The sequence below is a fragment of the Eptesicus fuscus genome, chromosome 14 (genome assembly GCF_027574615.1).
Source record: "Eptesicus fuscus isolate TK198812 chromosome 14, DD_ASM_mEF_20220401, whole genome shotgun sequence".
NCBI classification, from domain to species: Eukaryota; Metazoa; Chordata; class Mammalia; order Chiroptera; family Vespertilionidae; genus Eptesicus; species Eptesicus fuscus.
The window spans coordinates 35300681-35444859 of NC_072486.1; the positions used below are offsets into that span (position 1 = coordinate 35300681).

The 144179-nt window shown below is 36.1% G+C and overlaps 1 protein-coding gene across 1 annotated transcript; it reads left to right on the plus strand.

Moving 5' to 3' along the window:
* The first annotated feature begins 442 nt into the window (after positions 1 to 442).
* On the plus strand, positions 443 to 63240 carry HGF (hepatocyte growth factor). The gene is made up of 19 exons (XM_008149569.3): positions 443 to 502; positions 803 to 914; positions 7496 to 7661; positions 10945 to 11057; positions 12821 to 12935; positions 17837 to 17979; positions 23889 to 24009; positions 25414 to 25532; positions 38024 to 38198; positions 41929 to 42056; positions 45631 to 45733; positions 48958 to 49091; positions 53277 to 53315; positions 54736 to 54832; positions 57937 to 58011; positions 58872 to 59018; positions 59366 to 59472; positions 59600 to 59745; positions 62827 to 63240. Exons 2-19 carry the CDS (start codon positions 827 to 829, stop codon positions 63001 to 63003), a joined length of 2193 nt encoding a protein of 730 aa, XP_008147791.2. The 5' UTR covers positions 443 to 502; positions 803 to 826; the 3' UTR covers positions 63004 to 63240.
* The last annotated feature ends 80939 nt before the right edge of the window (positions 63241 to 144179 follow it).

Sequence of the window (144179 nt, forward strand, 5' to 3'; positions counted from 1 at the left end):
GCTTCTGAAAAAAAAACCTGCCTGCTCTGAGTCCTTTGGACAGGGGCAATTTTCCCACCCGTGGTTATTTATTTTGACCATATATTACTACACCCTTTTCTCACCCAACTTCTTTCAACCTGGGCTGGACCTGCCTGCGCTCTGCCTCCTGCCTGCCTCCCCCTCCCAGCCTGCCTCTCACCCCCTGGGCACCTGTGCCAGCGTTTTGAATACCTAGATCGCTCTAGCAGTGGAACTAGACAGCTCAGAGCGAAGGCACATTTGACTAAAAAGCAGCCCTTTGCTCTCTTCGTCTGCTTGCTTCCCCTTCCTCTTTTCCCAAATAGATATGTAAACACATGTATTTTCTGTTTAAATTGAGCGAACTGGTTCTCTGTCTGTGCCTTGATTTAGCTATTGGGCTGAGCCTTGCTCCTCCCTTCCCTGCTCGGATAGGAGCACTCGGATCTGGAGCTCGAGCTTCCAAATTGAAGCTGGCCCCAGGCCAGGTGACCTTTTCTTTGTAAGTTTCTTTCCTAAGCAGAGTTGGAGAGTGGAGGGGGAAGGGGGGCGCGGGGAACTGGGATCTGTTTGGTGTTGTTGGGGAGGGGGGGGGGCGTTCAGTGAGGAAAGGAGGGGGTGGAAGAGAGTCAAGGGGCTGTTGTTAAACAGTTTCTTACCGTAAGAGGGAGTTCAGACCTAGATCTTTCCAGTTAATCACACAACAAATTTAGCTCATTGCAATAAAAAGCCGCTCGGAGCCGACTGGCTCTTTCAGGCACTGAGTCGCAGCAGGATTCTTCCACCCGGGCATCTCCTCCAGTGGGACCCGCCAGCGCCCAGCGCCATGTGGGTGACCAAACTCCTGCCAGTCCTGCTGCTGCAGCATGTCCTCCTCCATCTCCTGCTGCTTCCCATCGCCATCCCCTATGCAGGTTAGTTTTCTCTTCTTCTGCGTTGTTATTATCGTTTTCCCTGTCCCTTGCTAACCTATTCTTTTCCTGGCACTCTCTCTTTCCCCTAGCCCCAGCATCCTTTCTTAGCTCAGTATGTGGTATGGGTTTTTTTAAACTTCTCAATGTCCTTCCTTTTGATCTATTTGCAAAGCATTTCAGATGATAATTAACATCCCCTCAGTGTGTCTCCCCCACCCCACCCTCACCCCCTAGTGACCCAGCCCCTCTTCTCACTTAGCTTAATAGTTGTGGACTTGGGGGTAGGAATGAAGTGCTAACCCTGGCTGGAACTTGGATGGTTTGGACAAGTTTAAAGTTGAACAGAAGGTCTGGTCTGAAGAGGGGAGAGTGATGGTCAGTGGAGCAGGGATTCGTTTTTTTTCCAGAGGATACTTTTCCGTGACCATCCAGGACCCCACATCACTCTGTAAACACTCAGAGCCAAATTATGGCTTCATGCAGGTTTATATTTGGAGAAAGGCAGATTAAACTCTGAGTAGATGCATGTTATGAAAAATGAAAGAGAAAGCCTCCCTTCTAAGATCTCATTTTTTTCTGGGTATGGATGCCTGTCTTTCTGAAACTGCAGAGCAAGGAAGGCAGGAAAAACAAAATTGTCTAACTTTGATTAAAGCTGCAGAGCTTCTTTCTGCGTCTCCTTTTCTGCCCTGAATTTACAGGTTGGGAAGGAGTTGCTTGGGAGTACCTACTGCCTGGAAGTTGAGAAATGTCATTTGCTGCTTTGGGAAGTTTTCTGTTGTTATCAGGGCAAGAGGAAACATCTGCATTTGGTTGTATTATCATTGTAGTGGCTGGGATGCCAGCCGGAGAAAGTAGTGAGCATCATGGGTGGGCACAGGGGAATAAAAGAATGGAACAAATGCCTAGATGGTAGACATGGCCTTTTTATAATCTAAAACAGAGAACTGGCTGTATTTTGTAAGATAAGTTAAATATGAAGTCCGTCCGACCTCTGCTCTAGCTCTTGATGTAATAGAAGAGTTGAAAACATCAAGGATGTGCTAGGTGTTAAGAAATCGTTCAATCCACCTGGCTTTCTTATCTTTTGTGAATTGATCCTTTTGGAAAACAACACTGCGTTAGAAAGGTCCGTTTGAAAACAGGTAGGTTAGACTTCTGAAGAGGTGAAAAAGAAGTTAGTGCCATCACCAGGTTATCATGCTTGAGCTGTGTCATGTTAAAATAGATTCCTATAAGACATGGCTGGATTAGGGGAATTTAAGTATAAATTGAAACCATGGCTGATATTTTGAGGGCTTTCATTTTTAAAGATTGAAGTGCTGATAAAGTCTGAAATAGACTGTGGTTACCTGAAGTCATCTGTTCGAATGCAAGGGGAACACAGTGTGGAAAACCCAAACAGTAGATCAACCGTAGACAATGTCTACTTGCTTTTGGCATGCATCATGAAGTTTTGGCAGGAGATATACATTCGTAATTATATTTCACTTTGGCTAATGTTGAAATGACTGCGTTTCCTGAGTGTAGAGAAAACGCAGCCCAAGAGTGTGCTGGCAGGCTAGGAGAGGCCAATTGGGAATTACAGATATGCTGTGAATAATTCCTGAAGTGTATAATGCTCAAATTGTCATCAGAAGAGGGTTTGCCTTTGTTTGGGTGGCAAATTTATTTTGATAGTTGTTCTTTTTTTTTAAATAACATTCTTCAAAATGGAAAACATGGATAGCCCTCTTAGGACATAGAAAGAGAGTTTGTTCTTTTCAGTATCATCTAATGTTGAACATTAAAAATTTTTGTTGTTGTTACTTGCTTCAGTGATACTTTAAGATTTATCTTATTGTACATATTGTAAAGTCATGCAATGTTAGGAAAGAATTGGATACTATAGTAAAGTGACAACCAGTTCTGAGCAGAATGCATTATGGAGATATTTTACTGAAAAGTTTTTAAAGAAATATTCAATGCAGTGAATCGAAGCCATGTTTATAGAAGTTGTTGCACGGAGAATTACCCTCTATCTATTCCTAACTACACTGGAAACAAACATCCAGTCCCTTGTAACAGCTGAAGCATTAAATGAGCATCTAATGTGGGGGATATAAAGATGAACAAATGAGAAAGAAACCTACATTATTGAGCAACTGTTATGGACCAAGCTCTAAAAGTGAAGCTTATTTAATTCTAATAAGATTGGCATTGTTGGACTCATCTAACATGAGAAAACTGAGGTTAAGGACCTTAATTATCTTAGTGAAGGGATAGACCTGAGTATCTTACCCAAATCTATGTGAATGAAATATATGGGATTAAAAATATTTATACTGAAGCCAATAATTGTGAAATCAATTGAAACTGCCTTTAGAGAATCCATAAAGAAATATAAGAAAAACTATGGGCAGTGCTGCAAGTTTTCCAGTTGACAAGGTACCTGACAGAAACTGCATTTCAGTGTAGTTGTTTTGGTTGCTGGGTGATGGAGAGTGGTAGGCAGAAAGAGCAGAAGAAGAGACCAGGAGGAGCTTCTATGGAATGAAATGAAATGGAATGAAAGAGAAGGGAAATATCTAGGGAGGCCCCTAATCTCATACTGAACATTGCTTCATTTTGCAAATCTCTTTGGAAGAGATCCCTATGCTGCTTCTCAAATGGCAACATTTGATTTAAGTCTGACAAAATGCCTTTCTTCTTAACATCTTTATTTGTGATGCTGTTACCTACTCTGCAAAAGGGGAGATGATTGTGATTTCCAAGTCCTAGATAATAGCAATGAAATGCTGGACCAGTATTTATGATTCTTGTCTTTGAGGAGTTTAAAACCTCCTGTCACAATCATTCTCTCCCATTAATTATTTGTATACTTTCATCTTAACATCTTGCCACTTCAAGCTGTTAACCACTAATCATGTGGGTAGGTTTCTCAGAATATGTAGAGCCAGATTCCTGCATCTTTCCACACCCTGCAAATCCTTTCCTTGCACGATTTTCCTTTGAAGTCAATGGTTAGTCCACACAGAGAAGAAAATATATGAGGTACTGAGAGAAATGAGTGTGAGGCCCAGGGACCAGGGGGAGAAATGTGTCTTTCTTCAAGCACCTTGATACATTTGACCCTACTCTCTGTTTGTAGGTTTTCACTACAATCCTAATGATTTCAGTTCTAAAATAGGGACTTTAGGTTCTTCAGGAAACACAGCTTCTAGAGTATTTCCCAGACTAGGAGAAGAGGAAAGAGTAGTTACAATTTAAAGTACAGAAAACATGACAAAGTTGGAGTGATCTCTCACCCTTTGATTTCATTTCACTATTTTGTTTATAAACTTCAACTAACAGCCATGCACAAAATTAGTAGGGCAAAATCTGATCCAAAGATATTTTTGAGTTTCTTCCCAAATTAAACTTGTCTTTTAACTGTTTTCAGTAAAATAAGCATCAGTTGTTACTACATATGGAAGATAATTTTTTTGGATGCTGCTTTTTAATGACTTCTGTTTTGAATTTTTCTTTTATTGAAGAAGAAATTAACTTTTATAGGTGTATGGATTACATGATGTACAATTAGCTTGAACTTCACATTTTTGAGTACTTAGTTACTGACCCAGGAGAAATGACTGAATTATAAGGGAAAGCTTCTAAGTCATGACAAATGAATAGTGGAAAGGGAATCCTGGTATCTGGTTCTGATTGCTTCTCATTAGCTTTGTAGCCCAGACAAGCCTTTCACTCCTATTTGTTATCTAGTAAAGGGAAATCATGGATTTATTTGCCTTTTAGAATGCTTTTTGATCTTTACATGAGATGTAGTGATGGAAAAATTTATCAGCAAGCAAGAGTAGACTATTTTTATGAGGTAAGCCACACATTAACACATTTCAATAGGACAACTGAGGAGCTGTAGAATTAAACACAACCAGCAAACCCACAGAGACTTTCTTTCTCACAGTAGTCTTCAATGCTTGCTTTCATATTACATGGTATCAAGAAAAGAAGCAGAGCATTGACCAGGGATTCTATTTTTTTAGTAATTAGTAAAATACATATCTGAATTTAATATTTATCTTGGACTTTTTAAATTTCTCTCTCACTTAGATGTGTATAATAAATACCTAATACATGAGGTCATTTGTAATTCAATATTTTTAGTTAAAAGAATTCATTTGATATATATATAATTCTTCCATTTTGGTGGACAATTTTTAAAATAGATGATCTGCATCTATTAACTACGTTTGCCTCTAAGAAATATTTCTATTTGTGTAGGAAATCAGATGACTATTATGCTGTGATACACTTCATAGCACCTGAGAAATAGTCCACTAAGGTCAAATGAAGAAGAACCTCTTAATGAAGAAACTTATCTTCCATTAACATGGCCCTGTATTATAAACCAAATTTGAAAAGAATTGTACTATTTTTTTCCCCTTGGGAGAATAAGTTTCACTCTTATGCCAGAAATTAAAGAATAAAATTCCAAAAACAAAACTAAAACTTTGCATATTAGTAACATTATTTATCCAAATTGGTTTCCAAATATTTACTTAATGATAATAGTTTAAATAGCTCCTTTTAGTTCAACTATAATACAACTTGTATTTTTCTTAGATTGAGTAATTGGGATATTAGCATTTCAGGTAATTAAACAAAGTCATCTGGCGAGCCCATGAGAATGCCAGAATTATCATCTGTCTGCCAACGTTATGCAAGGCATTTGGTCCGCACTCAATAAAAAACATGTTGATAGATTATTTGGTTGATTGAATTTTTATGTTAAAATGTCGTTTAAATTACATCTGTTGTGCCATAGCCATTTAATTTTGTAGGGCAAAGAAAAGTTAAAAAATGAAAGCATTACTACAGAAATTAATACCACTCTTTTGGGCCCTGTGTTCTGGAGTTTTATAGAGAACTAGACATTTAGAAGACTTCATGTTTTCTCTTATTTATTGTGAACTTCAGGTTAGGAAAGACATTAATGAGTAGCATCTGTCCTCTTAATAAACCAACTGGAGCCAGTGGTTGCTGGCAAACTTAAGAGTACAATGCCATTCTTGGTACCTCACTCTACTAGCCATAGTTCCAAAGTTTTTAGACAAAATTTCACTCTCTTTTCTTGACACATTTCACCACATATAAAAGCCAGGAATGCATTGTCTGTTCTACTGTCCAAGTTACTTCTCTACTGATAGCTCTAATCTAAATCTTCATGAAATATTTACAAGCCATATTCTCACATTCTTTCTTAGCAATGCTAAGAGAAAAGAAGGCATCTTAAGTGTTTAAGAGTGGGGGTTCTGAAGCTAGGCAGCTGGGTTTCGAGTCAAATCTTCTAAATGGTCATTTTTTCCCTGTGTCTTGGTATCTACATCTTTAAAATGAATATATTATTACTGCCTTTCTTATAGGGTGTTCAAAAGGATGGACAGGCAGAGGAGGGCACAATCATGTCTATCCTTATTATGCAATAGCTGCAGTCTCTTAGACATTTTCATCCTCATGGTGAAGATGGTGATCATCATTACAAACCAGACAACTTTAGGCAAGTTGAGAATAAAGAAGCAAGTTCATGATACTCAAATGTTATTCAATAGATTACATCTTTTAGATGTTTTAGTTCTGTTCTCAGGTTTTTTTGTTTTTTAAATATATTTTATTGATTTTTTACAGAGAGGAAGGGAGAGGGATAGAGAGTTAGAAACAGCAATGAGAGAGAAACATCGATCAGCTGCCTCTTGTACACTCCCCACTAGGGATGTGCCCACAACCAAAGTACATGCCCTTGACTGGAATCGAACCTGGGACCTTTCAGTCCACAGGCTGACGCTCTATCCCCTGAGCCAAACCGGTTTCGGCTGTCCTCAAGTTTTTAATAGGAGGATTCATGCTATCTAGGCGCCTTGTCGAGTACTTCCATGAAGAAAAATGATGTTGTTACATTAAAGGATGAAGCTTTACATACATTTGATTTGCAGCATTTGGATTGATTTCAAGACAAACAGTTCAGTGATACTAAGAACTCATGCCCCCAAGCACAGAAGACACTTATGTAGGAAATGAGAAAAGCTAAAATATGAATAGTATGAAATGCTTTAAAGAGCAAGTCAGAAAAATGTGTCCACTGCCCCAATTTTAGTGAGAAGTTTCTTATCTGTTATTGAATTGGCTTGTCTAATTAATACTATAACTTACATACAGATCACTTATGGAAGGAAATGACAAATTTAATTATAGAGCATGATATGATATGCCCTGGCCCTTGCTTTCATACTGTTTGGAGAATATCATGTTATTTATTTCTTTAGAGTGAACTCTGCCCTAATTTTTAAAAACATCCTTAATTTGAAAGAATGTAGATGAGTGAAGTGACTCTACATGACAAGTTATTTATTCTTCACTGATTATAATATTCCGTTTTTCTCTTAACTATCTGAGAGTATCATTGCCTACCTTACTCTATCCCCAACTCCTGGAGGTCTAGTATGTTGTCAGATAAAATCATTATCTTGATCCTTAAGCACTTTTTTTTTTTTACATTAGCCTCAAAAGCATATTCCTTATGTGTGTTTTATAATTATTATTAATAGAAGGACAGAAGAAAAGAAGAAACACACTTCATGAATTCAAGAAGTCAGCAAAGACTACTCTATTTAAAGAAGACCCATTATTGAAGATAAAAACAAAAAAAATGAATACGGCAGACCAGTGTGCTAATAGATGTATTAGGAATAAAGGACTTCCATTTACTTGCAAGTAAGTCACTTCATTTTGTTCTTAGGATAATTTTCCAAATACAATATGTAATTATTATCATCATGTTTTTTGTTTTGTTTTTTGTATTTAATGTAATTTGCCCTTAAAATTATAAGCTTGGCTTTAGTGTTAAACACATTACAACAGAAGACTGAGCTCTCAGTTGATGGAAATATGAGTAAGGAAGCACATATAAAGTGAATCCACAGTGGCTTTGGTTATGGAATTTACATTTTCTCATCTTATAAACAATTGAACTTTAGGAACTGAAAGGTAATTAGATTTACTTTTATCTCACTTTTAAATGTTTTAAAAAACATTTAAAATATTCTATTCAGAGTAAACATTTTTTTTTTCTTTCAAGAGGAGTGAAGAAATTTTTAGAATATATGTTGGGCAATAGCCAAAATTTACTGTAACTTATGTCATTGTCTTTAGGGATTTAAATAAAAGGTGTTGAGAGAATAGGATTAAAAACTAGAGGGATTGGTGTCAGCAGCAGAGACTGTTTAGGCCAGGGTAGTGATGATGACATTTTAGATGAAAAGTGAGGGGGTAATTCAGAGAGGCATGTGGGGACTCAGAGTGAGTTTTCTTACTTGTGAAGTCCCTGTGTGACCTCACAGAGAATTCCTTACTACCTTGCCAGTAATCCCAGAGGATACAATTTGGAATTTTGGGCCATGAAGGTGACAATTTCATCCTAACTGCCCAAGGAAAATGTGTTTCCTAGTTCTTCTCCATAAACATTTCTCCCCTCACTTACTTTCCTCCCTTTCATTCCCTATGTCATCCCACATGTTAAAGGATTTAGCATGACACCCTGTAAATTTTAAATTCTGCTCTATAACATTTGGGTCATGACACATAATGGGAACACAGATTTAGTAATGTCATGGCAAGTGGTCTGAATTTCATCTTGCCTTTCTCAGAGAAATGAATGTTATGGGCCTGAGGGGAAAGGACATGGTCAGAGAATAACTTCAATAGATTTAGAGGGAGGAGAGACTATCTCCTTCCTATCCAATTACAACTCCTCTGGAAGTATTTTATAGCCAAACTGCCACTTCAGGGAGATATTTCTTGGCAAGAATAGTGGGGGATTGACTTTGCAAGTATTTTCCTATGATGATTCTGCTTCTTTTCCCTGGTTTTCTGATAAAAGCCTTGAGTTAGTTAAAAGTAAATTAGAGAAAACCACTCTCAATCAACATCTCAACTGTGTAGATTTATGGAGATGTTCTTCTGGCAACTGAGGAGGTTGGATTTACTGTATTTTCCCCTCTTGGGGTTGGAAAGGCAGGGCATAGAGAATTAGAGAACCACAATCATTGTTGGTTTTTAACTCTGACTCTGACAATACACTCTCCTGGATGAAAAGTGATGGGATAATTCAGAGAGGCAGTATTGCTACCTTTCAATTTTCACATTAATCAGCCTTATGCCTATTAAAACCAAACCAAAAACCTTTTCCTTTGTTTTATTTAGTAGAAACGAAAATGAATTTGCTTCATTGGAGGACACATGTGACCTGATTAATATACCTTTACATATCCCATGTATATGAGGTTTCATATTTTCCTACCATATTCTGGTTGAGTTAAATTTAGTCTCCAAATTTATGGCAACCTGTACAGAAAATCACATGTAATAAAACCCATGGACAGACAAAGTTTTCCTGCCTAGAAATTGTATCATCCTTCTCACTTATCTATCCTAATATGTGTGTATTATACATACGTGTTTGGAACCACTAAATACATTAGTTATTCAGAATTAAATACATATATACTGTGATACTCTGAAATTAGGTTCTTAATGAATTAAATGGTATTTTTGCCGACTTGTTATGTGGACTAGAATCATTGGCAAACAAGAGCAAATATAGGAAAATGTTTGGAAAATGCCAACAAAGCTGTGTGAAAGCATCTGGGATTGAGTTGGCATGGGGTGGAACGTTTGTCAAACACTCTTTTCTCTCGAGAAGGGATCAACAAAACTGATTGTATAGAGATTGAAGTTTTCCTTTGCTGGGTAGGAAAGATCACCAGAGTGCCTGATTCTAAGCTCTTCAGAAAATTGCTATTCATCAGTTGGCTCAAGAGAAGAAAACAGGAGGCTTTCCTCTTCAAGCCATGACTGAGCTACTCTTACTGGAATTGCCCTCCTGCCATGACCAACTAGGAAACTAGACAAAATAAATTCTTGAAATGAAGATAATTAAAATAAGGCTAAGATAAAGACTCTTAAAGTCAAACTTAAATTTGACGGCCAGGATCCAGTCCATATAAAGTGTAAAATGATTGAAGGACACAGTTTTCTGAGAGAATATGGCATAGTAATGGAAGGAGAGGAAAAAAGTGAAGGAAATCAGTGAGCTGGAAACCCTGTCCCTCACTTTCCAGATGTAACCACATTTGTAGTCACAGAGGATAATCTTGCATGTTCCCGATGAGGCTCCTGCAAGGTTATCTCATGTCAAAGCCTTATAGAAAAGTAGTTTATATATGTGTGGTACATTTTTATTTTAATGTAAAGTTAAGTGGGAAACTATTGGTTTATTTTTAGATGTTTGTTTATTTTTATATATGTTATTTATCTAATTACTATGGTCTCAAGATCATTTAACACTCTCCCCCCTAACACTACCGTAAGGAAATAGGGAATTTAACATGTATGGCATAAGCTTATAGTCTACCAGATCAAAATTCAAATCTATTATTAGCCAATTTTATCTTATCAAGTTATTCTGTCACAGCTACAAAAATAATACTTTTATGATTTGCTTTTAATTACTATGTCAGCTGTAAAATGTTTTTATAGGTAGATATTTAAAAATACAAAGCACAAAGTTTGTGAATATGTTTTGAAGTTATGGATATAGAATGAAATGTAGTAAATAAAATAATAAGTAAAATATTTTCTAAAATTTTATGTCTTTTTTATATTTGTTTTACAAAAGTTATTTCCCCTTATTGATATTATTTAAAAGTTGTCAAAATACTAAGAAATGAAGGCTTGTACATGGTGGCATCATAAGTAGCATAGTAAGGAATTTTAATACCATTTCTTAATGGGAAGAAAACACTTCAGAATTCCAACATCGGTTCTTATGTAGAAAATGTTATCAAATACTTTACTATTTATGGTTAAGAGATTTTTGCATTTATAATTTTAGTTTAGAAAGACTTTATATTGCCCTCCTTGGTTAAACCATGTGCCCAATCTTTAAAAACTGTATAAATAGTAGTATTCCTTCTTTTCATTCAGATATTTTTTTCAGGGCCTTTGTTTTTGATAAAACAAGAAAACGATGCCTCTGGTTCCCTTTCAATAGCATGTCAACTGGAGTGAAAAAACAGTTTGGCCATGAATTCGACCTCTATGAAAACAAAGGTAACTGGCCACTTTCTAAATATTCATAATGAAATCAAGTATAAAAATATGTAAATTCCTGCCACAGTTCTCTTTTCCATGGATTTTTCTGTTATATACTGGATCTATTATACAGTTAATTCATCTACTAAGACGTATGACACTAGAGACTTGATAATAGAATGACACTTTTGATTACAGAGATCATTTTCCAACTTCCCATAATTAGATGACCTCTTCTCAGTTTATTTCTAGGAGCCTCTCCTAGAACTGGTATTCTCCATGTCATTTTGCAAAGTGCCATCTTAAGCTACTAGTTTAAGACATCTTACATTACAGCAAATTTGGGGATTACTATAGTATTTTAAATTTTAACAACTTTAAATATCTAAGCTATAGTGATGATTGCTAATAATAAAAAAAGTGGAGATATTGAAAAAATAGTTGGATCTATTTCTAATTATTATGTTCTTTAAAACATTTAAAAATATACATATATATATATATTTTTATATACATATATGTATATATTATATTGATTTCAGAAAGGAAGGGAGAGAAAGATAGAAACATCAATAATGAGAGAGAATCATTGATTGGCTGCCTCCTGTACACCCCGCACTGGGGATGGAACCCACAACCTAGGCATGTGCCCCGACTGAGAATTGAAGCTTCATCTCCTGGTTCATAGGTTGACACTTAACCACTGAGCACACTGGCCAGGCTAAAAAAATTTTTTAAAGAAGAATTGAGACCAAACTTTTTGTTAATTTGCCTATTTTAGTATTCTAACATTATATTCACAAGGTATTTACTTTGTAAAAAGCAGAATTATATCAAATAATTGAAGAATGTTAAATAAATATGAATTTGAAAAGATAAATCTCTCATCACAAGAAATAGTTATGGATTGTATTTATGATAATAGCATTGATTTTAATTTTAATGCTTTCTTCAATCATATTGTCTTATTAATTTAGGTATTTGATAATATACACAGATATTTTCTTATAATATGGTACATGTCTAAATTAAATTAAGATTGGTTCATGGTAGAAAATAAGATGATCTCTATACACCCCAATAATTCTACAAATCCTAAATATAATTCATACTCTAGTATAAGACCATCTTCAACTAACAACTGTATTGTAGTTGATATTGTTTGACAGAAATATTCAGCATGTTTCAATTTGATTGCCCTGCAATTTAGCAGTGGAAATATTAGTAAAAATATGGAAAAATCAAAATAATATAATTATCTCTCTCTCTCTCTCACACACACACACACACACTCACACACACACACACGTACAAAACCCACACCATTTTACTGAAAGACAAATTAGTTATTTTTATTATTTTAAAGTAACTTTCTGAATTCAATATAGGTTTTATAAATCCATTAATTTTCATTTTTAATATTTTCTTAACATGGTCTGCATAATTTAGCAAATCATTCTGCCAAATTAAGTTTGTCTGGGCAATTGAGTATAGAAACTATGTTAAATACATAGACTAATATCTTCAGTTATCCAACTATATGCTCACAAAATTAAAACTTCTCAATAGACTTTTTGTTGTTGTTGTTTTGTATTATTCTGAAATGTATTATTTTGAAAATATTAGTAGAAGCTTTAGGCAAGACATTTCAATATGATTTGAAAAACAGTAGTTTACAAGTGTTAATTACTTAAAGGTTTGAATGGAAGTTTCTTTTACTTTTAGATATATACCGCATGTTACTCACAGTTACAGCATTTTTCTCTGCTTTCTTCTGATAGACTATATTAGAAACTGCATTATTGGTAAAGGAGGTAGCTACAAAGGAACGGTATCTATCACTAAGAGTGGCATCAAATGCCAGCCCTGGAATTCCATGATACCCCACGAGCACAGGTAAGAACAGCATGAAGAAGAGAGGATAAACTTCTTTTTTTTTATTATGTGTGTTAGTCCTTCAGAATAATTCTACAGTTCTATAATAACTTAGACAACCTTGCTAAATTATATTAGGCCAAGGATTATGTGAATCCATGACTGGTATTTAGACAAAGATGAACAAATTAATCATTCAGATGTGGCCTAACGTCATCCTATCTCAAAACTTCAATTTATAGATCCTAGTGTTTGTGAAAAAATAATGGAAACATAATTTTAAAAGATTCCTCCCTCCCTTTGCCTTCAAGAAGGTTCTGCATTGTGCAGCTGGAGGTGGAGAGGTTGACTATAAATTAGAGATGGATCACATTCTGACCTTACCCAGTGGCCAGGCCAAATGTTCTTTAACCATGGGGGTTCTCAGCCTTGGCTGCACATTAACATCACCTGCTAGAAGCCCATAACAAATCCTGCCACCCAGGTATCAGCATAGACCAATTAAATCAACATTTCTTGGGTGCAATAACCCATGCACCATCATTTAAAAAAAATGCTCACCAGATGATTCCAAAGTACAGTCAAAATTGAGAATGTCTGCTAAAAACTCATGCCTCTGACCAGCTTTCCTGTTTTACCTACTGTGCAATGACTGAAAACAAACAAAACACAACCTTCTCATTCCTTGGGAATTAAATGTCTACACTTAAAATTGTGTTCATTATGAAATGAATGCTTTTTAAAGACTAGTAAACATAGTAGCCATAGGCTCATTAGTCTGAAAGTTGGAATCATAATGGAGGAGAAACATAGATATCTACTACCTACTAGAGAACTAAATTTAGCCAGTTTTCAAGGTTTATTTTACAAATAATTTTAACTGGAACTAAAGTAGTTGAAAAACAGCTCTCCCTGGTTATTAAATGCATTAGAAGATTCAGATTACCATGTGCCAGTTACCTTGCTGAGCAGTATACCGGGTCTATCACCTTTAATCTTTCCAAGAAACACATAGTGGATCGTTTTATTAATTCTGTTTTATATAGGGGGAAGCTGAAGCACAAAGAGCCTTAGTAACTTTTCAAGGTCATTCACACCTAGTAAGTGGGATGGCCAGAATCTGAGTCCTGCTTTCAACAAGCCCAGGGCATCATACACTTAGCAGGTCAGTAGGACACCTGCTGTCACTTGTTTTTGCAATAGTGAGGATAACTTTGCCTCAATGAATCCACTTTTTATCCCATTCCATTAATTTTTTTGGAGGGTATAATTATGAAAGATGATTTTACTTCAGTAAACAAAGATGAGTAAATTGGCCCACATACAAAGAAAAAGAGTTTGTTGCTCCACATTGGGATCAAACTTGTGATCTCAGCCTAATTAATACCAGATAATAAGTGTCCAAACTGATCAGCTTTCCAGTGTCTCAGTAACAGAAAATAACTAATTTTTTCAAATTATTGATTTTTTAATTTTTTTATTTTCTAACTTTATTGTTATTGTTGACACTATGACAGATGTCCCCATTATCCCCTCTTTGTCCACCTCCACCCAGCCCCCACTCCCCCTTCCCTCTGGCCATCACCACACTGTTGTCTGTGTCCATGGGTTATGCATATATGTTCTTTGGCTAATCCCTTCACCTTCTTTCATCCAGCCTCTCCCTCCTCCCTCCCCTCTGACAGCTGTCAGTCTGTCCCTTGTAACCATGCCTCTGTTTCTACTTTGTTGGTCAGCTTATTTTGTTCATTAGCTTCCACACATAAGGGGGATCATATTTACTTTTAATTATACACAGATATCTATGAAATGGAGAATTGTCCTTATACTTAAAAAACAAACAAATAATTCGTTTTGTCCTCTCATAAGTATGTGGATGGTGCCATTCCCAGGATAGTACGGAAAACATCTTATTTAAATACATAGATCTATGCTTTTCATGAACAAATGAATAGCATTTGAAATCAATCCAGCCTTAGTTAAGGAGAGTGCACTGGACTGACCCAGTAGAGGTCTTATTTCAATCCAATTTCTCTATGATTGTGATTCTCTGCTAGAGGAGTAAATGTGAAATAGATCTCCCTGGGAACAGGCTTTCCAGTCCAATCAGCTATTTTTCCAACAAACATTTCCTTGAGTTTAGGGCTGAGAAGATCTTGTACATTAATCAAAATTTTAAGAAATTCAGTGGGAGCAACACTTAATTATCATCAATTATCAGCTTATTAAAATATCAACATGATTGCTTAATACTTTGAAGTGTTAACTAATGATTAACTTCATGGGAAATGGAAAAAGAAATATATACATGTCTCTGTCTAGAGGAATGATTTGTTGTTGACTCCCTAAATTGAAATATTTTACAAGTAGCTTAATGGGAAGATGATGATAGATGATGAAATTAGTATAGAAACTTAACCAGAAAATCAGGTGACCTGATATCTACACCTCTATCTTTCATTGGCCACCCAGCATTCATTAATGAAGCAGATGATGGAATAGTTCAAGTTTCCTATGAACACCATTTATATTAAAAGAAAAGAAAAGGTGACTAGCACCAGAAGATCTAATTTATATTTCAAAGAACCTTTAAATATAACTCAATTTTAAATATTTCTTTACTTATCTCTCGTAAAGCCTTGCCAACAAGGACAAAGAACCAACAATACTATATATGTAAATAAAAGTTTATTACAAATCCTGTTGACTGGCATAGGGCTTTGGTATAACAGGTTTTCATAAACATTTGTTGAATGAACACAAATAAGTGAAAAGAGCCCTAACCGGTTTGACTCAGTGGATAGAGCGTCAGCCTGCAGATTCAAGGGTCCCAGGTTCGATTCTGGTCAAGGGCATGTACCTTGGTTGCGGGCACATACCCAGTAGGGAGTGTGCAGAAGGCAGCTGATTGATGTTTCTCTCTCATTGATGTTTCTAACTTTCTATCCCTCTCCCTTCCTCTCTGTAAAAAAATCAATAAAATATATATATATATATAAAAATAAGTGAACAGAGCGGGACTAGGCTTCAACCCTCGGTCAGGTACAGGCTGCCAAAAAAAAATCATGCTAACACCACAAAGCACAAAGGAAAACCAGTTAATTTGGGTAAAAAGCCATATATGCCAAAGAATGAAGAGAAGAGATGACCTGGTATTCTTGTTACCCTGCATGCCTTAAAGAGGAATTCAATATGAATTGATAAAGAATTGTGAAAAGAAGCACATCTTTTCTCTTCATTTCTCATTTTGTTAACTCTAGTGGGACAAGTTTATTCATTTTTCAGCCACTTTTAGGTTTGATTTACATTTTATCTCCTTTCTATTTGTATTTTTCCTACTAAGTTGTTTATTGATTCATTCACTACTTCTTCACAGCTTCTTTTTTGCTTTAAAAATCCACTGGAAAGGTATATGTGTGTATATGTGTATATATTTATTTGTGTGTGTGTGTGTGTGTGTGTATGTAGAACAAAAATATTCTCTAAAGCTATACAGTTAATGTGTTCATTTAATATGTGCTAAATCCATTATTTAATAGTTTCTTAAGTAAACTGAGTATGTAAAATGATACAAAATGAAGGACTTCATAATAATCTAATTCACTCCATTCATCTTATACATCTGGAAGTTGAAAACCCCAAAAGTAAATAAGTAATCTAAGAACTGGTGTCATATATGGCAGCGATATAAATTTTGTGATTAACAATAACTTATTCTTACTACTCTACTATACTAAGCTTTTCCATAAAATAGAGTTATAAGAGAATTTTCTAAGGTAAATTTGATTAATACATTACTTTATGAAAAAGAGTAAAATCAGTTTTGAATCTATCAGAACAATAGTATTTCATTATAAAGTTACTATCAAAAATTGGAGAACTGACAAAAATGAAAGAAAATAAATTTCAAGCAATGGCACATACAAAAGGTATCCTAAATTATTCTGGAATAATAGGATTAAAACTAAGACAAAAGATGACTACTTTTTTCCTTTGAAAATTAAAACTCTTAGGAAACTGTGAAATCATACGAGCTTTACTTGTTCATTCAATTGTTTAATTTTTACTTCCACAGAGTAAAGACTACTAAGTGGAATGTGCTTAATAATAGGTAGCATTTATTGTTAATTATTCTGTCATCTCTTACAAATTCTCAAAACAACCATATACTGTGTAAGATATGGTAACACAGTATACTGTGTTATAAGTTATGGTTATATTCATTGTACAGGTAAGCTAATAGGCTGAGAAGCCAAGTGAGAGAGTTGAAATTTGAGTCCAGGTTTCATTTGATTCTAGACCCTTTGTTCCTGTTACTTCATCAAGCTGTTTCTCAGTTGTTCAGAAAATAGGAGGAACATTCTTCATAATAAAAGCAACAAATAAACAAGTAATTATGTGGGATAAGCAGTGTAACTGTGAGATTTCAAGGTCAATTGCAGTGTTTCTTCAGTTCTCTCCTTAGTGGCCTTGCTCAATCACTTGCTGCCTTTGAATGAAAGCTTTGAAATTGTGGTACAAACGATGTTCACTAGGTTCTTAAATGTTTGGCTCTTGGAAAATCCAGACATGAATGTTGAACATGTGAATTGTTAGCTAAGTGTTTATAAAATTTAAGGATTTTAAGAATGGATGGGAATAACAATTAAAGTTAATATACAGGATGGGGCAGAAGTAGGTTTACAGTTGTCCATATGGAAAACAATACCTAATTAATAAATGATAATACAGGAATAAACTCTGCGTTTTGCATACTCACAAACTGTGAACCTACTTTTGCCCCACCCTGTAGATGGAGGTCTGAGTTAGAATAAATGTGTTTTTTACTTTCAGGGAAAATATACCCACTAATTAGTAAATTTAATAGGCCCAAAGTCAAGTTGCATGCGCTTATACTGTAATGATTATCATTTTAAAACTAGCTTTTTGCCTTCGAGCTATCGGGGTAAAGACCTACAGGAAAACTACTGTCGAAATCCTCGAGGGGAAGAAGGGGGACCGTGGTGTTTCACAAGCAATCCAGAGGTACGCTACGAAGTCTGTGACATTCCTCAGTGTTCAGAAGGTAAATGAACCTGAATGCCGTGTGGGGCCCTCTGCTCCTCCTTTGCGTAGATCTGCAGCTCGCATGAAAGGTTAAACAAAGACAAACCGAATCGCAGTGAATATGTTGTTTATTCAAACACAACCATAGAGAATTAATTGAGCACTTTATACACAGTTTTAAAACCTGATCACCACCAGATGAATGCAGAATAAGGAAGCCAGTTATCAGTTTGTGAGTTTAGATAGAGCCTGAGGCATCATTCTGGGGAGAGTATAAGTTCGGACTTTTTCATTAACGGTGTGGAGCTCACCTGCCTCAAAGTCTGTTTCCATACATCCTCTGAAAGGAACCAGATGAAACTTAGCTCGTTATGAGTAGAGCTAATTCTCTATTCATCAAACTCCTGCTTACACAGCAGCGGTGCAGCATTGGTCTATGAACCCAGAAGGGCATATGGGAGGGGGGGTCACTGGAATTGGACACACCTGTGTGCGTTTTGCTACAAATGTGACTAGAACCAAATCTAATACATAGACTGGACCACTGTTCAGAATAGTATCTGAAGAGATCAAGGCTGTCTTGAAGGCAGGCACCCTAAATCCATGTCTATGTTTTTACCTCCTCTCACAGCATAAGAGGGCACTGTCCTTACTTTTGCAATGGAAAACTGAATGACTGACGAGAAGGAAGAGTAACCATTTCAGCATTGTATGCCGTTTAGTTTTCTTAGTTATCTGGCTACCGAATAGAATAGCTGTTCTGTCAGAACCTAAAATTCTGAAAATCCAAATGAAACATGGATTTCATTCTGATAGAAATTTAGTAGGATTTCAAAGTTCTTAGGGGTGGGTGGGGGTGGGGTCTGCTGAAATACTGTCCAATTTTTATAGTAAGTTATCTTACCTATTTGTTAATGAACCAGTTTTTTAAAAGACATTTCTTCCATAAATATCAATCTAATATTAGGTTGATAGTATCACATAAAAAATATCATTGTTAGTTAATTGTCACAGAGAAGGTGGATTTGTTTTCTGTTGTTAGTTAATTTAAAATTGACATCATGTGCCAGAGCCAGTTCTATCTCTGTTTGTAAATCCTTACTTTTCATTCATTCCATATCGTATTCTGTTCACTATAACTTCTTCATCATTGTTTTCTTTTCTTTTAAAAAATAATAAACTGATCTGTGATAACATGATGAACAAGTCTGTTTTGTATGAATAAGTCTGTCATTAATGTTTGCCTTAAATTTACACCTGGAAGAAAATAACGTGCTTTTGGGAAACTCTCCATTATCACCATTTTTTGAGGTTGAAAATCATTGCAAGGAGTTTTGTAATTGATTTTGTTTGACCTTGGAAAGTGTTTTCAAGGAAAATAACGTGGTCAAACTGTATGTTACCTGTCTGGTCTGTATGATAACGTAACTTTTCAACCACTGGTTTATAAGAGAGACATTTATCAAAATACACTGGCATAGATCTGAACTGATAGTTAATGTAGAACAAACATGCTAGAAAAATAAGTAATTGTAAAAGTCCTCTTTCCAGTTACTCTTATGTCATTAGATTATATATCTCTAACATCCTTTAATCATTTTAGGTCATTACAGCTCCCTTGGAAAAGGGCATTGCTCATTAATATAATGGTGCGTGAGGCTGATGGTTACAATGGCACTGAAGGTTGCAGATATGCTTTTTCTGGAAACAATTAGAAATCTGACAATAGTAGAAAAATGCTCCCGTGAGAGAAGTAAACCAACATCTATCTGCCCTATAGGCTAAACATATCTCAGAGAGTATGAACTGAGTTGAGTTGTGATGTTTAAATTTATTCTATAATGAACAATATTTTAGCAGGATTTTAATAAAGAGGATCTAAAATAAGAAGCACTATCAATACATGAATAAAGAAAAACAGCTCTTTATAAAATAAGTAATAAAATACTCAAAATAATGTACAAATGATGTTCATTTATATTAAGATACATATATAAGGGGGAAACCTCAAAATCTAGAATACTTAATATCATCAGTGAGTCATTTTCATCTGTGTATATTCATTTATTAAATGGCAATTTCCAAAGGTTATATCATTATGGATGAGGTAGAAATAATCAAATAATTTTGGATATTTAAAATTAAGCAAGAAAAATGCCTCAAGTCAAACTTCAAACTGTTCTTTTAGAAAATACATGTAGAACAGTATATATTTTTTTGAAATATTTGTAACAAATTTTTGACTAAATACTCATCTGAAATTTTTTAGAAAGTTTGGTTCATAGACAATATATATCTGATATGTAATGGTTAATATTATTTTCTTATAATTTAAAACTTTGAAATATATTAAGCATTTCAGTAGAAATGCCAATCTTTGATTCAAAGATTGTGGAAAACTGAGCTTTGTAAAATCTAATTTCTTGTTTTAACATTTGCTTGGGATTTAAAATAAAGCCAACACTAGTCAGTGGAACAGATGTCTTTTTAATGATTGTCAGATATCCGAGTAAATACATTTTAAGCCATAATAATTATTTTTTAATGTCTCACACATAATATCCCAAATAATACTGTGTGTTAAATCCATACTCTGCATGGAGAAAGACTTTATAAAAACAAAGATTTAAATAAAACTATTATCTATAAATGTGGATTTGTGAGACTATCCATATTTTAAATATTCAGTTTTTCTGAAATAATCACCACCATGGAATTTGCTGAGAAATACTTTTGAAATATCTCTTTTAGTCTGTAAACTCAGATCACTGTGGTTTTAGGATTGAGAAAAATGGAACACAATATTTTTTGAGTTAGTTAATATGGTGAGAAAGATGTTAAGTCAATCCTACTTATGTTACAATTATGTGTCATTTTATAGTTTCCTACTACTACTTAGGTCAAAACTATATTCCAAAAAAAATTCTACTTATGAATAGAAATATTTATTTAGTTTGCATTTATGTGATCTGGATTAGTATTTTACTTTTTTGTACGTTTTGTTTCTTTTTTTAAAAAGAAAAGAACTTGCTAGAAGGGTTAAATAATACACTTACCACAGTAAAGAGAGAGGGAAAAAATAGAGCAGGAGGGCAATCCTCACCCTCTTGAACTGTTAAATAGATTATGCTTTCACCTGGTTCCTTGAGTAGGTGGACTTAGTTTCTACCTGTCCTACCTGTACCGCTTAACTTTGAGCTACAAAAACTTAGAAGAGTCTTAGAATTCTGGAAGTTTGAAAAGTGACTGTGAGTTTAAAGTCTGGCTTTCTTGAGGTAATTTTTTAAGACTAAACTGATGGTTTGACGCAGAGGTAACACAACAAACCTTGGAAAAGATGGCCAATCTACTTGCTTTCCCACGGCCTCCTTTTCCACATGCCCCAGTAGGTGGAAATCCAACAGGAGGACAACCTACTGTTATAAACAGGAGAGCAAAAGGTAATTGGGACAATGTTGAAAAACTCAGGGAGGTTGACTTTCTAAAATTATTGTTATCAGTCTACCTTAAAGTATGACTAGTTAGAATGTATAGAGGGCACATTAAAATATGTAGGACACAAAAGCAATGAGGGAGAATGGAAAGAACACTGGACTATGGGTCAGAAGACCTGTGTTCCAAGCACAAGTTTGACATTTTCTCTTTTAGGTAAGTCCTTTAAGATTTTGTGAGTTCTTTCCTCCCTACATAGATCAGATGATTTTTTATACATTAAAAGTACTGAATAATCAAAGAATATGTAACGATAATATATTTAGCATCTCACTTCTATCACCATAATACATTCATTGACTACAAAAATCTAACATCATTCTTGTTAACTTTTATTATTAAAAAAAAAACTCACTAGGTCTGAAACTGCATCCATAATTATCTCTTCGCTTTACTATAAACATAGCATGCTAATTCACATTTCTATACCATTTCATGGTATTTTGCCCCTTTTTAGCTTAGCCAACTCTCATCAAGGACCAGGTAAAATCCACTCTCTTCTAAAAAGCTATTACTGACAAACACTTAGAACTTTTAGAATAGAACAGATTATCTACAAACTTGCTACTCACCATGAGATCCAAGTACCAGAAGCATCAGCATCCGCTGGGAGGATCCCCACCCCCAAAATCCTTTATAAGAACTTGCCCTTTAACAAGATCTCAAAGTGACTTTTTATGCATATTCAAGTTTGGAGAAGCACTGGTCTACCACACTCATTCTAGAAAGTGGTTATAAGAAAATAAAAAATCCTAAAGTCCCCAGGAAAAATGTTTTATAATAATCCCCATAGTACAGCTTCCTAGAGAATAACTTTATGCACTCGCGTGTAAGGGGATATACTCTTATAAGCTGCATTTGCTGAAGGAGACAAAATAGATATATTTTAATTCCTTGAGTACTATATAAGGTTAGAAATTGCGTATGTGGGCCCTTATCTCTTATGTCTGACCATAGTATTTATTCTGTTTTCTCATTGAATTGCATTCAGTTTTTCATTCAATTTTATTCATTACAAAGGAGCAAACAACAATGATAAACATCACATCATTTTCTGTGAAGATATCAAACCTTGCATTCTTTTAAGAAAGGGAACTAAGTCAATCTGTACCACATTCAAATGGAAAGCTCTTATGTGATCAGGCATAACCTATGTTGAGCATTTCAATGTTGAAGTGACCTTGCCCAAACAGAGAACCTTCATCAATATCTCTTGGACCCCTGTAATGTATAGTGCACATGCTTACAGACTGTAGTCTGGGAATCTCAGGACCAAATGAGAGGAAGCTGAATTGGTCCCTTGCCTTAGTTCACAGATTAAACTACATGAAAAGTAGATGTATCAAGCCAAACTGTCTCATGTTTCGGAGAGTTAATAGTTAATGTCCTATTAGATTATACAAATCAAAGGTTCAAAGTGATTTTTCTGATATTATACCCCAAATTATTACAAATGCTAATTAGGCTAGATCGTGGTAAGTAAAATGAAACATTGACATCTTTGCTCCCTTTCAGCTAAAGTTAGATGTTCAGTAATCACAAGATACAAATGATGTGTTTGGGGAAGTTGGCCTGATCCGTAGGAAAGCCAAGCAAAGATTTATTCCACAGGTTGCCTGCTGGACCACAAATCAACCTGTCCATTTGAGAAGTATCTTTTTCAGATAGTTGATGTGATTCAGGGTTTTCAGTGTGACATAAGAGGCCAGCCAGAAGAGAACTATTAATTAACCACATAGAATCATCAGTAAGATTCTGCCTAACTAGGTCAACTTATACATTTTAAAAACAGTGAGTACAAGGAGTTCAATAGTAGGTCAACTTCTATCCTAAGCTAGATAAGAATAAAGCCTGCCCAGTTATTCAACATGGATATTTGCTAACAGAAAGGAGCTATGCTTTCTTCTTTTAAAATATTCTTTGAATAGTAGCAGATTTCTATTCCAAGCTGGTCTCTACAACCTGTCTCATCCCAATTTGGGCATTGATCGTAGGAGTAAGATGTATACTCATTTCCTGTGCATGTAATTGGAAGTTCGGCTGAGAGAGTGGCTTTATTGTACTGACAGTATAACTACTGAGATCCCTTGCAGTTTAGACAAACCAAGAGGAAAACCCCAAGGCTCTATCTGATATTTCCAGTTTCTAAGTACCTCTGGACAGTTATTGAAAAATTAGAAAGGTAATTTCCTGGCCCTGTGGTAAATCTGTATGACACTGAGTACAAAAATCTCATTTAAGCTATATGAAAAGTTCTTTAAGGAGTATTTTATGTCATTCTTTATGGACATTAAGCCATAATTTAAAGTTAAAATATGTAAGTTTTTCTAGAAATCTCTTTGTGAAACAGATGATTTACTGTTCTTTAAATGGAACAGTGGTGTTTTTGATTTTTCTGTCAGAAGCAATTAACATGCCATGCTTTAATTTTATTAGTAGAATGCATGACCTGCAATGGGGAAAGTTATCGAGGTCCCATGGATCATACGGAATCAGGCAAGATCTGTCAGCGCTGGGATCATCAGACGCCACATCGGCACAAATTCGTGCCAGAAAGGTAAAATACCACCAACCATGCTACCAGTGATTCTTTTCTCAAGCGGTTATTTGCTCCCTGACAAACTGAAATGGAAATTCTCTTTATACAATGTTTTCTGGAAAGTCTTGGGCAAAGGGATTTATGATGAGGTGTGTGAGTGCTGTTACACTTCTAGTTGGTCTTGGCTGACTAGGTTCCGATTCCCAGAAATCAGGACGGTCCTGAGGAGCACCCGTGGAGTGTGAAAGGGAAGCACTAACAGGAGCTTCCTCTTTCTCTCCCACAGCAGGAAAAAGACAGAGGCCCACTCAATAGTGATCTCCATGACCAACCTGAGCTGTGGGAGGAGGCATTATTGCTAAATACAAGCCAGTCTCCTAGGGCCACATCTTCAGTGAGTTAGGTAACATGGGCTCCCATGTGTGACCACATGACAGAGGTCCTGCCCAGGGAAAGGGAATGGAAGGTAGAGCAAATGATCCTTTGGCTGCTTTATCCTGCTGCATGTTGAAATTGTCAATCTGGGGAAGTCAGGTAACCAAGTCTACTTTCTCCTCAGAAGTAGGTTTCGAACTTAAATGGTTAAAAGAAATATCTACATTGGCCCATTCATTTCACATGAAACACTTTAGTTGAAAAAAAAAAAAAGTCTTGTTTTTATTATAAAGACTAAAAATACAGATAATAATTCCAGAGGAAGCTTTATCCCTATCTTTGTTTAGAAATGTGTTTTTAGAAAGGTGTTTTTTCTTCTTTATATTTTTTATGTATTGTTTTTCTAAATGAGGTGAAAACTCTGCTTTATTTTTTCAGTGCATCTCTAGTCCTTCAAGTGAGAGCAGAAGGGACATGGTAGCAATTAAAATCAAGTCACCAAGGCGGGCCCCAGTTAATTGAAAGGGAGGCGGGTATAGAGAAAGGGGTGTGATGGAGTTTGTCTCTTGCTCCAGGGGAGGGGAGGACATGACCCAGAAAGGCTCTGGTTCCAGAATTGACCTATCATTAGTAACAGCTCTTGAAACCTACCTTTCGGTTTAAACTCAAAGCCTGCCATGGAAGAAGACCTATTTTTCTAATGAGCCTTTTACACGAGGTCATGTTTATGTAATCTGTTGTTAACTGGGCTTTATGAAAAGAGGTTTAGGTTTGGGACCTCAAATGGCAGTCAGGTACCCAATGGACTTAACTTATTAGTAAAGGTGATGGTACTCTATACTGGGTGGAATATGTAAGTTAATAGATTCAACAGTCCATGATTAGCAGTCCTTGTAAGGCAAAACACAGAGAACTTTTTTTTTTTTTTTTTTTTTTTTACCCTCAGCTAGCAGTATCTGAGCTGAATCAGAAGTTCTTTTGTGAGCTGGGGGCTGGGAGGTGTTTCCAGGCAGATTTACGTGACACTTTTGTTGGTGTGGTTTGCAGATATCCCGACAAGGGCTTTGATGATAATTATTGCCGCAATCCTGATGGCAAGCCGAGGCCATGGTGCTATACTCTTGACCCTGACACCCCTTGGGAGTACTGTGCAATTAAAATGTGTGGTAAGTTGGGGTCAAATTTATTGCTTCCTTTTCCTCCCACAGATTGAATCGAAGCAGGTGATTATTAGTGAGACAGGTTAACAACTATTTTACTTGATGCTTTAATGTGTGTAGGTTTTAATATTTTAAAAATGTGTTACATAATCCTACCCAATCCGTTATTTTGAAAGAGAGAAATACGCAACTGCACACATACACACAAAACATTTGTACTTATCAAAAGGCCTCAGCATTCTCATGTCATCAAGGAAAAAAAAATCCACAGAAGGAGAAAAAGATCAGAGATTATATGCAGTGTCATAATGTCATTAGGCTGTAAAAGCTAGGACCTTAGACTCTTACCTTCCCATCCTGTATCCTTTCCTCCCCAGACGTTACATTGGCTGTCAGCTCACTGTGAACCTCCTCTGGTGAATGACAGAAGCTGCAGTAATGAATAATAAATCTTTAATCTCTAGGAGCTGGTCCCCAAGGTTGTCCTTGTACACAACCTGCATTCTCTTTCAACCTCTGTTAGTACTTCTACAATTCTTTTCTATATACTGTCCTTTACCCGCTCCCACTCTCTGAATTTATGGTAAACAGCTTCTTTTCTCACTTGCTTTGTGGTATCTGTATGTTTTGTCCTCTCCTTCATGATTCACTCACATCTTTTTTACTCTTTTCTGAAATAATACTAATGGATAATAATTAGATATAGATATGCTTTTATTTCTATGAGTACAGATGGGTCTTATTTTTTCAGCTGAATCCTAAAAGGCTTTAAGACCAGTAGAATTGCATAAATTTAGTAAGGTGTAATAATGACATAATTGACTTGATATTATAAAGCGGATGGGGATAGTCCTTTGAACAAACCTAATTCGGTGTTATCCACAGTATGATACTGCCAAGGTAAATCTCTCTTCACTTAGACCTGCTAATAAAAGGAAGTGTTTCGGACAAATCAAAGCCCATAGAAAGGGGCCATGTCTGGCATATGTGAAGTAACTACAGAATCTGGAAGGCTCTCAATGTGAACACAATGTTCCAAGGAAATTTAATCATCTGCTCGGTCCTTTAAAATAAAAGACAACTCCTGTGACAGTGTTTCTCTGTATAGATTGAATTAGTTCCACTTGTTGACTTTTAAAATCTTGTTACTCTTTCCATCATTCTAGACCATTTTAGGTACAACAAAACAATTATTTTCCTTCCATTTTTGTGTGTGTTTTAGGTACTCTTATAAATTGTCTCTTCCATTTTTTGTGTGTCTTAGGCATACACACAAGCATACTCATCTGCACATTCACCCTTCAACTGATACCACCCCCCCCCCCCATAAAATATCCACGTGTTGCTCTCCTCTTCATTTTCCCAACCAATCGTTGGTTATTTTTAAAGGACATTAGGAGAGGAGAGGAATGGAATGAATGTAACACTTCCTAACTATTAGATAGATGTTCTTTCTTTTCTGTCTGAGGAAAAGTCGACTAATTATGCAAGTAGCATGCAATAATTCTGATGGGTTTGTTAAATAGAGGGTGGTATTTATAGGATGTTAGTTCTAAGAAAATGGTAGAAGTGAGTCAAACCTAATGTTAAGATTAAAATACTCTTCTGAGCTTTGGAAATATTTTAGAAATAATTTATTACAGGGAAGCTTTTAGTTTATAAAATGAATAAAAGTTGACATTTGGAGTTCTGCAAAGTATGAGATAATGTTTTATGAATATCCTTTCATAATATTTTGGCTTCAATATATAATAAAGCTTATAATGCAAGAATCAAGAAATTTTGTATTAGTTTGGTAAAGCCTATAATGCAAAATCAAATTTCAATTGTGTATTAGTTTTCTACTGCTGCATAACAAATTACAAAAATAATTTGATGGCTTAAAACAATACATATTTATTATCTCATAGATTCTGTTGGTCATTAGTGCAGGCATGACTTAGGCGGGTTCTTGGTATTGGATCTCACAAAGCCGTGATCCAGATGCCTGCCAGAACTACGGTCTCATCAAAGACTCAGGGTTCCCTTCCAAGTTCACTGGTTATTGGCAGAATTCAGTTCCTTGTGGTTATAGTGCTGAAGTCTTCAGCTCCTAGAGAATGCCTGTTGTTTCTTACTATATGATCCTCTCCACAATAAGTCAGTTTACCTCTTAAAAGCCAACAGGATAGCTTTCTGTTCCTTTAAGCTTCTTACCCCGATACCCTCTTTTAAAGAGCTTGCTTGATTAGGAAAGGCTCATCTAAGGCTCATAAATAAAGTTAATTTCTTTAATTAACTTAAAGTTGATTTTGATGAGGGACTTTAACTGTATCTGCAAATTCACTTCATTTTTATGAAGCTAATATAAGCTAATAAGTTAATCATAGGAGTGGTTCCATAATGTTCACACCCACACTCAGTTATACAGTGTGTACACCAGTAGGTGGGAATCTTGGGGGCCATAATTGCATTCTATATACCACACAAAGGTTCACATGCACTGGTTGTAAGAGAATATTGATTATCACATTTTACTTGTATTATTTGATTCTTGGGTGAGCTTTCTGGTTATCTCTCAGTCCCAATTGCTTGAATTCATTCTGAGTTTTCAATATGTTTGAAGAAAAAAATAGAGTTGATTATGTCACTTATCCTCTCTAAAGTTTAAGGGAAACTTTTAAACTCTTGTTACATTATATAATATTAGAGGCTCCGTGCATGAAATTCATGCACTCGGGGGGGCGGGGGTCCCCTCAGTCTGGCCTACACCCTCTCGTAGTCCGGGAGCCCTCGGGGGATGTCTGACTGCTGGCTTAGGACCACTCCCCACCACCGCTGCTGCACTACCACCAGGGGGCAGCTCCTACAGTGAGCGTCTGCCCCTTGGTGGTCAGTGCACGTCATAGCGACCAGTTGGTCCACCGTTCGGTCGATTTGCATATTAACCTTTTATTATATAGGGTGTATTCTCTATCCAGAATATATACCTATATATACATTTACACATTTTGTGTGTGTGTGTGTGTGTGTGTGTGTGTTTAGTGTATGTGTGTATCTCTTAGAATCTTGTGGTCACAAGAAATTTAAAAAACTCAATTTTAATATATTAAAATCTTTTAGAAAAGTATAATGGGGCAAGGAATAAAAGACTCCAACAGAAAAGAAAATGAATTGCATTAGAATAACATTTTAGGGTAAAGTGGAATGGAAAGATGATTGAAGGAGAAAAAGAACTTGATGTACATTTTAATAAGAAACAGGAAGGTATCAAATCCCTGTGGTATTTACAGCCTATGAAATCCATTTAAAAATTATATGAAATTTTTTTGTCTAAAAAAATGTCAATAGGTGTGCTAGAAATCACATATTTTGTAACTATTTAAACCATAAAAAGTATAGAGGTCAACTTAAAAACATAAGAGGAAATATGAATAATTTTTCAAAATTCCTTTAGTAACAGGAGAAAAATAAAAAAAAAAAAGAACATTGGAAGACCACTGATCTTGAAGAATTACTATACATTCCAAGTATTTGGCATGGAGAGGGCTGAGGAAGGAGGCAGGTGGGTCTGATTTTAACAGGCCAATTAGAAATAAAGAGAATGTGAACTAAGGCAGTAAGTTGTGAGAATAACAGGGTGAGGAAGGATGTGAACAATACTAAATAGGTATAATGTCCAGGATAAAAACAAATTGGATGTAGTGGGAAATAATATAGGGATAGAGAAAAGTCTAAAATATATCCTACCTTAATGGGTAGATGATGAATATTTGAGAAAGTTAAAATTTTGAGGAGAAAGATAAGTTTAATTTTGCCTATAATGAAATACAGGTGATTGATGTGTGTGCTCATAGCACATCTAAGTTCAGTTTTCTCTGAAGCTCATACAATGTCATAAGTAATTACTAGTGGAAGTACAAGCCTTGGACATAACAGCAATTCCAGGGAGTACATGGAGAACACCAAGAGGTTGTCTGTCTCTTTTCTATAGGGTTTATTTAATAAGTATTTACTGAGTAGATCAGATATGTCAAATGCTTTTTAGATTCTCAGGATGTAGAAGTGAACAAAACAGACCAAGACCTCTGATAAAACTGCAATTTCAGAGCGTTAGCACGAACTAGTGAAGTGAAAGCTGACATTGCCTTGACATTAGGATATTCACCTTTCCGAGCCAAGGATTTGAATACTGCTCAGTTACTTTTATTTGTTAAAAAGCTGACTGAACCACACATTTGTTGTCACTTTGCTCCCAACCTTCTAATCTTACTATCAGTGTATCACTGAAAGTGAAGAATGAGCTTTGCTGGTCACCTGACCAGTGTGTGCCAGGGTGGTCCAGGACAGGCCTTCTCAGTCTTCCTTCACACCACTTTCCTCAGGACAGGTTGTCTACCCAATGACAGCAGCCCCACATATTCTAGCAATATCATGTTTAACAGATTGCCAGGGATATGAAATTTTAAAACATTGCAAACATATAAGATTAGAGGGCCTATACAGTGCCTAAATGAAGTACTGATTTTCTTATGTTTTTTTCCTATAATAACTTTATATTCTGATAAACAGTTTGTTCACTGTTTTAAAGGAAGAAATAATAATATTTGTTGGCATTAATTGTATTTTTCTGAACTGAACTTGAACAGTTCTCTGGCAATTGAAAAACTGTTGTGGTTGATGTCCCTCAGGAACTCTCATTGATTATTTAAATCAATTGTTAACAGACTTCTTGCTATCTCTAACCTCATGTACTACCATATTTCTCTCCATGCTCTCTGTTCTATCCAGAATAGTTACCTTCTTACACCTTATTATTTTCCATATGGTCATAATAGTTCCTTCACCTCTGCCATTTCCTCTGCCTTGAACAATTTTCTCTTCCTTCACGAGTTCAAAGTTCAACTCAGTTATCATTTCTTCATTCAATGTCCCTGAGTTGGTCAAATCCTTTATTATATATTTATAGCACCATCAGCCTCTCTTTCCATGTACTTCTTAGAGTCCAGTTTTCATACTTATTTTTGAAATTTTTTAGTTAACAGCACTATCAAGATTTGCAAGCTCCAACAGAACAAGGACCATATCTCTTTTTGTATCCCATAGTGCTTAGTACTTTGTCGTGCACATGGTAGTAGTTCCACAAATATTTGTTGAATTAATGAATATTACTTTCCTACAAAGTGATAGTTTTAATTTTCTTTTTGTGTTTCCTGGAATTTCTTCTATGCTTTTTGATTTTCGTATGAAAACTTAGCTTCTGTCAGACATTGTCTACCAGGAAAATTTGCTTTGTACCTTCTTCCCATCACCTCATCAACTCATCCTTAGGTTTCTTATTTCCCTGGCCTAATTTTTGTCCCTTTGTTGCTGGTTGTCTTGATGGTCTTTACCTTACGGACAAAATAGACAAGACTTTTCATGAGTTGCCTTATTTTTTTTCCTTCTATTTCTTTTCCTTGTTTTTTAAACTTCTAGATATGTAAGTGTCCAGACCATTTTATTTTTAACAACTTTATTCAGTTGTAATTGATATAAAAAGCTTCACATATTTAATGTTACAATTTAATGGGTTTAAACACATCCATATACCCACGAATCAAGGTAATAAACATATCCATCACCTTCAAAAGTTTCCTTCTGTCATCCCCTGCCATTTATTTATTTACTTATTGTGGTAAAAACACTTAACGTGAGATCTCTCTCAACATATTTTTTAGCATACAGTACAGTATTGTTAACTATAGGTACTATGTTGTACAGTAGATTTCTAGAATTTACTCACCTTGCATAACTGAAACTTTATGTCTGTTGAAAACCGTCCCACTTCAGAATTCTGAACAAGGCAGATCTTTGGTAGCTAGGATTTCTATTAAAAATATTGTTATAGATTGAATTCTGTCCCTCCCCCGCAAAAATTCATATATTGAAATCTTCACCCCTACTGTATCTGTATTTGGAGATAGGGCTTTTAGATGTAATTAAGGTTAAATAAAGTAAAATGAGGATTAGTGGCTTTATAAGTAGAAGAAGAGGGATCTCTTTCACTCTCTCACTTCACCATATGAGGGGAAGGTAGCCATATGCAACCCAGGAACCAAATTGACTGGCACCTTGGTCTTGGACTTACCAGCCACTAGAATTGTGAGAAAATACACATCTATTGGATAAGCCACCCAGTCTGTGGTATTTTGTTATGGCAGCCTGCGCAGGCTCATACAGTCATGTTGCCATTGGTCATTAATGAAAAGAACCCTTCCTCCTAGTAACTAATATACATTGGTATAATTTTAAGAGAATATCTACCTTTAACAATTCAGTATGTTTGTATGTTGAGAAAATAATTTCCTAAAGTTACATTCAAACACACTGAAATTATTTTCTTTCTTAAAGAAAGCTGGTTATTTCTCTGAATTTTATTAATCCATCTAACGCCAGACAGAGTTTCATAGGAATAAAATCTTCTTACTGTAGTCTGAGTCAGGAAAAAACAATACTATCAATACTGTTCTCAAGGGAAAGATCTTATACTTCAAGGTTTTTTTCCAAGTCATCTACTGAGGAATAAGAGTACAGAATTGAAGACCTTTCATGAAAGTCTTGTCTCTTGAGCATTTTATACCAGAAAAGGCTTGGATAAAGTCCAGGGAAAAGTTTCAGTTAGGAATTGTAGGTTCACATGGAAAGCAAACGTGCAAGCAATTTGAGGTTTGCACTTTGGAGGTCTTTATACTACTTTCCCACATCAATTTTAAAAAGAGAAACTCTTTAAATTTACATTGAGCCCGGTCCTGTCTTTTGTGGCCCCAAAGAATACAAGTCTGTTGACAGGCGAATAGCTTTACACACTGTTCTGAATCTCCAGGGACCGTCATAGAGTAGAGCCTGCATTTCAGTTGCTCTTCAATAGCTGGGAGTAAGAAGTGGGTTGATGAACTTAGTCGGAAGAATAAGCAAGTATTGGTCTGAGGCGGTGGTAGGCAAACTGCGGCTCGCGAGCCACATGCGGCTCTTTGGCTCCTTGAGTGTGGCTCTTCCACAAAATACCATGGCCTAGGCGAGTCTATTTTGAAGAAATGTCGTTAGAAGAAGTATAAGCTTTAAAAATTTGGCTCTCAGAAGAAATTTCAATCGTTGTACTGTTGATATTTGGCTCTGTTGACTAATGAGTTTGCCGACCACTGGTCTAAGGGCCTGTGAAGCAACTTGTTCTTCACTAGAGTCAAAAGAACAGCAATAGCTTATCACCACTGGGAAAACCAAGTTTTGGGGTGCGCAGGGGAAATGTAAATGTAGGGCTTTACTTATTGTCCATGTAAGTCTTACAGCGCCATGGGGTGGCTCTCTGTAATATGTCTGTGCATTAGAATTCTTCAGTGGCCATGGACCTCCATCAGGGCCATGTGGTCTCTCTGCATAGATTTGGCTAGCCTTTCACAGAGAAAACGGATCGAATTTATTAGTCATCTTGTTCTACTGTGTTTTGTATTTTTTTTTGGGGGGGGGAAGCAGATATTTGTTCCACATATTGCATCACAATTGATGTCCATTGTCCTAAACCTTAAAGTTCCCACTAGCAATCCACACCAGCAAAGTGAAATTAGCATTCCAAGAAGTACCCATTGTATTTGATTGTATTCTAACAGGACAGTAAAACATTTAATTAGCAAATGTTGTTTTCCTTAAAGCATTTCCAAACAGAAAATTTCATGTCAATCATCAAAGGAAAGCATTCTTTCTCTCATAGGCCACCAAGGATCATATAAATATATTTGCATCTGCTCCAAAGGGTGATCACTAATGACGCCTCTGGCAAATGTTTTATTTGTGAGGAACTCTCAGAAAAGTTCTGGGTAGTTTCGGTATGAGTTTGGTAGACATTACTTGCAAAAATATTTGTGTACGTGGGAATGCAGTATTTAAAGAACATGTTGCTTTGGCTAGACTTCATCAGTTTCCGCCAACATATGAGGATATTTCTGTGCTTATTTAACACTTCACTTGGCTTCCAGAGACTCTTCAAATCCATCCCTTAATTTAGGTGCCATGTTAAAGTATTAATTCTAAAGGAACACCTTTCCTAACATTTAATAGCCCTCCCCAAAGTAATTGGCATAAAACATTTGTTTTGTTTTTGAACCAGGTTTTGATATTTATACAGTAGGACAGCTGAAGAAGTATATTTTATTGCAGTTCAGGAATAAATCATCTTGTTTGAATAGTAAGTATGTATGTAGGCAGCAAAGATCAAACATTTATATCACATTAAAGGGTCTATGGACAAATCATGCATCATGGTCCTCATTGGGTAATATTTATTAGGCAGCTACATGAGTTATTGATTCATGAAAACTAATTATCTTGTACTAATTTATCTTTTTGGCCTTTGTTATTTATTCTTATACATTGCCACCAGAATTATGTAGTTTGGTCTATGCGGTTACTGCTAGCAGCTGAATGTCAAGTGGGATAAATACAGATGCACTAACTTCAGAAGGTACTTTTTAGTTAGAGTAAAATGCTATCTAAATACTACTAGTTTGTAGTTAAAATCATAGGTAATATTTCCACTGAACTAAAAACACAAGAATAAGTAAAACCATCAAGTGTTTGAGGTTATATATTTACCTTCAAATTAGGAAAATAGTTATTTTCTACTAGTTTTATCTATTGGCATTCTCTTAGTATTTTCTGATGATCATATTATTGCTTACTCCTTTCATTTTCCCAGTATTAATTTCCTAATGAACTATGATAATATTTGTTTCTGTTAATTATCTCCCTTTTACAGAGAGCAGTGTAATTCAAATTGTTTAAAGCACTATGTATTGTTTCACATTTTAACGATTCTAAGTATTTCTACAATAGTGTCAGTTTGTAAAAGGTGCTTATGAAAAATTACTTGGAAAATGCAATACTCTCTAAAAGTGACACTTTATATTTAATCTTACATTAACACAGTAGGCATAAAATTTTGCTCTCTCATCTCCACACAGGCATAGTTATATAATGAGAGGCTACATTCACATAGTAGTGGAGGAAACAGCCCTCTGAATTTGCTGCCACTTTTAGAAATTCCATCAAATAATAGCCAAATCCCTCACCATCTCTGAATATCATATTCCCTTTTTTTAATTGTTTAGGTTGATATCTGGCAAACGATACTGTTGTCCAAGGAGAAGAAGAGCATGTTAATCTCTGATTGGCTCAGACTCAATCTAGGTTCCTAGTAAGATGTGTTGGGCCCATATCTAGCTGAAGGTGATTGATGGGGACTCATTAAGACTAAGTTTTGCTGTTACATGTTCACAGTGCCAGAGTAATACTTGAGCCTGGGAAATAAGCCCTCCAAAATAGCTTTAAAACTTCTTGCCCCCCAAACTTCTTTAAAAACTGCTCTCTAAGGAATTCTATACTGTATTTCCGTTTAAAAATATGAATCTTTCAACCATGCTCCTGGTGACAGATGGGTTTCCTTTAAGTCAAGGTGTGGTTTTTTTTGGTGTGTGTGTGTGTGTGTGTGTGTGTGTGTGTGTGTGTGTGTCGGAGGTGGCGGGCAGTTCTTTTTTTTTTTCATTAAACAAAAGCTAGTGATGACTTCCATGTGAAAATATGGCGCCATAGTTTCAGCCTTGAAAAAATATGGGTCAGTAATAAACAAATAAAACAATATATACAAATAAGTAAGAAAGTAAAAGAGGTTTGTGGAAAGATTAATAGAAGTGTTTTTGCTTTGACTGCTCTAACTCTGTTTGTCCCATTGTCAGGACTCTGAGTTCTGACCAAGGTCACAAATTTGCTATCCAGGAGTTTGTGTCCAAGAAGTGAGGGAATGAAAACTTTTCTTCTTAATATGCTAAGCTAACAAATTTATGTATTCCTGGGGACATTTTTTTGGTCTTTTTTCTCATCTATACTAATAAAAGGGTAATATGCTAATTAGACCAGATGTCTTCTGGAGGACCATCCGGACGTCCTTCTGGACAAAGCCACGGTGGTGAGGGCAAGGTAGAGGTGGTTAGGGGAGATCAGGCAGGCAGGCAGACCAGAGGTTAGGAGTGACCAGGTAGGCAGAAAAGTGATTAGGGGTGATCAGGTAGGCAGGCCAGTGGTTAGGGGTGATCAGGTAGGCAGACAGCCTATCACAGGGCTGGTCCCGCCCCCAGCAAGCAGTTAGGGGGGATCAGGCAGGCAGGCAGAGTGGTTAGGGGTGATCAGGTAGGCAGACCAGTGGTTAGGGGTGATCAGGTAGGCAGGAAAGTGATTAGGGGCAATCAGATAGGCAGGCCAGTGGTAGGGGCAATCAAGTAGGCAGACGGTCCCTTGCCGGGCTGGCTCTGCCCCCCCCCCCCCCAGCAAGTGATTAGGGGTGATCAGGCAGGCAGGCAGAAGTGGTTAGATGTGATTAAGCAAGCAGGCAGAGTGGTCAGGGGTGATCAGGCAGGCAGGGGAGCAGTTAGGGGCATCAGGCAGGCAGTTAGAGGGGTTAGGGGCAATCAGGCAGGCAGGCAGGTGAGCGGTTAGGAGTCAGCGGTCCCGGATTGTGAGAGGGTGCAGGCCAGGCTGAGGGACACCCCTCCCATGCACACATTTTGTGCACTGGGCCTCTAGTCACATATAGTTTTGTAGCTATATATGAAATATGTCAATATGAGCTTGGTCTTTTATCTGTTTTAGAGTTATCATCCTTTAAAGACTGCCCCACAGTCTCCTCACATAATTTAACAGTAAACTCAAATAATCAGAAATATAGTAGCTTAGTGGCATTTTTTTAAATGAAATATATATATAGTTCCTCAGGACCTATGAAATCCATCTTATTTGCTATTTCTTGAAAGAAATTTAGGAAACATTAAAATCATAGAGGACTTGGTTAATTAGAACCAATTTTTTCTATACAAGTTATTTCTCCTGCCCAATAATTTTTGTTGTTATAATACATATGTAAACATTCTTTAGGCTATCAACCTTGAGCAGTCTATGGGGTCAATCTTCAGCCACTTTCTCATCTCAATTTGAATTTCCTTTTAACTTAGGATAATTCTGAGGCACTTTTTTTTTTTCTTAAAGTAGGTACATAAAAATTAAAACATTTAAAAATAAGTTGATGTTATTAAAAGGCAAATTTGTAGAAATCTGTATATACAACATATTCCAGTCTTTGGGATGGTCATTAATTAATCTTCCTCCTTTTTTCACAAAGCTTCATAGAATAACTTCAAACTCTATGGAATTTAATGAAATAAAGCATTTTGCCACATGAGGTAGTAATTATTTGTAAGAAAAATATAAAGTTAAATAAAAGTGAAAAGCCATTAAAAATTTTACTCTATTAAATAAGGAACACTTTTATAGACATCCTCGGCCTTTAAAGTCACGTCTAATTTTGACCTCTCCTTTGGAGAACTGATACATCTAATTCCAGATTGGATAAATCAAAGACATTTATTCAAATCTTAAACTGTCCAGGAGGGTATCAAATTGAGTTTTATCTAGTAGTATCTTGAATGCCATTGGAATTGCAAAGGTAACTGAGGAGTTTACATTGAATTTCTTTTGAACCATAAACATTTTCATGTATGTTTTGAGAAGGCATATGAATTTTGGTTGCTCCAGAATGTTTTGAGTTATATTTTGTTTGAGTAACATTAAACACAAAAAGAAAGTCCAAGTTGTGGTAAAAATTTAATTTTGTATTTTTTTTTTTTTTTACTTCTTATTGAAATTTTCATGATCTTCATAAAAAATGTAAGAATTACAGTTGGACTAAGAAAAGAGCTAGAACAACTAATTTGCATTTTTATATGCCAACAAGTTTATTAAAAAGAAAAAAATTAGCATATCAGATTCAAATATATTTATAATATTAGAGAAAAACCAAGGTTAATACCATTACCAACTTTGTATGTATTTAAGCAAATTAATTTTAGGAATAATTGTATAGTTATTTCATAAATATACATTTAGCATATATGTTATAGTGACTTATGGAAATAAATTCCTTGAAGAACTTTTCAAGAACAACCTAATTTGACGTCCTTTTCTTTAATTTTTTTTTAATGGCCAAACTTAGAGCAAAGTATTTTTTCATTTCCCTACTTGATCACTATATTGCTCATAGAAGTTTTTCAATTTTCAAAGAAAAGTTATTAAAAAACATATATGGGGTACTTAAACATTAATAAATAGAGAAACTTTATATCTAATGTTAAAACATGAGTAGACAGATCCAGGAAATTTAAGAATTACCAGTTGATGCTTTTTTAAACTGGTCTAGATGAAGCCAAGCTAAAATATTCTGTTTTATATGGAGAAAAATTTCACAGTCGGTTCCACCATGTCAACTTGCTCCTTTAGGTTGAGTGGGATAGTAATAATGATACATTTAATATTTATTCCACTCTATTATTATAAAAATGTATGTGACAAAATATCTGGGTAATACAAATGCAAATGAACACTCAGAAGGATGATAGTTTGAAAGATTTTTATTAATTTGGATTTCTTTTAATCAATAGCTCACAGTACTATGAATGACACCAGTGTCCCTATGGAAACAACTGAATGCATTCAAGGTCAAGGAGAAGGTTATCGAGGAACCGTCAATACCATTTGGAATGGGATTCCATGTCAGCGATGGGATTCCCAGTATCCTCACCAGCACGACATAACTCCTGAAAATTTCAAGTGCAAGTGAGTAAATTCGGCAAAGATTATAAATGTGCAGTAAGCTCTGGGAAAATGAGGTAGGGTGGTTACTTTTCACTAATTTCTGTGTTAGTGATCCTTAAACTTAGTGTGCTAGGGATAATCAAAAGGCAAATTAATCTACTCAGAGATTTTGATTCCTTAGGTCAAATATACATTTTAACAAGCATTCTAGGTAATTCCGAATCAGATGGTTTATGTACCATGCTTTGGGAAGCACATATACAGGTTTCTAATCACAGTTTTGTTCTTTTCTTTCTTTTTTTTTTTTTTTTGGTTAATCTTCACCCTAGGGTATTTTTTATTTTTCCATTGATTTTTAGGGAGAGTGGAAAAGAGAGGGAAAGACAGAGAACCATTGATGTGAGAAAAACATATTGGTTGCCTCCTGCACAAGCTCTAACGGGGGCCCTGGAGGAGGCTGCAACCAAGGTGCGTGCCCTTGACCATAATCAAACCTGGGACCCTTTGGTCCGAAAGCCGACGTTCTATCCACTGATAGGGCCATAGCTTTTTTTTTTTCCTGCAGCTCTATTTAACAAACCAGTAAATGGTAATAGTAACCAGTCAAATTTTAAACTAGTGCCTTTTAAAATTTTTGTATTTGCTTTAGGTGAGATTACATACTTTTTCTCCTGCAAAAAGAGGAATACCTTATTTTCAGCTAATATTGTAAACTGATGAATTTTCGGCCTTGAAACAAACTTATCTTTTAAGTGTTAAATGAATATTTTATATTGTTTCTAGATCTGCTTTTGAAAAATGGGGAAGTAAAACATTTGTTTAGGTGAATTTAGCCAAAGAAACTTCCCTTGAATGTCAATTATTTGGTTGTATGTGCCTTCTCTGTGGCTGCTTTTTTTCACCACTTGACTTGTTGGACAGACAGCCACAATGCCATGTGTTTTTAAATGGTCCACCTTGTTATGGGGAACATAAAATGATTGCTTTTGAAATTTATAACACACATGTCATTCATAGTGCCTTGCTGAAATAGCACCTATAAATAACATATATTGGCTTTATGTAATTGGATTTTAATAAGAGAGCTTAGCATTTCAAGATGGAGAATTTTGAGCACTAGTCAGCCAATCCACTGGAGAAGGGAGGTATTTCATGTTTTTCTTTTTAAGTTAATTTAATATATTTACTTAGATGATAAATATTCATCGCTTATGAGTTTTTTTCATTATTTTATAATAACAAATTTATAGTTGTTATTCTGGGTTTATTTTCCACCTTTTTTTTTTTTCACAGCAGTATACTTTTTATTCCTGACCTATGTGTTTCACACCTCAGAAATAAATATCAAAGTAAAGAAAGCAAAGAACATGAGAAAAGATTAGTTAAGAGAGATAGAGAAGACACTGTCAGTGCCTGTCACACTTTCTGTTAACGTCTAAGACTGGTAATACTCAAGTAAGAAATCATGTATGTGTGAATACCCAATTAAATTCATTTGTAAGAAAAGAATAATAATGTAATTCACACATTTCACAATTAAAAATTATCAAAAGTTTAGTTGTTATTCATCAGAATTTAAGCTATCCTTTCTTAATTTATTTATTTGGTCAAGATAACCAAACCCACATACAAAAAGAAAATAGTGAGTTTTGTTATAAAACAGATAAAATCTGACTCAACATTTTTCTCAGAATGTTGATGCATTTAATATTTGTGGTGTAGCAGAGAATAGTGTGCTAGTCAGGTGTCTGTGGTTGCATTAAACACCATTTGCCACATTTCTGAGACTCCTTATAAATGACAATTTTAAAACTATAACTCAACCATAGTGCCGGTGATGAATATACATAAATTGTATAATAATTAATTTGTTTTAAGAATTGTACACAATTCTTTCTTCAAGTGAAGGGAAAGATCATAGGAAAAATATTTGGGCACGCCTTGACTCTCATGCTTGCTTAATCTAGATTAATGAGGTGCTTCTAGATACAGATTTGTGTGTGTGTATGTTAAATAATTTTATTTTTAAATTAAATTTATTGAGGTGATATTGGTTAACAGGATAATATAGGTTTCCAGTGAACAGACACCTCTCCCAAGAAGACATACAAACGGTCAACAGATATATGAAAAGATGTTCAACCTCACTGGCAATTAGATATAGATTTTTAAAGTGGGCCTAAAGTAAGACTTTTGTTAGCCTTAGAACTCTAATGATCTTGCCCTAAATTTAACTAAGCAATTATTTATCTAAAATTACAAAACTGAATAAATTTTATGTAAATTTTAATGCACATATTTTGTACTGACATACATTTTTGAAACATAAGTATAAATTGTTTGAAAGAAATAACAGATTTTCTTTACCTTTCCAGTTAATAATTTTATCATTTTATAAGAAGGCTAAAGGCTTGAATAGTTATAACCTATGAAAACTTGTTGTACTGTGGCCTTAACTATTGGCAATCACTTTTATTATAACCTTAAATAACAAAGTTTGTGACAGGATGTATTTTTACTAGATAAATTATTGTTGATTTTATAATCAAACCCAAGCCTCTTCCTTAAGAACTTCTCAGTTTCTAATAGTTTATTTTGGTATCAATAAAATTATAGTTCTTTTAAAAAATATATGTCTTTATTGATTTTAGAAAGAGAGAGGGAGAGAGAGAAACATAAATGTGTGAGAGAAAACTTGATTGGTTGCCTCCTGCATGTGCCCCAAACGGGGAAAGAAACCCTCAACTTGGTATGTGCCCTGACTGGGAATGGAACTGGTGACCCTTCAGTGCACGGGACAATGTTCAACCAACCAAGCCACACCAGCCAGGGCAGTACTTCTAATTGGACCTAAGTGATGTCAATAATGTGGTTTCAATAGATTGAATATTAATTTTGTTAAATTATTATTCACAGATGTAAGAAAAGACAGTACAAGCTTGCTTCAGATTAGAGAGCATATTTAGGAAAGCAAGTCACAGATTCAGTATTTTATTTGAAGTGAACTTTATATTAAGGTTTGCATTAAAATACTTTTATACACAGAGAATATTTGTATAGAATTTTTCCTTATTGAGAACTCTAAATACTTATAAGATACTGGTAAAATAAAGGATGTACATATACTATATTGACGACTTCTATAGTTAGGTTTCTATGTTCTAGTTATGTCTTTATTTTACAAAAATATTTATAAAGATTTAGGTAACATCTCTAAGTCAAGAAATAAGTAATGTGTAATTAAAATAAATATATGTAGCAAGTTAAATGAATCAAGAAAAGACAGAATTCAAAGAATAAATAGGTATGATGTATGGCAAATGTTTGATTAGGCAAAACTTTCATTTTAAGTGAGAGTAATTAATGACTATTAATAATAGCCTTTATTCTGCAGAGATGCATGTTGTTTCTACATTATATATGAGCCATAAAGACAATAATAGTTTTCAATGTGTGACAGTTGAGAGTTCTAGTCTTGACAATGAGTGAGAAGAATGAAGTGAGTGGTACCAGTTCTCTCTTTTGTGAAGCAGGAGTGTCTGGAACTCCAGGCTGGTGGGAGGAAAAGAATACTGACATCTGATAGCACGTTTTTCAGTAATGGGGCAGTGTCCGTTGCATATATTGAACTCCAAATTGTTCTAACTATCCTAAAACTAAAACTTAGAACTCTAATTATTGACATGCACACATTCTGGGGGGTCTAGAGGTGTAGTAGTGCAATTTACATTAACATGCTTATTCTCAATAGGGACCTAAGAGAAAATTATTGCCGAAATCCAGATGGGGCTGAGTCACCCTGGTGTTTTACCACTGATCCAAACATCCGAGTTGGCTACTGCTCCCAAATTCCAAAATGTGACGTGTCGAGAGGACAAGGTAATAGTTGACATTTTGCAATATGGGCATGATTAAATTCAGGGAAACTGCCTAAAGGGAGCGCACAAAAGCCTACTTCTCACTGCACTGCTTTTGCTGAAAAGCAAACAAAGTCCCCGAGTCTAAAATTGGATTTCTTTTTCATATTCATTTGCTCAATGTTTATTCACTTGTCTGCCTGTATACCAGTGCCAGACACAGTTCTAGGCACTGGAGATATACTTGGAAACAAAACAAAATTCTTTGACCCCTTGAAACTAAATTCTGGTAAATAGAAAACAAGCAAAGTGAAAACAAGGTCGGGATAGTAAGTTAGTTTGTGGTGAGTGCTAGAGAGAAAGCATTCCCATTAGAAGGGAGGGGTTTTGCTACTTTATATTTTATCTTGAGTCCTGGTGCACAAATTTGTGCATGGGTGGAGTCCCTCAGCCTGGCCAGCCAGTGGGGCCCATCGGGGCTGGCCGGGGGGAGGGACCATGGGAGATTGCCTGGCTGCGGGAGATTGGCTGTGGGAGTGCACTGACCACCAGGGGGCAGCTCTTGCATTGAGCGTCTGCCTCCTGGTGGTCAGTGCACATCATAGTGACCAGTTGACCAGTCATTCAGTCGATAGGTCCTAACGGTTGCTTAGGCTTTTATATATATTTAATTGTTTGGGAAGATCTTACATATTAAGAAGACCTGAAAAAAGTCAGGGAGTACATGTGCCATGTGCATATGTTTATAAAGAGCATTTTAGATAGAAAAAAAATCAACAATTGAAAATGGCATGAGATGGAAGAGTGCTTGAAACATTTAAAGAAACAGCACATCATTGTGGCTGGTAGAAACTGAGCAAGATAGAGAGTTGCAGGAGATGAGGTTATAGAGCAATTGGCTAAAATCGCATAGGCCTTGTAGGAGTTGGAAAGATTTACACTTTTATTCTGAAAGGGAAGGAACTCTGTTGTAGGGTTCTGAGAAGAGAAATTAAATGACCTGTCTGACTTAAATTTTAACTAGACGACTCTGGCTGCCTTATGGAAAATAGCCAGAACTTCTGACAAGGGCCCAAACAGGGGAATCAGTTGAGTGATTGTTTCAGTAATTTAGGAGATGAGAGTTATGGGGACCTGGGTGTTAGCAGGGGAAATGGTATGTAATAATGGGGTTTGAGATAAATCACCATTGTACTTGAAAACATAGATGCCATTGAAGGCAATTGTTTCAGGAGCAGTAGTAGTGAAAAGTCAGATTGAAATAGATTTTAAAAAGAAATCATTTGTCAAAGATTATTAATAATGTTGTGTTATGGGCATGTATTAGTATGTAGTAAATCGAGAGCTCTAATTTTTAAATAATTATTTTTTCACATAAATTTAATTATGATGGTTATGGTCAGTCCTAAATTATCCTAAAAAGTCCAAGCCAAATTTAAAGCTTCCTTTCATAGATTTACTGTCCTATCCATACTCATCCATCCTTTAACCTCTTTCTCAGTGACATTTTCACAAACAATTCTGAACACAGTTGCAAAGAGAAGAGGGGATGAGTCCCTTTTCAGTCAGTTTAACTGTTCTTTGGCAGATGTTAAAGGTCATTTGGAAATAAAGTTAAAACCAATGATTAAGGGAGACTTGGTATTAGCTGGATGTTTTATTCCTATTTTGTTCATTTAACTATTACTGATAATTTGTGATCATAGAGGCAAAAAAGAACAATTGCTTTATAAGCTTCTGATATATATTAAGACACTTTTGTGTGCAGTACATATATATATTACTTACTAAAAGATCAGGTAATATAAAATGAGAGTTTTGTATTTTAGAAGTTAAGTAGGTGTTATTGCTTATCTAATAAGTGCACAAATTAATAGACAAAGAAATTACTTTTATAGAATTTAAATAACTTACCTAAATACTCAAATTAGCACAGCTGTGACTGAATATAACTCTCCTTAAAATGATCTTTCCATTATTCCATGCTTTATCTTTTTTATTAATACTTTAACATTTATTGCATTGTTGTTGTTTTTTTTAATAATGTATTGTACTGATACATTAAAACAAAGCACAGGCTCTGTGGGGCAATTTAAAAAAGAAGTCCTATTCAATAGACAATTCAACATACAGCTGTGAAATTTTAACACTGTTATGCTATTGTTTGATATTGCCAAGCTAATGGGGCACACACACACACACACTGACAAGAATGTTGCTGTTATCCTCTCCATATACCAGAAAATATAAATTTCACATATAGATTGATAAGTTAGAAATTTCTTCTTAAATCTTGCAACACCTCAATTAGCATATGTATAAATGCTCTTCTAATTGGATATTAAATAACTTTGTTTAAAAAATAAAATCTTAAGTTACAGACTTTCTTTATAAATGTTGATAAAACACAATTTATTAGATTATGTGAGAAACACTTAAGAGAATTCATAAGTCCACATTTATATCACTTCTTCTACTACTGACAATAGTATTGCTATCACTACCACTGCTATTACTGGCAGTAATAATACCTAAATGGAAGGAGCAGGGGAGAAGAAAATATTCATTTACAAGAAAATGACGACTAATAAATAAAGAAGTGTGGGAGATAAAAAAAAAAGTAACCATTTTAAAACCAGCATAGTACTAATTCATGCAAAATTAACCAAAGTATGCCTAAGCCATTAAGTGACTATTACTTGGCAGTAGGATGTTTACTCAGTCTCAAAGGTGTCAACATTTTTTGTTTTTGTTGTTATATAAAAAGAAGTTTTTCTTTTACACCACTTAACGAAGATATCAAACTCACCAGTAATAATGATAAAAGCTCTGAAAAGAACAAAATATCACCTATTCAACATTCCTGTCTTTAACTTGATTTTATTCATGAGAAAATAAAAGATTAAATTAAAGAGCATTTGCAAAACACTTGGCTTGGCCTGGATGGTGTGACTAAATGGTTGAGCATAGACCCCTGAACCAAGAGGTCACTGGTTCTCTTCCTGGTTTGATTTCCAATCAGGGCACATACCCAGGTTGCGGGCTGCAGGCTCAATCCCTCGTAGGGGGTGTGCAGGTGGCAGTGCCCTCTAACATATGGGGATGTTTCTCACATCTATCTCTCTGCCCCTTGTCCTTCCTCTCTCTAAAATCAATTTTTTTAAAAACCAGCATATTGAAAACAAACAAAACACAGCTGGCTTGGGTGATTCAGAATGCCAATCACATGAAAGATAAAATTAAATCACAACAAATGTGATGAGTATGTGAGTGTTCATTACGTCATTCTTTTCTGAAGAAAATGTTGGGAAATATATATGTCATTCTAAAAATTCCCACTTTAAGTGTCCTTAAAAGCCACCCATTTAATTTTTTCTTTGATTTTTTAAAAAATGTGCAATTTACTGCATAAAATCTCATTTTAATGAAAAAGAAATTTGGCTGAAAATAAAGTACTTTAGTTTGTACAGATTTTAGAGTGATTTAATTTTTATGTTGACTTTTATGAATTGATATGCTTATAAAAATGTTTTTGTTCTATCTGTATTCCCTAGTATTCACTAGTTTTTTTTTCCCCCCCATTTATTTATGTTTAGATTGTTATCGTGGAAATGGCAAAAATTATATGGGCAATTTATCCAAAACACGATCTGGACTAACATGCTCAATGTGGGATAAGAACATGGAAGATTTACACCGGTGTGTAAATTTCTTTCTTACAATATATAGTATGTAGTGATAACAGTAATAGATATATGCAGGTATCCACATTGTTATTTCTTTCCATTATTTTTATATCATCATAAGCTAACAAAAACATTAGATTGATTATTCATGCAACTCAATTTAATATTTTATCTCTAAACAGCAAACTTTTAAATAAGAAATTCAAACCAGTACATATTTATTGAGCACTTACTGTATGTTCTGCTTTGTGATAGGTGCAATGGGGAACATTAACAAAAAGTGGGTATACATTTTTACTCCATCTATATGGAGGATATGGTCATATTGAGAAAATAATTTATATTATTTGATAAGACAATGAATAATTAAGTGATAAATCTTATGTTTCATGTAGTGCATTTATTATTATGTTCTCATAATATTCATAAAAATTGAGTAAGTTACCATTTTCATGTACATACATACCTTAAAATCCAATTAACTACTAAAAACTTAGAAAGACAGGTTTCCTTATATAACCTTATTTTGACATATAAAATGTTTCTAAAATAAAAGGAATATAATTGGAAAAAATTCTATATAGTTCAGAGAGGTAGAGATTTTGACATTGGACATATTCACAGAAAAATAAGTTATCTTCCACTCAAACCTAGCAACAGTGCTAGTGTGTTTGAAATTACAAAAGTAGAGACATAGTTGTGACGTAAAATATCCCAGAATATATGCATGGTTGCTTTATATGAGTTATCACATTTGACCATTCTATATGTGTGAAAAAGAATTTTAGAACTCAGAGAAGTTGAGTCATTTTGCCTCCAGCCACACTTTAACTCTAAAGCCTTTATTCTCTTCCAAAATGTACTCACTAGTGGATGATAGTGTTTCAATTAATTTACTTCACAAATAGTGATAATTCTAAGGTAGTGCCCTCTAACATAAATATGCATTTCACATGTGTAAGCTGCACATGTACTTTCAAGTTTTCTAATAGACACATTTAAAGAAGTAAAAATAAACAGGCAGAATTGTTTTTATAAATATAGTTTTATTATTAATCAAATATATCTAAAGCTTTTTCATTTTAATTATGTATTCAATATAAATTTATTAGTGAGATCTTTTACATTTTTATACTTAAATGTAAAAGCTTCAAGATCTGGCATATATTTACAATTATAGCACCATTCAAGTTGGATTAGCCACATATCAATTTCTCAGTAGCCACATGTAGCTAATAGCCACAGTATTGGGCGCAGTAGCTCTAGGACTTCAAGCATAAGCAGAATTCTGTCCTCATAGATCTCACATTCTAGTATGTAATGCCAGAAAATGCCAATATCATATTGTAAAAATTATGAAAATAGCATATTTTATGCTGTGGGAATGCAAAGAAGTGCCACTTACACCTTTGATCATCAGGAAGACTTCTTAGAGGAAGGGACATTAGCTGTGACATGAGATAAGTAGGAATTGGTGAAAGGAAATATGGGAGAAAGAGTTCATTAGGCAGAAGGTATAGCTTGTTCAAAAGCCTAAAGATTGAATTGTTTGAAAGTCAGAAATAATTTTGGTAAGGTTGAAACAATGTAATTTGGCCACTGTCCACAGACAAGGAATTCTCCAGTGGCAAGACTATATAGAGACTTGTAAGCTGTTTAAAGAAGTTTGGATTTTATCCTGAGCATTAAAGGGATTCATTAAAGAATTTTAGGCAGGAATCAGCATGATTAAAATTAAATGCTGCTTTTAACACTGCTATTTTAAAACTCATTTTTAGAAATACAAAGGGGTGGATCTAGCTCTTATGGACAAACCTGTGAGAGACAATTGTACTAACTCTGCCTTTACTAATTTCTCATTAGAAGGTCAATGTTTGTATGATGGAAGTATTTACACCACAAAAATAATCAGGGGAAACCTATAAAGACTCCCTTCCTACACACTTCAGAGTTCCATTTGCTAAATACTTAGCAGCATATTACTGGAAAGATGTGACATTTACTTAGGTATTGCAATGGTTATAACTATTAATTTACTAAACTTAAGATTACTTTTGGAAATAGTTAAGTCATTTGGAAATAATTTGTAGGAAATTGATGAATGATTAAGTTGCATGGTGGCACTTAGGTTACATATGTAAATCACATAGAATCTGGCACATAGTATTATATGTTTTCTGTTGTTATTGCTCCAGAAAATAAACCTAAGTTTGAAAAGATGATCTAAGTTTCCATGTCCAAAGTTCTTCCCAATTTTTAAAATTACATATTAATTACAGTAAAGATGGTAGTAATTAATAATCCAAAACAAATCCAGTTAGAGGTATAGTTTTTATGACTATGTAGGATGGCCATGTAGAATTTGACTTCACTAATATTACTGAGGTAATTATAAATATCTATCTAAAATAAGAAAAGCAAATATGTAAATTGACCAAACGGTAGAACAGTGGAATGACCGTCCGAGTGACCTTCCGGACGGACTTCTGGATGGCCTTCCAGACACAGCTGGGGCTGCGAGGGCTGAGGCAGCCAGGGCTGCGAGGGCCTACTCATGCACGAATTTTGACCATCGGGCCTTTAGTGATATAAGCAAGTATGGACTTATATACAGTATTTTTGCTTTTCTTTTGTAATAAATTTAGTGAAGATGTAAAATATGAAAGGCCAAAGTGTTACTCAGTTATCTGTCAAGACGTCACATTTTGTAACTCTATGACCAATGATATTTTATAATTTAACTATTTTATTATTAATTTTTCAATGTTTCTTCTTGTATTTTGGCATAGTTATTTTGCAAGAGATGCTTCATATGTCACTGAAACAAAAAAGTACTTTGCAATGGATTATGTTTTCTAGTTATTTTATAATATTGATGTTCTTTGTCATCTGCTTTTTGTTGTTGTTTTTTTGCCAATGTTTCTCCATTTCCATGCACAGGTATATTGTTGCCTTACCACTGCAATTATTAAATAGAAATAAAGTCATAAAATCTTTCATCATTTAACTATGCTAATTATGCAGCCCTATTCCATATTCCTGAGCTAGAGAACATGCTTCCAAACTGTAGAAACAACAAAATAAATATCAAACACAATAATCAAAATTCCTATCAGTTGAAGCTTGTGCCATATCTATAATGAAAGTTATGTGCTCGGGTTTTATCTTCTTGGTGACATTTTGTTTTTCTTGGACAAAATGAGCATCTTGTGATGTTCAGAGTATTTGTTTATGCAGGCATATCTTCTGGGAACCAGATGCTAGCAAGCTAAATAAGAATTACTGTCGGAATCCTGATGATGATGCCCATGGTCCCTGGTGTTACACGGGAAATCCTCTCATTCCTTGGGATTATTGCCCTATTTCTCGTTGTAAGTATATTTAATAATCTTTTTTCAGGTGAAATATTTTAAATATACTGCATCTTCTCTAAATTGATATCTTAATCAGAGGTGAAAATAATAATATAGGCGGGATGCATTTGATCCCTTAATGAGAATGTACTACACACACACACACACACACACACACACACACACACACACACTTTCTTCATCTTTCATCTAGACAAGGAGACATTCTGCTGACCTTTAAAATATATATATATGGAAAGGAGATGGAGAGAGAGATAGAAACATCAAATGATGAGAGAGAATCATTTGTTGGCTGCCTCCTGCCTGCCCCACACTGAGGACTGGGCATGCACCCCAATCAGGAATTGAACCGTGACCTCCTGGTTCTTAGGTTGATGCTCAACCACTAAGCCATGCCAACCGGGTCATTCTGCTGACCTTTTAAAAGAGGACTTTCCTTCCTCAGAAGATTCTCAAATTTAATCCAGAAACAATCATTGGTCATGGCTCTAATATGACCGCTCTAGGAAGAACTCCCCATTCTCATCACCAGTACTATCTGTTCAGCCTTTGAATGTAGCAGAGATTTCAGTAAAGGCCCCCGACCCACTAACCATCCCAAGAAGAGACCTGAGGTAGTGGTGTCTCTCTCTTTTCAGTTATTTAGCCCAAGACTAAGAAGTCTAGAGCATTCCATCCACTCTCTGAGCCCAAGAGAATTTTGTTAAAAGAGTATTAGTGCATAAAGTAAAAGATACATGTAAAATATATGTCTGATATACTCCACATAAAAGAGCTCCTATATATCAGTAAGAAAAAGATAACTCAGGAGAAAAATAAAGAAAACAAATCCTCAAAAATAGTGTTTCTCTGGTGTTCTGTTTTTCACACATTAGGGTTTTTGTAGGTCCTGAAAATGTTCTTTTACAGAAGATGTCTTTCAAGTTTTAATGCTAAAACAAACAAGCAAACAAACCTACTTCTTTGACACACAGATTTAAAAAAAAATAGTTAAAGGAAGTAATTTTTCTAAATATTACTTTTACCTCATGGAAAATTTTTGTGAAGTTTCTGTGATTAAGAATAAGGATGTCCAGCCGGCATGGCTCAGTGGTTGAGCATTGACCTATGAACCAGGTCACAGGTTCAATTCCTGGCCAGGGCATATGCCTGGATTGTGGGCTCAATCCCTAATAGGGGGCATGGAGGAGGCAGCCAATCAATGATTCTCTCTCATTAATGTTTCTATCTCTCTCCCCCTCACCCTTCCTCTCTGAAATCAATAAAAACATATTTTAAAAAAAGACTAATAAAGGCTAGTAGACTATCCAATGATCTAGGGAGAAGGAAAAAAGTCAATGATCTGGCTTTTAAAACCGGTTCTAATGCTTTTCCGACAGAATTCCAGATATGTAAAAATCCCGGTAGCTTAGTGTTAGCACATAGAGTAAAATGCTTCCATAGAATCTCAGGGAACTGTGCTTTGGATTACAAACCTAATGGACACAGGACTCTAATAATTTAAAAGTTTTAAAAACATATTTCCAACTAACATTTTAAAACTAAAAGTTGTCATGTGCTATTGAAAGACTTCAAGGTGTTGCTAGTATTTGATTAAATGCTATTGCAGATAACTCATTTTTATTTCAATTTATTCTAAACATTAATTTTAATAAATATTTTTACACTGTCATCTTTCTAACTAATATTTATAGCCAGGATTTACTTACATTTTACCACTGTTGAAAGGCTAATAAAATTTATCTTTAGAAGATTTGAGGTCTTATTTATTTAACTGCAGAGACTATATAAATCATTTTTGTGCTATACAATTGTGGTACAAAACATGTAAAGGTTTTATTAGCTTACAAAATTATATTTAACATATATTTAAAACATCAAATATGCAAAAATAAGACTGGAGAAATGTTTAGACATTTATCTGTACACAAACACAATATAGCTTAGAAAAAAATCTTAGTTTTTAACAACTAGAGAGTAGTGATTAAGAGCTTTATCTCTGACCTCTGGGTAAGAATTCCAACTCTATCACTATAAGTACCTTGGGCAAGTTATTACAATTAAGTTTGTATTTACTTATTCATTTTTAACAATTTAAAATTGAGTTACTATTGTGTGCAAAGCCCTACATAACACACTAGGTATACAACAATAATAAACAATGTTTCTTACCTTTACATAGTTTTCAGTGTACAAAGGAGACATTTATGTAAATAATTGCAAATATAATTATTTAATAAATATATATTCATGTTAAAATAAATAATGAGAATGGGAGCATCGATATCTGCCTGGAGAAATATGTGATGTTCATAAAGTTTTGAACCTGACTCAAAAATTTAAGAATATATTAAAAGGTTTCTTTTGTTTTCAATAACAGTTCATGGTTTGAATCTGAGGCCATATAAACACACAACACATAAATACAACTTTTATCTTTGACATGTTTTCCTTCTTCAAAATATAAGTTGAATCAATACATACATATATTTTTTTTATATTTGAGTACTATGGTGGAGATAGTGGGAAAGAAGTAAAAGAGGAAAATTGAGAATAGTATTTGATGGTAAAATAGAAAAGGCCTAGAGAGCAGTTTTTCAAGATTTTGCTCAAAGTGTACAACAGAAGAAACTGGAATGCTTTTTAAAAATTCACAATCTAGCCTTCAACTCAGAATCTCCAGAAATCTGACTTTAAGTGGTATTTCAGCTAATTCTAAAGTGGGAGAAATATCTGCTTACAAGAAACTATATATATGTATATATTATCAATGATTAATTAATATTAATACCAATAATATTAATTATTATTAAAGTCCACAATTTACTATGTGTATACATTTTTAAATTTTAAATATTTTAGTAAGGTACAATAATGAACTAAATACTGTGTTGTTCTATTAGCTTGATACTTAGAAATAGAAAACTTGAGATGCAATTAAGGATAGAATAAATAGTCTTTCTCGTCAGGACAACATAAGAAATAAAAATATAGTTTTTTATTTTAGAATTTTTAAGTACTTGACTTGAGTGGAAAAACCAATGTCCTTGATGTTTTAATGACCCACAGTCAGCCTCAATCCTTATTTGTACTATAAACTAAAACCTTGACCTCAGCTGACTCTAAGACAAAACCCTCCCTCAGGATAAGCTAAAGGGAAAGTAAATAATGAAATGTACCCTTATTAATTTAAAATACCTAGACCTGGTAAATGAGCTTAAGTAAAAACTCTTGAGATTCTCTATAAATAACAATCAAATTTGCATCTATTACAAAGGAATCCATATGCCGTTATTCTTTTGTTGTCAGTTTATTTGAGCTCAGAGCATTTCCAGGGATTAACAACCATCTGGGTCTAAACAGTGCTTGACTAAACTCTATGCCATCAATTCTGAACAGTCAGACATTAAACTCCAGGAAATGAATTGTGCCTCATTTGTTACTACATAAGTACTCTCAAGTCTTAGCATCTTCTAAGCCTTTCTCTTTGTAGCAATTAAGTCTCAGTAAGGAAGTTATGAAAAAGGAGTAAGTTATGAAGTTTCAGTTAGAATTAATTTCCAGTTTCTAGTGTTCTCTTTTTTCCACATTTTTTACTATCATCTGGAAAAACCAATTTTGAAATATTCTAAGAAAAAAAGTCATATTGTTATTCTTTTTTTTTCCCATTGATGATGTTGATTTCTACCTTCTGGAATTCTTAAAGTTTTCTGAAGCATGTGAAGTTTCAATTATCCTCAACTGTATTTTTAAAAAATAATTTTCAGAAAAAAATATAAATGGGCCACATTACAATAAAAACATAATTTATCGATATGAATGGCACAAGCTAGCAATAATAAGTATTAGTGCTATTAAATGAAATGGTCCCTGTGTACAGTGTTGGGGATCTTGGTAGTGAGGCAGCTCCTTGATGCCAGTAGACACCCTCCACAGTCATAAAACAGAACTTTCTCCACCTTACCCCCGACCAGCAGGCACACACCTTCACTATTGTCCGGGAAAAAGGACACATAATTACTCAAAAGAGTACTATTCCATTTTGTCTTTGAATAAAATGTCAATAGTTCTAGTAAATTATCCAATTCGTGGATATTTCAATTTCAGTATATAGCTTTGGTTTTATATTACAGAAATATGTATGTATGAATTATGTATATGTGTACATACTTATTTTTACAGGTGAAGGTGATACCACACCTACAATAGTCAACTTAGACCGTAAGTAATATTTTGTATATTTGTGTCTCTATGTGTCAGAAATGAGTCATTGCTTTCTTCATAGGAAAATACCTTATCACTATATTAACTTCCATTATAAAAATAAGTTAGTCTATTTTTACTTAATTTTTTTTGATGTGCATATGTATGGGGTTACAAAGGTAACTGCATACTACATATCAAAATTCAATTTTGTTATCAGACATTATAAGAAGTTATATTTAACCTTGAAAAAGCATTTATATTTCTTTTAATTCTAGCCAAAATGTATGTATGGACCTTTACCCTCTTTTTAAGTTAATAAAGATGCAAAAATCAAAAGGAATGAAACCAAAAAGTTGGGAAATTATGCAGCATCTCTATCCCGCTCTATTTTTAAAGCTCTTTGAATGCTCTACTAGGCCAAAGATGACACAGCCTGAGAGGTTCGGTTAATCCTCAATTTAAGAAAATCTGTTGAGAGCCACTGGTTTTTAATTTTCGCATATTTTTTGGGCTAAAGGAAATCACTCAAGTGTTTTGATTTAAGAGGCCACCTGCTTTGTTCCAGGCTGAAGAAGCTAGCAGAGGTCATTTTTAGACTAGTTGATAGGATAAGGCAAGGAACAAAGAGGAGGGTCAGGAAAAAGTTTACTTCAGAGAATTCTATATTGTCATTTGGATATATTGATTTGAATATAGTAATTATGTCATTTGGATACAATATCAATAATTAGAATATTGATAACCTATTTTAAAATTGCTCTGCATTCTCACTTTACTATTTCAGAAATAATAAACCCAATATATTTTCTGTTTGTTTGTCTCATTCAGGCTATTGATTTGTGTTGGCATTTGGAAATTACCACCATAAATGACATAGTTAAATTTTATGTTGAGATTGGTGGGGGAAATACAGTCACTAATAGACATGGAGAATTCTACTTTCTTAGTGCTGGGGGAGGAAAGCCACTGTCGCTCTCATGGCAATGCTGTTGACTTTGAGTTGATTAGTTTTTCTGTTACTCATCTAAGATGAGGATTGCAAACATTTTGGGCCAGATTTGGCACTGTAGCCATAAAACATTTTCACCATCCAATGTTCTTCTGACAGAATTAAGGTACATTTGCCTAGGTACCTTTGCCTAGGTACCTTTGCCGAGTGGCACAGTATTAAACAATGTTTTGTTAAAATATTAAGGGGAGTGGGGTGAGGGTGACTGGATAAAGAAAGTGAAGGAAACAGCTAAAGAATATATGTGCATACCCCATGGACATGGACAACCATTTGTAAGGGCCAAGGAAGGTGTAGGCAGGGGAGAGTGGAGGTGGACAAATGGGGGAAGGAGGACTCCTGCAATAATGTCAACATTAATTTTTTAATTAAAAACATTTATGTATATAAATCATGTATAGAAGTTATGTTTGGTTCTCTTTTTAGATCCTGTAATATCTTGCGCCAAAACAAAACAATTACGAGTTGTAAATGGAATTCCAACACGAACAAATGTAGGATGGATGGTTAGTTTGAAATACAGGTAATTATTAATGACACAAATCATACATATTTGGCTTATTTGCAGAAGGTGTATTCGCAGCAGTATGGCCATATGTGGTCACGCAAATTGTGCCCTCCACATGGGCCCTCACATGAGGGGGGCTCAAGAGAGGATTGATGACATTCTGCTTGCCAAACAGCCCTATATTTTTGTTCCTCTTCAGAGAGTAACTTTTTATTTATTTATTTATTAAATTGATTGGGGTGACATTGGTCAACATGAACATATAGATTTCAGGTGTGGGTTTCTATGTTATAAGATCTGTATATTGCACCATGTGCCCACCACCCAAAGTCAAATCTTCTCCTGTCACCATATATTAGGACCCACTTCTGCCCCGACCCTCTTTCTGCCCCCACCCACCACTGTTTGTGGTCACCAGTTTCAGTTTTATATCCCACATATGAGTGAAATCATATGGTCCTTAGCTTTTTCTGACTGACTTATTTCACTTAGCATAATGTTCTCAAATGGCGCTATCTCATCCTTTCTTATAGCTGAGTAGTATTCCACCATTTATATGTACAGTACCCTTTTCAATGTTCACAAAAGTCTCATTATGTGTGGGCATTGTCCCTGATTACAAGTGGCACTTCAATTCCGATTAAGCAAAACATAGAGAACTTACTTATACCTTGATATCAGACTAGTTACAATGCATATGCTATTAATTTCCCAGTCTAGGATATTGTGACTTTATTTTCTAACATGCCTATTCATAATTATATCACAAATTTTATATTTCTTTTATTTTTTTTACTTTTCCTTGTCATACTAATAAGAATGGCAGTAATGTTAAATTCTAGAATATTTTACCATTAAGAAAAATATTAATAAACAATAGTGATGGCTAGCCGCTTTAGCTCAGTGGATAGGGTGTCGGCCTACAGACTGAAGGGTTCCAGGTTCGATTCTGGTCAAGGGCACATGCTCAGGTTGTGGGCTCAATCCCCAGTAGGGGGCATGCAGAAGGCAGCCAGTCAATGATTCTCTCTCATCATTGATGTTTCTATCTCTCTCTCCCTATCCCTTCCTCTTTGAAATCAATAAAAATAAAAAAATAAAGGCATGAGAACTAAGCATAAATATTAAAAACAAAACAAAACAATAGTGATGGTTGAGTATTCCTGCTATTGTAATATTTAGTGTAGATAAAAAAATTCTTGGCATGTCTATTTCCCAATGCTTTAAATAATGAATGGTATGTTCTATATGAAATCACTATGCAAAATATACTGTTATACAAAAATTAAGGTTAGTAATTCTGTTGTCAGAGTTTTATATTGAACATGAGAGTTAACTTAAAGTATGAACTTAAAACTTTCTGTATAATACATATATTATGGCATATGGTAATCAGAATGTTAAAATATTTTTGTCAATATCCATCTTTACTAGAGCCTCATCACTCAACAATGAACCTGAATTCTAACCATATTTTCTATTGTTTTTAAGACACCTTACATTTCCCCTCCAAGCCTTTGTGCTGTTCTTCCCACTACATGTTGTAGCTTTCTTCCTCCATATTTTGTGCTTGGAAAATCCTTCTCATTTTTCAAATACCAACTCAAATATATCTTATTTTGGGAAACCCTCTCTGTTCCTTTAACTATAGCCTCCTAGAGTAGAGAAAGTACATATTTTACTACAATTAAGTCACAGTGATATTAAAGTAGAATAGAGACAACTTGAAATCAAAGTTCTTTTATAAATAAGCCAATTCTTAGCAAACAGAATCCTTTCATATATACCAGGTAGAAGATGGTCTAAATTTCTCTTTCAGTATGTCTTTCTTTTGAGGAATAAATGACCAACTTTTATAAATATGTGTGATGATAATTGTAGGGTAGCTGTCCTAGGTGTGTAGTACTGAAATAGAGTTGTGAAACCTACCAGAATTTTAAAGCTAATTATACAAGATGAAGATTTAATGAAGGCTGCAAAATTTTGGGGGACTGTTTCATTCTATTTATTATAGAAAATGTCTCAAAAATCCACATTTCTAAAATAATTATTCTTTGCAAATCTCATAACTCCATAAAAAAGAGATATGTACATATGAATTTATTATTATCAGTATAGTATACAAGGATACTCCTTTGGAAGTTTCTGTGGAGAAGTAGATAAAACTGTTTTTCATTAGATCAGAGTACTATAAACTTTTAGGGGAAAATATTTTTCTTTTAAATCCAAGTTCTCTAGAAACAACAGCTGTTTAGTTATTCTTCCAAAACACATACTGAGAGGAACAGAAATTAAAACTCGATATATATTCTTATCCTCCTGTGTGGTACAGGCCATAAATAACCATGGTCTTAATCTGGGAATCTTTTGCTATTATTCTCATAAGCACTGAACATCTGTACACTTTGGAAATGTAAATTGTGAAAAGTTGTACTTTTTTTTTTATTTCTCTGCCAAAAACAATGGACTTACAGATTTTGGATATCACCAAAATAAATGTACTAGTATTTATTATTCTCCACAAATATCTTAAAATTTTCCAGATGATATGTCTTGCAAACTTGTTTTAATGATATGTTGCTGGTCTTAAACTGAACAAACAAATGTATTCAAACTCAGTTGTATTTTAAGTTAACATATCAGAGCTAAATAATGGTAATGAATGAAGGAAATAGTGTCCAAATTTTATATATTGCTGCCACCACATGTCTTTTAGAGTTTAAATAAAAACTTAAATTTGCACTTTTCATAATGAAACACTGAATAAATCTATGTTGCTTTTATGGTTCATATTTTTGTTCATTCTAATTATCCTATATGTGTAGCACATACTTTCTCTCATAAGGAATAGATCTTGGTATGTAGTGACAGGGTTCCAAATACAAAAATAAAGTTGATTTCATAAAATTGTAATCACATTATGAAAAAAAAATGCTAACACTGCAGTTACCAAACATCTCTTTCTGATAAAAGGATTACTCATTTTATTCTAGTTGGGTTAATTTCTACATTTTTCTCTCAAATGCATTTATTTTTAACAAATATAGCCATAGATTTTGAGTTAATTGGCAGCCAACCTTGCACAGATGTTACTTGTTTCTCTTTCCTCTTTCTTGTAGAAATAAACATATCTGCGGAGGATCATTGATAAAGGAAAGTTGGATTCTTACTGCAAGGCAGTGTTTCCCTTCTCGGTAAAGTGTTTCTGAAACCAATTATTTGTTTTGAGCAGTTAAAAATATGCATGGCTTCCACTTAGCTTTTAGACTTAGTATGTGTATTTACTTAACAGAGATTCACCAGCATGGGGTGAAGACACTATTTTTTTTTTTATTTTTTAAGATTTAGCTAACAAAACTTTCTTTGACTTAATTATATTTACTTACTGGGTACTGCTTCTATTCACCTTTTCCCACAATTGGCATTACTCTAATTTGAGGGGAAAATTGCTAGAATTATGCAAATAATTTAATCACAACCTCTTGCACTCTATATTTCTAGATAGAAATTCTTTTTCTTTTTTTGTTTTTTTTATTATTGAATTTAGTGAATTATCAAAAACTTTCTCCCAATCCTCATTTCTGCTTTCTTATGGAGAGATAGCCTCCAAATCATCCTGGGGATAATTTCCAATGAAACTTAGTCTAAGGAAAAGATAGGAGGCGGCATTTGTAAGCTAACTTCCTGATTCTCATCAAGGTCACTCCAATTTTGTTAGTATAAATCTTCAACCCCCATTAAGAAACCAAAGGTACACACAGCTGAAGTAAAAGGAAACTTTGTAGTAAAATTGCCTGAAAAAAATTTTCTCTCTAGCAAAACATAATCAAAATTTTTGAAACGGCCATTTGATGTTCATCAGTTTATAAGCTATTTCTTATATGTACTTTTAGCCACCAGAACTTTGCATAATAAATATGTTGCTCTTTATTATATTTGAATGAGATTTTAAATTTAGGTGATTTTTCTGCACTTATAAGCTAAAATAATATATATGAATAATCTTACACAATTTAAAATTATATTTTACCTTTTTTTTTTTTTTTTTACTTAGAAACAAAGACTTGAAAGACTATGAAGTCTGGCTTGGAATTCATGATGTCCATGGAAGAGGAGATGAGAAACGCAAACAGGTTCTCAATGTTTCCCAGGTGGTATACGGGCCTGAAGGATCAGACCTGGTATTACTAAAGCTTGCTAGGTTAGTTCCTACAGGAGGTTTTGCATTTTTAACCTAGACTGACATTGTTAAAGCTCTTTCCACTATGTGGCTATTCGTCCGCTCTCATGTAGATTTGTTATAAAAATGTAAGTCATGTGTTATATATGAATGTATATGTGTGTGTTTGTGTGTATAACTAATTTACCTACCATCTGCTACAGATTTCTAAATTATATATTAAACATTCCCTTTTTCTCTTTTCTTTGTTAAGAAACATGACTTTTTATTCTCTCTAAACATCGTATTAAATATTAAAGCTACATTTCAATCTGTTAATTTGTACTGAATCCAATCAAGAATGCTACCATTATATTTTGTCTTTTCAGACCTGCTGTCCTGGATAATTTTGTTAGTACAATTGATTTACCCAATTATGGATGCATAATTCCTGAAAAAACCACTTGCAGTGTTTACGGCTGGGGCTACACTGGATGTAAGTTATTTTTCATAAAATAAGGCAATACCATATTTATTTTATTTAAAAAATGTATTTGTTTCTTATTTTTCTCACCTTACCCTGTGCTCATTAACTGTACTTTTTTTTTTTTTTACTACTCTAGTGATCAACTCTGATGGTCTATTACGAGTAGCACATCTCTTTATTATGGGGAATGAGAAATGCAGCCAATATCATCAAGGGAAGGTGACTCTGAATGAATCTGAAATATGTGCTGGAGCTGAAAATATTGCAACGGGACCATGTGAGGTAAAAAGGGAGCTTTTTAAATAAGGCATAAGTGATTAGTAGCATAGTTTCTCATGTTTATTTTTTTGTCTATATTTTTCAAACGAAAATCATTGTACACCAACATGTTCCAAGAGAGAGGAATTGGGAAAGATAACCCAGTATTATCTTTGTACTTTTTATTTGAACTAAACAGTGATACAATCCATGTTTCATTAGCAGTAAACTGTGATGGCATTTGTCTCTAAAAACAACACACACAAAAAGACCCAAAACACAAACAAAAAGCCCCAATAAACTAACAGAGCCAGAACTCTAAAAGAAGCTGTTCTAATGAGAAGCATCCAATAGGAGTTTGATATAATAGCTTTAATTGTTCTAATGTTTTTCTAAATTTATCTAATCTTCCCAAATTCTCCCTAAATGGACTAAATTAATAATTTTATTAAGAAACATCTGTCTAACCCAACCAGTGTAGCTCAGTGGTTGAGAGTCCACCTATGAACCAGGAGGTTACGGTTCAATTCCCAGTCAGGGCACATGCCCGGGTTTGCAGGCTCGATCCCTAGTAGGGGGCTTGCAGGAGGCAGCTGATCAATGATTCTCTCTCATCATTGATGTTTCTGTCTCTCCCTGTCCCTCTCTGAAATCAATATATAATATATATATATTTTTTTAAAAGAAATACCTGTCTAGTTTTTAACTTTTAAATGTGTTTTCCATTAAGTCAGTGTGTGTGTGTGTGTGTGTGTGTGTGTGTGTGTGTGTGTGTGTGTGTGTGTGTTAACAAATTCTATTTTAAAAACCAAAAGGTCAAAGTCTATGACTGTAAGAGCTTGGACATTATAATTTGTTAGGCAACTGTTCTTTCAACTTGGCAGTGTTCCTATCCCTGTTTTACATAGACAAGCTGTTAAACTGTTACTTTAGATGTATTTTTGAATGTAAGAGACACACTCCTCAAGCCTGGGAGCTGTGGAATTGTAGAATATTATGTGTAGCAAAGCATAGAATGAGTTCAGTATTAGTGAAATGTCTTTTGACATGTAGGAAATGGCCTAAGTATGGAGCATTAATATGTATAGAAATGCATGTGTTAAATATATTGCTCTGAGACTTATTCCTGAAAAGAAAGCATTTACTTAGTTAAGGATATTTTAGAACTGCTTAAGATGATATGGTTAGAAACAGATTATATATTTATAACCATTTTTAAATTCCCTGTTTTCCAGTAAGTCAGTATTACTGTGTTCATTATAACAAATGAAAAGAACAAGGAGAAAGGAATCCTCCCTCCCTCCCTCTCTCCCTCCCTCCCTTCTTCCTTCCCTTCCTTCCTTCCTTCCTTCCCTTCCTTCCTTCCTTCCTTCCTAAATTCCTTCCTTCCTTCCTTCCTTCCTTCCTTCCCTCCTTTCTTCTTCCCCCCGCAAGAGCCCTGTGAACATGAAGTTTGAGCTAGACCTAAGAAGCTATGCACTTATCCCAGCCCTACTGCCATTTCTAAAAATGCCTTGGCAACTGATCTTCAGGAATAGCCTGTAATCAGGTTTATCATCTATACATTCTTAGATTCCTAACTTTAGCATTGGAGTTTTCATCACATTATCACATACTTGTTATTTTTATTATAGGGACAAGATTTGACTTCAAGTTGATTCTACCACTTCTCAAAAATAGATTTATCCTCTAGAATATTTTTTAAAACAGGGCAATAAATCACTGAAACCACTGAAATCTAAACACTTAAAAAAGAAATCTCCCAAATGTTTGTAGCATCACATTTAGTAAAAGTTACCCAATGTAAATTGCTTTGATGATAAAGCAGTTCACTGGTGATTTTATTTTAAAATCAAATGTATTAACTCACGTGGCATGATTTGTATGAAGTCTCATAGAATAAACTATTTTTTTACTGTTTTATATTCTACTTCACCCTTACTTTGATTTTTCCCATCATAGAATGTTGATAGCTCTCTTCTTTCCATCTGTATCACAGAACTAAATTTCACAGTAGTTTAGTTCTATCTCATCACATCACTGTTGTGAGAGAATTAAGATAGTTTCAAACACTCTTCTTCATGCCAGGATGCCGAAAGTCATTTATCACAATTGTAGGAGGCTACATAGTTCATGAAGGTGATGAAGCACATTTGTAATGATTATATACAACAATATGTGTAAATATAGGGTGGGGGCAAAAGTAGGTTTACAGTTATGAGCATGCGAAATATAGTTTTTATTCTTGTATTCTTATATATTCATTATTGTATTATTTTCCATACAAACAACTGTAAGCCTACTTTTGACCCATCCCACATATGTGAATATAAAAATATACACAAAAAAAATCTATTCATCTATCACATATCTATATTTGATGATATAATGGGGTTACCATACAAAAAATGCCATAAAATCACAGGCTGCCTTCCACAAGGAGGGGTATTGAATATAAACATAACTATGTATAGCTACTAATGCCAATAGTAAGTACAAAAACATTCCTTCTTTATGCCTGGAAAAGCAATATCTAAACAGTAAATAGAATTATTTTTGTCAGTTACATGTTTTTGTTTCACTTGTTAATATCATTTTAGAGACAGGATTGGAGGAAGGAAAAAAAGCTTTAGAAATAAAGTTTAACGCAATTTAATCATTAAACATGTATAATTACAGGTGGGTTTTTTGGTACTTGCATTTATCTACATTTTCCAAATATTCTGTATTGAACATATTTTAAATATCAGAATAAAGTAAAAATAAATATAAAATCTACCTTCTTAAATAGCTATCAGTGGCTATGTGTTAGTATGCATTCAAAAGAGGCAAAATCCACTTTCAGAGATGGAAAATATGTCATTCTCAAATGAATACTACACATTATAGAACACTGAACTTTTGTACTTATCTCAGTCTTACTTAGTTAACTCAATAGAAATATAATCAATGGTTTAATACATAAATTTTATTTAAATTAAAGTTATTCTCTTTTTTGTATATATGTACCTTTGAGATACAAATCTATATAGAAAGTGCTAATGAATCATTTTTATTTCTAAAATAATACTTTGCTGTTGTTATTGTTGCATGTCTTCTTCCTAGGGGGATTATGGTGGCCCGCTTGTTTGTGAACAACATAAAATGAGGATGGTTCTTGGTGTCATTGTTCCTGGTCGTGGATGTGCCATTGCAAATCGTCCTGGCATTTTTGTCCGAGTAGCATATTATGCAAAATGGATACATAAAGTCATATTAACATATAAGGTACCACAGTCATAGCTGATGTAACTGTGCCTGAAGTTTCCATCAATACAACTCTCTTTTACATGAGGATTCAGAGAACATGGAATTAAAATGTCACTTAAAACAATCCTAAGACACTTGAGTGTCATGTTTGTTAGATACTCATTAATATTTATGGGTGTTTTCTGTTGTTTTGTTTGTGAGTGTTATTTTGTAAATGTTGAAGTGAATAAAGGTACATGCAAGTGCAGTAACATATCTCCTGAAGATACTTGAATGGATTAAAAAATGCAAAGGTATAATTGCTGGATGATAAAAGACTTAATGGGAAAATCAATTAATCTCTCTACACCGCTTTCCAAGGTTAGTTTCTTAAGAATGAATGCACCATAAGTTAAACATTATTTTAACCTCACAAAAATAATTTATACCTTGTTTTTTTTTAAATTGTAACTCAATATTAAGTTATATTACCTTTCATATGCCATACATTATATTTCATTTGTTCCTCCTTTCTGTGTACCCTGTAATACTAGTACACATGCTTTTTATAAGAACTTGTACCCATATACACAACCCTGGGTGCACTGGAGTTCAAATTGTGGTGTATCTAATGTAACCCTTAAATATTCTGAAAGAGTACTTATAGTTTTTCCTTAAGAAAAAAACAAAAACAAACGTAAAGACCAGTAGAAATATTAAGGAAAGGTGCAAAATAGAAATGACAAGCTCATCCTGATATATAATCTGCAGATGACCTCTAGGGTTGGCATTGAGGGTGTGTTCATGACCCACAAAGTTAAATAACACCTAATCTAGGTGGCTACATATATTTATCATCCTAGTTATTTTATGTAGTTTCTAATTCTTAAAGGGAAGAGAGTGATATATGTATTAGTATCATTCCTTTCTTCCAAATTTAGGGCCACTTTTTTATGTAAGATATTTTTAGATTTATTTTCCTATAGTATTTTTTAAAATCTTAGATGAATATGCAATTGAAGTTAAAAAGTATTTTTAAAAATTATTTCAGGGGAAATTTTTCATGTCTCCAAAGATTTGCAAATAACCCCTTTTCAAATTATTCATTAAAGTATATATTGAAGAAAAAAATCGAAATACTTTTTTTCTACCTGGAAGTCTTTTAGCCTAATAAAACTTTACTCAAGTAAAGGAAAAATGTAAAATAAAAGGAAAAAAAGACTTGTCCAAACTCTTTGTATTCAATTTTTTTAAAAATTGTATCTGCTAAATGAGCTATTTTATCAAGATATCTTTATTTGAGCTTAACTTCATTTTACATAGATATTTCCTAACACCATGGGAAATAGTCATTCAAATTTTGTATTCTGTATGATAATAACTAAATTATCATATTACTGTATTTGTTGTGATTAGCTGAATATCATATATTGTCAAGAAATGAGAAAAAGAGTAATAGGATAGGTTCTGAATTTTTACAAAATCTTCCCTTATAGAAGATCTTTAAAAATAATGATTTGAATGATACAAATCCAGCATCCCCACTTCTCCAACTAGTTTCTCTTGAATGATCTTTATTAAGGCCAAGGATTTTTTATTAAAGGGTAAAAACAGCATCACCAATAAACCATCAGACATGGTGTACAAAGAAGTTTTCCCCTTGGAAAGTTTTCTTTGTAATAGAGGGAAATGGGAGGAATTGACAATAAAAGCAAGATGAACAAAATGTGTTATTTTAGGTGGTAGGACAGGGTATAATCATATATTTTTATCTAGTGAAGGATACTATTACCTGGGCATTCTTTTCTTAATAAACTACAAACATGAAAAATCCAATTTATCCCAAAATCCATTTCATTTTGAGTTATGGACCAAACGATCTTTCAAATGAGAAGTTTTCATTGCTATTTTTGTTTTGGCTGTTTGAATAATGGTCATATATTGTTATAATTATGGACATTTTCTGATGTCTACCAGGAATAGTAATGTAAAATTAAAATATGTGTCATAATGCCTCTGCTGTGCAGAAGGGATGATAATCCTTTTGTATGCTTCTTTAATTTTATTGTAAAATATGTAATGACTTTTACCTATGTGCTGTGGGCGGGTCCTCAGTAAAATGGTTTCTATTGAATCAGTCTCTAGTATCAACAGGCTCTTGCTTGCTATCTCAGTGTTTCAAACTGTGGGAAATATGAGACACTGGAAAGCAAGAAAAATAACAATAATGGTATGTGATAGCAAAATTGTATTTCACTTATTCCTGTGAATATTTCTTGTTGGTACCAATGGTACTGTACAAAGTGAATGTTATAGCCACAACATTCTCTTGAAGAAAAAGAACACTGTCAAGAAGTTAAAAATTGCTGTCAGGCATTTTCTTGTTGTTTCAAAACATTTTTTTTAAAGAAATACTGGTTTTGCAATGTAGGGATCATGGTGTAAATAATTTTAATAAACTCTACTACTAAAAAACATTAAAGTGATGATTTACTAAGGTTCAAAAATTGACTACTTTCAAATAATTATACCTCATATTTATAGACAAACTCATTTGAAAAACAAAAATAATTTGAATAAAATGACATAGTGTGAACAAATTACTTTTCACAATAAAGCCCCAAAATAGGTTATCTTTTAAAGTTAAACTAAGGTCTGAACTAAGAATTTACTAATACAAAAAAAGAAATTATTCTATCCATTAAAACTCTCTGGGCCTTATAAATCTTGACAGTGTAATTTTAAGTAGATAACTTCCATTTGCACAAAAAGTTTCTGTCTTTAGGAAACTGAAAATGGAATACTGTGGATGTTATGACTGTTTATGTTGTGTGTAAATAGGAAATTGATAAGCTGCCTATTCAGTGGTATAGCAGGATGCTTACCCAAAAAGGGAACACTGTGGTTATGACTTATATATGAAGTGTCTGTAGTTAATAAAGTTGTTATTTTTATAACCATGATTATATTAATATTATTCTTAATGATAATAAAATATTTTACCAAAATGCTTCCCTTCTCTTATTTTAATGATATGCTAGTATATGAACATATTTGAATCTGCTGTAGTGCTTAATGCAATAAATGACAATCATTTTAATAACATGCAAATAAAAGGGCACATCTGTAACATTATAACCTGATGAACAATAAGATAGATACAGAGGCAGTAAAGCACCGAACAGACCGTCAAATTACAGCAGGAAGGCTGGGGAGTGTTGGGAAGGGGGGGAAAGAGATAAACCAAAGGACTTGTATGCATGCATATAAGCACGGCCAATGGACACAAGACACTGGGGGGGTGGGATGAGGGCATGCGACAGGGGGTGGGGGGAGGCTGGGGAAGGTCAATGGGGAAAAAAAAGGAGATATATGTACTACTATATAAATACTTTAAAAAATAAAAATACTTTCAATAATAACAATAAATTTTTAAAAAAGAAATCTCATATAACCTGTTTATAAAACTAAGATAAAAGTTATTATTTTATTCCAACATATATCCATGGAAATAACAGTAGTCTTTAGTAAACCATTAATTTCTGTGCACTTCAATTTCTTCCACTGTGAAATAATTAGTCATCCTTCATATTTGCTAGAATGGCGCTATGATATAATTTGCTAATATATATATAATACTAGAGGCCTGGTGCACAAAATTCGTGCTCGAGGCGAAAGGGGTTGTCCCTCAGCCCAGCCTGCACCCTCTCCAATCTGGGACCCCTCGAGGGATGTCCGACTGCCCTTTTAGGCCCGATCCCAGTAGGAGCAGGCCTAAACGGGCAGTCGGAAATCCCTCTCACAATCCAGGACTGCTGGCTCCCAACTGCTCGCCTGCCTGCCTTCCTGATTGCCCCTAACTGCTTCTGCCTGCCAGCCTGATCACCCCCTAACCACTCCCCTGCCAGCCTGATTGATGCCTAACTGCTCCCCTGCCAGCCTGATTGCCCCTAACTGCCCTCCCCTGTAGGCCTGGTCACCCCTAACTGCCCTCCCCTGCAGGTTTGATTGCCCCCAACTGCCCTCCCTTGCAAGCCTGGTCCCTCCCAACTGCCCTTCCCTGCTGGCCTGGTCCCTCCCAACTGCCCTCCCCTGCTGGCCATCTTGTGGTGGCCATCTTGTGTCCACATGGGGGCAGCCATCTTTGACCACATGTGGGCAGCCATCTTGTGTGTTGGAGTGACAGTCAATTTGCATATTACTCTTTTATTAGATTATCATGAATAATCACCTACATGTCTTTACTATATCACTCTCTATTACGAAGATAATTATAGATGATTCAATTAATTAATTTGGAGTACATCTTCAAAATAGGTATTAAACTCAGAATAAATATGAACCATATGGGTTCATTTAATTTAAATTGCAAGCAAGATTGAAAGGACTAATTATCAATTGATCAAACCAAAAAGAGCTCTGTAACACCATTGGTTATTTCAACTTATGCTATTCTGCCTCTTCCCAAAAGCATTGCTCTATTTTTTCTGCTATAAATACTTATATCACGATTAATGTATCTGTTTCTAGAGCCCACGATAAAATATCTGATATTCATGATTTTAATGCAAGCAGAATATATGCACTTATTAATTTCTGGTGTTAGTTTCTTTAATAGATAGCATTGAACAGATTCTCAAGCAGTGTAAATATCTGGAATCTGATAAATAAAACTTGGACAATATTATTGTTAGCTTTTTAATATCAGTTATTAATTCACTCTTACAAATTGTAATGCTTTAATTAGTCACCATTTGTTAGTGTTCCAAACAGAATCACCTTGGTTGGCATTTTCTCAGTGTGTTAGTCCAGAACTTTTATCATTATTCTATCCATTATTTTCCTACACAGACACCATCCTTAATCAATACAGTCTAAGTTTACCAAATTACAACCCTTTCATGTAAAATTCAGAATAAAAGTCTTATTCTAGACAGTTTATTTTTCTTTTGCACCTTACATTTACAAATATCTTCATTGCATGTATTGTTTAGGAAAGCTGAAATTTAAAAGCAACTTCAGGATAAAAATAATATTTATAGTAAATTGGACAAAGTTTACAGGCAAGAACATCTTGCATAAAACACATCTAAGCAAGACAGAAAATACTGAGCAAATGAAAAACACTTACAGTTTTATATATTTAAAAAGAAGTGTGAGATGATACTTTATAAGTATATATATGCTTTAAATAGGTAAACAACAACATCAAACAAAACCTATCAAACTAACTTGATCTAACTCTGAACTAGCTTTGGACTGTCATCTCTCCCAAATACTCCTGAACACTCATGACTTTATTTCATCATTTGGACCATTACTTTGCATGTAGACTTCATGGCTACATTCAACAGTTCTGTGAACATTAGGCTTTTCTTTAACTCTTCAAAACCTTCAACTGTCATGTAATTTCCTCTGTGAATCCATCTTCAGCATCCTCATGTAGAAATCATCCCTTCCCCAGCCTACTGCTGGGTTTGCTAAAGCTTCCTGGTCACTTGTTATAATAGTCTTCCTATAACCACATGAAGTTCATTTTTTTTCTTTGTATTTAATGTGCAATCTACCTCCACCCCATTTAAATTTTTTAGAGACAACAGATTTGTCTTGCTATTAATATTTATATATTCTTTATTTTGCACAGTGCTTCACACATAATAATAACCTATATATTTTATAATTATTCAATAATCTATCATCTTTTTGAAGGTGTATCAGTATAACCCAGAGATTTATAATATTTGTAGAAATTAGACAACTCTCATTGAGGACTAAGAATTTTAGGGTTTTGTATTTAATTGTATTATTTAGATTTGAAATAATAAATGGGACTATTTTTAAGTGGTTTATTATATTTCAAATACTAGAAGATACAGCTAGAAAAGAGAAAGCATTAAATCTAAAGATATAATACATATATATTTGTAAATGTGGTTATTAAAAATGGAAAACTAGATTCTAGTTTGTTAATAGATACAGGTGTTTACTTCACACAACCTAATATAGTTTTGATTACATTGGTGAACATTTCTCATCTGAGTTTCTTGCATGAAGTGTTGATGTCAGAACACTGAGGGGAAAAGTCATATAAATTATTGCAAAAAATTCTGAGTCAACAATAGTCCACTCCCTACTTATGTGCAAATATGCCATCTGCTGTGCATTGAGAAGTTTCACAATATTGTTACTCAATTAGCAAAACGTTTTCATTTGGTGACTTTTCTAAACTGAGAGAAGTTAACTTCGGTAACATGTTGCAATAAAATGAAGTAGAGAAAAGGCAGATGGATTTTTATATTATTTTTTTTCACGTGTTTTTAAAGCTTTACAAATATCCAGTTTTCAGACCACTGAGTTTTAGGTGGCTAAAATCCAAAAACAGTGATAGTTTAGAATATATGACTATACTCTGAAACAAAGACTTTATAGCCTATAAAAATAAATAATATAAGTGGAAATTTGACATTACGGAATTATAAAAGTGACTAAGGACCTTTAATGTACCGAAGACAAGGTGCACTTATGATTTAATATTTTAATTGGTTGTTCCAAGAGCCATTATGAGAGAAAGTTCTCAAGTCCTTCTGGTTAAGAATAAGAATTTGCAGGAAAAAAAAAAGATTGATATTTGAGCCAAACAGTTTAGGTACCCGGCAGAACTTCATAATTCTGAAGGCTACAGAATATATAAATGAATAAGAAAACACATCGAGTCCCTTCCTATGGACATTTCTTAAGATAGGAAGTATTTCTTCAATGACTTGGGAAAGCTTTACCCAAAGAGTCTCTTGCAGAGAAGTATGAAGAACACTTAAAAGTTGCTGAGGCCCTAGCCGGTTTGGCTCAGTGGACCGAGCATTGGCCTGCAGACTGACCAGTCCCAGGTTCGATTCCCATCAAGAGCACATGCCCAGGTTTCAGGCTCAATCCCCAGTGTGGGGCGTGCAGGAGGAAGCCGATCAATGATTCTCTCATCATTGATGTTTCTATCTTTCTCTCTCTCTCTCCTTCCTCTCTGGAAATCAATAAAAATATATTTTTAAAAAAGTTGTGCTGAGAAGAACAAAATGTCCAGGGCTTGAATAAGTTTTAGAGATGCTGAGATGCTTTACATGGGTTGCTTTGTTGCAGAATTGTCAAGGGCCTTGGATATTCACGTATATTTTGAAACTCCATGAGGGGGCATGGTATGGCATATTCTTCAAATTTACTGTGCTACAGAATCCCCTTAAAATTGTGGAGACAATATTTTCCCCTTTAGCATTAGAGTTCTGCTAAGTGCAGTCCAGGAAAACTTGATTTACATATTTATTTTCTGAATGGGAAGCAGTAGAAACTACATAGTTTTAGATTTTTATGGTCTTTTATAACTTACAATTATTTTTCTTCTCTACAAAAAACTCCTAGCCATCTTTCCATTTGGTGAATTTTCCCAGATCAATTTTCTTTTTTACATGATTTATTCCTTTATACTCAATTTGAGTAAAATTTGGACATTTAGGAGTTGAGGCATATTTTTCTTGACATATGTGTACCATCTGCTTGACATCTCATATCATGGGGGGAAAAGACAAGTAACAATTATAAAGAAAAAAATAGAAAAAAGGAAGGAAAAAACACACGAAAAATAAGCCTGGAGGAAATTTGGGAAAGTTTTCTGGAGTTGTTTACATGTCACCAGAAGTAAAATCAACAAAAAAGATCTAAAGTATTATTTATTAGCCTCTTTCCTTCTTAGTCACAACCATTTGTATAGGGTGGGGCAAAGTAGTTTTATAGTTGTGAATACATAAAACAGAGTTTATGCTTGTATTTTTATTTATTTATTATTGTATTATTATTCATACAAACAACTACAAACCTACTTTTGTCCCACTCTGTATTAAAAATTAAAATTTCAGGATTATAGTAAAAGGAAAATGGTAGAAAATAAATATAGCATAATTTGGAGGATATTAGCAAATATTAGCAAATATTCACATTCTTACTCTAGATACTGGAAATGCTAATTTGAACCCCTTACAAATACCAAATTGTCCCTTTATGTAGCCTGGCCCTGTCATTTAAATGAAATCCTGTTATCACTTGGTATTTTATGAAATTATATCAATACTTCTTCTAAATCAGTATTAAACTAATATTATCTTGTTACTTCCCATCCTTTTTATCTAAGCCTACTATAGATGGAAGAGAGCTGTTTGCTCAGTATTCTCTTCAAAATTAGGGACAATTCTGAATACAGGAATCCCCTTTAGGCACGGGTCCACTTTCCACTGTTTCAGTTACCCATAGTCAAATGTGTCCTGAAAATATCAAAGAAAAATTTCCAGAAATAAACAACTTATCAGTTTTAAATTGCGTGCCATTCTGAGTAGCATGGTGAAATCTTGTTCAATCCTGTTCCACCCCACCGGGATGTGAATCATCCCTTTGAGCAGCATATCCACTCTGTATGTGCTTATCTACTCATTAGTCACCAAGGGGCCATCCCAATGATCAGGTCAACTGCTATGGCATTGCAGTACATGTGCTCAAGTAACACTTATTTTACTTAATAATGACCCCAAACACAAAAGCAGCGATGCTGATCATTAAGATATGTCAAAGAGAAGCTGTAAAATGCTTCCTCCAAGTGAAAAAGTGAAATTTCTTGATTTAATAAGGAAAGAAAAAAATGTATGCTGAGGTTGCTAAGATCTACAGTAAGAATGAATTTTCTATCTGTAAAACTGTGAAGAATGAAAAAGAAATTTGTGCTAGTTTTGTCATCACACCTCAAACTGCATGTATGTATAGTCAAAAACATAGTAGGGTTCTGTATTATTCAAGGTTTCAGACTCGGGGGTCTTTGAACAAATCCCTGGTTTTTGGGGCGGGGTTGGGGGGCAAGGCGCATGGTACTGTAGCTGGGAAGAAATACAAAAAGAAGGTATAAAGGTTTTCTTTATAAAAGTAAATCTCCTCTATTATAGAGTTCACTAGTATTCCCCTAAATCCATTCTCCACTTCTTCCTTTGTAACAGAATCCCCAATATTTAGCTGGACACATGGAGCCTAAGATTTCATATATCCTTGTTACTTACCCTTTCAGCTACATTAGGCTAAGTTATGGCCAAGGAACTCCTGGGAAGTGTTCTTAAAGCGAGAGTGCCTTTTCTTTCTCCCTTCCCCTTTCCTGGAACTCAGACTTGATGATAGAACCTGGAGCAGTCATTTTGGACATAAAATTGAGCTGAGCGCTGAGACTAACATAGCAATAACACCGACAGAGTCTGAGTCCCTGATGATTTCCTGAATTTACCATGCCAACTCTGGACTTCTACTTCCAGATTGCTTTTATATGAAACAGATATAAAGTTATTATTTTCAGTTTTTGTCATTTGTAGTTAAATCTAATTATAACTGATAAACCCCACACCTATGGGACTTTCTTTTATATGAATAAACAAAATACTTACTATCCGAATACTTAACCTTGCAAACTACAACAAAACCACAAAAATATAGATAGATTCCCTTAACATCTTATGATGATATTCTTAACTGGAGTAGAAATTAGAGTGATCCAAACCACTGCTGGTTAACTAAAAAATCTCAATGAAAGCCAAGAAACTTAAGTGTACAGTCTTCTGAATTCCATTTCACGGAAGGAAAAGCAAAAACCTCAGAATCTCTGGTTCAATGATAAACACCTGTTCCCCTGCAGTTCTGAGCACATTTGATGTGGAAGCCGAGGCTCCAAGGAAGAGGGATTGAGTGTATGAACCATGCCGCCGGGGTCTTACACGTGACAGTTGTTCAGGCCCAGTTAAGAGCTGCAGTGCTGAGATCCTGTTGCCGCCGGGGAAATAGGTTCTTTAAGGATATCCCTCTGAAAACAGATGGAACAGATCTAGAGCAGTGGTTTCCGCCCAGACAACGAGGCTGGCAGGACTAAACAAGAAAGGGGGAACCAGCCAGCCAGCTGCTTGGGACAAAGACAAAGAGGAGGCTACACCTAGGGTCAAACGCAAAACTTCAGTAGAATTCAACAACAAATGGAGATGGTCGGCAGAAGTATTTCAGGAAGATAGGACTCCATGTCGAAGTTATTGAGGCAAGAAACAAAGGAAACATAAAAATTAACAATAAAACAAAACAAGTCACTGGTCTTTCAAGCAGCTACCATGGTACCTCTTTGCCAGAAGCTGAGTTAATAAGGAGGGAAGAGGGATGGAGGGAGCTCTGGGGTCACTAAGAAGCTTGGGGTCTGAATCCTGGCAGATGGAGAGCCAGAGAAAAACTATAGGCACGGGCTGCCCTTTTCATATGTGCCTTTTCTATAGGTCACTCTAACAGCACAGAAGAGGATGGCTTAAGGGAGAGTCACTTTAGATTTAGCCTTTTAGAACACTGAAACCATGGATGGAAAGAATGAAGGCTTCAACCCGGAAAAGGAGATAAAAGGGAAGAGGAATGGTCATTTTCAGGCATAACTCGGCGGCAAAATTAGCAGACCCTGCGATCTGAGCTCAGGAAGTGGGAGAAGAATAGATGAGCCAGGGCTCTAGTTTTGGTGGTTTTGCAGATGTTACTGCCTCAACTGGAATAGAAAATAGAGGAAAATCAGTGTGAGGGGGAAGCAACATGTTCTGGGCTGGGAAGATACTATTTGAAGTACCTATTGGACATGTAGGTGGAGACAGGCATAGGGGTTTGTCTTTCTGAGTAATCCTCAGGAGAACATTTTGGACTCCAGATAAAATCAACTGGAAGCATAACTGTATGAAGGGTAACAAAAATTTAATTGACTAAAATGCATGCCACATTATTGTGAGGTTAATAAAGTCAACATTTTCAGGTTGTCATTACTATTCTTTAAAAAAAAAGGTCCAATTTATGCCACTGTACACCATTGACCATGTGCTGAAGTGATAAAACTTCAAATGATCAGAAGACCACATTTGCCAACCCCGCCTCTTTCCCTATCAGGACTGTTGCATGAAGGAAAGAAATTGCACCGTTTGTAGATAGGGCCATTGGACTAAGGTGGGCTTTGTTATGTTTGTGGATATATGGACGTCCTGAGAATGCTCATGATATTTAAGGTGGATAGAAGAATTTGAAGATTCAAACTACTGAATTAAGGTGGCCAAGACATAACATTGTGAAGTGTAAGTACATTTAATAAGCTTTTAATCCCAATGTATAACCATGTATTTGGGAAACTTAGAGCTAGAGTTTCAAACTCATCTCCTCACAGATTGCACAACCACAGAACACCCCTGGCCCTATCTGAGGAACTAAAAGCAATCCAAATCTGCCAACGAAGTTAATCTTTTAACGCTGCTTTAAAAATTAAGTCACCTCTCTAGGTGAGGCACTCTTGCAATTTTCTGAATTGGCTAGCCCTGGCAGGTTCATTTCCCAGAGTTGGGAAGGACAGCCCTACACTCATCATTCCATGTTATGCTTCTGCTTGGTAGTGTGTGCTCTTGCTTCTTCTGCATTTCAATTCCATTTCTGCCACACACACAAGACGGAGTCGGGTCACAAACTGGACTTGAGAAGCCGAATCACATCCACCTTGGCTCAGTCCTCGTGAAGGAGTTTGCTAGATCCTTACTTACAGCGGCCGTCCCTGCCAGGCCTTTGTCCTGGTCCCTTTACACTGTCAAGTAGACTAGACCTCACTTTAGCTTGGGTGGCATTTTAAGGTTCTGTTTTAAATTGTTTTAAAATATTGCAGTTGTTTTTAGGCTTAGACTAAATTTCAATATTATGTACTTTATGTTTATGATCTCAGTTTAAAGATAAGTAAATAATAAAACCAAGATTTTTAATTTTAAAAGGAGTAGGTTTTGTTTCTGGGACTGTCTCTGTCTCTAGCTGTGTAACCTTGGGCAAGTCATTACACTTTCCTCTTTTTTCTCTGTAAATTGATGAGGTGACTTTTGGCATGTCTTTGCAGCTATCAAAGTCTATTATTCCATGGAATATAATACCCCCCCAAAAAAAGTAAATCAAGTTGTTTTTTTACCAGGACTGCAGTGGCCTTATATAAGAGATAATAATTTCCTTTGTAGGTGTTTACCTTTTTCATAAAACACCCTCTGGTATCATACCTAATAATCATACCTAATAATAAACAAACATGTAAATTGACCATACCTCTGCTACGCCCACAGCCAGAGTATGCAAATTAACCCAACAAAGATGGCGGTTAATTTGCATATGTAGGCACCCAGTGGCCTGGGTCCCGGGAACTTTCTCTGCACCCAGGTCACTCTGAGGTAGGCCCTGCATGGGTCCTGAGCAACCTGGGAAAAGCCTGAGCCAGGGGGCTCCTGGGCAGGGCCGAACCTGCAGTCGGAGCTGAGGGGGCCCCTGCCCAGGCCTAAAGCCTAGGCCAGAGGCTTTAGGCCTGGGCATGGGAAGAGCCGGCGATCAGAGGGAGCTGGGGGAGGGGGGGGCCCTGCCCAGGCCTAAAGCCTCAGCCAGAGGCTTTTGGCCTGGTCAGGGGCAGAGCTGGCGATCGGAGGGAGCTGGGGGGCCCTGCCCAGGCCCCAAGCCTGGGCCAGAGGCTTTAGACCTTGGCAGGGGCGGAGCCGGTGATCAGTGGTGATCAGTGATCGGTGTGAACTACAGAGGAAACACCTTTTCTGACCGCTCATTGGCTAAGCTCCCTGTATGCCACTGGTAATATTCTTAGTAACTTGGATATAAGAATCCAAAAAAGTGATCTATGGTTTTTTCCACCACACTCCTGGAGAAAAAACATGAAGGTCTGCTGCTGGAGGGCTAAGAAATGTCATATCCTGCCCTAGCCAGTTTGACTCAGTGGATAATGCCTAGGCGTGCCGACCGCAGGGTCCGGGTTTGATTCTGATCAAGGGCATGTACCTAGGTTGCAGGCTCCTCCCTGGCTGGGGCCCAGGTCAGGGCTCATGCAGGAGGCAACCAATCAAAGTGTTCCTCTCACTTGGATGTTTCTCTCTGTCTTTCCCTTTCTCTTCCACAGTCTCTAAAAATCAATGGAAACATATCCTCAGGTGAGAATAAAAAAATAAAATAAAGAAATGTCATATCCTATGAAAGACACATCTTGAAAATGCCTAAAGAAAGTTGTCATTTTTTCATGGTGAAGGGACTGGAGTCCGTGTTGATGAAAACACGTTGGTGGCTGCGGTGACTGGCAGTGGCTGCAGCAGTGGGGTGATGGGGCTGGTGCCTTCCTCTGATCAGCCCGGGGTTAGGCCCATTCCCTGTGGGCTGTCAGTAGGACATCCCCTGAGGGCTCCCAGTATGTGAGAGGGGGCAGGCTGGGCTGAGGGACCCCCTCCTCCCCAGTGCACAAATTTTGTGCACTGGGCCCTAGTCTACAATAAAGAGAAAGCAACATTACTGCTTCTTTTGTTTGTTTTAGAATAAATTCTGAGCTTCTTTGTTTTTCTCATTCCGGCCCCTTTAAATGTTTACCACTACACGTTTCTCTGCAGTTCTTACTATTTCTATCTCACAAGCCTGTTGTTTTTCTTCACCAAAAGCTATATCACCGCCCCAACAAAGACAAAGAAACCTCTCCTGCTAAACTAGTCCCTTACCCCACTAACCTTCAACTCTACATTATTTAGCATTACAAACAACTCATATGAGCCACTTCTATTTGAAGGTGAGGAGGCCATGCTCCTTTCAGTGATGCTCTTTGGGCAAGGCCTGCTTGAAAAGCAATCTGACTTCTGAATAGCTTCTTGCTCATATCCTGCCCAGATGATGGCAGTGTTTTTTTGTTGTTAAATGAGTTCCTCTCTTTTTTTCTATTTTTTTTTTTTCTGGAAAGAATTAAATCAAGTATTCATTAGACAGGATAGAACTAAAGGGTCAAACACAATTAATATTGAAAATCTTCCCCTCGGTGTGTTATTACAAGTTCTTTGAATACTTCCTTTTCTCTAAAATAGGTGTAACCAGCCTATGTAACATTATAATGACAATTAAATGAGATAAAACAGAGCCTGGCAACTATAAAGCACTGAATAAGCATTATCTATCATTATTAGATCATCTTCAAATATAATTAAAAACTTATGATGATAAAAAAATTTATTAATCTTGCGCTAGCAAAAGAAACCTTTATATAATTTTATCTCTAAAAATTGCTGGTGTTCTTATCATTTGAAAAGTTACATTATTCCCTTGATAATAAATGTGTCTCTGAATCTACTAAAAGTGTCATAAGATTCTTGGGAATGTAAGGAAGAAGGGGCAGGATTTAAAAGATTAGGAACTTTAAAAAATGAACAAAAAACAGGGAAAATAAAAGAAAGTAAATCTAAACTTAGTCAAATTACTAGGAGTACAATGGTAAAAGTGTTCATAAAATAGAAAACTAATATTCAAATTGGCAGGATTTAATACTATAACATATTAGAAGATTAAGGGAAGATGAGCCAAAAAGCTGAGTAAAATCTTGCGATACCTCCAGAAGCTAATTGGACTTCTCAGTGAACACTTTGAGGTTCTTGTTTCATGCTTGCCTCCCAGATTTGTCTATATTTATAATGAGGGCAGGCGACAAGTTTTATATATTCACTATTGTGTTCCTAGGGCCTAGTGCTATCATGGTAAGTGATCAATAACTACGGGCTTATGAATGACAGAGGCCAGTAGAAACAACACTACCAACATTACCACCAAAAGAATTCAGAGATATTACTATTTTAATAGTAAACAAAATAATAGACATTGTAAAGTAATTGTATTTTGGAATTGAATGAAAAAAAAAATTCTGTAAGCAGATAATTACTGATGCATTCATTAAACAAATATTTACCATGTAGTATTTACCTAGTAATGAAGATAAATGTGTGAAGAAGTTAGACTTAGCCCAAGTTCTCAAGGAGCTAGTAGGAGAAACAATACATACATGCATACACACACATCCTATTTAATAAAGAGGGAATATGCTAATTGACCGTCATGTCCTCACAAAGATGGCGGCACCCACAGACAATAAGGAGGGGATATGCTAATTGACTGCCATGCCTACTTCATCTTTCAGTTTAAATGTCACCAAATGTCACCAAGATGGCAGAGCCCAGTCCCCTCAGCCCCGCCAGGGCAGCAGGTATGCGGCACGGCCCCCAAGCAGGTCCAGCCACTCTGCGTGCCTGCCTCCAGAGTCCCCAGTCTTTTCAGCCCCCCAGCCACCCAGGGCCTGCTCAAGGCACAGGCAAGCCTTGGATGTTGGCTGCCCAGCTGCCCACAGCCAGCCCGAGGTGCAGGCAAGCCTTGGATGTTGGCTTCCCAGCCGCCCAAAGCTGCCCAAGGCTCAGGTGACCAGGGCCAGCCAAGGCTTGTGCTGCCGGCAGTGGCAGCAGCAGAGGTGTGATGGGGGCATCGCCTTCCCCTGATCACTGGGTCGCCTCCCGTCCCTGAGGGCTCCTAGACTGTGAGAGGGGGCAGGCCGGGCTGAGGGACCCCCACTCCAGTGCATGAATTTTCATGCACCAGGCCTCTAGTGTGTATATACAGTATGTATGTGTGTGTGTGTGTGTGTGTGTGTGTGTGTGTGTGTGTGTGTGTGTAAATAATTTAACTGGTGCCTCATACTTTGAGTTGTGTAACTGGGTCAGGAGAGTGGGTGGGAGACATTTGGTGACATTTAAACTGAAAGATGAAGTAGGCATTAGTCAGGCAAAAAGTAGTGGATGGAGGAATGATTTTAGGCAGAAAAAAATAACAGATACAAAAAATTAAAAAAAGAAAAGAGCTTAGCCTATTCCCAGAATGGAAAGAGTCTGGTGTAGCCGGGATACAGTGGGCAAACAAAAAGAAGTGATGGATGAGTGGAACAGTCAAGGACAGTTAACGAAGATATAGGTAGGCAATGGAAAATAATTAAAATATTTTAAGCAGGAAAATAACAGTTATATTTTAAAGTGTGTTTCTAGAAATTGAACATAAAATGGTTTGGAGTATATGTGTATATTATGTATAGTTTTATTATAACCAATTTTGTATATTTTGTAGGAAGAAAAGGTACAATCAGATAGGTTTGCTTTTTTTAAAGACAAGAAAAATATCTAAAAATCCCTTGTTAAGTTCAGAAGACAAAACTGTTCTTAACATCTTGTCATAAGTATTTCAGGTAACACTCATGTGATTTGATGATATACTAGATAATTATGAAAGAGTTATATTTCATACAGGAAAGAATTTGGAGTAGTTTATTTTATGTATGCTCTAGTGATATTTCAATTTAAATTAAACATATTTATATTCTAATGATAAAAGTGTAGTACATCAAAAAATACCACTAATGCCTGATATTCTATAGGAATTTCTTATCTAGATTCTATGTACTTATGAGGAAGAAAGTTTTATTATACAATGACCAAATTCTTGGTTAAAGTATATATCTAATGTAACGCTTACATTTTCATTATTAAATATACATTTCATTTGGAAAATATTTATGATTAGGCAATCTACTTCCAAATAATGATGTTATATATCTAAAATTCAAAGCATACTTATTAAAGATAATATAAAATAGCTAACATTGAGTGCCTCCTCTATGACAGATACTAGACTAAGAAATGAATAAAGACTTCTGATTTAATCTTCACAATAATCTATGTATTTTCACTTTACTGCAAGTTACAGAACATTAGGAATTAGGCATCGTGATAGGTCTTAAGTGATAGCATCCAATGTGTGCTCTTTCTCATAGATTTTTCATTTTGCTTACCATAACATGCACTTTATTCTCATTCTTTTACACTATCAAGATGAAGTAATTAAAATATATGTTTTAACATATATGTTAGTGTTATTGTCATATTTGTATGTTCTGCCTTCCTGGTATTTAAGTTAATGTATTTTCTGCGTGTTGATAATTATGGAAATTCCTTACAGAAGACAACAAAGCACTCATTCAAGAGCATGAAACTCAGCCCTGTTCAGTTCCATTTGTTAATTAGTTTAACCTGCACATATTCACTGAACAGATTCTGTGTGTCAGGTACTTTGCTAAGCACTTGGAATGCATCAGTGAATGATACAGGCAGTAATCAAGTAAGCACATTTTATATTTTTAAAATTATGGTTATAGAAGACAAAAAAGAGTAGGGAGATAAATCATAAGGAATTGGATTTCTGGTCAGGAAAGACCTCTCTCTTCATGAAGATCATATTTGGGCAGAGACAGGGAATATACAGAGAAAAAAAGCCATGCTCTGTGGGGAATAAAGGACATGCAATGGCTTGAAGAATGAGTGTGTTGGGGAGAGTTTGGAGAGTAGTGGAAGATGAAGTTGAGAGGTAGACAGGAGCCAGCTCAGGTATGCAGAGTTTTCTAGGCCATGATTAGGGGTTTGCATTTATTGTGAAGGTGGGGTTTTCTGCTTACTCAGCCTGATGGAAAAGCCTCAGTCTGGACCACAGCCAGTCATGATTGCAGAAGGGACTTAAGGCCCATAGGCAATTCTGTTTTGGACCAGGGTGACTGGTGTCAGGGACCTACTTATTATACATATTACTATCTATTCTTTTTTTTCCCAAACCATGTTTTCCTTTTAATTGACTACTTATTTTGTATTTCTTTTTTGGCTGCTGCTTTGGTAATAAGCAGGTCCCATCTCTTAATAATATTGTATCCAAACATGCTGAGACAGAGTCAGTGTGAACACAGCCCCAAACCAGGGCTTTTAGAATAACAAGAACAGCAAAACCCAGCTTTTTCTTCATTTACAAAGGGATTGTGAATCGGAGGGTCCAAAGTTCTACTTTATTAAAAGAAAACCTGGAACTCAGTGTAAAATATGAAAACTGAAATACATCAGAAATGAAGCATAGGACCTCCTCATATACTCAAGGTCAAGATAGTTTTTGCGAAATAAGTATCTGATTATTTGGCCTCTTGTATTAGGAATGACCCCATTCCAGGATTTTTAAAGGAAGATAATTTTATTTCTATTACATTTCCCAAACAGGTATAAAATCTACTAAAAGGGGGATAATGAACCAGAATAAATCAGCTCACTCATAAGAGGCACTCCTAGATAATGATAGTTGGTTGCTGAGAATATGCAGCACATGATTTCAAAGTGGCAAAATTCAGGTCACCTGAGAAGGGAATTCAAAAGTAGCAGCTGCAGTCACTGGTAGAATTATGTAATACACACTCATAACCCCATTTATTTTTCTTTGTATATGTCAAGAGACCAAGACCCCCGATCATTAAAATACGTTATTTTGTACATTACAGTGCACAGAACAATAGAGGAGGACACTTTCTTGGAGAGTGACCCAAAAGGTTCCTATCACTCTGAGGAGGAAGGCCTGGAGCCCAGGGCAGCAGCATGGCCTTCATGAGCTTGACAGTCCTCTCCTTTGGTTGGTAGCCTCAGCGAGATCTCTGTCTCTTCTAAACGTTCTGCTGGCTTCTCCCCCTCCTTCTCCTCATTGTCTTGGGAATAGAGGTCCATTGCTGCATGGCCCGGAACTGGTCTACACAGTCTGATTCCTAGACATCCTCCGTGCTATAGTTGAAGCAGAAAAAGGGTATTTGAATGGTTCCCCACAGGGACCACTGGCCATCCCCCCAAGGCATGAACAGTTCCAGTTATGTCTCCATTTGGCAGGGTCAATCTATGCTTCTTGAGTGGGTCATTGGGATCCTCAGCCACCAGCTCTGCATTGCCTGGAGTTTCATGGTCTTCTTTGGTCACAAATATGATTGGATCCTTCCCTTCTTGCCGGCAGTTGGCCATGGCTGAAGCCCAGTGCTCAGACTTTGCAGTGGTAGCACGGGCATTACTGTTGATTCCTGGGAGCAAGGCCAAGAAAGCTAACTCATCTAGCCTATTACATATACAGGGGGTCAAAAAAAGCATGCAAATGTGTAAATCATTAGAATTTTATAATACTGACTAGAGGCCTGATGCATGAAAGTCGTGCAAGGGTAGACCCTCACAGACCTGGCTGCCTCAGCCCTCACAGCCCTCCCTCCCCCACAACCACCCCAACACCTCTGCTGTTGCCTTGGCTTCATCCAGAAGGTTATCCAGACAGTTGTTCTGCTGTTCGGTCTAATTAGCATATTAGCTCTTTATTATATAAAATATACTGAAAAAAACATCTAAATATACAGCTTTAGAATATATAGTACAAAGTTGTATATATATTTTGCTGCTATTAAAATGTTACATTGCTGAAGTTACATGTAAAATGCTTGTGCTTGTGAGATTCTCTCTCTCTCTCTCTCTCTCTCTCTCTCTCTCTCTCGGCACTAAACTAGTGACTAAGGAGTGATTTAAATTACTCTTGCTACTTTTTACTAACTTTTATTACTCCATAGTATAAGCACACACCCACATTTAATACAGGAAAAACTAGGGGCTATAGGGTTTGGCAGGTAGAATGTGCTATGGTTGATCTTAGACAGACAAGATTCAATTGAGGTAAAAGATAAATTAATCATGATATCTTGGATTTGTAGGTAATTTTAGTTTGTGATTTTCCAAATGTTCCCTGGGATTATCCGATCAGAAAACGTAATATATACAAATGCAAAATGTTCATAAAGTATTTTTAAAAGAGAAAATATGAGTTCTCATGTACATGAAAAATAGCATTTTCCCCCTTAACATTGCCAGCATTTCTTTTGGTGCAATTCAAAATGAGAGTCTTTTGGACTCCACATTAATCCATTTCATAATATTAGACCTTCAATTTATCTTTTGAAAATGACACAAACTTTCTTAACTCTAGCTGAAATCTCTGAAAGCACATCCTGTGTGGCTGCAGGTACCATATGCGAAAGTTTAATTTTATGTTATTTATCACTTCAGTCCCTGACCCCTTTTGCTTCTAATTCTGTGTAGCATAAAGGGGAAGATTTATCTTTATTTACTTAATTGTAAGCTCACAGATTGCCTCTGCCATCCATGCACGGCAGCAGTGTTGGTAGTCAGTAACCATAAATGAGTGGAGGCATACCTCTGCATGTCTCTTCAATTACCCTCCCCTGGACTATCTCAATGTCAGCTTTATCTTCATTAAGGTAAAGCTGCCACTTCCCCTTTGCATTTTTGTGGCTGGGTCCCTGTGTAAAAGGAATTGGTGTTTTGTTCTTTATGCTATCTTTGGTGTATTATCTTAGTATAAAATAAGTAGCTTGCTAAGTGTGTGTGTGTGTGTGTGTGTGTGTGTGTGTGTGTGTGAATTACCAAGTTTTGTATTTATAATATAAATGCAACAAAGATCTATGAAAAAATGCAAAGAATACAGAACACTAACAATATAAAGTAAAATTGAAAGTAACACATCATCACAGAAATGACATTAACAGTTTGGCATATACCTTTCAAATAGTATTCTATTTACATAATAACAGAACAGTTTTTTTCTAAAATGTGATCAGCCTACAGATACTTTCTATTTTTTGTACACATTGTGATCACATTTATAGAGCATTTCTCTCTCCCATATCTGAAATAAATATATTGTAGTTATATATATACTAGTAGGTCAGCATTTCATTTGAAAATTATTATTTTTTGGATGAATGTATATCACTTTGTTATTATCACTTTTTTAAAAATTACACTGCTTAATTCCCAAGATTTTCTAATGGCATTTTCAAAGTAAGTTCTTATTTGTTGTCTTTTCTTATGAAAATAACCATAAAAGAATACTTATTTCAGTTTAAAAATAAAGAGAAAAGGAAATGAAACATTGTGCTTCATCTGTGCCAAGGTTTACACTAGGAACTTCAAAAAAATAAATTATTTTTATTGTCACAACAACCCTGTGAATAAAAGCCATTGGTGGTAAAATATTTATTAAACGCCTACCATGTACTTGATGCTGTGTGAATTTTGTTCAGCAATCATGTAAGTTGATACATTATTGCCATTTTACAGAAGAAAAATAAAATGGTTCCAAAGGTTAAAAAGTAAAGGTAATAAATGGTCATGATAGTATTTGAACATGTCTGTAAAAATACATAGCCTTTATTCCTTCCATTAAATCATTTAATGTCACCTATTTAAATGTTTGTAATGAATAGTATTTATTTTACATTTCTCCACAATTTATCTCTAAAAATAAAATGTGATAACCCTACTTTAAAACTTCCAATGGCTTCCAATTCTCTGAAGGATCTCGTTTAAAATGATCGATAATGTTTAAAAGCCATTCGAACGCGTTTGTCACCTGCTTCTTTATACAAACCATCATCAGAACGAGTTTTCACTCACCAATTATGACATATTGTTTCACAGCTTTGCATATGCTTTCTCACATGCTGCCCCGCCTCACTTCTACAAACGGTGAACTTATATTCATATTTCACATTCCATTAAATTTTCACCACCTCTGGGAAGCTCTCCTGGACTTCCTCAGATAGAATAATCAGTTTCTACTATAAGCTACTAAAGCAATTTGGACATGCCTTCACCAAAGTACATGTCATAACATCATAGCCTATCACAGTGCAGGTATGTTTCCCTTTCCACTAGAACAAACTTTTGGAAAGAAAGATGTGTGTTTGAGGCTCCTGTTTGTCTTCACCACAGTCCAGCCCACTGACTAGCCAATAGCCAGTGCTCAAGAAATGAGAGGTAAATAAATACCATGGAATACTTAACTTTATATACCAATTTGGACCACAAATATGAAATTACTAAATCTACAAAGAGAATGTCAATCAGCTTAAATCTTCATTTTTATGGGAGTATATTTTTGTACCTAATGGATGATACTAATGATGGCATAAACCTTATCACGTCTGTAGCTTATTCTACTTCAGAGTTGATATGAAAAAAAGTGAGAATGCAGGATAGATATATCTTTTCATTATAGGACAATAAAAAAGACAAAAGATGCTGCCAGACTTTACTATGATCTTTGGTCCAAATCTCATACAGTATACTGTTTTGTTGGGCAAAGCAGACCTAAACTTCCCTGGCTTTTTTTTTTTTTTTTTTTTAAGGCACCAGAACCTTCTGTAGCTTCATTATAGCTAAAGCTTCTCCACTTATAATTTTCCAGTTCTGGTAATGCCAACATTGGAAGCCATACTAGTGTCTTTTTTACAGGATTTTGATGACATTTGAGTGCCTTTGATTCATTTTTAAAAGCACCCTCTTGTTATAATTTTAGAAACAGAGTCTTCCAGTAAGAAATTAATTTCAATAATAGCCTATATTTGGAAGTTGTTTTCCTCTTATGAGCAACTTTACTGGTTCAATGCATATTTATACTATCACAAAATTCTTTTCCAATGAAGTATTGATTTCTATAAACTGAAACCCAATATTTTACTAAAAATAAGATTACATTTCAGTGAGAGAACTCTAACAAAATAGTGGTTAATTGCATTATGATGCTTAAACTTCCTACCTTCTATTATTAACTGATTACTATAAAACAACTGCTATATTTAAGCATAATATTTATTAAGCATAGCCTTTACTTTAGTGATGAATTAAGTGAAGTAGATGCATACATCGTGAAAACACAGGGGAGTCAGTTTGGAAAACTAATCCCTTGAACACAGTCTAGCATGGATTGGAGTTCCTTGTTCAAAGATCCTCTATTCACCTATCAAAAATCTAAGACATAACATTTGTAACATAAGAGCTCCCGTCCTGGGAGTGCCTTGCTGCTCTTTGATAGGCGAAAAAACACACACAGGGGGACCAGAGGGAAGAACATAGCCTTTAGTCCTTACACATGGGGATGACTGATGGTGGGCCAGGGTCTATCTAGCAGAAGGGAGGGGGAGAGGGACCTGCTTGGAACAGCTTGTGTGCAGGCCAAGGACAAACAAAGAGTCTGGTGAGACTTGCTGGCTGTCAAGGACGTGTGAAGACACAAGGACATGTGAAGGTATGCGCTGCTCTGCTCCTTGTGGCTGCCGGCCAGGCGACTCGGTTCAACTGACTGGGAGGGGGAATGGGGCTGTATCCTCTCGTGACCCCACACCATTGTTTGGTCCTTTTCTTCCACTTCCTCTCTGTAGGCAGCTGAGTGGATGGAAGCCTAGCTGAGCCATCCAGCTCTCACGTTCTACCTCTGCATAGAAATACTTCAGTTATTTCATGACTTACTCCCTTTATGGCTTTGTCAAAGTGCAAAGCTCTTGATGAGACCTTCTCTGGACCATCCTGTTAAAAACTGCATTTCTAGCCTTCTGGCTCTTCCTTTTGTCTTTCCCTGCTTTAGTCCCCTATGCCACTTATGATCATCCAACATATGTAAAATCTAACTTGCTGATGGTCTCTCTTCTCTCAACAGAATATAAAGTCTAAGAGGGCAGAGAGGTACATGTTCAATCCTGTGATCCTATTACTTGACAAATCACCCAATTTTTCTAGATTGAAATCTCAGCATCATTTTAAATAATGCCTCTTTTTCACAAACCATATCCAATTGTATAACAAGTTTTGTGCATTATCCATTGAAATGGTTTTGAATGTCCATCTTGTGCATCCCACAGCATTTCAGGCTTGAACTCTACCTAGATACTGCAATGTCTTATTAACCAGTTATATTAAGATTGATTTAGTTGTGTCAGAATCTCAAACCCAACTAACTTACTCAAGAAAAGAGAAAATGGATTGGTTTATTGTATCAATTATGTACTGTCACAATAACGCTGCATCAGAAACAACCATAAAATCTTGGTGGAATACAATGCTAAGATTTGTTTTGTTCTATAAGTCTGTGATTAGGGGAGCAGTTCTGCGGCTATGGACTGGGTTTGGATAATCTTGGCTGGGCTAGTTTGTGTGTCTAAGGGAGGCTGGCAGGTTGGCCGCCAATCGGCTAAGCTCTTCTTTACTCACTCGGTTTCTCAACCTTCAGCAGGTTGCCCTGGGTTTCTTCTCATGGCAAAGGCAGGGCTTTAAAAGGACACGTTGCCCTAGGCCTCTTGAAGTCCTGGCTCAGAATGAGTACAGTTATTTCTGCCTCATTCTATTGGTCAAAGTAAATCACAAGTCTACCTGAGATTCAAAAGGTGGGGGAATGGATTTCACTTCTTAATGGAAGGAACTTATAATTCAAAACTACAAAGGGCACAGGTCAAGGGAGAGGAAGAGTTGGTGCCATTTTTACACTCAATATACTGTACTCACATAAACAAAATTTAGGAATGGGATAGTGCTGTTTCAGAGAGGATTAGATATGGGAACAGTAGTCTATCAGGAATCAATTTCTCTCTTCCTCTCTTCAACTCTAATCTGCAATATGCAGGCAGCTATTCCCACCAGGCTGGTTCTAAGGTTGCAAGACATTTTGTGTTTACAATGAAAGTAAATTCTTCTTCAGCAACAGCTGAAAAAATCAAACCAGTGAAAACCTCTAATTTCTTCTGCTAGGCATAAAAACCCATGTCTGATCCTTTTACTGCAGCCAAGAATAAAGGGTACTTGAATTAACCCAGCCAAGGTAGGCTAGGATGTTCTTTGCTCCCAGAATCAGAAAAAAAAGAAAAGAAAAAAGTGCTTTGACTAAAAGGGAGAAGAATGATGGGAAGGCAAAATTAACATGACCCTGGACTGTGTAATTCAGTTTCTTCCCATTCTTATACTATACAGCATCACTGCAGTTTCCCAAGTGACAGATCTCGTTATTTCCCCCTTAGAACCCGTGGTCCTTCACTGACTGAAATTAAATACAAACTTTTTGGCCTGTTATCATGTGTAAAACCTTCTTAATTTGTTATACATGTATCTCTATTCAGTCTCTTTGCCTGCCTCCTTTTCCCTTGGTTACCCAAAGATATTTTAGCCACAGTGACTTATTTGCCAGGACAGGAATGCCCTATGAATTTTGCCAAAGTTTCAATTGCATTTTCTTCATTACCTGGCCCAAATCTATATCTCCGACATTGTTTCTCACCAGACCATTTCAGCACCTGGTAATTTGTAATCAAGTCATACTACATTTCTGTCCCCAAACTTCTAATATCCTTTTATGATTCAGTCCATTTGCTTATGCCCCTTAAATAGAATGTCTTTCCCTTTCTCGTTCTCCATTTGGTATAATCCTAATTATTAGTTAAGTCTTAAGTCCATTATCCTCCTTTCCATGAATCTTGCCTTATCCATAAATGTTCACTCATTGTTCTCCCATAATCCCTATCATATGACATTCTGCTTGCTTGCATCTTTAAAAATATCTTCTACCTGTGAGATTCTTTACACTTTTCTTTAATCCTCTGTGCTTAGCATTATGCCTGGACTATACTAGCTAACCAATAATTACCAAATGATGATTTTGTTTATAATAATAATTCTCAATTTATTTGTTTAAGTGAATAGAAATGTTGATGGATGAATAAAAAATATACTATGTTGATATAAAAAATATTAGCAAAACTTTTTGGATAGAAAAAAATCACTATGTTTCAACCCTGAGCATTAGAATAAAGATGAGTACTTTAAAATGTTCAATCTTCTTCACAAACTCTTGAAAACATGTGAGTCTAGAAGTTCAAAACTAATTTATCAACTTTATCTTTAAAATTTCATTATTGTATTAGTTCTAAATTATTCTCTCCTCTTGTACAAAAATGGTGCGACTATCTTTTGAAATTAAATATCTGATGTTTCCTCCTTGGGCTAATTCAAATGTATCCTCTTTCTAAGCCGAGATAGATGCATTTTTACTTTGTTCTGTAAAACCATCCATGCTAGTGATAAATGAGCAGTGTCTGCGGTTACATTTGTTCTTATCTCTTTTGAAGCAGAAAATCTGGCAGTCTCTTATCTAAACTTAACAAGTGGAGATAAACCTTGATAAAAAAAATGTTTCTGGACTGCCATCGCTTTTAGCAAGAGTAAACTATTTAAACTAAAAGCAGCTGTTTGATTTTTCAAAAAATAAATCTAAAAGTAAAATTTCCTCTGAAAAATGGCTTATAATTCAATGTAACTTTCAATCAAATGCAAAAGCAACTGTATTGCACATTTATCTTGTATAAATGTAAGGCAGTTTTATAAATTAAGCTATTTTGGCTTTAGAACTGAGGCAGTTATTGAAACAGTGTCCAAGCCAGGCCATTAATATGATCGAGGAAGCGGTGTTAATTTGTAGTGCAGGTTCTTAAGCTTAGAAACATCTATATTTTATTCTTGTAACAATTGGTAAATTCATTTGCTGGGTTTCAACTTTTGTCCCAGCAACTGGGAGTTTCTCCAGAAAGTTCTTAAGAGTGGATCTTGGCTCCTACTGGAGGAAGGCAACTCAAGAGTGGAATTCCTATTCCCTTTTAGAAATGACTGCAGAAAGATAAAGAAATAAATGGAAGAAAATAAAAAGATAAATTCTAACAAGTGAAGAAGGAAGCAAATAAACAAATATTTCTGCATTGTAAGGGAATAGAAGTGTACATTTTATTTTATTTTTTTAATGTACTTTTATTGATTTCAGAGAGGAAGGGAGAGGGAGAGAGAGATATAAACATCAATGATGAGAAAGAATCATTGATCAGCTGCCTCCTGCACACCCACTCTGGGGATGGTGTCCACAACCCCAGCACGTGCCCTGACTGGAAATCTAACTGTGACCTCCAGGTTCATAGGTCAACACTCAACCACTGAGACATGCTGGCCGAGCAGAAGTGTATATTTTAAATTTGAAAATTGTCACCCCAATTTGTCATCCATTTTGCTCCAATTAGCTCACTGCTCTGACTTCTCTGATAGTATTGCAGACACAAATTGGCTCTGTATTTTTTTCTTTAATGCTTATCCCTTGGGATGTTTTAGTACATTTTGTCCCATGTGCACATAATAGGCTGATATATAATAAAATATAATGTGTGTTCAAGTTGTTTTACTGACAGAACTCTCCATTTTTCTCCTTCCTTCCTTCCTTCCTTCCTTCCTTCCTTCCTTCCTTCCTTCCTTCCTTCCTTCCTTTCCTTCCTTCCCTTCCTTCCTTCCTTTCTTCCTTCATTCCTTCTTCCTTCCTCCTTCCTTCCTTTCTTCCTTCACTCCCATTCTTCCTTCCTTTTTTTTTTCCTTTATCAAAGCAAAAGAGAATATTACCACAGTTAAGCAAAACTCATTTTCCTTTGCAAATAAATTAATATATATATGTATATACTTTGACTAAACCATATTAAGATCAATTGATAAATTAAGCCTACTTGCCTGAAAATGTGCTTGTGTGAATCTCAGTACCAAGGACTCGTTCCTCTGTCCTGTCAGAGAATGTTAAGTCACCATGTTTGACTTCCAAGTTCCTGCAGTACTTTCTCTCACCTTTGGCTTGAAGATACACATTTTATCTTTAACTTCAAAGTTTACTTTAGAATTAGAGTTAGATTTGAAATGTCAGGATTCTTCCTTGTGCATGTCAACAACTAAGTTCTATTTCTGTGGTTTCTTGGGTAGATTCAGCTGTCTTACTAACCAATCTTCTTCGTAGTTGCTATAATGATTCAAGATAACAATTTGCCTTATCTTTGTTCTGTGAGAAACTACAATCTTTGAATAAGAGTTTGTGTCTACTTTAAAATTATGAAACATTTCCCTTGTCACAACCATTCATAGTTATGATTTTTTCAACCCCAAGTATTAGTGACAACAGAGAACTATGTGGGAATAGGACACTTTGATTCAGTAGGACTAGTGGAGGCAATTGAAATCTGACTAGAGGGCAATTTAATTATGCAAGGGAAAAAAAAAAGCCAAAATCATTTCTTAAAGAGGAGTTTTCAAAATTTAATGTCACCAAGACTAAGCTTTATAAGTAAATCTCCTTGTTAAATTGTGACATACAAAAAAATTAATGGATTTAATTTTTAATATTCGACCTCCATACTTTGAATAATAACACTCTCAGAAGGTTATTAAATACATGCAAATTCCTTCACAAAAATAGAGATCTTGGGAGAGGAAACCTGCAAGTGAATTACAAGTAAATTATAAATAAATATAGTTTCAGAAGAAGTTTTAGCTAACCTAATGGATTGCTCTTCTTTCCCTTAGTCCTTCAAACCAGATACATATAATTAGTGTACTTTGTGAGTGATATTTTTGTTTCCCTTGTTTTGCCTTAATTTTCAGGAAATGAATAACCATTACTTATCACTTAATTTTGGTAATTAGTTTATCTAAATTTTGACAATTCCTGTATCTGTGGTCTTAAATTTATTTTTAAATTTCATAATGTTTTTATCTTTTCCTGTGTATGTAACTTTATTCTTCCCAAAATGTTATTGGGAGACAGTGGAGTACATGCATCATAAGTAAATTAAGATGAAAGAAATAAATTAATGCATTGTGAAAAATAAATGGTACAATGTAATACATACCAATATTATTAGCAGTATCATAATTACCAGTCTGTGAAACTTTAGCCTTGCTTTTAAGGGAGAATAGAGCCTATCTCAAAAGTTTAAAATTATAATTAGTATTAATTGTTGATTTTTATGTTAATACTTAATATTTGGCAAAAAGGAGAGTAGCTGCCTTTGTCCATATATTTATGATATAAAGATTTGTGTGGAGGAAGAAATCAGTACTGCCTGTTGAGAGCTTAGTTTGTGGTGTGAATGTCACATAAATATTTAACAAAAGGAAACCCAAGGTCTCCTGTGGACTTACATTTGCTACTGAAGAGCTACAACTCACATGCATCATGTGTCTTTTCTTGACATATGGCATATCAGAAAAGAATGTTTTTAAAAAACAAGTAAAAAATGTAAATTCCTAACCAACATTAAAATTGCATGTATATAATAATACAAGTATGTCTCATTAAAGGACTCTGGAAAAATATCTGGAACACATATGGAATAAGACAGCTGTTATGTTGCTATAAGGTTAAACAGATTTATAATATCTCCACTATACTCCCCACATGTTAATATCAAGAACTTCTAGGAGTGATTAATATTAAGGACATTAAAAAGAAAACAAGTGTGTCTTTCTTTGAAAAATGAGATTTTGCACATAATTTTTGAATTGACTAAAAGTGTAAGAGCATGTAAGAAATATTATTTTAGGCAAACCTAAAGAGTGCTTTAAATAAAATCAAATGAGAAATGGAAAGTGCTAAAAGATTTCAACTACTTTCAGAGTCATGCAAAAAAACAGTTGTTTCTCTTTATAAGTTAGATTCCTTAACATTCTCTCCCAACAGTCTTATAAAGAATATAAAGAACACAAAACTGAATTTAGAAACCTGAATGAATTGCAGTCTGAAAAATGCAACTTTGAAAGCAATTATACCTTAGAAATCTACATCATTATAAAGTTAGACTATTTATAGTCTCTCTCTCTCTTTCTCTCTGTCCAACTCTGTCTCTGTTTCCCTTTGTCTCTTTGTCTCCCCCCCCCCCCGCCCCACCACCCCCATATATCCAGTCTCTGGGTTTGTTATTCCAAAAGGATTTAAGACAACTTTTATGTAAATACATAAAATTCAGCAAAATAACTCTCAGGATCTAACCAGGAAAACAAAAAATGGTCTAATCATGTTTTAATAAAAATGAATTTAATAGAAGACATTGTTTATACAGGTGATAAGTTAGGGGAGAGACCAAATAAGGGACAATGAGGCAACACAAAAATTAACAACAGCAGGAAGCAGCTGCCATCCGCAGCTGAAGGGACCTGGTGATGAGGCTGTGTTCATGGGACATAAGGATTGAAGGTTCCTCATAGGAGCTAGACCTACTGCAGGCCTGTCTGGCAGGAACCAAGGCCACAGAGAAGAAGCAGTTACTGACTGCATCTACAGAGAACTAAGAGAGGAGAAGAAGTACTCTGGCTTCTCCCATCCTCTGGACACCATCCAGTCTTCCAAAAATGACACTCATTGGTTGAACACAATGGGACACCAGCTGAGGTCATATTAAAGTTTATTCATTATAAGTAAGATAATTTTACTATTCATTTTTAAAAACAGATATATTGAAGGTTGCATTTATTAATTTAACCCAGCTGTTTTGTGAAACTTAGTGTATGTTAAACAATGTTTTAAGTAATGTACAAATATTAATTAATTTAATATACCATACCTAACAAGGAAGCTCTAATACAGCCTTTATTTTATAGATAAGGAAACAGAAATAAAGTAAACTTCCCAAGATTGCACAGCTAATGAATAATGGTATTAAACCCAATATGCACTGCAATGACTAGCTGAAAGAAATGCACAAGAAGGAATTTGCAGTGGAGAAAGAAGTAATTATCCAACTAGGTGAAAACCCTGAAAAAGAAGAAAAAATGTCATAGGAAAAGAAAATGCGTATTTCAGCTATTAGTAAAGAAAGTGTACTTTCTTCTATCCTCAAGGTTTTTAGGTTGGCCTCATAAGTAAATCTGCATGAGACAGGTTAACAATAGAAAAAAAAAATCAAATTTAATCACATACATATGAATGGGAATCCCACATAGGAGAGGTTCAGGAACAGGAAGTTAAAAGGAGGTATATATGGCATTCTGAACTAAGGTTGAGGTAAGGTGCCTTGGAATTCCAAAGAATCAGTGTAGGATGATAAGAGCAGATGTTCAGTAATTAGAAGTTTGTCCTGCTCTGCAAATAGGTCATAAAAAGTTATTTCTGGTTATAATGCTTATTATAGGCAAGGCCCCTAATTTAAATTCTTTGAGGGAGAGGTAAAAGTTTCTTGTGAACCTATAGGGTCTTGATTATCTTCAACTCAAAATAATATACTTACTAATGTGACACATTTGGGGGAGGTATGTTCTGAATCCCCACAAAAGGAAAAATTAAGATTTACTGAATAAATTACATTTCACACTAAATCAGATAACTGTGCCATTTTATAGGAATGAAATTGCTACTACCTCTTAATACATTGGCATTCTTAGCATTGTAATGTAGGTAAACCATTAATTATGTGCTATTATTTTACCACTTTGGCCCATCATGCATTGCTATATCATCCTAATATATAAAAAGCCAAGGGCCGTCATGACCGAAACAACCAGACAGATGACTGAACACAGGCTGTGTGGGGAGACAAGGCTGGCAGGGGGGTAAGTGAAGGATGACCAAATGACTGAACAGCAGGCTGCGTGGGGTGACCAGGCTGGCAGGGGGATTAGTGAGGGGCGACCAAATGACTGAACAGCAGGCTGTGTGGGGTGACCAGGCCAGCAGGGGGGAAGTTGGGGGCAACCAGGCTGGCTGGGGGGACAATCAGGATGGCGGGAGTGTCAGGGATGACCAGGCTGGCAGAGGGGGCAGTTAAGGGTGATCAGGAAGGCAGGCAGGTGAGCAGTTAGGAGCCAGTGGTCCCGGATTGTGAGAGAGATGGCCGACTGCCGCTTAGGCCCTATAAACTGGCAGTTGGACATTCCCTGAGGGGTCCCGGATTGGAGAGCGTGCAGGCTGGGCTGAGGGGACCCTCCCCCCATGCACGAATTTCATGCACCGGGCCTCTAGTAATTACATAAAATACTAGGGTCCCAGTGCACGAATTCATGCACCTTGAAAGGAACTGTGGACCAGGAGGCTGTGGTAGGCACAGGGGCAGGTCTCAGCCCATCCTCATGCCCCTGCCTAGCCCCTCCTTCCACAGCCCATGGTCCCCTGTCTGCTGGCAGCCCCGCTCCCACCACCTCCACCTCCACTCACACCCGCTAATGGTGCCAAGCAATCGGGGCCAGCGCCGGGCGCCAGCAGCATGTGCAAGCAGCAGCTCCGGCACTGACAGCGGGTGCAAAGAATGTTCAGTAACCACCAGAGGCTCACCACAATGACAGCAACCGGCATCCCGCCTTGGTCTGGTGCCATAGCTCACCTGCTCCACCATCCCGCCACGGCTGATGCCCACCATGTTCTGTGCTCTGCTGCCTGCTGCTGACACCTGCTATGTTCCACGCGTGCCCTCTGGTGGTCAGTGCATGTCATAGCGACTGGTTGTTCAGTTGTTCCGCTGTTTGGTCTATTTGCATATTAGGGTTTTATATATATAGATGATTTGCCCTTAATCCAGATCAACTGCTTGCCAAAGCTAAAAAGGCTCCAGATTTGACCAACAAAATTGAATAGCTCTACAAAGATACTTGGAAGTTTAATCTTGAGTTCTTTAATTTAATGTTTATCAAAAGGAATTGAACAGTGGCTGATATCTGCAGTCTATAAGTGTTAGAGTTGCCAAAGGAGGAACGCCTGAGGCCAAAAGGGGTAAAGAATTATACTAGTAAATTCATTATTACATCTGATAGCAGAAGGGCTGAGACCAAAATGGAATCAGCGGGGCAGAGTAGGGGGAGTGGGATATTTGTGTCTCTTGTAAAGGTCAGTCAGAGTAACCAGTTGAACCAGCTGCAGGTGGGGACCAGGTAGGCGGTCCACTGGAAACAGGGTGAGATGGTTCACTGGAAACCGAAAGCTGATAATCATGTAACCTACACTGAAAATAAATGGAAAATCGCTGGGAAGGGCAAGGATATACCAAACATTCCAGGGAGGGGTGAGACCCCCAAGCAAAGCATAATGGAGCATGTGCCTAACAATATGCTTTTCTAAATCTGCACGAACAAGATTTTGCAGCAAAAAAAAAAAAAATAAATAAAGGTTTATTAGTTAAGGAAATGGAGACAAACCCAGAGTCATAGGTGAGCTCTTCCTCTAGGATAGTGGTCGGCAAACTCATTAGTCAACAGAGCCAAATATCAACAATTGAAATTTCTTTTGAGAGCCAAATTTTTTAAACTTAAACTTCTTCTAACGCCACTTCTTCAAAATAGACTCACCCAGGCCATGGTATTTTGTGGAAGAGCCACACTCAAGGGGCCAAAGAGCCTCATGTGGCTCGCGAGCCGCAGTTTGCCGACCATGGCTCTAGGACCTGGCTTCCTGATGGTTTCTAAGGGATTGATTGTACAGAGAGAAAAAAATGAATCATGGCCACTAAGGGAGTTAGGGTCATGCTCTCTACTGATTGGTTGGTTCTAGGGTATAGTTGATCATTGCTTCTGGTAGTGATGTCAGCCTTGGTATCATTCTGCCTGTTGGTGGTCCATTCTGCTTTTATGGGTGTAGAGCTAAAACACATTCAAGGCTAAAAGTTGATTTCTGTGGTCAATATATCCAAGGCTTTGTTTCTAAGACTGTTATATACTGACCGGAAACAAATTGTCCTGAGGGCTTAATGACTGGGTAGTGGATGTGCAAAGATGGAGGTAGGCAGGTGAGTCATGGTGCAGGATGAGGCCAGTTTGACTCAAAAGAAAACAAAAGAGAAAATCTCATATCAAAGAAATGAAGTTTCTGTGTGGTTACAAGTCTGTCCCTGGATTAATTTAGACTCTAGGTGACCAGAAGGCAGTCTGCTTAGATCTTATTAGGTGCATTTTCTCCTTGGAAAAGCTTTCCCTAAAATGCTTCTTATTTAATAGAATTTGTTTAGTTGAAAAATATTGTAGGGAATGAATCTCATCACTACAGGATTTTCACAACAGTGTTGCTAAAGAGAAAATTATAGGCCCCAAATGGCATTGCTTATGCTAAAAGCCCAGAATAGCAAACCTAGATTTAATACCTAATCTAATTGCAGTTTCAACCTCTCCCAGAAATGTAGTCTTAATCAACCCGTCTGAAATTCTCTTGTTAAGCACCAGCATCTGTCACTTGGGCCTCTAGATCTTCCCCTACCCTTCCCCCCCATAAAAAAAGGAGCAATGGTGGTCCATTCAAAATAGAAAACTTTAAGAAAACAAGTTTTATTACTCATAAGTCCTGCAGATTTCACAGCATTCCCAGGGCCACACAGTGAAGTCACAGGGAGAAAGAGAAAATGAGAGATGGACAGAGGAGAGAGAGAGAGAGAGAGAGAGAGAGAGAGAGAGAGAGAGAGAGAGAGAGAGAATATACCTGAGGTTCTGAGGTTCTGCTATATACTGGCCAGACACGAACTGTCCTAAGGTCTTAATGATTTTGAGGGTTCACTCTTTATTTGGTAAAAACCCATTTCCTTTCCTCCAAAAGAATATATAATGCTTTTTTCCCCTTTTGTTAATTGCTCACTCTCCCCATACTTCTTCCTTAAAACAAAACAAAACAAAACAAAACACACACAAACAACAACAAAAACTTCCATTCTGTACAGTCCCTGGAGCATCCTTCTAGTTGCTAGATGGGATGCTGTCCAATTCATGAATCGTTTAATAAAGTCAATTCAATCTTCAAATTTACACAGTTGACTTTTCTTTTTCAACTGTGTGCATTACTTTAAACTATATCTTCTTTATTAGAACACATAGAGCAAATGCAATTCTGGTTTTGTCATCAGGAAAGCTCTGCCTCATCTGAGTAACTTCTTACATTATATAAACTACATGGCTACTTTTATGTCTCTCTTTAATTTGTTAGGTAGCTTAAAAATGGCTGCCTCCATTTATCAAGCTAATATGTTTTTGAAGCTGAGTTTTGTTTATGTTTTATGTTTTATGTTGGTCTCAGCTATGGGCTAGGAATGCCTGGGGTACTCTTGTAGGCCATTCTACCCTGGCCAACTCCCACGGACCTTTCCCTAGTGGGAGACAATGTTGTGGCTGGACCAGCCCTTGTGGTTCTCATTATGGTTGCAAGATGCACCTCAGCAACAACTATCAGGGAACTTTAAGAAAACAAGTTTTATTACTCATAAGTCCTGCAGATTTCACAGCATTCCCAGGGCCACACAGTGAAGTCACAGGGAGAAAGAGAAAATGAGAGATGGACAGAGGAGAGAGAGAGAGAGAGAGAGAGAGAGAGAGAGAGAGAGAGAGAGAGAGAGAGAATATTCCTGAGGTTCTGAGGTTCTGCTATATACTGGCCAGACACGAACTGTCCTAAGGTCTTAATGATTTTGAGGGTTCACTCTTTATTTGTAAATTTAAAACAGAACAAGAATTAAAGCATGGGAAGGGAAAAGCAGGTTTAGTCAAGCAGTTAGCTATTTAGGTGACTCAGGGCTTCCTAAAAGGAAAACTTCATGGCCGGAGCAGTCTGGCTCCTTTTCTAGTTTTATAGCTGGAAATATGTTTATTTGAGGTATAGATCTTTGAAATGTATGCCTCCGCAATCCAAAACTTAATGTCAGGCACTTACGTTACAATAGAAAAAGCTAACCTTCAGGCACTTAGGCTACATTATACTAACCTCATCTTTGCTCACTATTATGTTGCGATCATTGTCTTCCTTTGGAATTCTCTCTCATACACTCTGTGGAGGAGATGGTTCATAAGTCTCAGCTGAAGGCCAGGGTTGGGTTTCAGGTATCTTCCCTCTTAATAAGCCCTGAGCGCCAGTGTTGTCTCTCTAGCACTGTGTTACTGCTAAAGTTTTGCTTAAGCTTTTTAGCCTCTGATACTTGAGGCTTGGCTTCCTGGCCATTTACTATATACAACATAGGGATTAGGAAATGCCTCCAGAAAAAGCCGTTCAGAATTCTGTGCTTCTTCCCCTATTGTTTTTTGTCTATGACCTAAACCTTTCAGATGTAATTTGTAGTTATTATAATTTAGACAACTAGTTTGTACTTATCAACTCCATTTTTGCCTCTCTCCTCTCCTCAGGCTTCCCAAAGTGCTAAACTACTGATCAGCTTGCATAAATTACCTATATGCAAATGCGTTGGGTTGAAAATCAGTGAAGAATTTGGGGCTTATTTTAATATTTTTTCCTGTCTCAACAACCTAACCCCATAAGTCCCACCTGCCTTTGCTATTCTTTTAAATCCTTCTAACGGCTATTTCTTAATATTATATTCATTTTATGATTACTATTCTCAGCAACAGAATTTGTTTCTTGCAAGCAACTCTATAACTACTGGATGGATAAGACAAAAAAAAGCATTCATTCATGTCTCACTCTCTAAAAACTATCAAATGTGACTGAGCAAGGTGCTATTTTGTTAGCTTATATCCAACACAAAGAGAGCATAACACTTGTAAATATTTTAACAAGTATTATTGAGGGACTACAATGGTACTCAGAGGTTGAAAACTCTTCTAAATGTTGGAGATACAGAACTGAACAAAATAGGCAACTGTCTGCCAATTGGAACTTACAGTTTAGTGAAATAGGACAGTCACAATAGAAATAGAAGATAGATTTTTACTAATTTTTTAGAGAAATTTTGTAAAGTGATTATAAATTCATACTATAAGGCTAAATATATGTTTTCTATAAGAAGATCTGAGACAAACCCATGATAATCTAGTTATGGGCTTTCATGGGTATCTGCCACAACAATTTCACAACTTCTAGAATCAAAGCATTTTACTTCTAATTTTTTCTAAATGTCACTGAAATCTAGTAATTTTATGTTATGTTATAAGTCACATTTGTTGTATTCTTTGATAATGAAGAAAATGTGTTAGGGAGATGGTTGAAAAAGGTGAAGAGATTAAGAAGTCCAAATGGATGGTTATAGAATAGTCATGGAGATGTAAAGTACAGCATAAGGAATATAGTCAATGATACTATATAGTAACAATGTATGGTATCGGATGGGTACTAAGGTTTATGGGGTGATCACTTATTAAGTTATATGATGTCTGATTAGTGGGTTGTATATCTGAAACTAATATAATAGTGTATGTCAACTGTAAATGAAAAAAATAATAATTTAAAGTAAAAAATAAAACTTACCAGGATTTTGAGAAACATATGAAGTTGCAATAGTCACTTTTCTCATTTAAATCCATTTGTAATAATATTTTCTGGGTATTTTAAAAGAGTTTTTGTTTTATTTTGTAGCTATTTTACCACTAAAGTTTCTTTTTTTTATTGTTGACACTATTACGGATGTCCCCCATTTTCTCCCTTTGCCCACCTGCACCCAGCCCCTGCCACCCCTCCCCTGGCCTTCACCACTCTGTTGTCTGTGTTCATGGACTGTGCATGTATGTTCTTTGACTACTCTCTCCACCTTCTTTCATCCAGTTCTCCCACCCCCTTCCCCTTTGATCTCTGTCAGACTGTTCCTGTATCTATGCCTCTGGTTCTATTTTATTTGTCAATTTATTTTGTTCATTAGATTCTACATGTAAGTATGATCATATGGTATTTGTCTTTCTCTGATTGGCTTAGTTTGCTTAGCATGATACCAATTGCCAGATCCAAGTGCCCAACAGTAGATGAGTGGATAAAAAAAAGCTATGAATTCTAAGTTTTGCTTGCTGGCTCAAATATGGAATTTGCTCTTTGGATTTTTGTTTTAGGGTTCACTCTGCTCACAGTAGTTGTTTTCTACTATTATGAATCCAGATTTCAACTCACATTCAACACTATGTGGTCAAATTTCTGGTGAATTAACTGAGCATTGAATTTTGGCTCCACTAGCAAGAGAGCTAATCTCTAATATGATACAGAGGATAAATAAGGCAGAATTTATTTATTTTTTTAAATTGATATTTAGAGAGTGGAAGAGAGACAGCGAGAGAAAGACATTGAATGGCTATCTCCTGCAATTAACCCTTCTGGAGATCAAACCCCAAACCTTCTGGTTATAAGGGATGATGCTCCAACCAACTAAGCCACACAGGCCAGGGAAAGGCAGAATTTCTTAACTTGAGATCCCTGAATCCTTGAGTGTCCCTTGCATTTGCTTTATGTGGTTATTAGTTCCACGAAGTATATAAACAATATCTACATTTATATGCATATATTAGTATAATTTACCTTTTTGGGGTTTATGGCCTGTATTTTCCATACTCTAGCAGTCAAAATTGTTTATGATAGTAACCTAGCTGTCTTTCATATATCTCCCTCACCCAAACCTAACCAACAGTCAACCATTTTGAATTCTAAATCATGAGTAACTCTGAGTTCTGTCCACTCTCCAATATCTTTGGTGCCATCATCCAAGTCTAAGCCAGGATTATTACACCAATAGAAAACTTTAATAAATGCAATAAGTTCCTTGACTTCAATCCCCAATGAACCCAAGGTATTTCTAATACAAAATGATCATGTTGTTCCTTTCTCTCCTTAAAAGTTTAGCGTCGTTTATGCCATTTTAAAATGCATTTAGAATAATGTAAATTTAAAATAATATTAAATCCTTAGTATCACCCAGCAGTCCATCTAGTGAGACGGTAAAACTCCTTGGCTAATAAAATAGCCTCTGGAGTCACTTCAAGTCATAGCTCTTCTGCTTACTATGTAATTTTGGGCAAGTTATTTAATCCTCTGTGCCAAGTTTCTTTTTCTATATAATGGGGACAAAGATGTATCTACATGGAATTCCTGTGAAAATTAAGTAGGTTTAAATAACAGTAGCCTTAGAACAGTACCTAAGAAGCTCCCAATAAATATCTTAATATATATTAAGTTTTGCATGATATAACTCTTGTCTTCATCTTCATATTTATCTCACATAACATCCCAACACCCTGTCTACCAGTCAGCTTTAACTCCAGCCTTTACTGGCCTTTTTACAGCTCTGTAAATACCTTGAGATAATTATTCCTTATTCTTATGCATACCTACTTTTCACAAGATCTTCACACTTACTGTTCTTTCACTTCAGAAATTTAGTTTCACTGACTGATTTTAGACAACTTTAGGTTTTATGAATTGTTCTCATCATATCTCATTAAAAAGATGTGATTATAATTATTTTCAATAATTATTGTTGACTTGATTGCTCACTAAGTTAAATGTCCCATACTGGAATCTTTTGAACAGATTTTCTTCATCTTTCTTTCACCAGCACATATAATGTATAGCACATATTAACTACCCAATAGTTTTTGTTGAATTATTATACTGAAAGAACAAAGGAGATCCTGAAGTCCCCTAAATCATAAAAAAAAACAAAAACAACACAGATACGAGAGAGCTGATGATAATGTATTTGGAGAAATTGAGCTCGTGGATTGGGTGGGACCACTGAGGATTACTCAGAAGAGATGATACATTTCTAAGGTAAAGGCAACTCACCAAGTTCCAAAAATAGAAAACCAAATAGCTGGGATTAATACAAGGCAAATTTAGCTAAAATAAATATCAAACACAATTTTGTCAAGCAGGAACTGTACTAAATATGGGTACTATGTTTAACAAAATTAATAGAATGATTCCCCCCCCCAACCCCCCAGCACATCTATTGAGAATCCTTCATGTACTCAGTCTTCCTTGTCTGGTTTCCTTTCTACCTGCCAGCACCCCCACAAAGATATTTTTAAGCATACTAAGTTAATTCCTTTCCTCCTGAAGAGTCTCAAAACCATAAGAAACCACAAATAGGCATGTATGTTTTTGAGACGGAAGGTTTGCCAAAGAAAAGTATTCAAGCCAAATCAAACTTGAAACTCTAATGCTTTCACACTTAAAACATTGCAGTTTCATGGTAATGCAATGTCCAAGAAAACCACAACATTAAAAAAATTTTCAACACTTCGTGATGTTAAAGGATAAGTAAGTGAAACATGACATTTTGATTAAACTGGAAAGCAAATAAAATCAAAGTACCATTTTTCAGCTTAATTACTTTTTTAATTTAGAAAAATTTTAATATTTTAAGCTTAAGTAAAACTAAGATGTAAAACATAATGTATGGTACAGAATCTTAAACTGATAAATGCTAAAGTAAAGTATGCATAAGAAATATTATAAAGAATATTTGAAGGGAAGATTAGTTCAAAAGTAAAATTGAACTTTTTTGTGTGAAATCAAAGTACATAATATAATTAATTTTTTTGCAGTCTGTTTTTAGTTTATGGTAAACAAAGACTTCCCCAATTTTTAAAGATATTGTAGAGTTTTTATGTCTGCCTTCTTCTCCAATAAGTAGTTTTAAAATTATACAGATGTTCTTTTTTGTTGTTGTGTTTCTTTTAATAGTGAGTTTTTATAAAAATGTGTGATCAGAGTGTATTTTATTTTTAAGTTTATTAAGTACTAACTCTGTGCACCTCATATGCATTAACTCATTCCTAAGCAACTCCTACACATGAACTCATTTATCCTTCAGAACAATACTGTATGATTTATGTACTATTATTGAATCAATTATACAGATGGGGGGGAAGGCACAGAGATGCTGAATAAATTTTTGACATTTACACAGTTTTCAAAAGGCAGGATTGAGATTTAAACTTTGGCAGGTATGAGGTGATACATAATTGTTGTTTTAATTTGCATCTCTCTGATGACTAGTGATGTTGAACATTTTTTCATATGTCTCTTAGCCATTTGTATGTCCTCTTTGGAGAAGTGTCTATTCAGGTACTCTGCCCATTCACACTCATGTTTATGAATTTAAAACACATATGATTAAGCTTGAATCTGTGAGCCTGATCAGAAATAGGCTCCCTAGAATTTCTAGCCATCTGTTTCCCTCTCCATCTAAACCAGTCGGATTCTCATTACAGAGAAACTCTCTTAGCTGGGGTCACCAAGTCCTTCCTAACTGCCAGATCTCCTGGATGTCTTTCTGAGTTTAACTTGTTTTACATAACTGCCATAATTACTAGGTTATTACTCACTTCTTTGCTGAATCTCTCTCTCTTTCTCTCTACTTCCCCCCTCTCTCTCTATGTCTCACCAATGTCTTCTATGACATCAAATTTAATGGTTCAACTCTATATCCTCAGCTTTTGAAAAAATATATACAAATTTTTTATTGATTTCAGAGAGGAAGGGAGAGGGAGAGAGAAATAGACACATCAATAATGAGAGAGAATCATTGATTGGCTACCTCTTCCATGCCCCATACTGGGAATTGAACCCACAACCTGGGCATGTGCCTTGACTAGCAATCAAACTTTGACCTCCTGATTATAGGTCGACACTCAACCATTGAACCATGCCGGCCAGCTTCTTCAGCTTTTTGACAACATTTCTCCATATTTCTTCTTTTATTTTAAAAACCATCAGTATTTTCTATTTTGGTGCGGACTTAGAACTTCTTAAAGAGTGGCTTTTTTGTTTTTTTCTTCTTTGGTCCATCTTCCTTATACTCAAGATTTTAACTAACAACCCAATGCTGATTTTTATGTCAGGTATTTATTTCTTGACATGATCTCTATTCTGATTTCTAGAATAATATTTATGTATATTACCTAGTGAATAACTACTTGTATGTCTCACATGTAACTCAAATCATCACTCACTGCTCTTTCATTCTTCTCAATCATATTTTTTTAAAAAGTATTTTTATTGATTTCAGAGAGGAAGGGAGAGGGAGAGATAGAAACATCAATGACGAGAGAGTACCATTGATCAGCTGCCTCCTGCATGCCCCCTACTGGGGACCAAGCCCACAACCCAGGCATGTGCCCATGACCGGAATCAAATCGAGGACCCTTCAGTCTGCAGGCTAACACTCTATCCACTGAGTCAAACCGGCTAGGGCTCAATCATATATCCAGTATTCTTTCTGCATTTCCCATCTAATGAAGTAGCAAGTCTCACCCTTTTCATCTCGAATATGATTAAAAAACTATCTTATTTTGTTCCATTTGTCTTGGTATTGATTTATCTTAGATTCTCATTACCTATCACTTGAGTAGTAATTGTATCAGCGTCCCAAGTAATTTGTGCATTGGATTGTACCCCTCAACACTGCAGCACACTTAAGTCACTGAGTTTAAAACACATTTAATTCTTAGGATATATTCCTAGAAGTGGGATTACTGGATCAAATGGCAGTTCCATTTTTAATTTTTTGAGGAAACTCCACACTGTTTTCCATAGTGGTTGCACCAGTCTGCATTCTCTTGAGCACCATACTAGGGTTTTTTTCCTCCATATCCTTGCCAGCACTTGTTGTTTGTTGATTTATTGATGGTAGCCATTCTGGCCAGTGTGAGGTGATACCTTAGTGTCATTTTAATTTGCTTTTCTCTGAATATTAGTGACGTTGAACGTTTTTTCATATGACTCTTGGCCATTTGTATGTCCTCTCTGGAGAAGTGTCTATTCAGGTACTCTGCCCATTTTTTAATTGGATTGTTTGTCTTCCTTTTATCAAGTTGTATGAGTACTTTATATATTTTGGAAATTAACCTCTTATCCAATGTATCATTGGTAAATTTGTTCTAAGAATCTGAAACACCAACCAGAAAGAATCTATGCACCCTATTGCTCATAGCAGCATTACTTACAATAGCTAAGATCTGGAAACAGCCCAAGTGCCCATCAGTAGATGAGTGAATAAAAAAGTTGTGGTCCATTTATTTACACAATGAAATATTGCATGGCCATATAAAAGAAGGAACTCACCTTTTGCCACAGCATGAATGGACCTGGAGATTATTATGCTAAGTGAAATAAGCCAGTCAGAGAATGCCAAATATCACATGATCTCACTTATATATGAAATCTAATGAACAAAATAAACTGATGAAGAAAATAGAACCAGAGGCATGGAAACATGGAACAGACTGAGGAATCTCATAGGGAGAGGGAATGGGAAGAGATTAACCAAAGAATTTATATGCATATATGTATTGCTCAGGGACACAGACAATAGGGTGTTGAAGGCCTGGGGCAGGGTGGGAACTGGGTGGAAGGGGGTAATGGGGGGAAAAGGGGAGACATCTGTAATACTCTCAACAATAAAGATAAAAAAATAAAATCCCTGCCAAAACCGGTTTGGCTCAGTGGATAGAGCGTCGGCCTGCGGACTCAGGGGTCCCAGGTTCGATTCCGGTCAAGGGCATGTACCTTGGTTGCGGGCACATCCCCAGTGGGGGGTGTGCAGGAGGCAGCTGATCGATGTTTCTAACTCTCTATTCCTCTCTCTTCCTCTCTGTAAAAAAATCAATAAAATATATTAAAAAAAAATAAAAAAATAAAATCCCACATCTGACAATATCAACACTTTAGAAAAATCACCACTTAACAAGCTGCTCAAGGTACATCCTCTGTCATGCCCTTCCTCATACTTTACTCATTATCTGAACTGTCTCCCTCTTTTTCACGTAGGCACTCACACTCATAATACACACACACACACACACACACACACACACACACACACACACAGAGAGGAGTGCATGTACTATGTCATTTCCTACTTCTGTGCCTTTTTTCTTACTGCTTCCTTTCCGTGGAAGGGATTTCCTTTCATTTCTAGGTTGCTTAGAACACACAATTCATTTAAGCTCAGCTCTTGTATTATTTCCTCAGGGAAGAGTTTTCTGATTTTTAAAAATATTTAATTAAATAATTTCCTCAATACAAGTCTTTCTTGCCTAAATTACCATAGTAGATTTAAATTAATTTTGCCTCTTCATTTCCCCATGTTACTGTAATTTCCCTCATGTAAAATTGGTATCTTACTCATTTTTCTTTCCCTAAACAGCCGTTTAGTAGTGAGGTAGGTAATGGTCCCTTAATAAGGATTTAGATCTTTAATTGAACAAACATATGTTTTATATATCTGTCAGGAAAAATACATAATTAAAGTGTTTTCAGACTTAGATTTTTTTAATGTGGTATGATAATTGGAATAATTTTTATTTTTATTCATTGTTCTTCATTGATTACAGATATTTTAATAATAGTATATCATTTGCTTTGTGGGAGGTGATACTGTAAAATTCAAAGTAAAGTGAAACTGATGCCTTCTAATATTTAAAAACACTGCTTTCCAAAGATATATTTTCACATTTACAAATTTGAAGTAGAGCACAAATTTAACATAATATGACTATTAGTAATGATTTTGATAGGAATCATTTGGTTTGAGGGTTTACCTATTGCATAGATATTAACAAGATGACCTTGTTAATTTCCTATTACTTGAAGTTCTGTGAAATGGAGTACATTAACTGGCATTTTTTCATATATATATATATATGTATATATACAAAATCAAGGAGTTAAGTATTTCATAAATGACTACTTCAGCTCAGATATTTTTATATCTGGACTCTGACATTCTACTGGGCTAAAACTATAATTGTCTAATTGAAACATTATCTCCTGAAATACATAGGCATAAATCCCTCTATGTATTTGTAGTCATCTATTTGGAGATCTCTACATCATCTGCACTATATCTTCCCAGGATGACCCCTGGCCTGAGAGATACCAGAGAGCTTTAGACCATCTCCTTGCTAGATTGACATGTATATTAGGAGAAGATACACTCTTTAATCTATAACTCTATAGTATATCACATTTCCATTTATGTTGTATGTCACTATATTTTAGTGATGCTTCCTGATATGTTCAAATAAGTTATGTTCTCATGCCAAAAAGGATTGTACTGTCTCTGTTTTTATTGGTTTACCATTTTCTCTAGGGAACTGACCAAGAGTCAGACTTTTGAAATTGCTGTTAAGTGAAAGATAATACTGAGATCTGAGAGACAATGTTGAAAGTATAAAAGAAAAGCTTTCTTATTTTTTATTTTCTACCTCTAGTTCTTAAATCTACTGTTCAAGTTTCTACAAATTAATAATGAAATGTTTTATGATCCTTAATAAGTATTGTCCAAACCAGAAGACTCAAGTGAAGAGTCACTTACGTCTAGAGAGAATTAGTTCATACAAAAGATAAATTCACTGAAATGTGATTATATATAAAAGTAGACAGAATTTTGGCAAAGAAAATACCTTCTAGAATTCTAGTTTTCATATATTTTAGTCTATGAATCATTTGGGGCCACCAAAGATCCCCGAAGTTGGCTGACATTGAATATTTTTCTTTAAGTAAAATTGACCTCGTTCTACCTCTCTAAGCCTATAATTCTAGAGCTACAAATAATAACTGTGCCACAATTAGAGATTTACCATCTTTACATCACTTCTGGTGACTCTGATACATTTTTGATGAGTTGCAAGACCACCAACTTTAGCAGCAGACAAACTTACATTTTCCTCCTGCCATATCATTGATAGTTACATGATGTTAAATTCCAATGGAAAAAAAAATAACCTATTTCATGGCTTTATTGGGAGCATTAATGCAAATGTACTATGTCATTTCCTAGTTTCTGTACATAGAAGATAAATATTTGTTCTCCATTCCCAGTAACAATCCATTTTTCCTTTATCTCAAAGACCTCAGCTCATTGTCCTTGATATCTTTTTTTATTATTTTCATTTTTTTAAATCTTTATTGTTGAAAGTATCACATATATTCTCCTTTTCCCCCATTGACCTCTCCCACCACACCCCTGCCTAGAGTGGGGGAAAATCTAAAGATATTTTTGTATGTTCCATTGGTAATCTTCTATTGTATTGAAATGATATCTGGACTGCTAGTAATTTTGAGAGAGATCACTTTGTTCCACAAGCCTAAAATTTAGTTTGGAAAAACACACACACACCTACTTGATTGTTTTATTTTATTAATTCAGATAACAGAATGGTTAAATACAGCCAAATAGTTCCCTCATGAAAAATCATGAGAGTTTTAATACTTTCTAATCTTCACTTCTGATTAAATGCTAAAAAGAGGAAATGAAGTTAATATTTCTAATCTTAGAAGTAAAAGCTCTATTCATTTCCTGAGAATGATAATCAAACACTTTTTAAAATTATAATCTAAAAATGGGTGATATTTTAATGGGAAAAGAGCTAGAAAATCCTCCTGTGAAACATATAATCATTACCCCCCAATTAGATAATGTTTACATCTTAATAAATATTTTATTAAAATATAACATAGGCACATAAAAGTATACATGTCACCAGTATACAGAACAACAGTTCATCACAAAATACACATATGTCCATTAATGTGTTAAAAATTAAAATTGAATTATTTAAAAATATTTATCAATTTAATATAGCAATCATAAACAATTATGCTAAAATAATGCATTTTTATAAAAACAAATTATATTTTTGAAACAAACATGTAAGGAGATTAACACATTTTTCAAACTCTTTAATATTGGTATTAATAGAAGAGAGTTGGATTTTTTATATTAGTTTCTGTATTTAATCTTTTGCTATATGTTGCTTGGTCAATTGCTTTGAAGGAAATGCAGTTGCACAGAAATACATAGTTGGAAAGGCAAGTTTGTTTAACTATCTTTATCAGATAATTGTGGATATTTTTGACACTACAGAAAAGTTCTACAAGTGGTAATTTCTTAAAGGTACATTAGAATGTGGAACTGAAACTGTACTAATGTTAACCCTTATACCTCTCCCACTTCACCTCTGGATACAACAAATTGCTTATTTCTGTCTCCTTAGATTAATTTCACCTGTACCTGAACTTAATATGAGTGGATTCAAACTCTAAACACTTATCTATATATATAAAATCCTAAGCAAATGACTCGTTGACCAGTCGCTATGACGCACACTGACCACCAGGGGGAAGAGGCTCAACTCAGGAGCTGCCCCCTGGTGGTCAGTGCATTCCCCAGCCAACCTCCTGTGGTCCCTCTCCCCAGCCAGCCATGGAGGGGGGCAGGACAAGGGACCCCACCCATGCACAAATTCATGCACCAGGCCTCTAGTAAGGAAATAAGAATGAAGCCAGCAAATAATGTCTTAGTATTATTATAAAAAGTTTTTGTCTTTGTAGACCACTTGAAAGACCCTCAGGGACCACTAGGGTTTTCCTAATTATCCTTTGAGAACCACTATGCTGGTATGATATTTCATTATATGAATACACCTAATTTTTTAACCTATTATATTATTAATAGATATTTAGGTTGTTTATTAAAAACACTAGAGGCCTGGTGCATGAAAATTCATTCACTGGAGTGGGGGGTCCCTCAGGCTGGCCTGCCCCCTCTCACAGTCCGGGAACCCTCAGGGGCAGGAGGTGACCCGGCGATCTGGAGAAGGAGACGCCCCCCCACTGCCAGCAGCACAAGCCTCGGCCGGCCCTAGTTACCTGAGCCTCAAGCGGCCCTGGGCGGCTGGGCAGCTGACATCCAAGGCTTGCCTGCACCTCGGGCCAGCCCTGGGTGGCTGGGGGGCTGAGGGGACTGGGGGATTCCTGAAGCAGGTACGCAGAGCGGCCAGACCCACCTGGGGGCGGGCCCGGCCATGCTGCACGCCTGCTGCCCTGGTGGGGCTGAGGGGACTAGGTGCTGCCATCTTGTGGATGTGGGCACTGCCATCTTTGAGGGTGTGGCAGTCAATTAGCATATTCCCTCTTTATTAGATAGGATTATCCTTCCCCCAAATGTTATTCAGTCTACTTTTGTTTTATGTGCATATATTTCTGGATTCTATAATACTGTTTTGTTTTAGCTATCTAATATCCTATATAATAAAGTGGTAATATGCAAATTGACCATCACGCCCTCACAAGATGGTGGTGCCCACAGCAGGGGTGGGGCAGCGGGGAGCGGGCTTGACGCGTCACCTTCACCCGGAACTGCTGACTCCCCTGCCTGCCGCCTGCTGCTTCCCCACTCGCCCTGGCCTCCCTGCCGCTTGCCTTGCTGGGCAGTCCATCTGGAAGTCCCTGAGGGGCGGGGTTCCGCTGGGAGGTCCAGGGTGGGTCCGGGCAGGTGGAGATGGTGCATGGGACCCCAGCACAGGACCACCTGGACCTGCCTATGACAGACACGTTTTGTGGAATTTCACTGTTACCCCACACTTCTCTTAATATTTTCAAAACTGGCGCGATGCACCCAAGCGGGAGTCCTGTAAGGTGGGGAGTGAACGTTAGGAGTAGCGGCGAGAGGAAGCCTGGGGCCCAGGGGGTCATGGAAGCGGGTCCCCAAAGACTGACCACCCACCTGGGTGGGAGGACGGACTAGGTGAGAAGATGGGAAGGAATAGGGAGCAGGCAGCAAGCATGTCTCACACAAATCCCAGTCACTTTGTGGTAATTGCCATGCCTGAAGTATTGTGTAAACCCTGGAGAGAAATGTATAGGTCATTTCGGCTTTTAATCTCTTAAAAACAGGATTTTTAAACTGCAGCTCTGTTTAACATACTGAATGCAAGGTCCTGTATTTCTTATGAAGGGATGTGACCTAACATGGCAGTCATGTCAGGATTAATGATATATCACTTAAATTGATACCATGTAGTTAAAAAACAGGACTTTACCTAAGTCAACAGGTAAATTCCTATTTAAAATTCCCTTTATGAAAATAAAAACAGAGGAACTGTTGCCTTTCCGGATAGATGTACATATTCTTTTGGAAAATGAATTAAGAAATAGCTTTGCTTTAATTGTCATGATTCTCTTATGACAATTTTCTGACTTTTCTGGGAGGGGTCTAGAGTTACAATTTTGGTCACATTTTTAGATTAATGTGATTCTTTTTATATTTTCCCACACTGTTGTAACTATAAGATTGATCTAATTTTGCCTTCTTATTTATGCTAATATTTCTTTACAGGTGACTTTGGGGGGGACACAAAAGTCTTCTTTGAAGAGCTTTGTACAGTTACTGAATGATGTCAGAAGCAGTGTTGATTGATCTATTTGATTTGACATTGAACTCTCAGAAAAATGATCAGACATTACTAAAGACATTGAATGCTATTAGGTACCACCATGCTGCCAAGGCCAAGTTCCTTTGCATAATGTGTTGAACCAGCAGTCAGACATCCCCCAAGGGGTCCTGGATTGGAGAGAGTGCAGGCCAGGCTGAGGAGCCTCCCTACCATGCACGAATTTTGTGCACCAGGCCTCTAGTTATAACAATAAAACAACATTTTACTTATTGTGGCTTTACAATCCTACCTAATAAAATGGTAATATGTAAATTACCATCACTCCGCTACGCCCACGATTGGGCCGTTGGGAAGCTGGGGGCGGGACTCGGGGTGGCCGATTGGGCTGGCGGGGGGTGGGGACTCGTGAGTCCTGCCCCCCTGTTCCTCCTGCCGGCCCCAACGGCCGGCGCTGCGGGAGGACCCATGGGGCCGGCGGAAGGTGCTGGTGGCGGAACTCGGGGTGGCTGATTGCATGGCTGCCAGCACCAGTTTTCTGCCAGCACCAGTTTTCCTCTGGCCACCAGCGTGATCGGCCACCCAGAGTTCCTCCACCAGAGGAAACGGTGCTGGAGGAACTCGGGGTGGCCGATCTCGCTGGCGGCCAGAGGAAACGGCGCTGGAGGAACTCGGGGTGTCCAATCGCGCTGGAGGCCAGAGGAAACGGTGCTCTGATCAGCAGGTGGCCAGAGGAAATCTGGTGCTGGCAGAAAACTGGTGCCAGCAGCCAGGTGAAGGAAGGTCTTTTGCACGAAACTTCGTGCAACGGGCTTCTAGTAATATATAATATGCCATAGATAAGTCCTCAATTTTTTCCTTTAACACTTTCTGATTGCCTTAAAATTGTCTTGACCCAGAGAACTGATGCTGTTGTAATAGCCTGGCTATTATTTAATAGGAAAAGAGAAAAGGGAAGACCAGATAGATGCATGCCCAGTAAGGTCTGAGTGAGGTGGGAAGGTTCCTACCTCTCTGTCCATTAATCACACCTGGAAACAAATTTTGGCCAGGATGGGCATGGCCACAGCAAACCTGAATATTTAAAACTTCCAAACAATGAAAGTTCCCCCACTCTCTCTCTCTTTCATACACACACACACACACACACACACACACACACACACACACACACACACTTACGCACCATGTTAGGCCCTCCTGTTGCAGGAGGCCCAGCTTCCCTGTGCCCATGTGGCTCATGGCCATGTGGGACCCACATTATACACTAATGGGCTTTACTCTGGCCTGAATGCTGAAGCACACCTGATTGTAACATGGAACAGAAGCTCTGGACACTGGCCCTGCTTCTGGCTTTGCTGAATTCCCAGCTGCCCCTCTTTCAGGGACTAGCTTAGGGAAGATGGGACTCTGGAACCTGAGAAATGTAACTTCACACAAATAAAGCTTTTTTCCACATCCCATCCTCTGGGGGGCAGGGAGGCTTCTGAAAATGCTAATTTCAGTGGTACCCCAAGAACCTTGAGTCCACCTTTGTCTGGGATATCTGGCCCATTAATTCCAGATATGAGCAAAATCAAATGAGCAAAATGAAGTGGTTGTTTTTACTATTAAGATTTAGTAATACTGTTATCATCATAACTAACTAGTTAGTATTAATAACAAAAATAAAATAAAGGGAAGTCAGACATTGTAAGCATGATCACCTGGGAAACTTCACCAGAAAGCTACAGCTTCACACAGCATTGTTCCTCAAGGAATTAACACCCCTCCCTTCCCCCATCTGGTACTACTTTATTGGGGGATAAAGGCAGAGACAGGCACATGCACAATAGCAGTCGGGGTGGCACAGGGGAAGCACTTGAAATATTGGAAAGTTAAGTGGTTAGTTTGAAGAAGCTTCTGGATAAAACTTCAGACAAAGGAGCTTTCTCTTGTTCTCTCTTGTTCCATGATCCACACTGGCCCATCCATTCATGTGTTCTCTCTCAATAGTCATGTGGCCTTAGCAACTGCATGGCCCACGTCCATGCACACTCCACACACTCCACACACAGGATGCTGAACTGGACTGTATTTTAATATGGAGCAGAAACGATGGGCAGTGGCCTTTATTTTGGCCCTGCTGAATACACGTTTAGACTTTTTCCATGATAGGTTGGACAGAGAGGGGACCTTGGAAGGGAACCCCCTTAATTTTACATCATCAATAAAGCTTTCCACAAAACCCCATCCTCTTGTGGGGGCCTCGGGAAATTCTTTTCCTAGAGGCACTCTAAGAACTCTACTTCCACCAGTAAGAATACTATTAAAAAATAGAAAACCAGAAGATAATTTGGGAGTAGAACCCAAATTTGGGAAGTTACATTAAAACAAACAAACAAACAAACAAAAAAACAACAACAACCCACTATGACATACTGGTTTGGGGATCAAATATATGGAAACCTGCCAATCCTTGAAGAGCCTATCTATGAAGAGTTCAAAGGAATTGAGGAAAATGTATTGGAAGCTTAAGGGAAGAGGACTTTTATCTTTGACTGTCTTTCTAGTCTGCAAAGGAGTCTCAATGTAAAAAAGACAGCAAGAAAAAATCAAGTCCAGAACCCTGCCAAGAAAGCATGGCCTCATGGGAAAAACAAAGCCAAGGTTTGAGAGAAAAATTCTTTGCTGAGGTCCCAAAAAGACTTAAGGTACTTCCTCATAGATTTTTTCAGAAAGACAAAAGGCCTTCAAAGGATCTTAGGGGTAGGTCTTGCATATACTGTTAAGTCATAGAATTTCTAAGAATCTTTGGGTTTTGTCATACAACAGGCTCAAAGTTATGGAACTTAAGGTAGTGAAAGTCTTAAGTAGAAAATATTTGTAGTCATTGCCTTTGTTTAATTAATTGAATTGCAAATTATGCATTTAAAAAGACAGTGTTTTTAAAGGAATTATACCAGCCTACACTGAAAGGGATAGATACAGTGTAAAATAAAAAAGTGGTCTTTTCTCAACTTTTTAAAAATGTCAGTTTCAAGTGTGCAACATATTGATTCAGTATATATACATTTCAAAATAATCACCACAATAAGTTTAGTTAACATCCATCACCACATATAATTACTTTCTTTCTTGTGATGAGAATTTTTGAGATCTATTGTAAAATCTACTTTTGAAAATGTGTCTGTTCAGATAATCCTGTTGTGATAGTTAATTTTATGTACCAACCAGACTGGGCTAAGAGATGCTCAGATAGCTAGTAAAACATTATTTGTGTGTGGGTCTGTGAGAGTGTCTTTGGAAGAGATTAGCATTTGAAAATCCTCTTTTTAAAAATGTTTTTATTGATTTTTATTTTTTTTTTATTTTTTAGAGAGAGAGGAAGGGAACATGAGAAACATCAATTGGCTGCCTCCCACTAGGGATATAGCCTGACCAGGAATGGAACTGGTGACCTTTTGGTGCATGGAACAGCGATGCTCTACCAACTGAACAACACAAGCCAGGGCAAGAGATTAGCATTTGAATTAGTAGAGTGAGTAAAGAGAGGACTATTACCAAAGCCCTTGGGCATCAGCTAATCTGTTTAGGATCTAAATAGAACAAAAACCTGGCTAATCTGTTTAGGATCTAAATAGAACAAAATATGAGTGGCTCATATTGCTGTGTGAATTCCTGTGCACCAAAATGTTGCTGATTTGATTCTAGGTCTGATTGGGTAGGAATGGAAGGTAACTGATCTCTCTCTCTCTCTCATGTCCTAGGGTGAGGATTTAAATAAATAGAACAAAGCATTGGAGAAAGGGTGAATTCACTCTCTCTACTTTAGCTGAAAACATCCATCTTCTCCTGCCTTTGAACAATGCTACTCCTACTTCTGTTTTGTTTGTTTGTTTTTGTTTTGTTTTTTTCCCTCAAACCAGGACATTACACTATTGCTCCCCTACCCGTCGCCCCCCCCCCCCCATTCTTTGGCCTTCAGACTTAGATTAAATTATACCACTATTTTCCTGGTTTTTCAGGTTGCAGATGGCAGATTATGAGACTTCTCTGCCTTCATAATTGCTCTCTCTCTCTCTCTCTCTCTCTCTCTCTCTCTCTCTCTCTCTCATCTCTACCATATATCTCTATCTCCTTTTAATCCTGTTTCTCTGGAGATTTCTGACTACTATACCTATGCTGTCTCACTGTTACAGAAAACCGGAGAAGAACCAAGCAACACTTAGAGAGATGGAGTTACATTTATTATTATTATTATTATTATTACGTGCTGACCCAGAGGAAAATGTCTCTCAAATTCTGGGCCCCAACATGGAGGAACTTTCACTATTTATATGTTTTTACCTTCTTTGTCTCCCAAATATGGGGTTTTCAGTCTCCTTTGCAAGTTCCTAAAGAGCCCTATGTGCTAAGGCTTTGAGACCTCAACCAAAGGCTTGGCCTGGTGCCAGCACTGATAACTTCGTCTGGGGAAGGTTTAATGGCCTCTCTGAAATGGGAGTAGTCTTATTTTCCTTATTATTTAAGCAAGCAAGCATTTACAGAAGCCAAATAGCAGGGTTAAAATTTCAAACAGCAGTTTTTATACAAGATGGATGCTTTATCACAACTGAACATTGGATGTGGTGATGGTGACAGGAGGCAGGGGCAGATCAAGAGGAACTCTAACTAAAGACTTGAACCTGAGGAGCTTCATCTGTATCTCTACCTGATTTAAATGATGGCATTCTTGACCAGGAACTATGTGGTCACTAGATAAGACTTTTGGAGGTTCTTGAAAGGGAATGAGTGCATTTGCTTTTGGGAGGTATTTAATAACTATAGTCAGAAGACATACTGTATGCACTTTTAAAAGATGGCAGCAAATTCTTTGACATTTCTCCTATAAAGAAGTTGAGTCTATGTTCCTTCCTTTTGAAACTGAGTGGGCTATGACTGCTGTGACCAATAGAGTATGGCAGAAGAAATGCTATGTGACTTTTGAGGCAGTTATAAAATCAAGCACCTTTATAACATCTCGCTTTTGGAATCCTGAATCATTTGGACTATTTTTATATAGGGAGAATACTACCTACATTAACTTTTGCCTAATGTTACTATTTTGTGGTTTTCAGTATAAAACAATATATAATTATATATTATTAACTAGCTTTCTATTTTTCTTAAAATTCTGATATTATCAATTGATACATATTTATGGTTGACTACTTCTTACCAACGTAGAAACAAAATAAAAATAGAGTGTCACATACATTAACTTGAGAATATATTTTTAAAATGATTGTTATTTTTGCTGTTTCTGGAAGTAGGTAATAGGGTAAAGTGTTGTAGAGGAAAAAGCAGTATAAATGAGGTTAAAAAGAACCTGGGCCAAATCTAGATTTCAAGGAAATAAGCTCCCATGATTTCTCTTTAGAGGTAGAGAATATAAGATAATATAATATGATGAATATGCCAAAAATCACTACTAAATGACTGATAGTTTTACTAATTTATCCTTATTTTCTCCAAATTTGCCAAAGTATAGGTATAAATCAATGGCTAAGAAGGTTTGTCAAGTTCTCAATTATGCTTTTGAGTTTTTGTTTGGACCTATGTATTTTAGGGACCACTATATTTCCTAGTTGATGGCTTCTGATACATTGACTTATAAATAATTCTTTGTGGTGAAAGTAATAGGGACTTTAATTTTTCACATATTTCAATTAATTTAGATAGAGGTTTATTAAATAAATTTCAAAGACAAGTGTTTTGATTTTTATGGGAGCTAGTTTTTTATTGACTAACACTGAGTTGCTGTAGGAGGTTTTAATTTCTTTAAAGTTACTCAATATTACTGACTCAAGATCTTCTGATTTGATTGCTCAGCATTAGTCACCATCAGATGTAGAGCCCAGTAATTTCCCATAGGCCCATGAAATCGTTTATGAAAGGAAACTATTGTTTACAAATTCATCATAATCTTTTTGTACTGTATATTTAAGCAACAGCTTTCTAAATTTAGTATAAAGAAAAATGATGTCACAAATTTACTCTTATTGAAATTCCTAAAATTAAGTTATTTTCATAGATCATGGAACATGATTTTCAACATCTGTGTACTTTGGAGATTATTTAATAATTCAAATAATCATGAAATGTAACTACATTTGTAACTATAAAATATCAATTGGATCCCCTTGAATTTCTGATTTAAAAGAACAGAAATGAGAATAAGTGAATATTATATTAATAGATTCAGAAATACTAAAATTTATCTCAACTTATTCTTAGGTGCATATGAAATAGGGAAAGAAAACATTCTAAGAAAAATATTGATTCACAGGAGAGCAACTTTACATTCACAAGTCCAAAGAATATAAAAAATAACAATAGCTACAAAAATTTGTTAATAAAAATATAAGATAAAAACAGCTATATTGTGACATCAAAAACACAAAAAAGTTGAGGAGTAAAAGGGTAGTTTTTTATGTGATTGAAGTTAAGTTGTTATTAGTGTAAATACACTGATGTATCTATAAGATGTTTTATTTAAGCCTCATGATTACCACACAGCTAAAACCTATAGTAGATTTAAAAGAGATAAACAGAAGAAAATGAAATTATACCAGTACAGAAAATATCAATTCACAAAGAAAGGCACAAGAGTGGGAGATAGGAAAAGAAAACTACAACTGCCCCCTACAAAAACAAACAAAAAAAACAGAAAACAATAGAATAACATTAGTAAGTCCATATACATAAATATATAAATATTTACTCTAAGTGTAAATGAGTTAAATTCTGCAATTAAAAAACAACAACATAAAGACCTTGGATGGATTAAAAAAACAAAAAGAACCAAGTATATGCTGCCACAGGAGACTTATTTAGCTTTAGGGACACAAAATCATTAATGAGAGACAAAGAAGGTCATTATACAATGATATAAGGGTCAATCTGTCAAGAAAATATAACAATTATAAGTGTACTGCACCCAACATCAGGACACCTAAATATTAAGCAAATACTAACATATCTAAAGAGAGATAAAAACAACAATAACTACTTTCAACAATGGGTAGATAGATCATCCAGACAGAAAATCAACAAGAAACCCTTGAGCTTGATCTGTACATTAGACCAAATAAATCTAACATACATAAAACATTCTATCACCAGCAGCAGAATAAAGATTCTCTCTCTGGTTCACATGGAATATTCTCCAGAATAGATAATACGATAGCCCAAAAAATTTTTCTTAGCAAATTTAAGAAGACTGATATCATATCCAACCAGAATGGTCTACAACTAGAAATCAATAACAGAAGGAAAGCTTAAAAATTCACAAATATGTAGAAATTAAACAGCATACTCCTGAACAACCAATGGGTGAAAGAAATAATCAAAAAGGAAATTATCTATTTAGTTTTAGTGAAACAAGGAGATATTCTTCTCTGTACATCAAAATTCTGATCATATATAATATATCAGATTGAAGTAAAAGGGAAAGGGTTATATTTCCTATTCATCACTGTAATTTACAAATAAAACAAAATAGTGTTATTAAAAATATGCATGAACAAATATTGCTTTTTTTCTAAATAACACCAGATAATATCTGAAACTGCTGCTAAAAAAAAATGCCTTTTAATTTTCTCAGCCAATAGCCAATTCCAATGGGTCATTCAAATAATCTATGACTATTCCACATTTGAATGTCAGAGCCCCATCCAGCTATGTGATCTGAAGAAATAAGATTTTCCCCAGTCATATCAAATTGGGAAAGCCACTGGACAGGTTTTGGAATAGGGACAAGATCTCAGTGTTCTTTTCCTTAAATGGAATCTAGGAAAACTCAGTTTATCCCCCAAAAGTAGGCAGTATGAGACCAATAGTGCCAAACTAATAACTAATATGTTAACAATAACTAATGATTATAACTAATGCCAAATAATCATATATTGCCAAATAATGACTATAACTAATAATCCTATCTAATAAAAGAGTAACATGCAAATTAACCATCACTCCGCTACACCACTAGCCATGCCCACTAGCCACGCCCACCAGCCAATCAGGAGGAAAAATAATAATTACAATTTTGCTGCTCAAAACAGTATTTGGATTTCTAATGACTAACATAAACATTAATATTTATTTTAGCATTTTACTTCCTTTTTAAAAGTTTTATATTTTTAAAATAACATTTGTATATCATAGTGCTCAGTCTATGGAAGTATTCTGGCAGCTAGAGATTACATTCTTTCAGAGGAAAAATAATAATTACAATTTTGCTGCTCAAAACAGAATTTTGATTTCTTTCTAACTCATTTAAATACCTAAGATAGGAAAAAAATTAAAGCTTATTTTTGTCTTTCAAGAAGCTCCTTATAAATCATAGAGTTAAACTATAATAGCAAATATTAAGAGAAATTTGGTTAAGGACAATAACATATTTTATGAATTAAAACTCCTAGTTTCTTAAAACAAATTTATACTCTTGCCAAGATCTTTTATACTGTCACACACGCATTAGTTTGCTTTTGAAGAATTAAGAAAATCTTTTTTTTCCCTGTTATTTTTATATGATATTTAAAATTCCTGTTATTTTTCTCAACCTACCAATTGCAAGTAAATTTGATAAAGAGCTTCTACATAACACACATTTTGATAAGAAATTCTTAAATATCTATATGTAGTAGCTATTGATGCAACATCCAGAAGCTATGCTGTCATTCTGAATACATCCACCTGACGTATTGCTTAAAAGTAAGGTAGTTCCCTTGGATCAAATACATACAGATGTTTAAAACCTATGGTACAAATTAGAAGGGAAAAATTTTGTCTTAAAGAGCCAACCTGTTTAAAATGCAAAATTGTGTTTTAAAACTTGTTCTTATGGAAACACGGCTTTCACTGAAGTTTTGTCTACACTGGTAATCATTTTCTATGAGATTTGCCAACGTTCACTGTCTATCCCCACTGGAAAGAAAAAAAAAAAAATGGATGTTTTCCATCTGCAGCAAAGCAGAGTCAAAACAAACGTATTTAAATTGGAAACACTTGTGGCTAAAAGAGCTGTTCTCCGTGAAAACATCTGGTTGTACTTTTAAGCCATTGCCAAATAAACGCAAGCTGGAAAATCTATTTTATGCCACACATGGTCACCCATATATATGTAGCTAGCCTAAAACTGTTTTCATTTGAGGTCAGCACTCTTTTTTAGGAAGAGAAGTACAGATTTGTGAGTGTTCAGTGATTTCTAACAATGCTGTTGGAGTGACCATGGAGGTTTGAACATGTCTACTTTCTTCCAGACAAGGAACAGAATATGACAGAGAGTGGTTTTGATAGTTTTCAGGTAGACAATGCAAAGACTGAAATAATGATGGTTGTGGAACAGATCAAATAACTACTTGTGAACAAAGACTGCTTGTGGTTTCTGGTTTCTGCTAGTTTTGGTTTTGTTTTTTTTTTTTTCTCTTATTTACATTGTCTCAAAAGGATAATCAACTGAAAAGATGTGAAGAGTTAGAATTTCAGACTACAGCATTTGGTTAACTAAGTTTATTTCTTAGTGCAAGTAACCCCAAAATATTAGTGCCTTAACACATAGAAGTTTCTCTTTTCTTGAAGCCCAATGCTGATGTTTTTGGTTGGTGGGCAGCTTTCCATATTGTCTTTCAAGGATCCAGTTTTTTTCAATCATGTGGCTCTCTCAATCAGCAGGGTTCCAAGACTACTGAAGGTTATTCTGTATCTGCTCATCAGACAGAGTTTACAGGATCATACTGGAGATTTTTATGTGCCAGGCCTGGAATTGTGTACTGTACTTCCTTCCAGGTCTCATTGGCCACAGCTAGTAAAAGGAAGACTCTGGTACTCTAGCTGTGTACCAGGAGAAATAGGATATGGGTTTTGGTAAATGCAGAGTTATATCTGCTACACTCAGGAGTGGAGTTAAATAGAAAGTTTTTCAACTATTAAAACACAATATTTTATATGTCATTATAGATATAATGTAAATGTCAGAACAAGGTCATATTAACTATTTTATAATAAACTAGAGGCCCTGGTGCACAAAATTCATGCATGGGGGGGTGTCCCTCAGCCCAGCCTGCACCCTCTCCAATCTGCGACCCCTTGAGGGATGTCCAACCGCCCATTTTAGGTCCGATCCTACTGGGATCGGGCCTAAAATGGGCGGTTGGACATCCCTCTCACAATCCAGGACTGCTGGCTCCCAACTGCCCTCCCCTGCTGGCCTGGTCCCCCCAAACTGCCCTCTCCTGCAGGTCTGGGTCCCCCCCCAAACTGTCCTCCCCTGCAGGCCTTGCCCCCCCAACTACCCTCCCCTGCAGGCCTGGTCCCCCCCAACTGTCCTCCCCTACACGCCTTGTGCCCCCCCAACTGCCCTCCCCTGCAGGCCTGGTCTCCCCCAACTGCGTTCCTCTGCTGGCCCGGTCACCCCTAACTGCCCTCCCTGCTGGCCTGATTGCCCACAACTGCCCTCCCCTGCAGGCCTGGTCCTCCCCAACTGCCCTCCTCTGCTGGCCTGGTCACCCCCAATTGCCCTCCTCTGTTGGCCTGGTCACCCCTAACTTCCTACAACTACCCTCCCCTGCAGGCCATCTTGTGGCGGCCATCTTGTGGCGGCCATCTTGTGGCGGCCATCTTGTGGCGGCCATCTTGTGGCGGCCATCTTGTGGCGGCCATCTTGTGGCGGCCATCTTGTGGCGGCCATCTTGTGGCGGCCATCTTGTGGCGGCCATCTTGTGTCCACATGGGGCCACCATCTTTGATCACATGGGGGAGGCCATCTTGTGTCTTGGTGTGATGGTCAATTTGCATATTACTCTTTTATTAGATAGGACTAGAGGCCCAGTGCATGAAATTTGTGCATGGGTAGGGTCCCTAGGCCTGGCCGGTGGTCAGGGCCGATCGGGGCCTTCCAGCTGCCAGCCAGGGCCTCCATTCCTGGGCTGCCAGCTGCCAGCTCGGGCCTTCCTTCATTCCGCACCACCCCCTGGTGGTCAGCGCATGTCATAGTGAGCGATTGAACTCCCAGTCTCCTGGTCGAACTCCCAAGAGGACAATTTGCATATTAGGCTTTTATATATATAGATGTTACTAGATTGTGCCTCTCCTTTTCACAAAGAGTATTGACTACCTATAAATTAATCCTGAAGTATGCTTCTAAAAAATGTCTCACGGGTACTCCTGAAAACACCTACAACTGCCACACCACCTTTTATCTTCTAGGCAGCCTGCTGAGTACCACTATGTACATTCATTATGTACCACTTCCTACTACATCTACCTGCATCTTCTGATGGATCAACCGCTGGATACTGTGCACATTTGAAAGCAAGATAGCATAGACCTATGGGATGTCATATTTACACAGTATTCTGTTGCAAAATGGGTAAAAGGTTGTTAGAAGTGCATCCAGGTGGAGGGGAGGCAAAACTTTACCTCTAACCTCCTAGAGTCTTTGCCTGGGCCTGAGAATTAAGTGGACGTGAGACAGATTAACACTGGAAAAGCATACCTATTTTTACATGTATGCGGGAGCTTCTATAGGAAAATGAAGACCCAAACAGCTAATAGACCTGCATGCTTATACATTATATACTAAGTTGAAAAAAAAATTGCAATTATGGAAAAATAACTAAAATATATGGGAAGACCAAAGGAATATAAAAGTAATTTTAACATGATCTGTTTGTCTAGCTTTCTCTTGGCCTCAATTCCCCATCTCTGGTGATAAGAATGTTTCTTTTCTCCTGGTATAGGGAGGGAATCTTTTACATAAGAGATTTATATCCTGTTTTCAGAAACAAAAGGGGAGATCAGAGTGCTCTTCTTGCATCTGCTGTTTTTCAAGTGTCTGTAGCTCAAAATGTGTTAAAGTGGCATATTTAGGATGGCATATTCCACCACTCTTCACAAGCATTTCCTCTTGTTTCCTCTTCTCTCTCAGAGACCCTCATTAGACACCCCCTCTTTCTGTAGGGCTCAGGTGCTTATCTAGGCCTTATAAATGTCTGCACATGTCTATGCATGACTAAACCATTTATGCTCAAGTGAGCCTGAATATAAGTTGTCATATTTAGTCCTTACAACAAATCTAAGAGGCATATCTGAAATAATATAATTATTATTGCTCCTATTTTTCCGACGAAGAAACCTAACCTCTGAAAGGTTAAGTAGCTTGCCCCATGGAGCAGAATTCCAGGCCAGATCGCTGAATCCAAGGTTCTGGCTCTTAAGCACTGCATTATGTTACTTCTTTTAGCATCCTCTATATTCTTTTCATTTTTATTACACGTGCTTTATCTTCACATATTTCTCTCCTCTTTTCTCTCCTCCCTAAAATGTCTATTACTCCCTTTTACTAAGAATAGTGGTGTTCAAATTAAAACAATCCCAGGTTAGTGCTCTAATAAAACTCGCTGAATCCCAGGGTCAAATTCATGTACTAGTAGTGAATGAGAGAATTCTATAGAAAAGACTATAGGGACAAGGACTGTATGTGCCAAACTAAAGGGGCAGCTACCATCTAACATGAGTCAATGGTTGTCATGTAGAAGCACATACTATGCATTGCCGAATCTTATGATTTTCCAAGGGAAGTTAGGAATGTGTATTTTTTATGTACAATATTCAGATTTTTAATTATTGGCATGTTACTCACCTTTTTCTAAACAATAGGGATTTCTAATGAGCAATGCCTGAATGAAATTCATTTGGCCCCTCATTTATTTTTATGAATGGAAATAGAGACATTCTTCATAGTTTTTTGTGTTACTCATTTATTAACCATTACACATTTAGTGTTTCAAACACTAAACTGATTGTACTGGGCCCATACTTATAATATTAGTTACTCATTCATTCATGTAGTCCATACATTCATTCATTTTTCTATCATTCAATGAATTCCATATTATGTTCAATGCACACAGTACAAAGATAAAAATAAATTATCCCTGCTTTCAATTTGATATTGAAAAGAGACATACTAACAAGCAATTAAAATTTTTTTGATAAGTACAGTAATAATGGAAGGCATAATTAACTCTATATAAGGATGGTATCCTATCTAATAATACAGAAGTATGCAAATTGACCATACCTCTGACACACCCACAAGCCACGCCCACAAGCTACGCCCACCATCCAATCAGAGTGAGTATGCAAATTAACCCAACCAAGATGGCTACAGCCACAGAGAGCAAGGTTTCCTAGGTAACAGAGCAAGCCAAGCTTTCCGATAGCCGTTGCAGGCCTAAGCCTCCACTCAAGCTACAAAGTTTCAATTATAGAAGGTAAACAAATTCAAACAGAAATGGCGGCAGAATGGAGCTTGAGAGAGCAGGCCAGGGTTGCCCCCAGCAACAGAGGAAGCAAAGCTTTTTGCACACCCTAGCCTGGCCCAGACCTCCACTTAAGGCTACAAAGTTTCAATTATAACCCCAACACAAATGGCTGCGGGCCGTGGAGGGAGCCCCAGGCTTGGCTCCGCTCCAGGCTACAAAGTTTCAATTGTAGAAGGAGAATAAATTCCAGATACCAGGGCCCCTCCGCTTAGGTTGCCAGGGGGCATGGCTGGCCTGCAAACCACCACAGGCCCCTCACTCAGGCTGCTCCATGCCCCAAGGGAACCCCACCCTGATCAGGGACACCCTTCAGGGCAAACCAGGTGGCCCCCACCCCTGTACCAGGCCTCTATCCTATCTAATAAGAGAGTAATATGCAGATTGATCATCACTGCAACACACAATATAGCTGCCCCCATGTGGTCAAAGATCCTGCCCCCATGTGGACACAAGATGGCCACCACAAGATGGCCAACAGGAGATGGCAGTTGGGAGGCACCCGGCCTGCAAGGGAGGGCAGTTGAGAAGGACCAGGCCTGCAAGTGAGGGCAGTTGGAGGTGCTCAACCCTGCAGGAGAGGGCAGTTAGGGGTACCAGGCCGACAGAGGAGGGAAGTTGGGGGCAAACAGGCTGGCAGCAGAGTGGTTAGGGAGTGATCAGGCTGGCAGGCAGAAGCAGTTAGGGGCAATCAGGAAGGCAGGCAGGCAAGTAGTTGGGAGCCAGCAGTCCTGGATTTTGAGAGGGCAGTCGAACATCCCTCCAGGGGTCCCAGATTGGATAGGATACAGGCTGGGCTGAGGGACAACCCCCCTCCGTGCACAAATTTCATGCACCGGGCCTCTAGTTTAATTATAACTGCAAACTTGCCAGGGAGAAAAGACATGAAAAGCATGATATATAGAAAGCCTAGGTAGTTTAAAACAGCAGAGTACAGTTGGGAAACCTGAAAAATTCCATATGGCTTGTACAGAAGATGCTATTGGGAATGGTAGAAACCAAAAGATATAGACCAGTAAGAATAAACAATATCTGATGGAACATTTATTCCTAAATAGGAGAATGGGTCATATTATCATATCTATATTTATTAGCATATTACTTATATGTGTATATTTGACTATTCTCCTCAATTACACTTTAGAATTATAGAACCCATAATAATCATCCTTCTATAGTGTGACAACTTTCACAGCACCACTAGTCTATGCACACATTACTCATTAACTGTTTGGTAAGCAAACATATTATTGAATGAATCTGATGGCAGCTTCCCTTAGAATGTATGCACTAAAATCAATATGGTATTTTACTCTTTAAAAAAAATCAGGGTACATAGGAATAAGTGAATGTTTCAAAAACGATTAGCTGTAAAATCATATATATTGTTATCTGGAGTATAACCTAACAAAAATTATCTTGTTTGTGCTGAGTTTTTAGTAGTATATCAATATGCTGTAAATTTTTAAGTGGACTGATATTCTCAACAAGAGAAACTGTATAATTTCTAAAATGGCCAGGATTTGAGAGAGAAAAGATAGTTGGTAATTATGATAGGATAGCAAGTACAAACATGGACTATCCCAGGCCAACCAGAGGATAGTCATTTTATCACCAGTCACTGAATTATTTACTAGTATGCATGTTCCAGACATATATGTGTTTTCATGAGTAGTATCTGAAAAATGATAAACCAGAAAAATCACTAACACTGATTGTACTGGGCCCATGTCTATAGTATTTCAAAGAAAAGGTATATTTTTCTCCAAAGAAGCATATATGAGTATATTTTATATCAAGAACATATCCAAGTATATAAAAAGGTACAGGGTGGTAGGGAAAACTTTTGATAAAAATCTTAGAGAAGGAAAAATAAATATACCATAGTCTGCTTGGTATTAAAATGTCAGTCATTTCAAACACAAAGTAATGGCATTTGATGGGTGAGCTACATGATATGACAAAGATTTGATCACAAAACTAAGTCACAGTCAAGAACTATTTGTGATATGGGAATTTGATAATCCAGATAGCAAATATAAATTTTATTTATTATATTTTTATTCTGTTTTAGATACTTTTTTTCTCAAGAGGATAAAGAAAGTAACTGGTAGAGCTATTATTTTAGATTTAAGTCTGAAAGAATGAGGATTAAGTAACATTAATGCTATTTGGAGAAAAGGTGACCAGACCATTTTAATATGTGTGATGGCCAAAGTAGAAAACACTGAGTGTGATTAAATATATCTCCTAGACATTAGAAGTATAGATTTCCCTAACTTCAAGGAAAAGACTTCACAGCTTAAAATTATCATGACTAAAAAAGAAAAGGAATATTTCAAAACTACAATGTCAAGATTAGTTCCTTTAAAAAAAATAGGCTAAGTTAGTTAAAAGACATACAACTTCTTAGAACACTCCATAATGTTGATGATGAAAATAAAATTATGACAATAATTTTCAGCTAATATCACTATTAAAGTTTATTCCATGTACTAAACACCCATACTTAATACAACCTTATTTACAGAAAAGATGAATGAGGCTTAAATGAAGTCAGCACTTCCTAGAATAATATAATAGAAACTATGGGATATATTGTAGGCTTTGAATATTCAGTTTATATTCAAATCTAAGTTTCTCTGAATATAATAATAGTTATTATTATATTTTTATCCTCACCCAAGGATATGTTTATTGATTTGAGAGAGAAAGGAAGGGAGAGAGAAACATCAATCAGTAGCCTCCTGTATTCACCCCAACCAGGGATGAAACCTGCAACCTAGGTATGTGCCCTGACCCGGAATGGAACCAGCATTGTTTTGACATACAAGATGATGCTCCAACCAACTGAGCCACCTGGCCAAGACTGAATATAATTATTGGCAGCCATTTTGTTCTTTACTACAGAAGAATATAAACAAAAGTTAGTAGAGAATAAAAAAATATTATTGCCATCTTACCATTGTTATGTAAGTACTAGAGGCCTGGTGCACAAAAATTTGTGCACTCAGTGTTGGAGTGTCCCCCTCAGCTTGGCCTGCATCCTCTCTCAGTCCAGGAGCCCTTGGGGGATGTCCACCTGCCGGCTTAGGCCTGCTCCCTGGGGGGCTGGCCCTAAGCTGGCAGTCAGACATCCCTCTGGCAGCTCGGGAGCCCTCAGGGGATGTCCACCTGCCAGCTTGGGCTGTTAGTTGGGCATCTTTAGTGCTGCCGCAGAGGTGGGAGAGGCTCCAGCCGCTGCTGCTGTGCTGGCTAGTCATGAACCAGCTTCTGGCTGAGCATTGCTCCCCCCTATGGAAGCACACTGACCACCAGGGGGCAGCTCCTGCATTGAGTGTCTGCCCCCTGGTGGTCAGTGTGCATCATAGTGACCAGTTGTTCCACCATTAGGGTCAATTTGCATATTACCCTTTTATTATATAGGATAATGAACATTTCATAATTGTACTCTACTTGGAACCAATACCTTGCAGGTTTTGAGTAGAGTTCAAGACACTGCATTGCAGAAATTTATAGATGTGCCTTTGAAATAATAACTACTTTTTGTAGAACACCTGAGATTATGTCACCGAAAAAAAGTTACAGGTTTAGTAATGTTTAATCTAGACAATAGAATAATTGAATAATTTAAAAAATGGTTCCTTTTCAAATTCATAAAACAATAAAAAGAATTGCAATGAGGCTTGTTTAATATATCTCCAGAAAAAAATTGGGGATGATGAAGTTGAACATACATAATAACTCTATGAGCCAAAAAATGTCATACATGTCATATGTATGCCATGTATAATAATTACATTAAAAGGTTCCATTTTCTCCACATCTTTGCCAACACATGTTATTTGTTGACTTTTTGAGAATAGCCATTCTGACTGGTATGAGGTGGTATCTCATCGTGGTTTTGATTTGCATTTCCCTGATGATTAGTGATGTTGAGCATCTTTTCATATGTCTGTTGGCCATCTGTATGTCTCTTCTTTGGAGAAATGTCTTTTTGTGTCCTCTGCCCAGTTTTAAATGAGATTGTTAATTTTTTTGTTATTGTATCGTAAGAGTTTCTCATATATTTTGGACATCAACCCCTTATTAGATATATCACTTGAGAATATTCTTCCATTCAGTAGGTTGCTTTTTTATTTTGTTGGAGGTTTGCTTCACTGTGCAGAAGCTTTTTAGTTTGATGAAGTCTCATTTGTTTATTTTTGCTTTTGTTTTTATTGCTGTAGGGGACATATCAAAAATATTACTCAGGCTGATGTAAAATAATTTACTTCCTATGTTTTCTTATAGGAATTTATTATTTCAGGCCTTACATTTAAGTTTTAACCCATTTTGAGTTTATTTTTGTATATGGTGTAGAGACTAGTCCAGTTTCTTTCTTTCTTTTCTTTCTTTTCTTTCTTTTTCTTTTCTTTCTTTCTTTCTTTCTTTCTTTCTTTCTTTCTTTCTTTCTTTCTTTCTTCCTTCCTTCCTTCCTTCCTTCCTTCCTTCCTTCTTCCTTCCTTCTTCTTTCTTCTTCTTCTTCTTCTTCTTCTTCCTTCTTCCTTCCTTCTTCCTTTCTTTCTTTCTTTCTTTCTTTCTTTCTTTCTTTCTTTCTTTTTTCATTTTTTTTGTATGTAGAGAGTAGTCCAGTTTCTTCTTTTTTTTTTTATAAAGAGACTGTCATTACTCCATTGTATATTTTTACTCCCTTTCTCATAGATTAGTTCATTATATAAGCAAGGATTTATTTCTGGACTCACTAATCTGTTCCATTGATCGATGTGTCTGTTTTTGTGCCAGTATCATGCTGTTTTGATTACTATAGCTTTGTGGTATAGTTTGATATTAGGGAGCATGACATCTACAACTTTGCTTTTCTTTCTCTAGATTGCTTTGGCAACTCAGGGTCTTTTATGGCTATATATAAATTTTAGGATTATTTGTTTTAGTTATGAGAAGAATGACATTGGCATTTTGATTGGCATTCAATTGCATTGAATCTGTAGAGTGCTTTGGGTAGTGGGGTCATATTATTTTTTAAATGTGTTTTTATTGATTTTTAGAGAAGAGGATGGTAGAGGGAGAGAGAGATAAACACATCAATGAGAGAGAAACAACAACATTGATTAGCCATCTCCTTCTGGGGAGTGACCCGTCAACTGGGGCATGTGCCCTGACCAGGAATTGAACCAGTGACTGCTTGTTGCATGGGTTGATGCTCAAGCACTGAGCTCTACACCAGCCAGGCTTAACAATATTAATCCTTCCAATTCATGAGCACAGTATATTCTTCCATTTATGTATGTACTTTTCAATTTTCCTTGAGCCATGTAAGTGGGACTGCAAGCTGTTGCAACCCCAATGAGAAATAACATGGAGATTCCACCCCAAAATTAAAAGTACATATACTATACGAAGTAGCAATTCAACTTCTGGGTATTTATAAAATAAAAAATGATAACACTTCTTTTAAAGATACATGCACCCTTATGTACATTGCAGCATTATTTACAATAGCCAAGATATGAAAGCAATGTGTCATCACTACATGAATTGATAAGATGTGGTTTATATATAAAATGAAATATTATGCAACAACAAAAAGTGAAATATTGTCATTTGCAACAATCATAGATGAATCTAGAGGGTAGTATGCTAAGAGAAATAAGTCAGGCAGAGAAAGACAAATGCCACAGGTTTCACTTATATGTGAAATCTAAAATAGCAAAACAAATGAACAAGCAAAACAGAAATAGACTCATAGAAACATAGAACAAAGGGATGGTTATCAGAAAGGAGGAGGTGGGGGATGGGTGAAAAGGGAAAGAGGAAATATAGTCAATATATTGTGATAAGTTTGCACAGTGACAGATGATTACTGGATTTAGTGGGGTGATTACATTGCAAGGTATAAAAATGTCAAATCACTGTATTGTTCACCTGAAACTAATGTAACCAATATATTATTGTATGCCAGTATACTTAAGTAAAAATAATTAAAAAACAATTATATTAAAAATCTTTGAGGAAAATGTTACCTTTATATTAAAGAGAATAACAGTGAGAGATTTCCAGAAGATATAAATAACAGAACTATTAAGTGGAAAGAAGCCTTACAGTTCTCTCCAGCATCAAACAATGTATGTAAATGGAGTACTCGAAAAAGGAATAAAATGTCAAATGTGTCCACTCATAATCTTGGTTTTCTTATGTGCAAAGAAAACATTAGAAGTGATACTTATGTCTTCTCCAACTCCAAAGAATACCCCTTTGCCTCACATTCTCCTATTAAATTCATCATCTATTTGCATAACATCAAAATAACCAAGATTGTATTCGTATGTTTAGTTGATATAATTCAGTGTATTAATGAATTATTTTGTCACAATGTAGAAAGTTGAGGAACTAGTGTCATTAACTTTGACTTTTTAACAGTGTATTTAAAACTCAGCAAAATCTTGTCCCATGTTCATTTTGCAACAGATTGATTGGGTGTGACACATATACAGGTCAATAATTTTAATTTAAGGCCTGCCTATTTCTCCAAACTGCATAAACAATGAAACTTTCAAAAGAACATTTTTTTAAAAAGCAAAAAGAAGAAAAGTATTTGCCCTTGATTTTCTTCCCTTTATTCTCCATTTGTCAACATAAACACTTTATTCAGGAAAACAAAACAAAACAAATGGAGTGCCTTTTAGCCCTATACCTTTTCTATATAAGGTAAATTAGAATTTAAAAATAGATTTAGGGTCTTTAAAGTGTTTTGAGAGATTTTGGAGTAAAAATAAAATAATTAAAAACCCACCATTCAACCAAATAATAAGCAATTACCTGCATAATCTTTTAGCCCTAATTAAATAAACATATCAACTGAGGAAAAGAAACTGCTACATTGTTAACATATATCTATATCTGTTAGTTTGATATCTGAAATTATGAAATTCGTGTATTTATAGATTTGTGCCAGTTATAAAACCAATTATAAATGACCATTTCCTCCAAGGGTTTCTTCAACCTTTGGTTCAAAAGAGCTTGAGTTACTCATGAAAGATCTGTATTTTTTCAGACATGCAACCAGTGACTCACAGGATTAATAACAGCCAGCAGTTTTCTTTCCATGCCCCAGTCCCCTCTCTTCTCCCCTGCTTAGCCGGAACATACAAATTAATTGCTTGTTTTTAGCATGACCTTCCATTACTTATCTTAATTCTTGACTATCAATGATGCTTTAAATAATTATACTTAGCTTATACATTAAACTATATTCTAGAAGAAGCTAACAGATAATCACTGAGAGAAAAAAAAATATATATATCAATCTATCTATCTATCTATCTATCTATCTATCTATCTATCTATCTATCTATCTATCTACCTACCTACCTATCTATCCATCCAGGTTTTGGAAGGAACTGTGAAATCTATATTGGAAGTATTCCAAAATTCATTTTAATATCATAAACCAAATCCTTACACTTTTCTCTGAATTAGTTTTTGTAGGATGCTGAATTGAGAAAGAATGCAATGGAAAAGCTTGGTCATAGTTTGTCCCTTATAGCTATTGTTCTCAAAAATCATTCAGCATGATATTCTTTCAGTTACTGGAGATGCCTCCTTCAAGTAAAGAAAACAAAATATATCTCTGTCCTCATATAGTTTACACAGCAGTGAGTGAAAATCAGCAATAGATATTATACTATAAACAATTGCATGGTATGTTAAAGGGTGATAACTACCATGGAAAAATTAGACAGGGAAAGGGGAGAATGCAGAGCTCTTATTTAAATTAGATGTTGCACTTTCAATAAGAAAGTGAAAAGTGAGCAAAAACTTGAGAAGGAGATGATAGATCAGGATATAGGAACTTCCAGTCATAGAATGTTGCAGGCAGGGAGAATGGTTAGGTCAAGTGTGTTTAACACGATGTGCCTGCTAGAAAGTTTTGGGTTTTAATATAAGATTCTATGAGAATACACACCTTTAAGACCCCAAGGAAGTACATTTTCAGATAGAATTTAATCCAGATTATCATAGTAAACACCGTCTTTTGTTCGTTCATTTATTCATTCAGGGACCAAACAAATGAATAGTAAGCCTTTCATTATCCTAAGCCCTGAAAACATGAGTTGGCCAATAGGGAAACCCTTATGTAAGCAAATCTTTACATCTCACATTGTAAGTTCCACAATCATGGGTGTTTACAGAATGCTTTCAGATGATAGAAGAGTGGTGACCAGCCATCCTGGGGAAGTCATGAATGGCTTCACTGAGGAAGTGATATTTTATCTGGTTCCTGAAGAATAAGTAAGATTTCACAAGGAAGAAATAAGAGAGAGGTATTTCTGGGCACAGAAGCATACCTGTAAAAATGGAGATATAGAAAAGAATATGAAGAAGTCTTGATTTAACAGGTAAAAGAGAAGGAAAAGTAGAAATGAGTAAGGTGTGGAATACTAAGTTGTTCTGGACTCTCATTTGTCAGCAGGATATGTTAGTAGAAAACTGACATAATCAGGTTTGTAAATTAGAATTATTTGATGGTGGACATAGAGGATGGATTGCCCCATTCAGGCAACTGTCTAGTTACCAGCTAGTCATGAGATCTCTGTAAATACATGTATAAAGATGATTTAATTCATCAGGGAAAGCTTTATAACATTATATAGAAACCTTACTGCTAGTGTGATGTAGAACAGAACTCAGAACAGGATAGGTTACTTCCGAAAATATTTAAATCGCAATCCTATGGGGTGTACAATATGAGGGTATACAACATTCCATTCTAGACTTTGGGTTATTTAATGAGGTATCCTAAGTAACTCTAAAGCAATATAAAATATTTGTTGAGTGCTTCTCATATATCCTGTAGTATGCTCGTTCCTTTTATGCATTACCTCATATACTCTTCAAAACAACTCTGAGGTAATCATAACTTCCTACATATTATAAATGAGGAAAATGATATGTATGAAGGTTAAGTAACATAATAGCTAAAACAGTTCTTATTGGAATCAGGTACTTTTGATTGCAAGTGCTTTGTTATACTACTTCTCTGAAAATCTGGCACATATTTGTGTCTGCAGTATTTTCCCATTAAAGCACGTCACATATCTGATATTTTCTCTTCTACAAATTTTGAAGTTGCTTTCGTTTATGCACTGAGACCTGAGTTAGTGACTGGAAGGATATACTGAGGTTTCTCATGACAAGAACTTGTGAGGGGTATGAGTTTTTCTCTTGCTTACAGAGGCACAGAGGTTTACTTCCCACACTTCATGGCTGCTGATACAAAGCATGGTAGACGGAGGTTAAAAACAAAGGACATTGTTACTCAAGGGAACTGCAGAAGCTGGTCAGCATTCATACTGGTTCCTTAAGACCCAAGTCCCAAAGAATAATGCAGAGGACCATGCCGTGCCTGCACATGCATTGGAGTGAGTTAAGAAAACTTGACTCTTTTATAGCAGCATTAAGTCTACTTGATGGTTGTCATCCAGGACGACTATATTTATATTATATTGGACAGGAAACAAACCATCCCTTGTTTTAGAGAGAGATACTACTTCTATCTTTCAGATGATTTCCTATGCAAGAATCCTTGAAAACATAGCCTAGAACAAAGGTGGTCAGATCCTTAGTTTGGAGACCTAGAGAAATGCAAGAAGCCCATGGCGGATTGTCTCCCAGCATCTCACCCATAGGAAACCTGTACTAGAGGATATGTGAGGAAGCCGAACAAACCACCATTTCCATTTTATATGTCTGGAATCCCACTGCAGACTGGAAATGCAAACATTTCCTAGAACTTCACTTGGATAATTTAAGCCAAGTTCTATTCCACTGCCAGAGCCATGTAAAAGTTTGCAGATTTCATTATGTGATGAACAAGTCTCTGTGGAATTGATTTTTAATCAAATTACAGAAAACTCTTACTCCTTGGTAGATTTTGATACCATAGCTAAAGGTCTCAGTCAAAGTATTTTTCTAGCACTGTTACTATTTGAATTATACATACCCTTGTTCTCAGTGATAGAGAGATACTGTAGGCAAAATAATTTACTATTTTAAAGCACTTTGACTGCTGGATAATGCTTCACATCATTCTTATTTTCTTAGAGATGTGAATAAAAATGTGAAAATGTTCTTTTTACCACCAAATAAAACTTTATTATTCCAGTCAACAGATCAAGGAAACATTTCAACTTGTAAAGCCTATACCCTAAGATGGATTTTCAGACAGTTTATTCACACAACTAACATCATGCAATTTTCTTGGCTGAACTTTGGGTGAAATGTGACATAAAGCATGTATTTGAAATAATAAGAGCATCTAGGAAAAAAGAAGTATATAATATGATTCTGTATGGCAGAAGCATTTACTGTACTGTGCAAATGATATCGCAGGTTTCAATCGAGCATAAATGAAGTTAATAGAATAGCTGATTGTGGGAATGTTGACTGCCAAAATTTATAGAACTCTAGATAAGCAGTCAGAGAAACTTAGTAAAGGTGACTTAACAACATAAAGAAAGAAAGTCCAGAGACCAAAAAGAATAAAGATGCCCCTGAGGAAGTGGGGCATTTAAAAAAAAAAAAAAAAAAACACACAAAAAAACACAAACCACATGAATCTCAAAGACATTTAAGAACACCAAAAGTGCAAAAGATAACATATGGGAAGCTGATCTAAACCTAGAAAGAAATAGGACAATTTGCTAAGATCTTTGCTCCTTATCTTAAGTTATTTGACGAGAAGAAGGCAAGCACTGTTCAGACTACTCTCAATAAGTCTTTTTACAAAGAAATAAAAAACACTTTAGCCAGTTAACTGCCCCAATATTTTGAATTTAATTAAAAAAGCCCCTCCGCTTGCGTCTATAGATGCTTGTGGTGAACAAACGGTTAATTCTCACTTAAACTACCATATATCAAATAAATATTTATTTACTCTTTTTAAAATTCCCTACCTGTGATAGGAGAGTTTATCATATTTGGCAAAAAATTTAAAAGTACTGGAACAACTGTATTATTGTTACTGATTATCAATATTGATTTGCATGATTTCATCTTGCACAGCATCCTTCCAGTCCTGCAATGCCATGTAAAGCAAAGACTACCTGTCCTTACATATAGATATATGATTGTTTATAATATACATATATATATAAACTAGTGGTCCAGTGCATGAAATCCGTGCGTGAGGGGGGGGAGTGTGTCCCTCAGCCCGGCCTGTACCCTCTCCAATCAGGGACCCCTTGGAGGATGTCCGACTGCTGGTTTAGGCCCGATCACAATCTGGGACCGCTGGCTCCTAATTGCTCAACTGCCTGCCTGCCTGCCTGATTGCCCCTAACCACTCTGCCTGTCAGCCTGATCGACCCCAACTGCCCCCCCTTCCGGCCTGATCACCCCTAACTGCCCCCCCCGCTGATCTGATCGCCCCTAACTACCCCCCCCCACCAGCCAGATCACTCCCAACTGCCCCCTGCTCGCTTGCTTGCCCCCCAACTGCCCACCCGCTGGCCTGATGGCCCCCAACTGCCCCCCTTGCCAGCCTGATCGCCCCAACTGCCCCACCCTGCCAGCCTGATCGCCCCCAACTGCCCCCCTTGCCGGCCTGCTTGCCCCCAACTGTCCTCCCCTGCTGGCCTGATCACCCCTAACCGCCTCTGCCTCGGCCCCGCCACCATGGCTTTGTCCGGAAGGATGTCCAGAAGGTCTCTTGGAAGGTCTCCCAGTCTAATTAGCATATTACCCTTTTATTACTATAGATTGTCACAGCCTTATTCAGAAGCAAATAATGAGACTTCTATGTATTTCATTAAAATTTTTCCTCCTATCCTACTTTTGCTCATACTGACCTCTTCATGAATGTCTCATTCTCTCCTTTTCCTCTTCCATTATTGCATATTATATATAAATTAATGGGTAAATGGGAAAATATTTATAGATAGAATATATTATACAAATCAAGTAAATTAAAGTAATTTTTTCCAAAGTGTGATTCTCATATATGAAGGAATTTGGAAAGCAATCTACTGTAGTGCTGGAAGAAAGAACTTCTATTTGCCCTTATTTTTAAAATCTCATATACAAAAGAGAAACTAAGCTTTAATATTCATGCAGTGGCATTCTTACTAGGTCCTCATATCAAAGAGTTATGTGCCACACGGAGAGCAGGGGGGAATTCCATTGTACAGACTTAGGCCTTCTCCCATGCTTGTTTATGTCCAGCATATTGATCTCATTTGCACTTCATGTAAATGTAGATGAAATGAATTTATGTATTATATCATCTTGTTTAACTAAATATCTCTACAAAATAAATTTAAATTAAGTACAAAAACAATGGAGGAAAAATGGGGGAAGGGAAAGAAATGACGTTAGACCTGCATGCCTGCTGCTAGTAGTAGAAGCTAAACATTGATCTAATATACCAAGAAGTTGCCAAAAAAATTCAATATTATTCAGAAAAATTATTTGTACTATTCATTTACATGTACTATATAAATGATGAATTTCAACCTAAGTACATATTTTCTTGGAAATATTAGCTCATGGTAGCTTAAAGACATCATAGTTAGCAAACGGTTAAAATTTTCTACCCAGAATATAAGGTCAAAATTATGCTATAATTTTAGCAATGTTGCAAATTAGAGGTACAAATGGAACCTGACAAAACTTTACCAATTAGCAATAAATGTATAGTACAAATTCATAACCACATATGATTGAGTTAATAATAATCATTCATAAAGTAAAAAATAACTAAAAGGGCTTATGTTAAATAATAGACAAAGTGAACTAAATTGCTTTGATATCAAAAATTTTAGAAGATGTTAAAGATTTAAAGAAATAATTATGAGAACTAATCACTTAGTGGGAGAGGTATACACAATAGTTGGATGAAAGCACAGGTTTCCAACATGCCTTAGTTTACAGTACTTGTTAGATTCTGTTGTAACCACAACAAAAAAATTAAAATTCGCTTTTTTTTTTTGAACCACTAGGGAGTTTACTAAATAATATAGTCAATAATATCATGCCAGGTGTGTACCAGACCTATCAGTGGAATCACTTTCTAAGTTACATAAATGTCTAACAGCTATGCTGTACACCTGAAACTAATATAATGTTGAATGTCAATTGTAATTGAAAAATAAAAAAGAAAAGAGAAAAGAAGAACAATGCTCTCAAGAAATATAACTATTCTAAGTAAAGTATTGGGAGAAAATGTATTAGCATAATCTCTGATAAAATGGCTGTTTGACCAGAATTAAAAATAAATAATTCAAAAATTAGCTTACAAAAATAGCATCATATGTGAAATACATTCACTTGAATTATTCATAGGCAAGTTATTGCAGCAATAATGAAGTTTAAGGCAGAAATGGAAACTGGTTATCAATATGACTACTTTGTGGGTTGGAATGAGGAAATGGATCTTTAGGAATCACAATTTTGTAGAGAGATAGAGAATAATAATGAAAATTCTTTTTTATATAGATGTGATATATTTTCCATTCTTATATCATTATTTTAAGTTGATTTTAATTTATATTTTGTGAGCACATATAATATGCTGTTACATATAAATAAATTATCCTATATAATAAAAGGCTAATATACAAATCGACCAAACAGTGGAACAACTGGTCACTATAATGTGCACTGACCACCAGGGGGCAGACGCTCAATGCAGGAGCTGCCCCCTGGTGGTCAGTGTGCTCCCACAGAGGGAGTGCAGCTCAGCCACAAGCAGGGCTCACAGCTGGTGAGCACAGCAACAGTACTAAAGATGTCCGACAACGGCTTAGGCTCGCTCCCCGGAGGGCTCCAGGACTGTGAGAGGGTGCAGGCCTGGCTGAGGGACCCTCCCACCCCCAAGTGCATGCATTTTGTGCACTGGGCCTCTAGTAAATATATAAATAGACATATATTGGGAGACAACACTAAAACCATTTTACTAATACATTGCTATTATCAGAAGACTTTGTGCTTTCAAGCCTCATTTTATAAAAGCCACTTCCTCCTTGTACTTTTTTCTCTTTCCCCTTTTTGAAAGTGTCTTTTTTTTCTTCTCTTTAACTTCCATATGATTTTACTGAAACCTATCACTTGCTATGCTTGTGTAAATTTTTTTTAATATTTACTGTTGACAGTCTTATACATGTTCCCCATTTATTTCCCTTTGCCTCCTTCCACCCAGCCCCTGCCCCACCCCAGGCCTTCACCCCACTATTGTCTGTGTCTGTGGGCTGTGCATATAAGTATATGTTCTTTGGTTCTAGGAATATGTCCTAAGAATCCCGAAACACCAATCAGAAAGAATATATGCACCCCTATGTTCATAGCAGCGTTAATTACCATAGCTATGATCTGGAAACAGCCCAAGTGCCCATCAATAGATGAAGGGATTAAAAAGCTGTGGTACATTTAGACAATTGGTATAGTTTTTTAAAATCTATTCATTATCTTTGCTAGGTTATGAGCTACCTAAGAATAGCTTGTGCTCACCTCTGAAGCTCCTTAGTCTTCACCAAGTAGTGAATGCCTAGTTAGTGACACTCAGAAATATGTGTTGACTGGCAGTGCCCTCGGTGGTCCCAGATCTGTCTCTTGCTTCAACAGTGTTTGGACAGAACAGATTCAGGGACGCCCCTTCTTCCAGCCTCAGGCCACTCTCCTGCGTCTTACCCAGTCACCACCTCAGAACCACCTCCGAGACCAGCCAACACACCGTTTTGTTTTGTTTTTCTTCTACCTTCACTCCTTATTACTGAACAACCATGAGCTCCCAAATCCGTCAGAATTATTCCATCAAGGTGGAGGCTTCGGTCAACCCCCTGGCCAGCCTGCACTGCGGGCCTCCCACACCTACCTCTCTCTGGGCTTCTATTTCCACCTCCATCGAGGATGTGGCTCTGGAGGGGGCGGGCAGCTTCTATCAAGAGTTGGTGGAGAAGAAGCCCGAGGGCGCTGAATGTCTCTTAAAGATGCAAAACCAGTGCGGTGGCCGCCTTCTCTTCCAGGACGTGCTGAAGCCTCCCCAAGGTGAGTGGGCGAAACTCAGGACGCCATGGGAGACGCCTTGGTCTTGGAGAGGAACCTGAACCAGGTCCTTGTGGAGCTGCAGGCCCTGGATTCTCCCGGCGCAGACCCTCAGCTCTGTGGCTTCCTGGAGAACCACTTCCGGGTGAGGAGGTGAAACTCATCAAGAAGATGGGCGACACCTGATTCACCTCCCCAGGCTGCTGGCCTCCAGGCTGGGCTGGGTGAGTATCTCTTCAAAAGGCTTACCCTCAAGCTTGACCAGGAGCCTTTGGGGCCCAGAGGCCTTTGAGGGGCCTCTCTGCATTCCCCTGGGGTCCGGCTTTTACCTGAGCCTCTCCCTGAAACCACTAGCCATTCTTTTAACCACCCTGAAGCCCTCTCCCATGCACTGGACCAAATGAAACAATAAAGCTTTTAGCAGAAGAAGAAAGAAAGAAAGAAAGAGAGAGAGAGAGAGAGAGAGAGAGAGAGAGAGAGAAAGAGAGAGAGAAAGAAAGAGAGAAAGAAAGAAAGAAAGGAAGAAAGAAAAAGAAAACTGTGGGTTTGCAAGTACATATGGAGTATCATGTTAAAAATAACTCCTTATCCTATTACAGAACCTTTTGTTAGGTAAACAAGGATTACTAGTAAAGAGCAAATCACCTGGATTACTTGCCTAAAGTTCTCCATAGGACACCCTACTCAACTCTAAATACTTATAATTTAAATTGATGTTATATAATGATCTTGGCTTTGCTGATAATCCTCTCACCTGACAAATATGGGAAACAGACACAGAAACTGAAATATGACCTATGTGCACAATCACTCACTAAACAGAATAAAATGATTGGGTTCAATGTTGAGTAACAATTTGTTGACCTGTTGGCTTAATTATAATAAAGATTACATTTGTATATATAGCCAAAGCCATGCATCTGTTAGTAGACATTGCCATGGACATTAGGAAAGCTGATGTAGATATGAACACGTTCAAGATTTTACTAATATGCACAGGTTTGTTTAACTTTTGATGTTTTCATTGCTTTTAAGAAACTTAAGTTTACCTGTTAATTAAGGAATTTGAATTCCTGTTGAAATATTTTTTTACTCATGGAATATTATTCTCTCATTCTCAGTTTCTTTATGGGGGCACATTTGTGTGTTTAAATACAGAACAAAAGTTCATTACTTAATCTTGGATTACTTCAAACAGAATTTTACTTTTGGTGTGTTTTTTTTTTCCCTTTGGGGTCTTCTTAAAGTAATTTGCTATATAAAAAAATCTTCATTTATAACAAAATGTCATACAAGTATTATTTATTAATATAGGGCTATTTTTAAATATTGGGCTTTTTAATGTAATTTATATTTCCTTTCAGTCAAACTACATACTCTGGGAGTGAGTTATAGGATATGCCTATTTCTGCTTTCTGCTTTAGAGGTACAGCATAACACAATTTACAATGAGTCACAACTTAACCAAAAACAGAGCCTCTTTTCTTTCTAATAAAAAGAAAAGCAATGAAAATAAGTAAATAAATGCAGAAAGTAGGCTTCACTGATTTCTTTCAGCTAGCATTTTAAATTATAATACAACAAACTTTTACATGAAAAATATAACTTATGTGAGCATGCAAAACAATTTGACTGAAATGATCAATAAAGTAAAGGAAGAAATTAATGAAACTGGCTTTTAACTGAAATAACCATTCTACATAGAAGTTGTTCATGAAGGAATGAAATAAAGATGTAGGAAATCTGAAATTTCAATTTGTTCTTTCTTTCAAATTTGTTCTGTTTAATACACAAAGAATATTGAAATATGAGTTAAAGGAAAAATATTGACTTGGTTTTAGATGAAAGTTTTTTTTTTTTCAAAATCACAAATACCTATAAATGTAACTTATAAGGACAAATATATGGAGTAATTATTAATAAAGCTGTTCATTTTTATATTTTAACTTGGTTTTACTTAAAAGTCTCCCTGTGTTATTTCCTCAGTACTTTCATACACTGCAGCAGAAATTCAGCTATTAATTAACCCAATAAATTTGCTTGAAAACATGCTTCCTGGTACTCAACTAAGTCGAGCTTATGATAAGGATGTTGTTGGAAAAGCAGATGCCTACCACTTTCTGAATAAAACAAAGGACTTTATCATCGATGCAAGTAAATACATTTTGACATTTTAATTTTATCCATATTACTTTTAAGATTCATAGTTTAAAAAATATCCAAATTAAAACTAACCACTATATTGTATTTCTGGATTATAACCTATTGCAAGTAGTTATATAAACAATTTCTAAAGGACTTTCCCATTACTACCCTACTCCACATTCCTGATATCCCAACATTGCTACAAATGTTTCTTGAAAAAAGAAAAAGTATTGTGCATGAATTTGGCATGAGAGTCAGTCACCCTATTCTTTTCAGCAAAATAAATGTTTCTCAATAACAGGAAAGATGATCCAGAATATATATTTTTGTACTAACGTCAAAAAAATAATAAGCATAATGCAATAAATTTACGTGAAAAATATAGCTTATGTGAATATGCAAAACAACTTGACTCAAATGATCAATAAATTAAAATAGAAAATTCATGAAACTGGTTAAGGGAATTAAAATTTTTGTGCAAAGGAAGAATAAATTAGTCAGTTCGAACAGGGAATATGTGTTCCCCACAGCACCCTGTGTCTAACCAGGTGGTTTGCACAGCAGGGCCTCAGTTGGTTTAAAGGAAAAAAGCAATAGCATATTTCAGTTAAAACCAAAATTCAAAAAGCTTTGTTTTAACAATCAATAATCCAACCAAATCCAGTTACAAGCACAAATGTGTTTCTGAATTCCTCTGAAATAAAGTCCACCTATTTTCTTACCTGGGTGCTTTCTGCTCAGATTATGATTTCTATGGGTGTATATAATTAGATGTTCATTCTAAGCTAAGACCTAAGATAGCATAACTTTTGTCCATGTTTCAGATAGCCATCATAGTGTGTATGTATTGCTGTGTGTGTTATGCTTAGGAAATGTTAAAATATCGTCCAACATAATTTTTGCAAATTAAACAAAATGGTTTTGCAAACAAGAATAGACAGTATTTTGTCTCATTTTCTGCCCAGTGTTGCTTCACTTGAACACTTGGCTTGTGGTTCAGCACAGTCCCACACTCAGAACAAACCCAACCCCTTTCCTCAGAAGTCAATTCCAAGCTCAGCTAACTCACTTGCTGCCTTTCCTCTCAGGGACTAGGACTATACCCTAAGTCTCCAAATTCCAAATATCTGAGCAACCCTAGACCCTCTGTTACCTCACAAGAAGGGTCAGATACTGGAAACCTTCCTTTGATGGGAGAGTTTCTGATTCCTTGTGGTCAGACAGCAATAATATCTACCTCCTCAGGCTCTCTCATGGCTGCCTTTTGGACCTAAGACTTTTTTTTTTTTTTCTATTTGAGGTCTGCTGGGAGTGATACCACAGACCTTGGCCCAAATCCCAGAAGAATCCCCCATTCTCTTTGCACACCGATTCCTAAATAATGTGAAAATGTCTGAATCTAATTATATGAAGAATTTGTACCCACTTAAATTCCCTGTTTCTCATATATTTGTTACCCTTGATAATTGCCTAAGATTAAAGCTCCTGCAAATATATATTTACCCTCTTGTCTCTTCTCATCTTTATACTATTCCAAGCTTCCTCTCCCATAACCTAATCTCACATTCTTGTTGCATTCTTGTATCTTTCAATTATAGTCTATGAAATCTCCATTATGTGGCAAACACAAACGTAAACAAGCAAACCTCTCTTGTGGCATTTCTCTACCTCTTACTTTAATTAAAATTTGTTGTAGTGTGGAATAACCACAGCATGCCTCAATCTGATGTTACTCATTCACCCACACATCTCATATCTCTGGATCAGTTAATTTGTGGGAAGTAGGCATTCTTCTGACTCCCCAAGCTGATTCGTTACTATTACTCTGATCCCCTTACTCATTTTGAGGATATTTGGTTCCTTACAAAACATGCCAATCACTCCCTCTCTAGCCCTAGGGACTTGAATATTTTATTTATAGTGTTTTTCCCTATCTCAGTTCTGCCACCATTTCTTAGGTTACTTCAGTATTCACATAATGGCCCATCCAGCATGTTCAATCCCTCTACCTTACCTAGTGTCAATTTCCATCCCTAAATCCCTGTGACTTTAAAATCTACTTTCATCCACACACTCTCTTGGCTGCAACCAGAACCTCATCAGTTCCTAGAACAATTCTTCTTCTCTACTATTAATCTCAGACCTCTCACTCCTACACTTTCTTTAGCTTTTTTATTTCATTTTTCCCTACTATGCTGTTTTGTCGATATCATGAAGGCCACAAATTCATTGATTTTTTTTCTATCATTGACCTCTTCTCTTTTCTTCTCTATTCAGTATTATGACCTATCTTTCAACCCTTCTTTGACAATATCCTCAGATAATTTGCTTGTTGTTCTATAAATTTTACCTAACAAAACTCCAACATGAAATAGATCAAATAGTT

Excerpts from the sequence above, each read along its gene's own strand:
- HGF (XM_008149569.3), top strand. The coding sequence starts at position 827 with ATGTGGGTGACCAAACTCCTGCCAGTCCTGCTGCTGCAGCATGTCCTC. Across the intron at positions 17,980-23,888 it reads CATTCCTCAGTGTTCAGAAG|TAGAATGCATGACCTGCAAT; the intron begins GTAAATGAACCT and ends TAATTTTATTAG. Across the intron at positions 58,012-58,871 it reads AGGCAGTGTTTCCCTTCTCG|AAACAAAGACTTGAAAGACT; the intron begins GTAAAGTGTTTC and ends TTTTTTACTTAG.